Here is a 144,179-nt window from a genome sequence, read left to right on the forward strand (position 1 = left end):
CCCCCCCCAACCAAAAAGCCTCATCGGCGTCATCATCTCCCGCAGTGGCTCCATCTCCTTGTTTGGAGTCGAACGTTCTCAGCTCGAGATGATCGCGACCGCTGCTCCCTGGGTCCGTGACTCTACGCGCTTGAAGCGAGCGCTGCCCATTCTTGTCATCATCGGCCGTGACCACTCCACTGCTGGATGAAGGAGTAACCCCTCCCCCCCCCCCACTTGCAAACGCCAAGTCGTCTCCATCTCTCAGGGTCCTCTTGCGATGTAACGATCCAACCAGGACCTGCACACGAGATGATATTGTCGCTCCATCTCCGCGATGGTTGAGATTCCTAGGGTGCTTTCCCTCCGTTGCCTGCCACTCCGTCTCTAGTCTCGACCATCGATCATCACCTTCCGGCCATGCCGTGGCCTGCCCCAAGTCCCTGATGGCTTCACGGTTCATACGATGGCCATGATGTTGTGAACTTCGCTTTGTGCTTTGATGCGTTCCTCTCCCCGCCATGGCAAGTGGACAATTACTGGACATGTGTGACAAAGAGCTTCACAGCTCGTCGGATTCCTTCCGTGTTAATAAATATTCTGATTCTGAAGTAAGGGGCACTGGTAAACAAAACAGAGCTGCTGTTTGCGAGCACCTATTAAGGATGGGACGGCGCTTGAGGGGGTAGTGTGGTCAAATTCACGTTCGCTCGTCTTTGTAACCAGATACGAGACGTATCCAAAACGTGTTCCCTGTGTCAATAAACGTATAGAAGTCTGAAATCACACACACACACCTACCAGCGGGATAAGTCGCATTCCCTGGCGAAATACAGGAGGAAAAAAAGTGCGTCTTATAATTCGGAAAATACGATATGCGGAGCGCAATACGCTAACCACAGAGCCACTGTTCCGCCCAGGAATGTACCATGTATGTGTATACAAGCATACACACAGATCTCTCCACTGTGTATATGTTACAAAGTCCGTTAGCGAGGACCTTTAAAGGCCCGCACAGCGCACGAGGGGATGGGTGGCCAACACCCACCACCTTCGTCTTCCCGCTTCTGATGTTTATACCCCGCGTCGGGTACTTATTTCAGGCCAAGTCGACCGAGGGGAGGCCCAGCTCATCATCAAAAGTGGCAACCGTGATCGGGAATCGAACTCGAGCGGCTGGGTTTCGGAGCGCACTAACGCGCGAACCACTGCGCTCCTCTCCCGAAAAACCCCGCACAGGCGCGCGGTGCTGGGTCGAGTTGAAACGCGCGCGGGGGCGAGACATCGAAAGCGGCGCTCCGACTCGAGGATTCACGGGTGTGGCCGGGTGCGGTGATGGAAGTCGACGATGCACGCCCCGGGAGACGAGACACTTCGCAGACGGGGTGGACGGATCACGCGAAAAACGACGACACCCGAAGTTGTCTGTAGAAATATTCTTTGGGTCTTTCGGTAAAGTCATGTAGATAGTTCTTCTTCTTGGTTCTTTCGGTAAAGTCACGTAGAAGGGAAATAATAAAATAATACAAATAAAACATAATAAAATAATTCTCACGACGTTTCGGCTACAACGCAAGCAGCCGTCTTCAGGTGAAGAATGAAACACTGCCAAGCTTGGAGCGTATATATAAGCTGGGTTGGAGGTGGAAGAAGAGCGCCTTGACAAAATAATTTGCATATCAAGAGGAATTTGGCATTTTTATGGGAAATGCGTAGGAGGTGGGCGGGGGGGTTTCAAAGTCATATTATGCCCATGCATTATGCAGGATTAGCAGCACCAAAGGGAGGGGGTAGGGGGTAGCATTAACATAGGGAGGGAATGTTAATAGTATGTAGAAGCAACGAAACATGTCAATGGGAGAGCTTAGATATAATGCATTCCCTGTGGAGAACACAAGATACACAGTCAATGCCAGTGAGTGGACTGCGGTCTGAAAGGTTCAAATTAAAAGAACAAAAACACTACTGTAAAAGGCAGCACGGCAAGTGGGTGGCAGAGCAGCGTTTGGGAGGTTCACACGTGCGGAGCGTTTCACCAGCACGAATCGGCAGTACTGATGGACATAGGGGTGCTTTTTCCTCCGAATGTGTTGACTGGAAGTGGATTGCCTTCCTCCTGCCTCCTCTCTTGGTCTCCCACTTCGCAATTTGTCAGCTGTGATGCGGAATGAATTTGAGCTGCATAAAAGCACATCTGGACCAACTTTGGGCTTGGTTAAAGCAAAGTTCCGTCAATCTTTGTTAGACCCATTTTTAGTTGGATATATCTGGATCGACTCTGTGTCGGATCAGATTCTAGTTGGATTCAAGCGACATCTGCATTAACTTCGATCCTGATCAACTCCCCGGATAGCGGTGGGAGCGGGATCAGGTGCAGGGGGGGGGGAGGAGGGAGTCTTCCAAACCAAGCAAACATTTTTTTTTAAATACGTAAACATTTAATCAATAACTCAAGACGCACGCTATATTAATGGATAGCTTTATTATAAAGAGAAGATTTTGTTGTAAAAAAATGGCAGGAAAAAAAACCATGCTTGAGCACTGCGGCACGCTGTGCAATTTAGCCGTGATGTTAAGTTAGGCGAATGGTTAAATTTATTGGGCATTACGGATAGGGAGCAGAAAACACATTTGACCGACTTCCCTTAGCAAGCACATCGAGATAAGTTTTCTCTGAATGATACACAAAAACCATGTCGTTTAAAAGCCAAGAAGCCGCGGTGTGCGTCTTATGAAAGCCGTCACCGACACTACCCACGGATGATAAACAAGTGCTGATATGCTTAACACAAGGCACTTTTGTTCCATATTGAGCGCGCCGCTAACAATGCGAAGAAACCGCGCCAAGTCGTTTGTTCCTAGACGGGAGGCGGAGCGATATCGCTCCTAAAACAAAATCCAGCAGAGCATCGCACAGCAAAGCAAAAACAGCCTAAGCCCAAACCCATTCCAAATACCTGCAACAACATGAGGCCGTGATGGATTTTATGAAATCATGCAGACCATCAACAAAATTGAAACGATGTCTTAAGCGGTCATATTCTTACTGGATTCCACCTACAATGGCAGCTTTAAAATCGATTGACGTTATCTAAAATAATGGCATTGTTTTAAAAGTTACCCTCGACTCGGCTCTTCATTAGATTGGAAATTTCCAACTTGGGATAACTCATCATTCCATCAGTGGCATCTCAAGAGAATTCCACTCCGTCTCATCTGGCTCCCGTGCATATGGGGCGACCTCTTGCAAACTGAGACCATGGCTATTTTACACACACAGAGACACATATCTACTCATCATACAACTTGTCCACTTCCTTAACGTGCATCTCATGCTCTCGGTAGAGCCTTAACAGTGCTTGGACGGGTGACCACTCAGCAGCGATGGGTTTGTTAGAGGCTGCGGGCGACGTGGTGTGCAACAGGACAGTGCCACAAGATGCATAGTTGCACTGTACATCTATGCTCCCGACCGTCAACCCCACACTAACCATCGTGGTGAAGTATGGTCAAATAATCCACACAACTCGCATGGCATGTGGAGGGCCCATCATCCAGCAGTGAATTTCAAAAAAAAGGTTGTACGTATTTTGTACAAAGGGTGTCTGTGCATATGCATGGCGGGTCCAGCCGCAGTCAAATGTCTCCTCATATGGACCTTGGTAAACTCCAGCGGATTTGGCCTTTGTGGCAAAACCCAGGGCCCATTAACGGCCAGACGCCATGCGTCTCCCCCTTAGCTACACCTAACTACACCCAGCCACATCTCACTCGACCCAGCCACGTCCTGAACGCTTCAACCTCTGTCCACCAATCAACACACCACGTGCATCTTCTGACGCACTTGCGGAGAAGTAGACCGGTAAACGCAAGGAAGGTTTAAAGCCGCGTTGCAAATAGCGAGGAAGGGGGACAGATGTTTAGGTTTTTGTTGTTTTCGTTTAAGCGCAATCCCCTTAGCCACCTCATTCAAGAGCCAAAAGCTGCTACACCTCTTCCGGACGAGGATGAGCCCACGGGAGGGGCCTGCAAACCTCCCAGTTAAATCACCGTGCGCTGCTGGGATTGGACAGTAATGGCGACAACGGCAAAAACGAAATCTCAAGTAGCAACGAACTCGCGACGACTTAACATCTCGGCCAAGACAATCATGCTTGTTCCTTAACATCAATATAACACGTGACCGCACTCGGTACTGAAGACGGCCCCCACGTTGTGAAACCAAACCAGCCGCGGCTGCGGAAGCAGCTGACCCGAGGCCGTCGAGTCCATGACGGGGCGTCCCCAGCGCGCTACGGGCACCTCTCACCAGCAGGACCAACTGAAAGTACCGCTGGGCTGACGTCGAACTGATTCACATTAAAGAGGTTTCGTCTTTTAAAGTTGCGATTATCTTTCCTTGCGAGTACAGTTACCGTGAAACAAACAAAATGTTAGCTGTTACCAGTCTTTAAACCCCCGAAAAATATATTAATGTGAGATCGTTCATATATTTTTTTTCAAAAAGCCACATTCTGGCTTTGGCTAATGGACCACCTCCCACCATTAACGCTCTATTCTATTGAAATGCAACACCCGCACCCTCACATACACTGATATGTCACATCCCAAAGCACTGTCCGTGCGAACGAACATGCTTCCCTGATAAACCACGTCAAACAAGCCGCGCGCCGATTGCGAACTAAAGCTAAGGATTAGAAAACAATTACCTAGTGACCCACACACAAACTTTGTAATTGTCAGGATTGTATAAAAAGAAAATGAAGCGAACAATAACATCATAATCCATGTTTTTGGTAACTGTCAACTTATTTTTTTAAAGGATACAAAGTATTAAAAACAATCAAGAATAATAAACCTGTACATTATTTTTGTTTTATTGAAGATTAATATGTGCAATGAATGATTATTGTTCAAAATTTATATTTTATTACGTGCACTTAAAACTCATAGCAGGGCGGGGGGGGTGGTTGAGGACAGGGCTAGAGGCCCAGGGTCATCCCTCGGCATATCGGCCACACCGGGGGAGAATGTACCATGACCGGGGCAACGTGCGGTACGAGTGGTGGAACAAAGCTGGGGGGGCGCCTTGGTGCCGAACCGCTCCGTCAAGAATCAAGAAATGACACGAGGCATTTGAACAACAAGGAATGAAAAACCCCATAAGACTACGTGATTGTATTCAAGAAACATTATCTAGGAGGCTACCGGAATGCAGGCTGCACTAAACACAGGGGCCAACCTCGGCTAATTGGTCACGAGGACAACAGGGTGGTAACAACGTGGAAGGCAGCAATGGGGCGGCTGGGCAGGCCCTGTGGGCCAACGGACGGTTATTTGGCGGAGGCAGTGCCGAGTATCGATATATATTATATACGTGTTTTATTGTTAACAATTCTCATGGTCTTCCTGCAATTGCAAGTGGGCGAGCGGGCGGTTTGTGGTGGAACCCCGGCGGTTTCCGTCACTCCGAGCGCTACTGCGGGTCCTCCCGCAGCTCCGTGGGCAGGAACTTGTACTGCTGCTGCCGGATCTGCGCCAGCTTGCGCCGCGCCTCATCCAGCTCGCGCTCCTTCCGCAGCATCTCCTCCTGCGCCGCTATGATCTGGGCGAGTGGGCGGGCGGACGAGGAGAAACCGGCGTTAACGGCGAGGGTGCGCGCCGCGATCGCACAACGCAAATCATTGCCGTTCCACCTTTGCTCACTCTCTCCTTGCACACGAGCGGAGGCACGCACCTGCGCGATGCCGCCCACAAACTTCTCCTTGACGACGACGTTCTCCTCCTCCTGGTCGAACGCGGCGGCTTTTTGTGCCGCCTTCACGAGGTTCTCCGATGCCCTCTTCACCGCGTTTCCCGCACCCTGCCAGACACGATACACGCACGCGCGCGCGCGCACACACACACACACACTTGTAACTTGCTGTCCGAAATGTTCTGTGCTGTCAAATCAATCGTGAGGATTTCATGTGATGAGCAGCAATACGCGTACACACGTACAGCCGCTTCTGTCAATCCACACCACACTGCTGAATGAGGGCGTCCCCCATGCTGTGTGGGTCGCGAGGATTAACTGACCATACTTTCACAGTGCCGGTCAGTGCTGGTTGGAGAAGGCGTGGTGACAGAGGTCGCGGAACAGGCTCGGATATCACTCGCCACTAATGCTAGCCGTGGACGGGAATCACACTCGGGGTGCCAGGTTCATAGGGCAGTACACTAACAGGGATATTAAAGAGGTAAAGCGTTGTGTAATGTAACAAACGAAGATGACGCTTAACCGGGAGCGTGGTTCCCACAGCGCCTCTTTGTAATGCGACACCCTGGAATGTTCACCTGAATCTCGTGACATCTCTCCTCGCTTCGGAAACCTAAAAAGTGCAATTGTCTGCAGCCCGCACTGTGTAATGCGACGCCGTGGAACCTGGGCTCGATATCGGTTAAAATGTATGCGGGGAATAAAGCCGCACGCGGTCATCAGGTAACAAACTGATTAAAAGCTCTAGCAGGAAACGATAAATTCTTATGCGCTGAATGATAAATCTTTGTTCAAAACAGCCTCACAAAGTCCCAGAACCTTTTTCAGGATCCTAGTTGTGTGACTAGTTCCTTGTTGGGTATGTGTGGAGGCAGTGGCAGAGAAAATGGCAGAGCTTGAAGCGAACGCACACACACACGAGAGAAGAAGAACATCGCTACACCAGATAATATCCACATGGTCCAAATCGCAAAACAACTCGGGATTTGCGAAGCACCTGACATCTGACCATGAATCCACCGAGATGTGTCGTACACCATTTAACTATTTTTATTTTATCAGGTAAGGCCCACTGAGCTATATAGATAGCTCTTGTTCAGAAGAGACATGGCTACAAATTACAGCTCAACTCAGTGACTTATCACGTGGAAATTTAAAGCAACCAAATACTTGAAACTCACATTTCTAAATGTGAAGTGAAAAACCAGAGGACCGTGAGAAAAATCCATGCGAGCACGGGGAGAGACGTGTAAACTAAAAATATAGATTTCGATTTAAGCTTTCGTGACTGCAGGGATTCATCTTCTTGGTTCTTTCGGTAAAGTCACGTAGAAGGGAAATAATAAAATTATAAAAATAAAATATAATAAAATACAATTCTCACGACGTTTCGGCCACAACGCAAGCAGCCGTCCTCAGGTGAAGAACAGAGCTGACTTCAGACGCTGTCTTTCTGACAGCCCTGTTCTTCACCTGAGGACGGCTGCTTGCGTTATGGCCGAAACGTCGTGAGAATTGTATTTTATGATGTTTTATTTTTATTATTTCCCTTCTACGTGACTTTACCGAAAGAACCAAGAAGAGATAAAAATATGGAGCAGGCATCAGGGTTGGGATCGAAACCACGACACCTCCTGCATACCACGTGAGGGATAGTTATAACATCTCGCCATCGGGGCACCGCAGACAAACACAACCACCCCGCAGTACAAAGCGGAGAGGAGCGCGGTGTGCGCAGGCGGCGGTGGGGGAAATGCTCGGTTGGGCAGGGGGCGTCGCCGGTACCTGCAGCCGTCGCATGGCCTCCGAGTCGGGGGCGGCCTTCACTTTGCAGGCCACGAGCAGCTGGGCAGTAGAGGCTGCCACCTGCTTGGCGGACGAGATGAGCTTCTCCTCGCTGGCGTGGCCCTGCACCGCCGCGTTGGCCGCCTCGCACAGGTTGCTCGTGGCGGCTGCCACCATGCGGGCCTGGGACAGGAGGGGATGGATGGGCGGCCACGGGGGTCCCGTGCGCGGAGGTGGAGGGGGGGGGTTAGAGAGGAGGGGTGTGGAGTGGGGGAGGAGAGGAGGTTTGGTTTATGTTGGGCGAGGATGAGGCGTGTGTATAAACAAAAAATAGGTTTTAAAAAAGACTTTCGATTCCTTGCTCGCGCAATTAAAAATCTCACCGCTGATATAAGTCCCTGGGACCATTGCCCATCGTCAACCGCGTTGGCAGGACTCGCTCCGACCTGCAAACCGACACGGCACAACCAGACACCTTCATCAAGAACCATAGCAGCAGCAGCAGCGCTGGCAATGATGAAACTGTGCCCAGACTTTGGGCGGCTTCATTGCAGTCGCAAAGTGGGTGGCAGGTGATCCATCACCCGACCGTACCTTTCCCTGCGCCACCAGCTCCCGCTGCGCGGCCGACGCGGACTTGACGAGGGCGCTCGTGGCTGCTGCGATGGCCTTGGCCGCCTCCAGGATCTGCTCCTCAAAGTTGAGGCTCTCGTCAGCTTGCTATGGGGATGGGGGCGATCGGAGAGGTTGGGAGAAGCAGGGGGGGACGGGATAGGAGAGAAAGGGATGCGGATTAGGAAAGAGAAGATTGGGAGGTGATGATTTAGGGTTCATGGGATTGGATGGGCAAGTAAGAAGTAAGATGGGGGATAAGAAAGGGATGTGGGACAGCGGTGGGGAAGAGAGGGTGGAGACAGATGTCTGTGGCATTAAAAGAAACTGAAATCAATCGTCCGTTGCGGGTGCTCCACAAAAGTAATGTCAGCATCAAAGGGTAGGCGCGCTTTGGTTTACAAAATATTACGAGTTATATTCAGCGATGAGCATTGATTCATTGTCACAATTCATTTGCAAATCCCGTTGATATGCCAAATAATATTCACGAAATTGATATATCCAGGAAAGCATCAAAGAACCTGAAGAATGTATGAAAAAATAAGAAAAGGTTTTACCCTATCTGCCAATAAAACACGTGTTAAGATGTTCAAACACTGAATAGAAACATTTTGCAAGGAATCATGTCTGCATTAACCACACGTACTTGTGGTGAACATGCAAACAAAAACATGCTCTGATAATCATGGGACCTCCTTTGCCAGTACCAAAATATGAGAATAGGTTTTCCCCTTTTTTCTGGCAACAAAACAGGTGTGAAGATGGTAAAACACCAAACTGAAACCTTTTACAAGGAATCATGTCTGCATTAACCACAATGCTTGTGGTCAGAAGGCAAACAAAAAACACCGATAAAATATGCATTGTCCTTGAAACTGATTGGTCCACACCAGAGACAGCTTTCTTTTGAGCCTAGTCTCAAACGGTGTTAGACCTGACCATTCTGACCACAAGCGTTGTGGTTAATGCAGACATGATTCCTTGTAAAAGGTTTCAGTTTGGTGCTTTAACATCTTAACACCTGTTTTGTTGCCAGAAAAAAGGGGAAACCCCTATTCTCATGCTCTGATAATTATAAATGCATCGTCCTTGAAACTGATTGGTCTACACCAGAGATAGCCTTCTAGTCTCACCAGTGTCAGACCAGAGAACGCCAAGAAGGCGTTCGCTTGAACAATAGACTCCTGCAGTGTGCAGCGATTGGCCAACTCCAGTTTAAGGAGCGCTTTGTGTGCCAGAGGCAAACCCCCGAGTACCCGAGAAAACCCACCATGCACACAAAGAAGGGATCACATTCGAAGATCCACACAGACGGGCCAACACATGAACCCACTTGCTGTACTGCCATCTCACAAACCCAGCATGTACAGGAGTTTTACGAATCCGCACGATTCACCAACCACCTCCCCCCTCCCAGCCTCCACTGTAATGCAATCGCAGGGGCGTGCGCAAGCAAGACCGGGAAACTTGCGAATCACGAAAACAAAACGGATTAAAACCGTCACCGCGACAACGCCGGCTACCTTGAAGCATGAGCAAGCTACTGTGACCATATGTTTGATATACAGTTGATTGTTACTGAAACAACCTTATACCAAACATATCAGACAGTGGCTTGCAAGAGAGATATCTTCGTTTCACACAATCCTCGCCCATTGCTGTTCAGCCATCGAACGTACAAGGTGGCTGGGTATCTTAGGCAGCGGTACACAGTGTAGTCTCCAACTTTACAACTCTTACCCATTCTGGCCTCTCTATTTGTGTTATAAATAAGGGTCATTGCCCTAAATAGCAACTATTTTCTAATTTTCCTTTTAAGGCAGTATTATTATTATTGATGAATGTGTTGAGTTTTTTTATTTGTGCTTGTGCACCACTGCCAATGCAGCATCACCAAATAAGTAATTTCATACAGTGTAGGATCAGAGCCAGCACCAATGGGAGCATGGGTTTAATCACGAGTGCCGGGCACCTGTGATTAAACTGGGATAAGTGTAGCGAATTGATGGTCTTAATATGGTCACCAATGACTACAGAAAACCCATCATGTTAAACTTCGTTTGTCACTCGGATAATTTAAAATTTCAGTTTGCCCGAAAACATTGCGACAACCACTCTTTTCAGGGCAAGTAAAAGGGTTGTTCGCTGACACAATGCGAGGTCTCACTGCTCACAGCGAAAGTTCTGAATGAAAATATCTTCATCTTGGGTCACCGTGATGCAGATAGCGCACATTTTGAATATCCGTTGGGGAGAAAAAGCAACACAATTCAAACAACCAAATTAATAACGAAACAACTAAATTATTCACGCTATGCCTCTTGCAAACACAGCGAAGATGACACAAACACAATATAATTTGGATTCATAAATAGTCTAAATGTGACCGCACCTCAAGCCTATACAAATAAACAAAAACACTTAGGATAGAATTGTACAGGAGGGAATTGAGATAACATAACGGAACGAGTGAATGTATAAAGACATATTCTTGGGGCTTTTAGTAAAGCCACCTAGATAGGTTCAAAGAAAATAGCAAAAAATAACAAAAACTACGACATTTCGATCGCAACACAAGCGGTCGTCTTCGATCGCAACACAAGATCGAAACGTTGTATTTATTTGTTACTTTTTGTTATTTTCTCTTGAACCTATCTACGTGACTTTACCGAAAGCTTGAAGTCAACATTTTTTTAAAGATACTTCAGAGAGTAGTCGGTCAAAATAAACGGGAAGTCTGGAGCCCGGATGTGAACAGGGGGGACAGGACCACCGATCGTGGGCTGCAGGGGCCACCTCCAGCGAACCCATGGGACATGACGGGACACAACAGAGAGAGGGACGGGAACGCTGGGCAGAGGTCGCAAATGGGTTTTGATTCCTTACCCGTACCCGTACCCGGCCGCACCAGGGTCGCAATCGGGTACCCGTACCCTACCCGATACCCGGCTACCCGTACCCGGCCGGGTATCGGGTAGGGTACGCGTACCCGATTGCGACCTCTGGGATGAGGCCATGTTGAAGGCACGGGTGGGTTGATTCTAGGAACTTGAATTGTGAGAAAGAGACAAGACGTTGGGAAATGAGCGACAAACGGTGACTCACCAGTGACTCACGGCCTACCCGTACCCGGCCGCACCAGGGTCGCAAACGGGTACCCGTACCCGGCCGGGTATCGGGTAGCCGGGTATCGGGTAGGGTACGGGTTCGGGTACCCAATTGCGACCTCTGACGCTGGGTGGACGGGACTTGACAGATCACAACGGGGGGGGGGGGGAGGGGGGATGGGGTGGGACATTGATGGGACGCACCCTGGGCTTGGCCCTCGGCTTCAGCTGCTCCAGTTTCTTGGCCGCAGCTTCGATAGCGGCCGCAGCACCCAGGAGCTCGGCCTCCGCAATCACCGTGGGGTCCTCGGGGTCAACCCACTCTGAGCCTGCGCACCGCCGGGGGGAGAGCGGGAGACAGAGGAGGCTCGAGAGGTGGAAACCGAAAAGCAGACTGAGCGCAGTGCTTTTACGGCGGTTAATACACCCTCAGTATTAAACTATTTTTATTTTGCCAGGTAAGGCCCACTAAGCTATATAGCTCTTTTTCTGAAACGACCTGGTGAAAATGTATTGCAGCCAAATACTCGAAATGGATGTTTCTAAATGTGAAGGGAAAAACCGGGGGACCCGCAGTAGAGATCCACGCAACCACAGGGAGAACATGCAAACTCCAAATATACAGGCGTCAGGGTCAGGATCGAATCCACAACCTCCTGTATTCCAGGCGAGCTCGTTAACATCTCCCCACCCTGGTGTCCATTAATCAGGGCGGCCAATGGTCCAACACCATGTGAGACTAGGCTCTAAAGAAAGCTGTCTTGGGTGTGTACCAATCAACTTCAAGGACAGTGCATACATTATCAGAGTTATGTTTTTTGTTTGCATTTCGACTGCAGGTATTGTGGTCAATGCAAACATGACTCCTTGTAAAAAAAAAAGGTGTCAGTTTTGTTGCCAGATAAAAGGGTAAAAAAACAATTATCATATTCTGCTACTGGCAAATGAGGTTCCAATGGACTACAACTGTCAACCTGTGCAACAAGCGGTCACGCGTTTGCCACTGGGCCGCGTCACGGCCCACTGGGCCTCGGTGCGTGCGGTGCGCACGAGACACACAAGCAGAGCTCTTGTGCAATCTTCTACTTCTTCGTCGTGTCTCCTGTCCAACCTATACAGTCTTTAAACCAATATTCTGCACAGGCCACCGCTTCTGGTATTGGCATTGCCAAATCTTGAGGAGTGCATTGTGGTGCTGCAGGGCATCTTGTGCAATGCTGCTGCACTACAATTGAGGAGGCCCCATGGTGTTCACGTTTATAGATGGATCTAACCTACAACCGGAGGCAAATCCAGCAACATTCATGCTGATGAGGCTGTGAAAGTTTAAACTGATCCAGGGTTAACCATGCGTCAAAAAATACTGCCAGAAAACATTGGGGCAAAAAGGCCCAATATGTTGATGGGAATGACATTTCATTTTATTTTGGTGATGGAATAAGATTTTGTTTTGTTTATTTATTTAAATGTAATAATAATAATTGATATAAATGTGTCAATTTACTACTGAGTGAAGGCTTCCCCATACAATGTCAGTCATGAGGGGGGGGGGGGGGGTTTGATTGTAATTCACCACCGCTGGTCAGTATGGTTTAGTTAAGAGTAGCCATGGTGGGGGATCAATGTCAGGTTGATGGGTGCACAGCGCTGTGGACAATCCCACCAAAGTTGCACGCAGTGATTTTGCACTCAGGAGCAGCAGCCAAATCACGCACCTTTCATGGCCTCGGCAGACTGAATGAGCTCGGAGACGGAGCCGGCCACCCGCTTCGACAGGTTGGTCAGCTGGTGTTTGTTGTCAGCCGTTGGTTTTTGAAGAACCTGCAAGTGGGTCAGGAAAGTGGATTGGACACAATATGATTTGTATTGGATTAAAATAGTTGATAAACAACACTCATGTTGACGATGTTGACAACGCCATTGATGATGACGGTTCTGATAATTCCACTGACTGTCCATCAGGGGTCAGTGGTGAATGTGTTGGCATGTGATGTCCCCCCTGCTGATTTAGGAACCTTTTCTTAACATCATCACACCACACTTGTCTTGCCCACCCAAGTCAATGGATAAACTGTCACAATGTGATTCAAGAACCCATTATTTTCTTGGCCCTCGTGTAATTCCATAGCATTCATAATTTACGGAATTTATAACGGGGAAAAAAAACTACATGCAATATGAATCGGAAATAATGACTTATGACACAATTGGATGCTTGTATAATTTGAAGCGACGAATGGTTACATCCCAAATAATAAAGACAATAACGACGATGACGATGCCATGGCAGGCGAGGGGGGGGGGGGCGTAGCCTTGCGGCTGGCGCAGTGGGCTCACCAGCAGCACGTGCTCCAGCAGGGCCTGGTAGCCGTTGGCGCACTCCTTGCCGTAGCGCAGGGATCGCGCTCGCACGTCGCTTGCCACCTCTGGGTGGAACGCGGCTTGCTGAGGGCAGAGACGCGCCAATACCAACAAGGTGAGCGACACGCGACGACAGCGATGACGGGGATACAAGAGCCAAACGCGTTGCCCTGCGATGGTGGCAGGGGCTAGATTAGAGGCCGTCTCAGGAGGAGCTTCTTTAAAGGGTATATTGCGAACATTGGTTGTGAAGATTGTTCTCCTGACTTACCGGCGTCGAGCTGAAACAATAACAATTGGCAGGTTCTGAAATGCTTGGTACGCTTGACGATTCATATTTCAGCTGCGTCAGGCGGTGGAGGGTTTTTAACGACACAAATTGAGTCGGATCGTGACGTGGCCGAAACAAAAATCAATTCTGGATCATAATATCGGCTGTGAAAACCTGTGTGTTAAATGAAAAATACATCTACAAAAGCAAATACAACAAATGTCCAACTGCTTACACATGCAGATCCTGTATTATGGAAAAATCCTGTGTTGTTATGATAATGATTGATGTTTTATAAAAAAAATATATAAAATCAATGTTTTGACAGTTTCACAGGGGCACACGGCGCACCCGACAATAATTTAGTTGTGAGCTGGAGATCAAAATGCAAAGCGGAAACTGGAAGCAAGCACAGCTTAGAGGGAGCTCGCCGCAGCTCATCAGAGAAACCAGTGGGGTGCGAGTGGATTCAACGAGCTTTAGGCAATTACACTTTTCATGTGGCCACTGCCCACTCGCCTTGTGCATTAAACACATGACGCCCACTCATTCAAGCACGTGTCAAACGCAGACGGTGTCTGTGTTGCCCTTACGCATACACACAGCGCGTTACATTCATATCCACTTGCACGCAAAAATACAAAAGTTCGCCCTGGATATAGCCTTAAACAGCATGCTGGGGGGGATGGGGGGACAAGTGCTATTATTGAGCACTTATTTAGACTGGCACAGGGTACAAGAGGAGATGGTGACCAACACCACGCCAGGCTGCCTTTGTCACCCAGGTGCTCATGTTTACACTCTGCATCAGGAAGTCATTCAAAGTGGATTCGACCTGGTAAGAGGCCTAGAACCAGTGTCATTACACTCGCGTCACTTTTGGTCAGCCACTGCATAGAATTTAACGAAGGTGCACCGGGTTCGTAACACAGTGCCCTAACCTCTCGGACACTGCTCCCCAATCACACACAACCACACTCAGCTATACTTACACACATACCCTCTCACATACATAAACACACACACACACAAGCATTTCTGTCACATGCCAAGCCAGAGTCCTTTGCTGATGCCCCCGTTAAATGTACACGGAGATGCAGCGCACAGCTGCTGTGTTTGCCTAGAGGCGTGCGAGCAGTACCCAGTCCATCTTGCCAGCGAGAGCGAGCGGAACACACGGGAAAGGCACAAACGGGAGGAGAGAGGAAGTTAATCACAGGCTCAGCAGGGCAGCACAGGGGCGACAAGCAGTGCGCAACTCTTGGGCTACAGACAGCGCAGGGGATCATCCAACACAGGGTCCTCAAAACCTTCCCATACTCAAGTTCTCGCTTTCTTAGTTTGACTCAAAATGTTCCATCAGTGTCATGCCATCTATGTTGAACTTCTTTAGCACCATACATAGCCAACCGTGCTAATCGGAGGTGCGGGGGAAGGACAACAAACGAAACACAACAAGCAGTTCTAAAGATCAAAGTGTCCACTCGGGGCTCTCGCGAAGCAGTGCGTCACTGTGTTGGATAACGGCCCGAGGAAGGGGATTCTGATATCTCTTCAAGTGACCTTTTTGTCCGCTACAGAGAAATGTTGGTCGCGTCGTGATCGAACTGGTATTGTTAATTCTCAAAATTCGAAATTTATCTAATGAAGTGTAAAAGCCAAATGACATATCTTTTGTGCGACCATTGGTTAATGCCGAATAACATTTAATACGATGTTTTTTGAGGTCACTAGTGACCAGCCTAAGACCAATAACTCGCTACACTTGAGAACCCAGTTTATTCACGGGTGGCTCAAACCTGAATTTGCACCCAGGTTCTCCGAAGCAAGGGCTCAGCGATTTGACCTCGAGCTGCCCGGCAATCTACACGTGTCGGCAAATGACGGGGGAGAAAAACACTCACTTCAATGACGACGTGGGAGCCGACATTTAATGTAGCCGAGCCACACGCGCACACACAAAGACAAACGCGCGCGGCGCGCCGGAGAGAATGCGTGTACCTTGCACGCGGCCAGCATCTCGGACACGGCCTTGCGGCTCAGGTTGGCGGTGGCGATGACGTCCTCCTGGCGGCACGAGTTACCGGCAGCGACCGCCTTGGCTGTGGCAAGGGTGATGCCCTTGGTCATGCGGATGAAGTCCTCCGGTGACGCCGTCTTCTGGGGCGGCTCGCGCGTCTCGAACATCTGCCGGCGAGTGCCGCCACCACCACCACCGTCGTCGTCGTCGTCGTGACGATGCGTTAGCAATGCAGAAGAACGACGTTGACAACGACGACGAACTGAACCGTGCAGAGCGTGCGACTTGCAATTGTAAATTCCCGCGTTTCTACTCTCGCTCAAGTGTTAAATCAACCGACCTGATGCGTGAGAGATCTCCAGCCCATTTTCCACAACGACCTCATTCAAATTTGCATTAGTTCACGTTTTTTTTGTATTGGGTTTTCTATAAAATGCGAAATGCCTCAGAGTCTTAAGAGCCTTGTTCAGGGACGTCCTCCATTATGACGTTCGGCCAATTCCATGAACGATGGGTGTGTTTTGGGAGAGAAATCTGGAGTTCCTGAAGCAAACCCACGCGCATGCGAGGGTGTAACACTATAGGCGCAGCACAGATAAGCTGCGCTGCCATCTCCTGGCCACTTCACAAGTGCAAGCCTAAAACAACCTTGCGTGACAATACCCCCGACATTCTCAGGCAGTCTCACATCCAAGGAATAACCAGCCTCAACCTTGCTCGGTTGCCGAGATCTGACGACGTCTGATACAATCCCGGTGATTTGACACGATTGTGAGGCGACTGTGGGGTTTCAGCCGATGCTAGTGGCGGTGCCCGTACCATGACCTCCTGCTTGATGCACTCAATGGTTGCCTCCAGGGCGCGTGTGCCCTTGGTGGCCTCGTCCTCCACGGCCTTCACGGTCTTCAGCAGCGACGTCACGTTCGTCACCATGATCTGCTCGCAGATAAATAACAAACGACTGCTCCTTAAACCGTCTGCAGCAGACTGACGAACGGCAGTTTACATCAGTACGAGTATTATGATCGAATTCTACAACCAAATTACGTCACATTTTGGAGAACGGAGCGAATAAATCTCCACGATGAGACAAAGTATAAACGGTAAAAACAAGAAGGTAAAAAAAGTACACAAAAATAATCGATTCTCGAATGTAATTGCGATCCTGAAACATGACAACCGATAGGATTGCTGGTGGGGGTAAGCCACACAGCAGCACAATCGACGTGTGCGACACAGGTGGAGCGGTGCGGGCGGTGTGGTTGGGTCACCTTGGCAGCTCCTTTCAGGTTGTGCATGGCCGGGTCGTCCGGTTGTTTTCCGGCGGCAGACTTGGTCGCGCTGATGAGGTCTCCCAGGGCCTTGGCCACATCCTTGACGGCATTAATTAGAACCACCTGCCAACCGACAAACGACCACAATGATTATGTCGTCGTCACTTTGTGCCTTTTATCAGCAAACTATCAGCAGCAACATCCCCCCCCCGCGCGTCACCACCACCGCCGCGAACGCCGCCGGCTGGGACGGATGAACCGCAATTGGCACCTGGGTCTCAGGGTCCTCGGAGCCGAGGCTCGCGGCGCCCAGCTTCACGACGTCGGCGAGGCGGGTGATGGTCCCCACCGACGACTGTGCGGCCTGCGCCAGCTTCTCTTGCGTGGCGCCGGCGCCCGCCACCAACAGCTTCGTGTCCTCCACCAGCGCTTTGGCTGTCTTGAGGATTCCCTCCCTGCAGGGGATTGAGTTCGACCAGGGACCAAGGTCGGACAAGGTGTGTGAGCAACAGCAGCGGGAACTGCAGCAGCGGGCTACAAGCTGTTTCGGAAGCATTGATAAGCAAGTCGGTCAGTGGTCGGTGAATGGAGCCTCCACGGCGGAGATCGTGAATTGAATTCTGGGACTGAGCCACCAGTGATTAATCTGGGTCCTCGCGTGTAGCGGGTTCAGCACGTGGCAGAACCGTACATCGGCTGGGCGATCAACATGAAAGAAAGGAGCGAGAATGAGTGGAACAAAGATTGGAAAAGAAGAAGAGCAGAGCAGACCTTTGTAGGCAACAGTGAAGCATTGATGGCAGCAAGAGCTAGAGCAGACGTGCTCCATTGGTCACGAAAACCAAGGGATTTAAAGCAGAAGAAGAATTCACGAGACGGATCTCAACAAGTGGCCTCCAGAAAGGCAGCGGATCCAATCGCGCTGCCGTCGCTTTACCGGTGGTCGGCGAAGGACTCGTTGTTTTCAGCGTGCAGTGTGCCGGCGGTGGCGAACATGATGGTGGTGTCGAGGTCGGCCACGATTCCAGACACGGTGCTGGCGGCCGTGATACAGGCCTGCGTACCGCGATTCCCGGCCTGGAGCGACGCGAGCACCATCGACACCTGCGGGCGGCCGAGGCAGCAGTGATGGGAACATTTAGTCAGATAGAAAAAACGGAAAAATACAAACCATGGACAGGGAAATTCCTTTCGTGGTCATGTCAATGATTTCAACGATTTTGGCGGTAATGATTCTGATGATGGTGTTGACCAGAATTATGATGGGCTTGACAATGACCATAGTTATAATGGTGTTCATGACGATGCTGATGATGATAATAATGACCATAACATAAACAATCCCAATGACGACGATGACGGCGCTGTGGACGATGAAAAGTACCTTCTCGGAGACTTTGCGAGCACAGTCGATGAGGTCTCGCTTGGTGAAGCCGTCTGTGGGGCTGCACTGCAAGGCGCCTGCCTTCTGCACGAGCAGCACGCAAGAGTGGCCCAGATCCTGCACGCGGTGCTTGATCTGGTGGCCGACCTGGGAGGAGATGAACACGGAGAACGATGCAGTCTAGCGCAGAAGCACTAATAACGCAACCAGTGACAATGACCAAGCCACCATTATCACCAGCGCAACCAACACGATCACCCAAAGTAACATCCAGATCAACACAACCGCCACTATCAAACCTGCTGCTACTCACACCATCATTGCTGACAGGCCTGACTCGGATGAGAGACTCAAAAAGTCAAAACTAGTCCAAAATGTTCCTGTTTAAATTAACTGGAAAATAATTTCTCTAAAAGGCTCATAGGTCGATGAACTAAATATATATGTGGGGATGCGCACTGTGGTTTATTTGCTTATTCATTACCATCACTACCACTACAAGCAATACTTTCATCCGAAACACCATAAACGCAAACACAAACGCCATCAATGTGAAAACAATCTCAAACATTAACTTAACTACCAAGTTGATCACCATTACGAACATGACACCACAACCAACTCCACAACCACTCCTACCATCATTTCCAGCCATGTTATAGCTCGGGTAGAATGTGAGGGTCAGGGTAAGAGTCGTGTTTAGAATGGGGTTTGGGTTGGGGTCCGAGTCAGTCTCGGGGTAAGGGCTGGGGTCAGGATCGGTGTCAGGATCAGGGTAGGGGTTGAGGTCAGGATGAGTGTTGGGGTCAGGGTAAGGGTTGGGTTGGAGTCAGGATAGGTGTCAGGGTCAGGGAAAGGATTGGGGTCAGGATCGGTGATGGGGAAAGGATCAGTGTCTCGATAAGGAAAAAGGTTGGGGTCGGGGTACAAGTTGGGGTCAGGGTTACAGCACGAGCGCGAGGTGATACCTCCTCGTTGTCGGCGGAGGCTGCAGCCGGCCGTCCCTGCTGCGCCAAGTTCCCGTACTCCGTGGTGAGCTGGCTGGCCAGCGATCCCAGATCCTCTGGCCGGCTCGAGGACTTGCTCACCTGGTGGAGAGCAGCAGGAATGTGTCACAATGATGGCGAGCGCAACAACCACCCCACCACCCACAGGCCGGTGAAGTCAACCGTGTCAGTTTCTCAAATGCTGCGTCGGGTTTTGATATGTTACACGTCTGTTTTTTTTAGATACTCCACAAAGTTTAGAGATCGTCATTGTACATTTTTTTCATGTTCCAAGTACATTTTGAGATTGCGTAAAATTTTAAGAAAAGCCGTTTTAAAATGTTTAGATATACTGCGTGGTTTTACTTTTTTATATTTATAAAAGTATCGATGTTTCCGATTAAATACCATCAAATTTTTGAGATAACTCGTGTGTGAATCTGCGCGCGTTTCCCACCATCTCCTGCGCCGTGACGGCAATGGCCTTGGCCGTCTTCACCATGGTCGTTTGGTAATCCACAAACGAGTACTCGGGTGCCGGGGGCGTCCCCTCGTCCATCTACAAGCGCCGCCAGAGACAGCACCAACCCGCACATCACATCCGCATCATACAGGACCAATCAACAACACGAGATTTCCCATAAAGCCCTCGTCTACGTTGGCGGAAAGAAACCTTGCCATGCCCCGGCTTCCTCTGGCATCGAGCAAGTGGAAGGCGCGAGTGTCGGTTGGCAGAGGGCGGCGCTCACCTTGCCGATGGCCTGTGAGATGGCATCCACCATTCCGCTGACCATGCCCAGCTCGCTCGCCGTCTCGTTCAGCGTGGCCGTCAGGTCGTCCACGGCCTCGCGCATCATCTGGCTTGCCTCCTGGATCGCCTCGTGGGCATTCAACGCCTGTGCCGGCCGGGCGGATGATTAAATATGAGGACAATCGATGACGCATTGCCGTGACCCTGGGTTTACCAATCCGAGTGTAAGCCACACGCCCCTAACTGACCCGAGTCTTCAAGTGTAGCAGGTTGGTTAATAGCCCAAGTCTAGTCCAGTGACAACTGCACATTCAATCTCAGGGATGCTAAGAAATGGCGAACGTACCTTGGGGTTCCCTCCAGCCTCCTTGGCTGCATAGAGCAGCTGCAGCGCCGACTCCGCCAGGGTCTTCGTCTGGTCCAGGAGGTTCATCTGCTGCTGGTGGCTCAAGGACTTGGAGGCCATGCCCACCGCGGCGAAAACCAACGGGTCAAAGTAGCTCGCCATCTGGGACACCTGCGTGGCATCCGACGATGATGAAGGGGGAGCAGTGGGGGGGTGTTGAGGTAGTGGCAGGGGGGGGTGTTGAGGTAGTGGCAGGGGAAGGGATTGGGGGGTGGGGGTGGTAAGTCAGAAATCGTTGTTTAATCAACAGATGGATGTCCTGAAAAAAACATGATAATCCACAAAATCTCACTGTCCAGGAAGCAGGTTTCATTTGAGAATAGGCGGATTAAGAAAGTAACAGAAGCGAATTGTTGAGTTCATTGCTTGGCCACCTGTGGGGAGATGATACGAAGCTAACACTGCTGGATTGTTTTTTTCCGCCTGAGGACGACCGCTTGTGTTGCGATCGAAACGTCGTGATATATTATTTTTTTGTTATATTTTATTTTTCTACCTACGTGACTTTACCGAAAGAACCAAAGAGTATACTAACACAGGTAATTCCATTTTTCACCTACGTGACTTTACCGAAAAAACTAAGAGTATGAATCCTTGCAGTCACGAAAGCTACAAATCTAGAAATACTAACACAGGTTCTATAAAAAAAATATTTTTAGGCGCGGTGTCAAGTTTTTTCCAGGGTACGATTTCGAAGGGCACACAGCGAGCGGTACCTTGTGCCCGAGCTGCGAGGCCTCCCCTCGCGCCACCGTGGCCACGGGGTCGATGGTGTTGCTGATCTGCTGCACGGTCGAGATGAGCTGCTCCTGCAGGCCCTGCACGCGTCGAGACGGCCGCCGACCACCGTACTCGTCACACGCGTCTCCCCAACAGGATCGCAAACACGCGTTGAGCGCTCGATAAAGCCCTGTCGTGCGGCACGGGAGCCGCTGGCGGAACCGTCTCGCAATTAAGTCGAATCAGCTCGCAATGCCACCCCCTCTCCGTATGACAAAAGGCCACACGCAGAAACATCACTTGTGCCACTTACATGGTAAATTATGTCCAAGGGTTGGCAGTAGCACACAACAAAGAAATGATCTCGCCACGTTTGTCATTAACAACACTGCCAACAACGAACACGATGATGGGCTAACATTTTCCACAAAGGTGCACGGCAACGCTCCTCAATGTTTTAAGACATAATACCATAAGTGTAACCTCAAACTATGAGCTGTCAATATTTGTTGATGGGTGGGACGAGTGTACAGGATGGAGTAGCGCAGGTCACCGGAAGGGCAGTTTAGGTGGCACCCAGCGGTTGGCGACTATGGGGAAGCCAGAGGGTGGCAGTGGTGGTGGTGGTGAGATGCACCACGAAGGTCCGGTATAGACTTCAAAACAACTAAAAGCTTTAGTGGAAAGCGATGATTAGGTGTGGTGGCATCAACGGCGCGTGCCATGATGACCTCTCCACCTCGACCTATAAAGAAAGCAATGTTATGGTTTAAAAATGTTTTTTTTAACGATGACGGGTGGGGCGTTTGCGGGATGGCTGTGCAGGACCCCACCTCAACAGAGACGCCCTCGCGCGGGGCGAGGCTCTGACTGGCGGCCGCCAGGCCGGCCTGGTCCAGCTCGCGGAGGCAGTCGTCTAGCACGGCGATGGCCTTGTCGCACTCCTTCTGCCCGGGGGCGCCATCCCTGCCCGCCAAGTGACAACACAGAACGCACGGTGAGTGCCGGACACTCAGGAACGTGATGATGTGAACAGTATGGCGGTGGCGGCGATGCCATATCGAGCGCGCGGAGGGCAGCACCTGATGGAGGTGATGAGCTTCTTGATGGAGTCGGACACGGAGCGGGAATGGCCGGCCAGCTTGGACCAGGTCGGTGGGTCCTTGGGGTTCACGGCGAGCGAGCGCGCCGTGCCGATCAGTGCTGACGAGCTGTCCAGCATCGTCTTGCCGGCAGCGACAATGGGTTCTTGAGCACGGCGACCCTGAGAGGTGGGGGTGGTGGTGGTGTCAAGTGGTGAATGCGTGGGGGCGGCAATCGGACATTAGCACTCCACGGCAGAAAACCAGCTTCTCTTTGTAACGTTTTGGGATTGTTACGGAGCATCTCATTGCCAGGTCACAGAAAATATTATTTTTAATTGGTTAATTAGTTCAATGGACCGTTGGGGCAAGGACTGTTAGCAAGATGCTCTTGAGGCTGGTATGGGCCATGGGAGGTTGGGTGAGGACGGCATCACGCCCTCCCCAGCCCTGGTTATATAAAACACTCGGGACTCAATTTAAGGCTGAGTCGACCTATTGGAGGTCCAGAACACATTCTGATAGTAACTGCCACTCTGCTAGATGCAAATGCAACAGAAAAAAAATGGCTCTTTTTGTGGAGATATGCGTGGAGGCTATGTGCTAGGTTAGCTGACATGAGGTTGAAAGTTATTTATCAATTTAAAGCTTTCGTGACTGCAGGGATTCATCTTCTTGGTTCTTTCGGTAAAGTCACGTAGAAGGAAAATAATAAAATAATAAAAATAAAACATAATAAAATAATTATCACGACGTTTCGGCCACAACGCAAGCAGCCGTCTTCAGGTGGAGAACAGACTCTGTCCTCTCGACAGACCTGTTCTCCACCTGAAGACGGCTGCTTGCGTTGTGGCCGAAACGTCGTGAGAATTATTTTATTATGTTTTATTTTTATTATTTTCCTTCTACGTGACTTTACCGAAAGAACCAAGAAGATGAGTTATTCTTCACATTAGAATGCTAAAACATTTCGGCTAAATTATGCTCGGTGTCATCACACCAATTCCACATTCACAAAAGTTTGGCAAAGTATCTAAAACAGGTTTTCCAAGTTTACACAAGATGTCCGACTTGTGTAATCAACGTGAGTTTTGATGTGGTTTCCTTATTCACCAAGGTTCCTGTACCTGACACCATCGCAATCATTGAAGACTTGGTTCATCAGGGACTGAATGCTGGGGTACCCCCCCTGGTGAGACACTGCTTAACCAATACATACTTCACCTGGAATAAAACTTTCTACAAGCAAATTGAAGGCACCCCAATGGGCTCCCCCCTATCTCCGGTTGTAGCTAACATCTTCATGGAGAAATTTGAGACGGACGCCATCCAGACTGCCACTCTACGCCCGACCTTATGGAAGAGGTACGTAGACGACACTTTTGTCATCTGGCCACATGGCCGGCCTGCTCTAGACCAATTTCTTGACCACATCAATTCCATACACCCAGCCATCAGATTCACCATGGAAGTCGAAAAAGATGGCAAGCTACCCTTTTTGGATGTCCTAATCAAAAGGAGACCTGATGGTTCAATGAGCCACTCTGTCTACAGGAAATCCACCCATACGGACGCTTATCTAAAACCGGATTCCCACCACCATCCATCCCAGAAGAATTCCCTCATCAAGACTCTATATCATAGAGCCCAATGCATATCCGACCATGAACACATTTCCAGTGAACTCAAACACATACGCCAAGCTCTTAAGGCTAATGGTTACTCCGACTACACAATCCGCAAAGCCATCTCTCCAACCATCAAGAAGGATCCTGTTGAGGAGCCTTTCAAGACCATCACCTTACCTTACATTGCTGGGGTCACAAAAAAGATCTCCAAAATCCTGATTAAACACAAGATCCAGGTCCGATTCAACACAGTACATAAAATCCGTGATCTGGTACCGTCTGTTAAAGATGTGGTTCCAGACATACAGCACCCTGGTGTCTACAAACTAAGTTGCCTCTGTGGTAGCAGTTACATTGGACAAACCAAACGACATGTCTCGGACCGCATCCGTGAACATAAAGCTGACCTGAAACACGGTAGGACAAACACCTCAGCCGTGGCAGATCACTGTTACAACTCAGTGGGCTCACATGACATTGACTTCTCCAAGACAGAGGTTCTCTGCAAGCCACCTGGCTATCATGAGAGATTCGTTCATGAGGCGATCCACATATACAAACACAGAGACAATTTTAATCGAGAAGATGGATTCTGGCTCAGCAATCATTGGAAGGACGTAATAAACCATTTTGATACACATTAGGGTAGGTAGAATAATACATAGTGTTATGTTGAAATGTGGTTTATTGCAATACAGTATATAATTTAATGTTGGGTTTATCTATGGCAGTATATAGTACGGTATATGCTCGGTTGATGTAAGAGAATAAAGTTTAGATGGAAGCATATTATATAACTTTTACGACGTAGTATTGTAATGTATTACTTGCTGTTAGTAACTCAGCTTATTGTAGAGTATAGTAAGTATACTGATGGTGCTATGCAGTTTATATTTTAGTCTTTGTATGTAGTTTATACCTTAGTTTTCTACGGTGTTGTTTAGTTACTGCAGCTACATATCATTGGCATTCCTTTCCTTTGTTAATGCTAATCCCTGCACCCCCCCTTGGTGCTCTTGATCCTGCATAGTGCGTGGGCATGGTATGACTTTGAAGCCCCCCCGCCCCCCTGCGCATTTCCCATGTATATGCTAAACTCATCTTGATATGCACATTCTTTTTGTTAAGGCGCTCTTCTACCACCCCCAACCCAGCTTATATGTAAGTTCCTAGCTTGAAGTGTCTCATTCTTCACCTGAGGACGGCTGCTTGCGTTGTGGCCGAAACGTCGTGAGAATTGTTTCATTTTATTATGTTTTATTTTTATTATTTTATTACTTCCCTTCTACGTGACTTTACCGAAAAAAACCAAGAAGATGAATCCCTGCAGTCACGAAAGCTTTAAATCGAAATTTAACGTGAGTGATGTTTATTTTGTAACCATAAAAGGTCTCCGTTTTATCACCTTTGTGAAGAAAAAAACCGCCTGTAAAAAATCAACCCCCCCCCCAACTCACACCCCAGTGATTGAATGATTTGGCCTTACGATTCTATTGGTCTTGTTTTTTCTGTCTCGTGTCTATTTTTCATTTGTACAGTTTTGTTTACTCCATTCACCTATGTGTAATATTACCAAATCGTTTGGACGACTCTTAAATAATAGATTCTCGCTCGCACGACTTGACACTGGTATTATAACCATGAGAATAAATTTTAATTGCTGAACCGATACATTGTTACAAGCCCTAGTGACAACCCTTCGCTCTGTGTACCCATCAAACACGCGACATCCTTTAAAGCACTCCCATCCCACGCCTATGAATTCCAACACCTGTATATCATCGGCGCCGTCTCGTCAGCGGCAAAGTCGATGCTGCTTCCGGGAGGGCACCGAGCGCCGCTTTAAAACCGCGGTGCCGCGTTTCGCAGACGCAGAAGGCCGGGGGGGAGAAAGCGTTCACCTCTTCGCTGATGGACGCAGGGATGCTGGAGAACTCGGGGTTGGAGGCGAACGTCGTCAAGTTCTCCACGGCCTCGATGAGCGGCACCGTGGAGGCACGGCACTTCTCCCGGTTCCCGTCCGAGAAGTCTCCGTCCAGTGCCTGCGAGGTTACGAGAGGTCGATTCAGAGCCCTGGCCTCTAGAGTCATGGCGCCGAGGCGGCAGACGAGTGTGGAAGGCAGGCGGCCCGCAGCAGGTCGCACCGCACGCACGCACCTTGATGGTCTTGACGAGGTTGGCAGTGCTGTTGGCCACCTCCTTCGCCGACTGCACAAAGTGCCGCTTGGCCACGGGGTTGGAGGTCTTGGACGATGCCAGGCGGCAGGCGTTGCAGAGGGCCGACGTGTGTTTCGCCACGATGGTAGCCGCCGACAGCACCTGCACGCGTGCAGCCATAGGTCAAACGTGTGTGGCCACGATTCGCTTAGGCCCGTGTCTACCAAGCCGAGCGTGACCGTGGAACTGGCCAGAAACGTTACAACCAACAGCGTGTTTTGCTTTGTGTACAAAACGACGCAGAAATAGGTGACGGCCTAAGATTTGATTACGTAATGTACTTTATCTAAAGTAAAAGTCCTTTAAACTAGTCATCTCTTTTTCTATGGAGACGTGGGTGAAACATATCAACCAAGTAACCATGTAATATATAATTAACGGTACCATTAAATTCAAACCTTGCACACAAAAAACAGAAAACAAGTTTTACCCATCACACCACGCTTGCTTCCCAACAAATGTTGGCACACAGCTTTGACACATGTTGGTGGGTGGCACTGTGTTATTGTGTTAAATACATTACTGTACATTCTGTTTAATTTATTTTTTATTCTCACTGTGGTCGGTGATTGAGCAGCAGCTGGGTTGGAGGGTGGTCTGTGGTGGTTAAAACAAAGATCCACCTCCCCTTTTAGCCTTAAAACAATTTAGGGGGGGCAAGTGCTGTTAACGAGCACCGATGAAGGATGGCACGAAACACGAGGCTGTGGGGTGGTCAGCACCACACCTGACCACCTTTGACTTCCTCGTGGCAATTTTGACACACTACACCAGGTACTCATTTGAGGCTGAGTTAACCTAGGGGAGGGCCCAAGAACGGTTCAGATAATCGTCACTGATATTGACCACAAGCGGGAATCGAACTCGGGTCGCCAGGTTCGTAGAATAGCACGCAAACCGCTACACTACCGCTTCTCACAAAATAGAAAGATCCCCTGGACAGCCTTTACAGTCTGTAGGGGCAATTGCTGCTGGTGATCACTTATGAAGGCCAGCACGGCACATACGGGGGTGTGTCGCCAGCACCATCCCTGGCCGCCTTTGTCTCACTAGTGGCAATGTAAACACACCACTCCAGGTACTAATTTGGGGCTAAGTCTACCTAGGGGAGGCCCAGGACCAGTTCAGATACTCGTCACTTGTTTTGACCGTAAGCGGGAATCGAACCCGGGTCGCCTGCTACGAACCGCTACACTACCGCTCCTGACACACACACACACGCGCACAAACACATTGGCGGGCCACTTACCTGAGACTGGTTGCTGGCGGGGTCCACCAGGTTCTGGCAGGCCATCTGGATGGCCTGGTTGGCGCGGGCAAACTGGCCCGGGTCCACAAGGCCCGGTTGTCCCGCCTGGCTGTTGGGGTCGGACACGCCGACGAGGTACGCGGACTGCGGAGCAGAAGCGACATTCACTCAGCGATCGGGGGTAGGATGGATGGGTGGGGGGGAGATGGTTTGTGGCTTCTGGTAGATTTCACGCGTAGAAAATGGCAAATAGTTGAGAAAAAGTATTTAGACGTTTTCAAAATGAAGTTTAATGTCACAGTAAAATCTGAAGATGCCATGGCAAGTATACAAGATATTGGACAAAGTAAGCCTCACTTATCCTCAAGACTTTTAAAGTTGGTTCTGCTTGCCACCTACAAACAAATTCCTTCTTGCATGTTTCTAATCTAGAGGAAATCAACTACCTCAGAGAAAACCCATCGTACATACGAAAATATAACACAAACTCAGGTGCAGAGATGGATTGCTAGACGCAGCGATGATGATAGTTATATTGTTGATTCAATATTCGTAGTGGTGCAAGCTTCACGGAGGAGTCACCTGTGAAGCGGCCTCTGTGAGCCCACAGAGGGCCTTGGAGGCCGAGCTGATGGCCTCCCCAAATGCAGGCAGGTTGCTCGTCTTAGCGTTCTGAGAGACTCCCTGCATGGCCTCACCCAGAACCTGCCATGGGACGAGCAGCCGCAGACACCACCACCACATCAAGGAAAGAACCACTTTCAAGGCATGGCTTTACCGACAGGTTAAACGAAAATGTTTTAAACAAATGAGACAATTCCACACCTTGGAATTTTCCATCAAACTGTCGATGCACTCGAAGTAAGAGAGGTCGTTGACAGGCTCGCTTGGGTTGTCCAGCATGCCCTTGACCGTCTGAAACACATCCATTGCGCGGTCTCTCAACGACGACAACAAACACACACGTTCAAAGCTCATCGCTCGTGTCGCAAACAAAAAATACGAGTTGACTGTGTGGTGACGGGCACTGCGAGGTTGACGCACACACGCACCGTTAAGTTACAAGCCTAGGCTGCAATTCACGGTTTGCCGAGCACAGGCCCAAAGGTGCCAAATGGCAAGTGGCCAAGAAATAAAGAGCACAATTTAAGTTGTCGTAGATAAGTTAATGTACCTTGAATTGAGCAAGGTTATACGAACTCAGGAATAGAGATGATGGGAGGGTACGCCTCCCAATTCGAGGAGTGCGAGGAAAGAAGCAGATAGAGGAGTGACCAGCCGCGTGGTAGTTGAACACGGTGTGTCTAAGGACGCAACAGTCTCTTATGGGTGGAAGTATCGGGGTGGTGGGGTGGGAGTGAACTAAATAGGAATAGGAACCACAGTAGCGGCGGTGACAGAAGATTATTTAGATTATTTGGCTGCTCTAAATTTCCATTTGATGAGCCACTTTGTTGAGCTATCATTTGTGGCAAGGTCGTTTCTGAAAAAGAAGCTAATAGCTCAGTGGGCTTTACCTGGAAAGATAAAAGTAAGTTTAGTTTTATTTGTATATTTTAGTGATTTGCCGCACAGGGCGGCGGTCCCTACCTCGAGTTCGCGCAGGGCGTTGTCGCACTCGTTCTGGCCCGGTGCCTGCTGCGTGCACATGGTGATCAGCTGGTTGATGCTGTCCGTCACAGCACTGCGCAAAACACAAGGCATCGCACGGCAGCCGTTGTGAGACATATACGTATGTAGGCATGATGACCGGAGTTTTGCGTGATGATTTACAGTCCTTGACGAGATCAGCAAGGTCAGCACTTGGTGTGTAATGAGTGCGACACGGGGAAAACCCGTACTCGCTCGTACACGGTTAAATTATGTCACCGTTTGGCGCATATTCTTGTTAACGTAGCCATGCATTTACATATATAGTGTTGGATTTACTTTTAATTGGATGCTGCCTCTCTCTTTATTGCTGTGCTCATTCTAAGGAAGGCACTGATTATTTCAGTGCCTTCGTAGGCAGCTGAAGGTTTCAATAAATACACACAATCTCCAACGGTTAACTTCCATTTACGTGCCAGTTTTCCATGCCTATGTCTGGGTCAATTGGCCCTCACTTGGTTTAAATAAGTCTAGGTAAAACTACTATAATTATTATGTAACGAGTGTTTGTAATACTCTGCATCCTCATATGGATATAAGGTTGGAAAGATGAATCACCAACCTAGAGTTTAGTTTCCCATCGTTACTTTTTATTTCCTCTCACATAGCTTTAAGCAGCTCAAGCATTACGTTTTCATACGCTCAGTAAATTAGGCAATGTGTCTATTAGTAATCAACAAATATATAGTGCATGGACAGGCAGTCTTTTTCTTCACATAAAATCAAATCAAATGTTTTTTGCCCATTGGCCTTTGGGTCTTCCAGACCAATGTCTTCCTGCAGCATTTGGTTTGAACTTCAGGGTCTCATTAGCATCAAATACGTTTAAGTTAAACTGGAGTTATCTACTGTCTGTTTAATACGTACATTTATTTTCCATGCACCTCAACTGCAGCGCATTGAGAATCGTTAATTACCGCTGGGATGATTAGTCGCTGAAGTTGCTTATCGACTACTTTTTTGTGGTCGACAACTTGGGGGCCCGTTAAAAAAATGGCGGTCACCGCAACATCTTGCCTCTCGAAGGCAGGAAACCCCCTGCAAGTCACGGCGTGATGTGGCTGATGACGCCACTGACACTGCCAAGCCCCGCCAATCACCTCCCATCAAAGCGACACACGTGGAAACGGGGTGACATGTTTTTGCCCCAACTATTTTCTGCTATCCGATGAATCCAGTAATTGAACCGATGACAGGTAGAGCACTTGATTACTTAAATAATTGGATATCCCAGCTCTATTTTTAGTAACCGAGTGAAGCGTGGACAGGTCACGGTAGCTGCGCACCGTGCAGCAGCTGCCAGCTGGTTCTTGGCGTTCGGGGCGTTGGGGTCGACGCAGAGGGCCTTGGCTGCCAGCAGCAGCTTGGACGACGACATGGAGATACTCTTCAGGTTGCCCACCACCTGCACTTGGTCCTCCTTCGTCTGTGCGTCAGCATGAGAGACGAAGGCCCACACAAACCCACATCGGCACGAGTGCTTTTGCTTGCAAGCCATGTTTTACAAAGGCCGATTGTCCATTGCCACAACCACTTTTATTAACGCTATGAATGTTCCTGCCAATTTTTCCTTTTGCAAAATATATTTTGGTTAAATCACCATCACAAGCCTTGTAAGGCCTAATAAACAACAAAAGCCTTGGACTAGTCCATTCTAGTCACACAAGCCTTGGCCTCGTGTGGGCTTTTAGCATCGTCACCGAGTAAGATACAAGAACCTCACTGCATTCGCCGACAAGCAGCACGGCTATGTGGGGGCAATACGCACCTTTGCCTGCCCGGCCATGTCGATTCCGGCATCCAAGAAGCGCGAGAAGTCGTTGCCGAACTTGCGCGAGGCGGAGGAGAGCTCCTGGCTGGAGCCGCGCGAGGCCTGCACCAGCTCGCTGGCCGACAAGTTGAGCCCAGCCGCCGCGTCGTTCAGGTTGCCCTGCGCCTCCTGGAAACTGCTGCCGCTGCGCGGGATCTGGCAGCAGCAACGACGACGACGACACCGGTCAACGGTTAATAAAACAACGGTGCGGACGTAGGCACCATCAACGTCCAAAGGCTCGGAAAAGAGACTGCGGTCAAACAGTAAAGGGAACACCGTAACAGGGTCCACATGCATTACGGAGCATTAATTTTACATGCATTCGCAATAAATCTCGACTCGCTGCTACGGTAATGTGTGCCCTAATAAAAAAATAAATCAATGACCGTAAATGTGAAGCACGTTACATTTTTTTGACTGTCAAACGAACCCTAGAAGATTACAGCAAATAACGCCGCAATTTGATCCGGAAGGTTGCGCGAAGGTGATTTTTTGCTCACCGTGTCGGACAGCAGCTTCTTGCTCTGGTCGGCGAGGCTACGCAGAGCCGTGTCGACGTCCTGCTGCCCGGGCAGGCAGCCTACGCACTTGCCCAGCGCGCCAGACACCGCCTTGGCCACCTGTGCCCCCCAGGCCCCACGGGAACACACACACAAGCCCGTTCGTCCAATAAGATTCCAGAAAGAGGCTGGAAGGGTGGAAGGAAGGACAGTGGTTGAGGAGCTACGGGCGTTGGCCCACTCCTCTGAACCAATGCTCCCTCCCACTACTCTGGGAAACGTGCCGTTTTCTCAAGCTACCCTGCTGTCAAGCTCTGCACAATTTACGGTTTACAACTCCTATGTATACGGCATTGCACTCGCATACACTTGGGGCTTCCTAATGGTCTCAGGCTGACACTGGGAAATCTAAAGCATTTCCACGATGGGACAATGATTCTGTGATAGATAAGAAATCTTCCTATTTTCAATCCACTCTTTTGAATCACGCATTAACACGGCCAATCTCACGCATTAGCTCTCTCGTTTTTGGAGCGCTCGGACAATCAGTTGGTGTGGCGTCAATTCTTCCAAGAGAAATCTACCTCTTATCGTCTACCTCCCGGATTCTCCCCTCTTTCTAAATCCAGACTACATATTTAAATTTCCTTAACCGCTAAGATACATTGTTGACTTGCACACTGGTGAACAAATAAACGACACGGTTAAGGGCCGACCAACACATAGCGGCAAACAAAGTGTTGGAAAGATATCTCTCCCATGGACCGCATGCATACGGCTAAAAAACATTCTGCAGAAGCCTATCTAATTTGAACCATTACTGTATAAACATGCGTACACTAACACGTGCTATTTCGAGCACTTCAAGCGTCGGACCTGGGCCAGCCTCTGCTGGTTGATGGGGTCCCCGGGCCGCACCACGGCCTTCTTCGCCTCCTGGATGAAGAGCGACGCCTTGTCCATGAGGTCGCGCGCAGACTCCAGCACGGCCTCCTGCGTCGGCTTGTCGGCCGAGTTGGCGGCCAGGCCTCGCGCCGCCGCCGCCAGCTGCTTGAGGGCCTGCGCCGTGTCGCGCGCCGCGATGCCTGCGTCGGGGATTCACACGCATGCCGGGGGCGAGGCGCTCGCGGTTGCACACGGAGCGGCGAAAGCAACGCGACACGGCCAGGCTGCGAGCGGGTGGCGGAGCAAGAATTTTTGTTGAACCGTGTCCGACACACGCGAATCCGGGCGCGTCGCGGTCTCGTCGTGCGTCGGGAGCGTGCGGGTGAGGTGGCCGCACCTGTGTAGTTCTCGTTGCCCTGGGAAGCTGCCGTCATCACCTGTGCCATGGAGGAGCCCACCGTCTTGGAGGTGGCTCCCAGGTCCTGCGCACACTTCTCCAGCTTTGGAGAAAAACAGAACAAATTAAGGGATGGGGAAACAAGTACACTGATGCTGCTGCACTGCTGGTGCAGAGGTGCGAGGCTTCTGGGTAGCCATGTGATTAGGATGCCTTTACCGCGAGAGTTTTTATGCATCACCCAACCATTCTCTGCAAGGAATATATGCTAATAATCATGAATATGAAGTTACGTGGGCACCGCCCATGACAAAATATAACCAAGCAATAAGAGTTAATGAATGTGATATGGTTACAATTTTTGTAAGCCTATTACTAGTTCTCGCTTAATACTGGTAACTCTGAAAGGTAGAAATGTCTCAATTACTACTGAATGATGTTGTCCTGGTAGTTTTTTTATTTTAAATTAAACTCCAGCTATGATTTTAGTTTTCTTTGGGTCTTTCGGTAAAGTCACATAGATAGGCTCAAAGAAAATAACAAAAAAACTAGTAGAATATGAATAGAATATGGATTCCTGCGGTCACGGAAGCTTTAAGTCATGATTTCAGTTACTTTGCATATCAGTGAGCAACGACGAAGTGGCTCTTTCGCTGTACAAAGATAGGTCTCTCACTTCATGGTCCCACGTCGACTCTTGCTTCTTACTCATCATCAGCCATAATCTATCCACTGCTGGATGAAGAGCACTACAAGCCACTGCCAACCCTCATGCACAGATGGCTATGTACGGTGCGAAAGAAGTTCAACATACATACACATGTTCACGCAATGCAAAAATCCATACAGCTCCTGCACAAGAGATGAGCCCATTGCCCTTTCTCTTCTGTGGATGTACCCTCGAGCGTATTCCCTCCTTTGGCTGCTACGCTCGTAAATTAGCCTCGACCACCGGTCATCATCCCTTGTGGTAGCGTGGACTGCCCAAGCCCACCTACTTTTCTTAAAATCCAATACGACGCATTTCGAATTTGATCAGCACATTTGGTTTGCTTAATAACCACATTCGCACGGGCATTACACATTTACACCTCCCAAACAAGCAGGGCCATTAAACATGCTTTGAAAAACACGCATCAGACTGTGGCCGTGGATACAGGCAATTGAATATTATTTCATGAGACAGAGGCTCGTGTGGAGGAGCATGGTGTGATGGGATGTCCGTAAGAAGAGTGGGGACTGCCCTTGCGCAACAGAAAGAGGTACGGAACCAGAAGAGCACTGTGGCGTGAAGCGGTGTGGCACGCAGGATGATGATCAGGGTTATTCCTTCAGGAAGTGGGGATCACCCCTCTGTGACAGGGAGGACTGCGGAGTTCGGTGAGCTGCGGGGTGTGGACAGGGCACGGCACCCGTACCGTCTCGCCGGGTAGTGGGTGAAGTTTCCCGTCGGCGGCCGCCACCTTCGCCTCCTGCAGCTCGGCCTCGAGCGAGCGGACGAGGTCAAGGGCCGAGTCGATCTCCAGTGTTCCGCACGCATCCTGGGCCTGGCACAACACAAACTAAACTATTTAAAACTATTTTTTTTTTTACCAGAGAAGGCCCACTGAGCTATATAGCTCTATTTCAGAAGTGACCTGACTACAAATGATAGCTCAACGAAGTGACTTATTGGGGAAATTTATTGGAGCCAAATATTCCTAATGGATGTTTCTAAATGTGGAGGGAAAAATCAGAGGATCTGGAAAAAAATCCACAGGACCGCAGGGAGAATATGCAAACTCCAAATATACAGGGGTCGGGATCAAACTCACGAACTCCTGCATACCTGGTGAGGTAGTTAATATCTCGCCACAGATGCATGAAGATATGGAACAAACACGCCAACATAATACTGGCATCGATAACTCAACTTCTACTGGCACATCCAAGCATAGTCAGCGCAAGGCCGCCACGTTACAGGTGATTTTCTACAGGTCACGTTACGTGCCGAGCCGGAACCAAACCAAAAAACTGTGGCCTCGTGAGACATCTGAATCTGACGTGGGGTCATACAGGGCCAGGGGCAGGGTCAATGATAAGTTGTCTGATACGAGTTGGCAAATACCAAAAACATTATCACAGCGTAACCTAAATGTGAACAGATTTTTGCGTTGCAAGTGATGGAGTGTAGATTTTAATTTGGTATTTCAACAATTCAATCACGAAATATCCAACAATGTACTCGCTGTAGATTTAAATTATGTAATTATGCAAAGGGATAATGACAATTCGCCCTCTCGCGAAGCGGTCAGTCATCACGATTTGGAGTCAAGAATTGTTGTTGCTTTTTTACATTGTGGTAAAAGTAGTACCTCTGGTGGCTGTCGCGATTACTTGAACAAATTACATCCAACATATACACATCGAAAATATTTAGCAATGAATGGAGTCTTCCACATTTCAATATCCGTATCGTGAATATAGATTCAATTGCAATGGCATCATTACCTGCCCCATTATGGACATGGACACAAAGACAAAGATCCCCCCATATAGCCTGAACACTGTTGGGGCAAGTGCTGTTCGCACATATGAAGGCCAGGCACGGTACACGATGGGTTAGGGTGGCCAGCAGCATGCCCGGCCGTGCGCACACACACATGCACAGATGTGAACCCACAAACTCACACAAAACCTCTCTGTAATAAAAACCTAGCCGTAAGTAAGTACTGACAGCATTCTCTCTAAATCAGCATGGCCTCATGCCTATATATGTCACATACGAGACAACAATCAGACAGAGGGGGAGGCAGCCGGCTGCCGCATAAACAACACTAAGCGGATTCCACAGCGTCGACATCACACGCGGCCCTGGGGGGGGCTGAACGTCGGGCGCGATCGGTAGATTTACGATTCACGACGACGCCGCCGCCGCCGCCACGGCCACCGCAGCGGCGTCTCCCCACCTTCTGTGCAGCTGTGCGCAGCTCGGCGAGGCAAGTGGCCAGGTTCTTGGCGCACTGGCCCAGCTGCATGGACGAGGCTTGGTCCGTCACGGTCGGAACCGACGCTTTGGCGGCTGCCACCATCTTAGTACCCGGCTGCAAAGGAGAGAGAGGGGAAACGGGGTAAAAAAAAACACGTCAGTGATCGAGTTGGTGTATCCGCAGTGGCCACCACGGACTTGGCACTGTAGCGAAACCGCTCCCTTATCCGTACCCCGATAGTCCGCTCTTCCCATTTATCTGAGCTCCCCAATCCATCCAAGAAAGATTACAATTCAGTGCAACGTTTCATTACGACCCACACCTCCGATTAGCATGGTTGCGAAATCAATTCAACATACACACGTACATACGACTTATGGGGCACTGAGGTATAGGTGAATATGTGAAAAGGTCACAAAAGCAAAGTTTGTGGGGAATAATGCCTCCGAAACGTCGTGATTTTTGTTTTTATTTTATTTTATTTTCATTAATTTTGATGTTTTACCTACGTGACTTTACCGAAAAAACCTAAGAATAGAATAATACCCATTTTCTATACGTTTTAGGCATAAGCAATTAAAAAATAACACTTTGTACCCAGGAACAAAAATTGTGCTACATAGTGAAATATATATAATGTTACACCGTGCACAAATACTGCACTGAATGGGAATGGTTAACTGGTCAGAGCGGATGTGATGGTCAAATATGCGACATTGCAAATGAAGCCTTCCCATTGGCCACGCTTTAAAGTGGTCAAGGTGTCACCCAGAAGTAGTAGCAAACTCTTAATATTATTAGGATGAGTCAACTTAGAGTAGTAGCAATTCTTTTTTCTATTATCCGTGCTTATCCACGCATCGCCACATGGACAACAAGAGTGATTTTTCACAGATAATAATAGGATCTGTTCAGAAGACCCTCCGCATTATTATAGACAAAGAGGAGTTTGACGGCACAAGGCCATTTGGTGAAAGTGATCTCGGGCGGAGGAGAAACGTCGGTGGACAAATCTGCGTGTCCGGAAAGCCAGAGCATTCCTCAAGAACCGTGACCGTCACCGCCCACTGGTTCAGTGGTAATGTGCTAAACTGAGTTGTTGTTGTATTTATTGGTGGGCCCGTTTAGAACTGAACATGCACTGTACACATTGGCAGCAGTGAACGTGTGATGGGAAATTCACGATGCATTGCGAATGAGTTGAATGTGATATGTTGCCTGTATTTGTTTTATGTGATATAATTCTAACACGATTGCCCGAAGTTTGTTGGTGTAATCATAAGAGGAATATGTCTGAAAAACAAACCATTTATTATTGTTACTAATACTTTACCAAACAACCTTAAAAATAGCTCATCTTAAAAAAATAAAACCAAAAGCAAGTCAAAAAAAGTAAAAATAACAAATGTTCTCTAATAACTAACACCGGCTATAGTTATAATAATGGACGTAATTATAAATGATTATAATTGTCGAAAGTAACCAGAAGGGAAAAGTAATTGCCTCCAAGGAACAAGCGCAGACATAAACGTTGGACATTTACAGCAGCAGCAGCATACGAACACCAACCACTAACTCTAATTGAATAAACACTGGGGACGTGTAATTGCGATGAACAATGCACGTTGCATAAACAAACGACCGGCCGGCCAGGGGCTACGGGAGGAGGAGGAGAGTGGCCTCATTCTCCAGAAAAACCGCTTGCCCTATAAGGCTCTGAAATAACAGCACATTCCGGATACTGCCACCTCTCCTCCTCCTCCACCTCCTGATGCTGCGATCATTGGCTTGGGCAAAAGCCCAACACAGCGCCATCGTGCAAACACACATGCACGCGCGCGCACACACACGCACGTCAGAAATCAGAGCGCAGACAAAATGTTAATCTCCCACTCAAATTCTTCGGTGGTGTTGGTGTTATCACAGAACCTGTTGGAGGCATGACTCGTAACAGCAATAACGTTCTTGATTCATGAGTTGTAAGAATCGTTTTCATTGAGATGTTTGACCAATTCCAATAATGGGTGTTTGGCACGAAGGAGGAACCCTGAGTATACAGAGAAAACCCACCACCCATACAAAGGAATAACAATCAAAGCTTCAGACACTTAGATTTAATGCACTGCTGTGCTGCCATCTCCTGGCCGCTTTGTAGCCTAAGCCTACAGTATTTCTAAGCATTTCACCCATCCGAAAACTAACCAGCATCAAACCGAGGCCCAGTGAGATAGATTATGGGTATTTAGGGCGAGGTGGTCGTAGCGCCGGTACCTGCAGGAAGTTGTGACTGGCAGTGATGAGGGCCAGCTGTGCGCTGGGGCTGTCGGGCTGGCTCTGGCTCCCACGCCAGCCCTGTACCAGCTGCGGGACATGGTCCGCCACGTTCTGTCCGCACGCACGCACACAGCCAAAGCAGCACACACAAGCCTATATGACGATCTCTCCAAGCACACATTAGTACATGCAGTTCTTTATTGCTACGTCTCTAGAATGCTCCGCTTCCCTTGAAACTGAGAAGAGCCAACCACTTGGCTGCTTTTAATAGGAAGCCATAATTGCTCTTTTAGAAAGGTTATGCGCTGTCTATGATTGACCGTCTCTCTCTAAATAAAATAAAAAAACGCCTCCTCTCCCCATGATGATCATGTTATCTTTCTGATGCTGTTGCTGCTGATTGTAGTAGTAGTAGTACCAATTATATTGCTGTTGATAATTTAGCAGTTCCTGTTGGTGGTGCTGCTGCTGGCAATGATGGTGGTCGCAGTGGTGAAAATGATAATGAGTCTGTTGCTAATGACGATGACACTGCTGCTGTTATTGCTCCTGTTGCTGCCTTCAATTTTATAACAACGATGATAACGTTTGCAGCGCGTCAGTAAAAATACATTTTTTAAATACCACAGGGCCCTGCGGCAATGTCACGGCCTTCAAAACCTCACCTTGCTACAGCTGACGAGCTGCTGCTGATTGGCGGGGTTCTTGTTGGAGGCGGCCGCTTGCGTGGCGGCGGCGATGGCCTGGCTGGCGGCCGCCGCGGCCTGCCTTGCAGCCACCTGGCGGGGGGAAACACCCAAACGGCGACGACTAAAGAAAGACGCAACACGCAACAAAAACAACTGGGAGCACTCACGTCGTCGAAACGTATCTAGGCTGTGCGTCGGTCATCCTGCTGTACTGCTGTGGTGACCACCAGCGCTGATGCTGTATTATAATGTGGGCGTCTTCACCGTTTCCACACTTGTGAGCACGGTTTAAATACAAGCGGCTGCAACCCCGGATCTCAACACAGGATCTCAGCGGCGAAGGCCGAGTGCTCTGACCAAAAAGCCACATGGCCAACTATCTGAAGAATCAACTTCAACAAATAAATGGATGAACCGGTACTCCTAATGAATTCTGTTGAGTTGTACGGAGTAGCAGCAGGAGACTGGCGAGGGCGCCTTGTGGTGCGCACCTCCAGCCGGTGCACCAGCTTCTTGCGGATTGCGTTCTGGGCGGCGATGTTGGTGGCGACGCGCAGCCCCTCCGCAGCCTCTTGCAGCCGCTGCTGCTGCTCCTCACTTTCCGGGTTCGCAGCTGCGCCCTGCAGAGCGACCCCACCCACCCCCACGAAAAAAAAACACAGGCGCACGCTGTTTATGCAATTGGCGTTTCAAATTGTCACTGCTAACAGTGGCGAAGCATGTTTGTTGGGGCATAGGCCCTGGTGCAAGGAAATAATTGGGTCGCCCCCCCCCCCCACTTCCCAACCCCACCAGATTTATCTCCCTCTCTTCGTAGCTTGGCGCTTGGGTGTTTGCTGAACCAAAGGCCTGGGTGAAATTGCACTGCTTGCACGCTCGATAACGTTTGCCAACCGATTCCTAAACAAATCTCAGATGTTTTCAGAAATTTTAATGGTCTGTTCCGTTCAGGAAAGTCACACCGCTAATCAAATGTGTCAGCAGTGGAAATTCCACACTCCGATAGTGGAGCCAGTCAAGCCAGAGGTCAATGTCCCACAAAGTGGTGTGCCACATCACCATCATCATCCTTAGCAATATGCGCAAAGCACTCTTTGATTACTCATGCATGAACAAGTATATTGTGAAATCTCTACAGTCAATATATTATATTGGAAAAATATCCAATTTGGTAATGATTTAAAAAGTTGATTATAAAAAGGGCCAGATTCTCAATCCTTAAAAAAAAAGTTTCATCTTCAGTCAATCTGTTATATGCATTGGTTGTTGCTAAAATCGTATGATCTTATATATCTAATAATAGAATAAAAACAAGAAATAAAAAACAGTTTTCAAACATTTTCTGACCTTCGCAGCCTCGACCATCTTGGCGGTGGCATCAGCCAGGTACTTGGCGGCCGCGAGGAGTTTACGCGAGTTCTCCTGGTCTCCTTCGGCCTCCGCGTCCACCTTGATCGCGTTGATGAGGTCAGACGTGGCCTGGGCCAGCAGCCGGGCCTGCTTCACCATTTCACCTGCCACCGAAAAAAACGCGACTCCCGTTCAATAAAAAAAGACGCGGGCATCCAAGCGAACACGACGTAAACACTCCAAACGACAGCCACGAGGTCCTGTCCAGGGGCCCCTCTTATACTGTCAGCGTGGCCTGGCCCCGCCCCCGGCCACGCGCCCTTCTGGAACCTACTAGCGGGTTCTCCATGTGCCCCTTCTGTGACCCTTCCCCGAGATCCCTCTTTGGTCTATCACGTGGCCCGCTGTCAGTCAGGGCTGCTGTAAGCTGCAGATCCCCTTCCCTGCCAGCAGCTAACGCTGTGCTGCTACGTGACCGATTCTATGTCACTAAACATACATACCACAAAGATAAAACAATTATCTACATGTGACTAATCATTACATCCCTAAAAGGTAACACAAACTCACTCAAACAAAGCAGGAAAGCCAAGGTGGACGCTGCAACCTTTTTGGAACAACGCCACGCCCTGCCCCACCCCCCGATGGCGCTGGCTGCATTGGCAGGGCATTGCAGTGCAGAGGATAGGAAGGGTGGGTGTGTATGCGACTGATTGATTGGGCGAGTGGGTAGGTGGCTGGGTGCGTTGCAGGGTCACCTGCGTTGCCGGTTGAGCTGAAGATGCTCTCGGTGGCGGTGATGATGGTGTCGGTGGCGCAATCGTAGCGGCCCATGCCGTGGCCGCCCGACGCCAGCAGCTTGACGTGCTGCAGCAGCGCGTCGAGCGCTTGCGTGACGGCGCCAGCGGCGCCGCCGACCTGGCGGAGCAGCTCGTCGTCCTTGGTGGCCTCCTGCGACGAGCGCACGCAGCCCTCGACGGCACGCGCCACCAGCTTCCCCGACTCCATCAGCTGCTCTTGGCACACGGGCGAGTCCATGGTGGGGCCCACCACCTGTGCACCGCAGGACGATCGCTCTATTGGCAAAACGACCACCGTCACGTGGTGACCACGCCACGTTTCGCCTGATGGAACTTTCGCACGAATCGTCGATGCAAAAGATGACGTCGCAAGGCACCCGGAACTCAACTCGTCGATTCCCCGGTATGAGCAGCAACTCTACAGCTTTGTAGCTGGTGAAACAACGTGTCGTTTCATTATTGTTGAATTACTGTTTGTGGTTGCTTTAAACAATATTTATTTCCATGCCTTAAATTAGAGCTGGGCTATCCGATTATTTCAGCAACAGATTACTGCACCATGCCATATGCTGGCTGTGTATACTCGGCGGTCATCGATTATAATTCTCACGTTCACAATACAAGCAACGAATAGTGTGTTGCGAGATCAAAAACTTACAATTCATGAAAGATATGTGTTGACCAGCTGAACCTGGTGAAAGCGACAGGCAGCGAGGACTGACCAATGGCACCGGTGATGAGCACTGGCTAATACGGCTGACGAGGATTAGTCACCGAGACTGCTAATGGGGACAGGCCAATGGGACCGAAAGCAGGGACTGGTTGTAGTGACCCGTGGCAGGGACTGGCTGCAGGGACTGACGAGAGGAGCCTCTGCTAGTGACTGGCAGAAGGCGTTGGTGGAGGCACCTTGGTGCAGGCAACGAGCTGGGACGTGGACAGCGCGCACTGCGTCGCTGCAGCGATCACTTGGTTTTGCAGGGCTTGGTCGTCCGCCTTCTGGGCAACCGTCTTGGCCTTGAGCACCAGGCCAGCGGCTGCATTGGCGACCGCTTTGGCCAGCTGGTTCAGCACGTCCTGGAGACACGCGGAGAACGTGGGACATGTGAGGGAGACAAGGGGGCAAGGAGGATAGTGGAAGGGAGGGGAACTTGAAACCTCTGCTGCGATGGCATAACATGTAACAGGCACACTCGAGGGAGCGTGTCACCACCTGTCCGATTCACTTCCCCCTCTTCGTAGCTTGGCGCTTCGGTGTATGCGGCCCAAAGGCCTGGGTGAAATTGCACTGCCAGCACACTCAATGAAGCCAACCGATTCCTAAACAAATCTCAAACGTTTTATGAAAAGTTATCGGTCCGTTCCGTGAAGTAAAGTCACACCCCTGATCAAATGTGTCTGTAGTGGAAATTCAACACCCCTGTAGTGGAGCCAGTCAAGCCATAGGACAATGACTATTGATGTCCCACAAAGTGGTTTGCACATCACCATTATCATCCTTAGACAAGAGAAATAGGCCCACTCACAGCGAGTGAGCGTGTCACAATTTATTTACCGTTTCATTTGTTTGTTGTTAGCTCAAGGCGGAATTGCGTGGGGAATTTCCCGCTGAGGCACAGACACCTCTGATACGAGCTCTTCCCAATGGGATGGCAGGCGGGCGGGCAAGCAAAGTCAATATCAAACAGGCATGGGCAGAAAGCGTTTTATTTACATTTCAACCGCAATTTGGTGTTATGTAAGGAATATATAAAAACTGACAAAATGTTCGGCGAAAATATTCCACCGCTGTCACTGTCGTTAACACACACAGTCACATATTGCAACTGAAATATTTACTAAAATAATATATTTGTGCAATGGCCCTCATTCAGAGCACGTTGGTTTTTGTGATTTGATGATAAGCAGCATTGCACTTTCCTGACGGAGGGAAACCGCACAGTGTCACGAAACTTTTTTTCAGGAAGGTGCTAAATTGGGATGTTTGGTTATGTTAATCAATTTAGATTTTTTTTAAGTCAGGGAAGGTGTTTGGTTGGCTGGAAAAGACAGTGAAGTAAAATTAAGACACCGAACATCTAAAAATTTCGTTAGATATTACAAATAATATAATACGCTATAATTATGTATAAAAATATGTACATCTTTCAAGTGTTTAGTTCTGCAAATAAAAAAAACACTTACATTCACTGTGTACAGTACAAAAACACAGTCCTTGATGCAGTAAAAGTTAAATGTAAAAAGTCACAGGCCCACACCACAGCCTGGTGTAAATGATGATAACGATAGAGTCCTTTATGCAGCGAAGCCTTGCTGTGTTTCAACAATCCTTCCCACAGCCATACCCACAGTTATAAAATCTACATGAGGACCGAGCACAATGCTGTACTGCCAACTCTGGGCTGAACAGCCCCAAGCCTAATACACCTGGTAATAGTTTATAGTTTAGTTTATTCTAAAGCAGTCTCCCTTCCAAGTATTCACAATAACCCTATACTTGGAATATAGATTTTTTTTGTCGTTTGTTTTTGTTGCTATGCTAACACACCACGGATCTCCCGTCCAAAATAGCAGGACAACTGGTTAAATGGGACCATCTGTGAAAAAAACCAAATAAATTCAACAATCTAAAATTAGAAACTATTTTCTATTTTACCAGGTAAGGTCCACTGAGCTACATAGCTCTTTTTCAGAAGCAACCTGGCCACAAATGATAGCTCAATGAAGTGGCTTATTGTGTGGATATTTATAGCAGCCAAATACTCTTAACGTATGTTTCTAAATGTGAAGAGAAAAACCGGAGAACCCGGAGAAAATGAAACGCGACCACGGGAAGAACGTGCAAACTAAAAATATTCAGGCGTCAGTCGGGATTGAACTCACGACCTCCTGCATACCAGACGAGGTTGATAAAATCTCTGAAGACAGTGATTCTGTGATTCAGCCATCGGCGGTAAATATGTAGTTTGGTCGTGGAGTGTTGTTTGTGAATCTCACGGGCGCCTAACCTGGAACTGCTGGTCCACGCCTTGCTGGCCAATCTGCTTGAGGAGGTTATTGCTCGACCGCCCAACGGTGCTGGCCGCTGTGAGCACCGCCTGGCGAGGCTGCACACACCACATGGCATGCTGATCGCTCAACATTCACTCACGATCACTCGTCAGACGTAGATCACTCACCATGGACAGATCACTCAACATTCAAGCACCGTGTCGTGTGCCAAGACATACTTGATCCTTCACCATTCGTACAAGGTACCGCGGGCCGCATGCTTAGCAATGACCCATGGATCATTCACCTTTCACACGCAGAATTGTGCAAAACCCACCAGTCACTCACCAATGAGTCACCAACAGACAATAAAAGCATGCCCGAGCAAACAATAACTTTAAAAAGATAATCAAACTGAGCTCTCCAATGCTCTCAGGCCGATATCTGGAGGGCAGAGAGATGCGTGTGTGCAATGGAAAGGAAGCCACGGGCACCGTGGTGACGTCACCACCGTTTAGTGGTGAATGGTGGCTGTTGCTGTTGTGAAGGAGTATTGCCAGGAGAGTGGCGTGGCCTCACCTCTGTGGACGACGGCTGCACGGTCTTGAGCAGGTCGGAGATGCAGTCGATGAGGCCGCGCGCCGCTTGCAGCAGGGCCCTGCCATCGCCGCCCTCCTCCTCCGTGAGCGCCGCGAGCAGGCGAACGCCGCGAGACATCTCCGTCAGGTTCGACGAGATCGTCACCACGGCGCAGCCCACCGCTGTGTAGTCCGTGTCGGCTGCGTCGCCTGCAGCCGGGAGGCGGTGGAGGTAGAGGAGGAGTGGCAGGAGGAAGAGGATAGGAGTTACCAGAAAGATAATTAATGGATAAAATTTTATTACACAGCGGGCAGCAGCAGAGGTGGAAATGAATCACGGCAGCAGCAGCGGAGGTGGCATTTGAGCGATAAAATTGCGATGAATAGATCGATTGAGGAAATGGGTAAAAATATTTCAAATTGTAAAAGACCCAATAACAGCGGGTCTAATTTATAATTTGACCAAAAGACAGCTCTGGGCCAATTTTTTACAACAAAAAAATTCAAATCTCCACTTGTGGGAGTGTTTTATACCAAGACACAAATGGCCATTCGTGTATTTTTTTTTCAGTGAATGGAAAAGATGAATCCACAAGACCATGTAAAGCAAGAAAGCCAGAACAGGCGACCCAACTGCTAAGGGTCGTGCGTGGGGAAGAGTAAACGCTGACCGGATGTAAGGTTAATGCAGGAGGCAGTGCTGGCATTTATAGCATCCACTTGCGAATGGATCTCATGCTTTGCCTGGTCCATCTTGTACTGACGCCACGCCTTGGATGCCTGGAGGGATAAGGGCGGTGGGGGTGAAGATGGTGAACTTAAGGTCACGGGGCTACAACATCAAAAGAAAACAAATGCATTACTCTATTTGACACTGATGTAATGCTCTAATGCTATCTACACTTCTTACAAGAATAAATAACAAACATAAGCCAAAGCCTAAAAAATTAACCCGTAAAAACAAAGTTTTTCACTATAAATCCTTTATATGCGTGGCGGCTAGAGTCCTCTCGTCCTCTGGCTTGAGATGGCTGCCACCTATGGGTCAGATGATTGCCTGCCACCATTAAGCAATTGGTAATTAAATATAATTTATTTTTTCCTAAAAAGTGTAACATTTTGGAAATGTTACACTTTTTTTTTTCACGAAAATAAATTGTCACGCACGAGTCTGTGTGCAAAATGTCAGCTCGATTGGATCACGGGAAGTGGGTTAAAAAACGACCGAAAGATTTGCACGGTCGTAAGCGCGCAAGCAAGCAAGTGAACTTAATATAAAGGATTTAAAAAGACCATGCCACCTCCAGTGACATCTCTACAGCGACCCTCAAAAATCCATCCATGGTACCACGTTTTCAAGGTATCACCTGCCCCCCCCCCCTCCTCATGCCAACCAAGCAAACGGTGACCCCTGACCTTGTCTTGCCCGAGCGGGGGCAACGAGTCCATTTCATCCAGGCTGCTGCCGGCCTGCTGCACGGCCTGCATGCTTGACGTGATGGTGCCCATCAACGCTTGCTGATTTGTTGACTGTGTGGAAAGGGGAAGACACATGACACGCAGGTATAGGTATAAGCAGGCTTCAGCAGCCATATCTCAAGAGTCAGAGTACTGAGCCAGGAATTCTGTAGATTCTGGGGTCGAATTCGGGTTTCAGTCACCTGTCTTTAACCTGGGTTTCTGAAGTGTCGCGGAGATGATGGTCTCAGCCTCACTAATAATTGGAGAAAAACGTCATTCCATTGAATATGATTTGTTTGCCTTATTTGTACAAATTTAAGATTTGTGAATTAAAATATATTAGTTTGGCTGATACACACATAGAAATTATCTGTTGCAAGGCGTGTGGTTACAAATATTTTTAAGAGTCTCTTAAGTAGCTCTTCCATGGGCCATTCTCTCATATGGATTGATGTAGTCATCGTCAAGAGTTACAAATGCATCATTTAACCTGACGACACAATTGCATAGAAAATGTTTTATAATAAAGGTTAGAGAAAAAGAACACTTAAAAAATGTATATATATATGTCCTGGCAGGCAGATTCCAACACAGAAAATAAACATCTGCATAATTCGCAGGATAAAACACAAGAACAACATTTTCACCGACCCAGATCCACAGCTCACCATGGGTGGCAGATGCCCACGGTGCATCGCACCACTAGTGATGACCTTGTTAGCGCCGGGCATGACGCCACGGCCCAGGCTCTCGGGTCCGCCGATGCCCCGCATTACTGCGGGCAGGGCCACGGAGCCGTGCTCCGCCATGCCCATGGGGTTGCAGTTTGTCTGGATGACGGTGGATCTGCACGTACGCACGCACGCCCAAAAAAACCGTCACCAACACGCACACACAACAAAAACCGTGCCGGTGATGTTACATGGCGCTTGTGCCAAGACTATGTGCACGGGACAGACCCAGATGCCATGGGTTGATTGATTTAGATGACTTTCAAAGAGAAAGATTCCCCATATAGCGAAAACAGACTCTTGGGGCAAGTGCTGTTAGCGAGCACCTATGAAGGCCGGCATTGCACACGAGCGGGTGGGTGGCCAGCACTACGCCCAATTGCCTTTGTCTCCCCAGTGGCGATGTTCTGACACACCGCATCAGGTACTCATTTGAAGCCGAGTCAACCTTGGGGCGGCCCAAGACCAGGTCAGCTAATCATCACTGGTGTTGGCTGTGAGCGGGAATCGAACCCGGGTCGCCGGATTCGTAGCTCAGCGCGCTAACTGCTACACTACTGCTCCCTACTGAGATGACTGGCACACACGGAAACAAGCGTGCGTGTGCACGCGTCAACGAGCTGCCACCCAAGAGACGTCACCAGCTGCGCTCTCTCTCAACGAGCGACATGATGCGGAGGCACGGGCTGCGTCGACGTTGCCGCTTTTCGAAGCCGCCGGCTCGGAGTGGTCCCTGCAGACTGTGCCGACGGCCTGTCCTCAAATTGGTGTTTGCACTCCATTTGGACGCGCGCGGCTATGAGGGGGCCCGGGAGAGATCACATTTATTTGTCATTGTGAATGAGAACAGCGCTCGATCGGTAACCCTCAAAGGTCGCCGCTAACAGCCCAAGTTCCCCCCTAGGAGTGTAGTAAATTTAGGAAGCACTGGATTTGCAATTGAAAACGGTGGTGACGAGTCTGCAATGCGGCTACGCACTGCGACCACCGGGACCCTCTTACGCCCAACAAAGGAGAGTAGTTGTGCCTTGTATTGTACGCTGATCATTGTTGCTGCAGGGCAGGCATCATGGGGCTTGACCGTAGGTTCAAATGGAATGACTCGCAGTCCCCCGACCCCCTACGCAAAAAGGACCCTCGAGCGGAACTCCGTGGAGGATGAACCAAATGATAAACGATGGCAATAGGGGTGGAAACAGACACCTACCTAAATGCACATGCTGAAATCCCACAAGCGGCTGTTTTTAAAGAAGAAATTTAGGATAATCTCGATGCCAGGTCATCTCATCTTGAAATCAATAACTTGGCTGGAAACGTGCTCATTTTCGTTTTGCGCAGGTTTTGGTCGGCGTGGCCAGCGAAAAGCCGATGCTAAAACAAGCGCAAAGAGATCAAACTACGCACTTTTTTGGGGAGACCGAGTCCTCCAGCATTGTCGACTCTTCGTCTCCCTCTGTGCCGAAGCGATCCTTGCTTTTTTTCTGCAGACAAAAGAGGAAGTGGGGAGGCAGGATATGGGGAGGAGGGTGGGTGGAGCGATGCAGGAGAGGTTGCCGTATCGGATACAGTCTCATTGACTGTCGCGGCATGCCTAACAAAGTCCCAAAGCACGCAAACCGCAATGGATCAAGCTCCAGCGATGTGCTGTGCAGGATACCTTCTTGAGGATGATGTCGATGTAGCCAGCGATAAGCTGAGCAATCTGCTCCCCTTCTGTCGTCTGCACAGAGTAGTAGCCGTCACTGTAATCCCCAAAATCCTGCAGGGAAATGGAATCGATGTGATATATAAACGCAGCGAGCTCCACTGTGAATGACGTGGGCTCGAAAGCCATTGACAATTTCCCACAGGCAAGCACAGGAAGGTTTTGTCCCTGCATAACGAGACACTGCGAGCGCCGTCATTGTGATGGTCACAAGGCTCACAATGTGGCCGCCTACCAGTCAAGCGACGGGCCGCGGCCTGCTCAAGGATCGCGAGATGTGGGTCACAGGGTGACGTACGACTCGCAGCATACGCTCTCACCAAGGTGAAGCTCTTCGGCGAAGCGGCCCAACGTTTGACCGTGGTCAGCGGCCACTCCTGTATCACCTCCTTGGTCCTCTCATCCACGCGCATCACCGACTCCTTGGTGATGCCGAACAGCCGTGGCACCAGCTTGTTCTTGCCCTTCATCTTCTCCTGAAGGAGCAGGAGGAGATGGGACAGACAAGGGAGGTTGCTTAGCCGAGACCAGTCAAGCAGAGCAAGAGAACGTTACTTTTCAGGCCTCCGAGTTGAAAGCGAGGGGTGGCGTCGTGTTCATGCCACCACTGACCTTGACGAGGAAGAAGGACACGCCGTAGGTCTTGAGCGATCGTGCCTGCCGTACGTAGCGCACCTTGGCCTCAATCTCCGTCATCGATTCGCATTTCTTGTGCTCCTGAGCCACGTTCCCGAGAACAAAAACACATGCACGGAAAAATACTTTGAAGATTAAAAAAACGGCACAAAACACGCTGGCTCAAAAGTGGTTTAACTATAAATGCGGCACGTGCAAGTTTTTCAATCGCGATAGAAAATTCTGAAAGGAGAGTTCAACGGGCACCTGAAAGAGCCTCTTTTCCGCTCCTCGCTGCTTCACGTACTCTTTTGGCAGGAATTCCTTCAAGCTGTAAAAGGAGACGGAATTTTACGAAGATGCTTTATTGCAGCCATACCGCTATTAAATATGTATGGCGCATTTATAGGGTATGTCAGGACATAAAGATTACTGCAAATTTATTAGCTTGTTCACCCTTTGATGTTCAGACTTTTTTTTTGTTGCTACAAAACATAATAAAGTGAGATTCATTTTTAAACAACTCATATACGGTCGCTAATTAAAATCTTCTGCTGCTGCAGAAACCAGCGGGAGAGTCAGACACATCGCGACGTTTTAACTCTTGGTTAAGTGTGCGCGTGAATTCGCAAAGCAGTCGAGCGGAACTCACTCAAGGAATCCCGGTTTGTGTTTGAGCTCGTTGTGCGGCCCAAACTGAATCTGAGCCTGGTACCCGGCAAACTCGCACGCCATCTCAAACGACACGGGGTGCGAACCGTTGAGGATGTCATCCCGAGCCTGCAGAGAGAAGGGAAAACACGGCATAGAATCTCAGAGATTTCAGGAATCAATTTAGACCTCCCTTGCTCGTACAACTTAACACGGCATAGGGGCTGAAACGAACGTAGATTGTGGTCTCGTTGGTGCTGCTGGTCGTTGTGAAAACAGTTGGTGGTAAAATTTGCGCGAATAGCGATTGCTGTGCTGCTAGTAATTAGTGGTGGAACATAGCCACTGATAGATACATTGAATGTAAGAATCACTGTTACACAATTCATATCTAGGATATATTTGGTTCAGTGGTGGTGGTAGTAGCAATGGTGGCTGGTAATAGTGGTGGTGGTAGTGGTGCAGGTGTGGCACTAATGGTAGTGGTAATGATGGTGAAAGTGGTATAGTGACAATGCTGATTGTACAGGTGCTGATGTTGGTGTGAAGGCCGTCGTGCGAATGATAACAGGAATGATAACTAACGGTGATAGCAATTATGGTGGTAATATTATTTGTGCCGGTAGTGTTCTGAGACCCCGATTGGCCATAGCACTATTGCACAGAGCAGCAGTGCCGAGTACTCCAACACCAGCGGAGAGAACGGAGCGCCGCACACTGGGGCACTCGGCTCCTCTGCCGGCGCCTGCACCTGCACGTAGAGAAGGTTGAGCTGCACGGGGTCACGCGAGTCCACGTTCTGGTCCGAGTAGAAGAACTTGCGTCGCAGCAGCAGAGTCTCGACGTCCTCCACGCCCTGTTCGCGCAGCGTGCGCCCGTGGTCCAGCCAGTTCACTGCACGCAGGAAGGAGGGGGGGGGGGGCAAAGGTCAAGTGTCTCCAGCGTCATGGGGAGCAGGGGTCACAACGAGCAGAAAAATAATGTCTAATGAGAAACAACGGCGCTAGCGATGGGCTATTCCCCAAGCGTGGGCTTGAATGAAGGGCTGGATTACTCCAATGGACCGGATCCCATTAGCAATATATAGGCAGATCTCAATTATTCGCACAGATGCCAGCGGTCCCCTTGTGAATAAGAGGAATATGACCCAATTTAGCGAATATTTGGAAGGCTGATTGTGTAATGTTGCAAAACCGACTTCCACGCACGCAGGCATAGGCACACATCAATCAAGGCTGTAACTGGTGAATGCCCAAGCCAACAATGACCGTCACAATACATAACCGGCAAATACGGATTGGGGGTGGGGTAGTGGGTGCGCACAACTTCCAGGATTTGTACGTAAAATGTTATACGATTATAATTTCATGGGATATCCTTTGCCAGTACCCAAATATACTAATAGGGTTTTTCCCCTTTTTTCTGGCAACAAAACTGACACCTTTTGCAAGGAATCATGCTTACATTAACCACAATACCTGCAGTCAAATGGTGTGGACCAATCAGTTTCAAAGACAATGCATAAATTATCAGAGTATTGTTTTTGTTTGCATTTGACTGCAGGTATTGTGGTTAATGTAAGCATGATTCCTTGCAAAAGGTGTCAGTTTTGTTGCCAGAAAAAAGGGGAAAACCCCTATTAGTACGATTATAATTCTTAACAAATAAACAATTATAGAACACTTGAGTGAGAAAACATACTAGTTTAAGTTGTGATTAGTTGTTGTGAGAACGGGCGAGGAGGGGTTGCCTGTGTGTTTAGGCAATAAAATCGCGAGCGAGACGCGTCAATGGCGCAGCCTCACTGTCGTCGTCGGTGTGGAGCTTCTGCTTGAGCTTCTCCATCTTCTTCTCGTCGCGCAGGAGTGAGCGGTCCTTCTTCAGCGTCCCCGTGCCATCCATCGCCTTCTCCTCCGCCACCTCTCGCACCAGCGAATACTCCTCGTAGTTGGTGATGCCTTTCGGGTGCGGTGGAAAACAACCGCGCGCACACACACGGAACAAACGGGGCGTTAAAAAGCAAATCCACAGGAGGTAATGTGGTTCTTGAAGCAAGAAATTGAACCATTCAGCCGGTCTGATTGTATATAATGACCCCTATATTAAAAGGTGGATGAAGTGTTGGCCCGTGGTGGTTATAGTGCAATGCGCTATGAACCTGGCAATCGGATTTTAATCCCTCGCCACAGCTGACATCAGTGGCGAGTGATATCTGAATCGGAAATGGACCACCCCTTGACCAACCTGCACGGATCAGCTTAGCGAAGGATATCCAAACAACCCGTGACCAACACGATGCGGGGGAAAGCTTTCATCCACCAGTGGCTTGAAAAAGGGCCACCATTTAACAACTATTGTCATTTATCTTACATCAAAAGTTGTCGCTGTGTTAACTAAGTGACCAGTGGATGGCGGCATGCACGCAGAGAAATTGTGAGATTAACTGCTCCGTGAAAACGCACCGATCCTGGCGCAGACAGCGAGCAGCATATCCCCCACGGTCTTGGAGTCGTCCACCATTGCCGTCTTGATGGTGCCATCCAGCATGCGCACCTTGAGGGGTCGCTGCTTCTTGCGGTACTCGAGTAGATCCTGCGGAAGCGGAGGAGACGTGGCGGTGGAGGAGATGGGGAGGTGGAGCAGACGGGGCGGCATTATGCCGGCACACATGGCCTACTCTTTTTGAATGACCTTTATGGCATCTTGACTGTCTACTGCAAAGCCAAGGGTGCGTATTTTTTGGGGAGTACACCCGCAGTATTAACCTGCGCTATTGTCTTCCAATGAATATTTATCACCGTGGCAGTTTTTTTCTCCCATCTTTGTTTAATAGACCAGACGATGAACACATTCGTTTCAATCGTCAAACCTTTAAGTGGTGTGTTGGATGCCGAGAATACTCGTGTCTGAATGTTTTAAGGTCACACAGCCCGACACGTGTGACCAATAATAATTCCCTTATAAGGCCGATTTTGTCTCAGAACTGCCACAAATTACAGCATGCGTAAGTGCCGACTCTCAGGTGACACATACGAAGGGACCGCTTGAAAAACACAGCATTATGGAGAAGTACCCATCATGCTATGCAAACCTCACTAAATATATATAAATAATGTACTATTGTCAATACAATTATTCAAAGATGCAGGAGTGGGGTCACTGGAGCATAAGTAAGAAAATGAGTGGATAAATCAGCGAGGGAATGATTTAGCACGCGAGTGAACGTGTGTCTGTGTGTACAAGTTAGACCTGTGTGTTCGCAGATCCCTCGGCAATTTGTTCATGCATTTGACAGATGCTCAGATTTGCATAAAGTATAAGAGTGGGGCCCAAGTGGTTGTATGTGCCACGGATTCTGGCTCGTGCTTACGCCATCTCTCAGCATGTAGTAGTCGAGACTCCGGCCGGATTCCAGCCAAATCCCCTTCTTCGAGTCCTCGTCCGACAAGAAGAGGCCGTAGTCAGTAGCTGTGAACACACGCAGCCAGCACGACGACCTTCCTCAACACGAAGCCAAACACACACAGCTGGATGGGTGATTGACTGAGTCGGTAATGTAGCAAGTGGGTCGGTGGATGAGTGGGTGAGTCAGTGATTTAGTGGATGGGTGGGTGTGTGGGTTGGTGGGTGAATGGGTGCGTGTGTTTGAGTGGGTGGGTTTGGATGTGTAGTGTGCAAAGGGGTTGGGTGGGTGAGTGGATTGGCGATCAAGCGGGTGAGTGAGTAATTAAGCCAGTGAACGAGAATACAAGTGAGTGCATGAATATGTAATTGAGTTGGTGAGCGAGAGGCTAGATGGCTGGGTGAATGAGTGAGTGAGTGATTCAACAAGGGAGTGACGGAGTGAGTAACCGTGAGATCGAATGCAGGAGTGGGGTGGCTGGAGCATAAGTGAGAAAATTGGTGGATAGATCAGCGAGGGAATTATTTAGCAAGCAAGTAAGTGAACATGTGTGTGTACAAGTGCATGAGTGAGTAGAGTGGGCAGGTAGGTGGATGCTTGGGCGATTCAGCCGCTAAGTGAATAAGTGGGCGAACGAGTGGGTGAGTGAGTGATTAAGCCAGTGAGCAATCTGACAAGCGAGAGCCTACGCAGCAAGTTATAATGCGAAAGTGTGAACAAATCGGGGAAAATGAGATGAAGACATTGAGAGTGCCAATGAGCAAACAGGTAAGTAGAGGATGAGTGAGTTGGTGAGTAGGTAAAAGAGTAAGGGGTTCAGCTAGCCAGTGAACCATTACACAAGCAACCAAACAATTCAGCAATTGAATGAGGCCTTAAGTGAGCAAGCGATGGTTGAATGAGTCAGTCAGCGAATGAGCAAGCGAGTGGAGCTAGCGGGTTGAGCGAGCAGGTGAGTGGGAAGATCAAGCTGTGGAGACTCACGCTGGCCATCCTGTGCCTCCGGGACGCGCTCGCGAATTATGCGGCACGCGTCGTACACGACCGTGGACGGCTCAAACTGCATCGTCTTCACCACGTTGCAGTGGCGCACACAGATCTTGAGCGAGAGTGCCACCATGATGGCTGCGTGTGCTCGCTACAACGCTCAATCTAAGCTCGCACAAACACACATGCAGACACACACACAAACACCCCCCCACGTTTAGCCGTGGAAAATGTTGGGGCAATTTCTGTTCGCGATCTTCTATTTCGGCCGATATAAACTAAACTATTTTTATTTTACTAGGTAAGGCCCACTGTGCTATGTAGCTATTTTTCAGAAGCGGCCTGGCCAAAAATGATAGCTCAACTAAGTGGCTTATCACATGACAATTGATACCAGCCAAATACTCTAAACCAAATACTCTCGACTATGTTGCATGAAGAGGTGGAACCATGTGCAGCCATATTTATCTCACCAAACGTTGACGCACTGCACTAGGTACTTATTTAAGGCTGAGACGAGTTAGGGGAGCGTGCAGCACCAGTTTAATTATGACCCACCACAAACTCAGGTTGCCGGTTTGGTAGACAGTGCTTACCACCGTGCTATATCTCCCCACATACAGCAACAATAACCGTCGCTTGGCGCCAAGTGGCAGTGATGTCACCAAGGCGCTCGTGCCAAGCTAGGTGCACCTCGAGGTCACAGCCCACTTAAACCCAGGCAACATAATTTCTTTAATAAAAAACACATTTAGTGTACAGTGAGTGAATTTAGGCAGATTTCCTTATTTGAGGTGGAACAATTTCTCCAAATTCTATGTGGAAACGTGATGAAAACACCACCACCACCACCTGTGATGATCATGTAAAAATAGCGCTTCCTAATGAGTCTCAGCACCTTCTGAGACATGAGCAGTGCAATAAGAATAACGCTTAATATAATACTACTACAGCCTTGGCTGAGAAAAAAATTGGATGGTCAAAACGCAATCATCTATTGGAAGTATAAATCTTTCACTTAAATTACATTAGAGTAAATAAATCTATCAACAAGGAGATACTAGATAACGAAGGAACAATAAAAAGTGGATTTTTTTTTTCAGAGTGGAAGGGAAGAAATTGACGTTCTGGCCAATAGGCATTCTTTCATCAGAGAGGGCAAATACAGCAAAGCAGGTTCAACACTAGGCATGTGGCGATACATATAAGCGATTAAATTCCATTGTTACTTTTAGGATGCACGCATCACATGTGCGAGAATCTATGAATTACCATTCTTGAAAACTAAGAGAAAATTATATGCTAATATTCGGTATCAGAATATTTATTTGTTTAAAGTGGAATAATCCAATGAGCTTCCAGTAGGAGCGGGTCAGAAAGCTACAACAATAAACAATAGCAAAACACATAAGAGAAGTGTAGCAAAGGTAAACAAATCATTAAAAAATACAAATAAAACTAACTATTTTTATCTTATCAGACAAAGCGACCTGACCACAAATGATAGCTCAACAAAGTGGCTTATCATATGGAAATCTATAGCAGCAAAATTATCTAAATAATCTAAATGCATGTTTATAAATGTGGAGGGAAAAGCCGGAGGACCTGGAGAAAAAATCCACACGACCACGGGGAAAGCATGCAAACTCCAAATATACAGCAGGCGTCAAGGGTCCGGATAAAACCCCCTGACCTCCTGCATACCAGATGAGGAAGAAAACATGGAACCAACATGGCGTCCCTTAAAGAAATAAAGTATATAAGTCACGAATTGTCACATGTCTATTTAATTATTGTATTAAAACACTACTTACATACAGAGACAGTGTGTATTGTGAAACAGCAAGCTGTCACTCAATACTAAGAAGCTTATCTGGGTTGGTCACACATGGTGAAGAGGAAATGTGGGTTTTTCAGTTGGAGTCAAGGCGTAGAGTGGTCAAGCGTGAAAACAGTTACGGGCCCAGGAAATGTCTCCCCCCACATTTCAGCGTATGTGCATGCCAGGTCACCACACGCTCTTAGCGCACCCTCGGAGAAAGAAATAATCACGAAAATATTTTGCGATTATGACTTTATCGATATAAACGCCATGTTTGTGTGTTTTACGTTCAAATATGTAGTCAATTCGCAAAAAAATAGAATAGAGCCCACAGAAACAAAATCGGCATTCATCGGTTTTGACCGGTTGCCAAATCCTGTACGGAACATTTCTAATTTCTGCACTTATCCTTCCAAAAAAACACCCAACAGTTAAAATCACTGTAACATCAGTTGTCAAGACAACCCCGACACAACAAGGTTCAAACACGTTATCAGGCCTCGGCAGCTTCACGAAGGGCTCTAGGCCTTACGGGGGTCAACCGTGGAGCTTCCAGGTCAGCCGAGGTCTCCCATTTACCCACGGTGATTACGTTCAGGGATGGACGTTTGGGCGGCACGACGACGCGAGAAGATATGGAGGAGGTGGCTGCCTTATTTGGAAATCTTAGGCATATGCAAGAGGTCGGTGTCTAGATGGGAAGCTGAATTCACGTGTTAGCCAATGTTCCTGTTCCTCTGATATGTGAAGATGTTCCCCCGATGCCCTCGTCATCGACAACGGTGGCAAACCGACCAGTAGTGTTCATCATCATCGTTTTCATGTAGTTCAGATTGTGTTTCTTGAGCCTTTTTACAGAGCTATGCAAACTAAGTGCATGTTTATTTACAGAAATAACTGAGTTTTGAATACACAGCCCGCCAGCTTCCGCTTCAGTGTTATTCAAGGAAACCCTCCTTAAAAACACTTACAGTAAATACGACAATAATGTTACTTGGGAAAGCCTCGCCGAGTCTCAAGACTCGTACACGGGAAGGTCTCGCATTGTAATTTTTAGCCAATTAAATTCACGAGTATATTGGCATGTGGGAGGATAGCAGGATACCCAGGAGAAAGTCCAAAGCGTGCGAGAGGGTAACGCTCAAAAACCCGCACACAGTCCAAGCCCAGGGAAACCTGCTTTTCCCATGCAGTCTCCCATATAAGTGCTCGCGAACCTGGCTGCCTCCTGCTTAGCTTCTGCGATCCGATAATATTGGCCGACTTGGCGTGATTTGGTCATAGACATGATAACTATATCAAATAGAGATCTAACGATGTGCCAAGATGGCAATGTTTATGATTCCCCGTGTGAAGGTGTTTTTATTTTAGTGTTTGTTCAGATCGATTCACTTCATTGCTGCACTTTGTTTGCTTTGGCATTTAGGGTGACCTCGGGAACGCTTGCAAATGAGACTAATTATGGTCTCTTGAGTTCTCACCTGGTTAAACGAAATAAACCTCCGATTAGCACGGCTGACTAAGTAAGGTGCGAAAGGAGTTCAACGTACATACCTGTCACAAATCTATACTTTTTTTGCAATTGTGGTAAATGCTGCACCTATAGTGGCCGCAAAGTTTACTTGGACCAATCACCTACATCACAACACACAAGATGCAACCAATGACCATCTGCACAATTCAATACCTTTATTGTGGCATTAAAGAATAATGTTCTATTTAAATATTTACGAATCATCATTGCATGCTGATTTTTTTTATTTAATTGAATCGCGACCCTGAATCGTGACAATTCATCGCACTGCCAATGTGAAGAAGGTGGGCATGAGTGGGGGGGTTAATGCAGCACTGTAGTTACGAGATTGACAAAACGGGCAGTGGCACCACGTGTACACGGGAGGCAGATACACGTTGGTCTTGCCTCACATGCCACTTCACACCACTTCCTCAAATTCCGCTAGGCTGCCCAGTCCAGTCTCCGTCCACAATTGTGCCATTTATGGCACACACACACACACTGTTTTTATGTTTTGTTTAACCACTCCGGTTGCCACCCGCACCCTTCCCCTGCTTCCCAGGCCAGTCCTCCCAATGCAACATGCAAGTGCTCGTGGGATCGATCTCCCCGCCGCACACTTACAGTGAGCGGCTTGTGGAAAAAGCAAAGGGTCTCGCGCCGATGATGGTCATGTGCATCTAAACCATTGCGATGAGCGCCGGGCAATTCCCAAACAACAGGACGGGAGGTTCACAGGTTCTCACGTGACCGACGATTCAATGCCTGGCCGCACAAATCCTGAACTCCTCCACCGATCCCACAGGGCGTGAAGTGTGCCACTTCACCTCCACCCCACTTTTTTTTATTTATGGCACCAGAGCCGATTCGCTCCCTGCCAGGTTTCTGGCCGATTTCATATCGTGCAGGTTTATTGAAGCGCAGCAGGCAACAGTTCCTCGCCATTTCGGGAAATATTATGTGCAGACGAGCAAACTTCGCTATATTTGCCCAGCTTACCCCAGGCCGATTACAAGGCCCAGGCTCACGCGCGTCACGCTGAACAGACGTGCTACTGTAATGGGCGGCTGTACGCGCACTGAGGGGCCGAACGGAAAAAAACCACAAGCGCCCCGTTATTTACGCATGATATTACGGAGAACGCCTGCTGCCAAAACTTGCCGCGATTGTTTATCTAGCGTCAGCGCGTGTGCGCCGAGCCGCATGGAGCGAGGCCAGGAAGCCCGGGTTTTATACCAAATAAAGCAATGGGCGCTCAGTGGGGGCCGGCTTCGTCCCAGCCGCTCGACTCAAATTCCAAACATTTGCGCTCGCTTCTTTTTTTGGGAGGCGTTTTTTTTCTGTTCGTTCCTGTCCCTCGACGCCCATTTAACATTGTAATCGTGGGACCTCCTTTTCCAGTACCAAAGTATGATAATAGGTTTTTCCCCCCTTTTTTTGGCAACAAAACAGGTGTTAAGATGTTAAAACACCAAACTGAAACCTTTCACAAGGAATCATGTCTGCATTAACCACAATGCTTGTGGTCAGAATGCAAACAAAAAACACTGATAATACATGCATTGTCCTTGAAACTGATTGGTCCACACCAGAGACAGCTTTCTTTTGAGCCTCGTCTCAAACGATGTTAGACCAGAGGACGCCAAAAGGCGTACAGCCCAAAGACAATGCACTATCAGAGTAATGAGAGCTCGGGGTGAGCATCTACATTATGGGACCTCCTTTTCCAGAACCAAAGTATGATAATAGGTTTTTTCCCCTTTTTTGTAACAAAACAGGTGTTAGGATGTTAAACACCAAACTGAAACCTTCCACAAGGAATCATGTCTGCATTAACCACAATGCTTGTGGTCAGAATGCAAACAAAAAACACTGATAATATATGCATTGTCCTTGAAACTGATTGGTCCACACCAGAGACAGCTTTCTTTTGAGCCTCATCTCAAACGATGTTAGACCAGAGGACGCCAAAAGGCGTACAGCCCAAAGACAATGCACTATCAGAGTAATGAGAGCTCGGGGTTAGCATCTACATTATGGGACCTCCTTTTCCAGAACCAAAGTATGATAATAGGTTTTTTCCCCTTTTTTGTAACAAAACAGGTGTTAAGATGTTAAAACACCAAACTGAAACCTTCCACAAGGAATCATGTCTGCATTAACCACAATGCTTGTGGTCAGAATGCAAACAAAAAACACTGATAATATATGCATTCTCCTTGAAACTGATTGGTCCACACCAGAGACAGCTTTCTTTAGAGCCTCGTCTCAAACGATGTTAGACCAGAGGACGCCAAAAGGCGTACAGCCCAAAGACAATGCACTATCAGAGTAATGAGAGCTCGGGGTGAGCATCTACATTATGGGACCTCCTTTTCCAGAACCAAAGTATGATAATAGTTTTTGTTCCCCTTTTTTGTAACAAAACAGGTGTTAAGATGTTAAAACACCAAACTGAAACCTTCCACAAGGAATCATGTCTGCATTAACCACAATGCTTGTGGTCAGAATGCAAACAAAAAACACTGATAATATATGCATTGTCCTTGAAACTGATTGGTCCACACCAGAGTCAGCTTTATTTTGAGCCTCGTCTCAAACGGTGCTAGACCAGAGGACGCCATTTTTAATGCGGACGACCCGCGGCCACGGTTTCAGACCACGGTGCGTCGCATACGAAATGGAAACGTTTTGCAATGAACGCGCTCCGATAGGAGGAGCAAAGACAAACGCACAAAACTACACACCAAAAAAGGAATTTCGGTTGTTTGAATCGGTTAAAAACATTTCAAAACAAAAGGCTTTTGGACACTGTTTTAGGAAACTGTGTTGACTTTCTGTTCGCATCGTATAGTATTGTGATTCAGATGCTCACCACGGAGACACCGAGAAAGCATTTGACGGGCCAATTCATGTTGCTGTGCCTTACGGCCCAAGAGGTGTTAACATCAGACCACACCACCGGTGTAAACCCTCAGCACATCACAAGCATAAACTATCACCACTGTAAACTATGAGAGCCCATGTCCATTGTAAACTATCACAGCACACCATGAGTGTAATTTATCATAGCGATACTTCCACTGTAACCTGTAATAATATACCACCGGTGTCAACTATAAGAGCACACCACTGCCGTGAAGCCGGAAGGAAAAGATTATGAGTTTCAGAACTTTGAACGTCACCTCCCCCGTATGTGTGCGTTTTCTCCGGTTCCTCTGGTTTCCTCCCACAAGCCAATCACTCATTTACGAAAAGGAAAAAACATGCCAATGCGGGACCATCCTGAAAAAGCTATTCTGCGAGGTTGGCTTTAATACGATTATAAAACTTGTAAGACTCGATCACCATGCATCAACGTCTTGGTCTGACGTTTGCCAGCTGCTTAAATACTGACGACGACCTTCCTCGAGCGCTTGACCATCACGACACGCTTAAAGTGGGCTCGACTTCAGCCAAACTTGCTACGAGGAATTAATCTGCACGGATGATAAATTAGTTACGTAATGCAAAAATAAAAGTCAATTACGCGGCAAAACCTTCCCACAGCGCGTATCACAGCCTCGGGCGCACATATTTGTGCGGGTTACCATGATCTCGGAGCATCCTCGGACTCTTCTGCGTCGCTCCACGAAAAAGGAATCAAATCCGGACGGCACAATCAACGCATGGAAAGAAACGGTGTACATTCCATGATTTCTCATTCTCATACCTGAACTACAGCATATGGATTGTATGCAGAACTCGTGGGTTGTATTATGGTTACCTACCAACTTTATACATGCCTTATCAGACGACCGCAAACATTTTTAAGTAGCGGGGTAGAATTTTTTCTTGCATGGGAGACCAGTGGGTGGCAAAATTCACAAAGTGAGAGAAAAAAAATTAAGGGATTGCTATTCAGACAATTTCCGCGGTTGTGCTGTATACCTCTTTGATGTGTTTACGGGTTGTACGGTGTGTTGTTTGCAACAATATTCCACGTATCACTCCACATGCTGGGACCTAGTTCACAATTTTTACTCTCAAGCACAGGGAGCTTCCTCGGGAAACAACTTCCGAGCATGTGGAGAGAAACGAAGGACGTCGTGCTGAACGACGCGCGGCACGACTCCGGAGAGCGAACGGACTGCGTTGGCAGTGCGGCACCAGCAAACAGACTTCGCCGAGCGGGCGATGATTTGTCATGAGAGGGCGAGTGATGGTGGTTTGCATTGACCGCACTCGCTTTGGTATTTATTCTAAAGAAACCCCAAAGTGGCTTTCCGCACACGGGCCGTGAGAATGACTATACAGCGCAAGCCATGCACTGTAGCACAAGAACAAGTGTCACAAGATTTCGTGAGCTTTATTACTTACATCCTTTTACTCACAAATAGCCTCAGGTTCCCAGCACGTGCTGGAGAGGGCACAGAGCTGCCATTGGTCCGTACCAGGAATCCTGTATGCCTTTGGCCATCGCTGCCCTGCCTCGAGGCTTGTGCTTTAAGCACTGACTTCGAGAAATAATGCTTCATTTGCCTGACTTCTGAGAATCCAAGGAATGAACCAGGGAGAGCCCAGCCCAGAAAGGCAGCATCATTGGTCTTCATATTCAGCACTCCCCCCCCGACTCCCGCCCCACACCCCTTTACCTCCCTCTAGTGAATAGGGGACAGTCTTCCATCCAGGTACTGTACCAACCAGACTCAACTCTGCTTGGCTTCCGAGCTCCGTGTGCAATCGTGAAATTCTACTCATGATGCACTGGTGTATACTCTGCCACAGCAGAATCCGCTCCAGTCACTCGTAAACTGTAATTGATTTCATACATAATTGGGCAATTTTAAAGCAATGCGTGAATAATTCCCATCATGTATTCACGAACTCATTTGTTTATGAACTGACAGCCTAAGTGGAGGGCGACTCCATAAAACCCACTCGGTGGCAAGGAGGAATTGTTACGCCGCGGATGCCTAAACGAGAACCTGTGAATCAAGATGAGACGGCGGCGGAGCGGACGGGTACAAAAACACGCAGTAAATATCGATTCAAAGCTTTCGTGACTGCAGGGATTCATCTTCTTGGTTCTTTCGGTAAAGTCACGTAGAAAGGAAATAATAAAATAATAAAAATAAAACATAATAAAATAATTCTCACGACGTTTCGGCCACAACGCAAGCAGCCATCCTCAGGTGAAGAACAGGTCTGTCGGAAAGACAGCTGCTTGCGTTGTGACCGAAACGTCGTGATAATTATTTTACTGGTTTATTCTTATTATTTTATTATTTCCCTTCTACGTGACTTTACCGAAAAGAACCAAGAAGGCGCAGTAAATAATAATGCTTGCTCATGACTCGCGTAAGCAAGCAAGTGTTGTTGCACATCTTTTGCACCTCCGATTAGCACGGGCGGCTACGTACGGTGCGAAAGAAGTTCTACATATATACATAAAGCCAGAGCAAGCAGCACGCCCCGTTAAATTTCGATTTAAAGCTTTCGTGACTGCAGGGATTCATCTTCTTGGTTCTTTCGGTAAAGTCACGTAGAATGGAAATAATAAAATATAATACAAAAAACTAATTCTCGGAGATTTATTTTATTATGTTTTATTTTTAGAGAATAATTTTATTGTTTTATTTTTAGAGAATTATTTTATTATGTTTCTTTTTAGAGAACAATTTTATGTTATATTTTAATTTGTATTATTTTATTATTTCCATTCTACGTGACTTTACCGAAAGAACCAAGAAGAAGCACGCCCCGTTGTCTCCCAGGATAGCGCGATTGTCCTTTTATTCAGTAAAAATAACTATTATTGTGATGTATTTAATTCAGAATCAGATTCTTTATTTATCCTGGAGAAATTTTGAAGCTCTTTTTCACAGATGTCCAGTAGGGGCAGGTCAGAATGTTACAAAGACAAACAACACAAAAAACAATAGGAGTGCAAAGTATGGGAAAGGTAAACAAACCACGAACATTACTTTCTCTAAACTATCACTGACCACTTGGTGAAGTATGGTCAAACAAGCCCCATGGCCGGACACAATGGTGTGGTGAATGAAGGCCGTTATCTATCAGTGAATTTATAACAGTCTGCAATTCGTTTCATACGTCTGAATCTCTCTCTCATTCTATTGGGAGGGGAAGCGGTGATGCAGTGATGAACGCAATCGGCGCTGAAGCCAGTTACCCGAGCTAAATTCCAAGCCAGGGCTGACATCAGTGGCGAGTGAAATCTGAACCAGTCCTGAAAACACCCATTCACCAACCTGCACTCACCAGGGTGGTGAATTATGGTTAAACAAACCCCGTGGCCAACACACCAAGGAGTGGCCTTAATCCAGCAGTCGAGTGACAAGGGGGCAAAACATTTTAATTATATTTGACAAAAGTTTGATTCACAAAGGGAATAATCCAGATTTAGATTTTTTAAATTTAGCCATACTCTAGTTAACAGGCCAAGACGCTTCAACAATACCCTGTTGTATATCAGCTGACAGTCTTTTTACATGCATCAAATGACGAGGTCTGTAACATCAGTGTCACAGCCTGGGCTGACAACATTCTACACAAAGTTACAGGACACAAGCAGGTTTCAGTGCTACCTCCCACTGCAGCGTAGTAAATGTTGAACGCAGTTCTGAGATACTCGCTTCTGCTGGACGTCAATTCACAACAAGGCCTGCACTACTCTGATGTCACACTTGGGATAACATTTTTGGAGATTATAACATTTTGCCAAAGTGGCGAGATGTTAACTCTCTTGCTGAGTATGCAGGAGGTCGTGGGTTCGATCAAGACCCTAATGCCTGTATATTTGGAGTTTGCATCATCTTCCCATGATCACGTATATTTTTCTCACGGGTCCTCCAGTTTTTCCCTCCACAATTAGAAACGTGCGTTTAGGGTATTTGGCTGCTATAAATGTCTACATAAGCCACTTGCTTGAGCTATCATTGTGACCAGGTCGCTTCTAAAAAGATCTGTACAGCTCAGTCGGCCTGACCTGGTAAAATAAAAATAGTTTATAGTTCAAAAAAAGTTTCATAGACAAGGAATCTATATCAAATTGATGAGTCGACGCATCGTTACATACACGCCCACTCTCCAGGAACTCAGACCGCACGACCCCTGGTTGAAGCAACACAGGAGTGGCGAAGTCCCCTGCCACTGGCGATAGGCCTTATCTAGAGGGTAAGTGGTTAAATGTGACAGGGTGTGGAGGAGTGGGTGCCGAGAGGCCGGCATTGTCAACGTGTGGCAGGGATCGTACCAGCCTAGAGAAAACACTTATCGGTGGCATGCAGTGGTGGCAGTCGTGGTGGCTGATGGTGGTGCAACCACACTCCGTGGCGGTGTGATTGACCACACCCCACCCCTCACACAGCAGCAAGAGCACGTGTGACTTGACAAAGATTAGGATAACTTAATATCATTCAGAATTGATAGCAATACTGTATAATGTGTGTATAATTTGTCATTTATTGAGCATAATTGACCATACATCGCCCTGATGCCATGGCTTTCCCCTGCTGCCCGTGAGCCATAGTGACCCTTTGCTGCCCCTGGTGAACCACAGCTACCGCTGTAAAAAGCTACCATTGCCCTTTGCAGCCCCGTGTGATAAACAGTTGCCCTATGCTGCCCCTATGAACCATGGCTGCTACAACTATGGTTTAATTCCCTGGGAGCCAGAGGACCGCCAAACCCCAAACACTGTTTCCTGTTTGCTTTGACAGCAGCCGCAGCAGCAGCGTCCATTCAAGGGCTGTGCAAACTGCAGTCCGATTGTAGGCTGTGACAGAGTGACGGGGTTCACCAACGCCTGCTGTGAGTGAAGACAGACTACTTGTTTAATGCCAGGCCAAGAATCGTACTGAGAGAAGTTGCGTAGTAGTGTTGTTGGAATCCATTCTGGTTGTGCAATTAATTAACTGGAGCCCCCCCCCCCCCCTCATTAGTTTGTCACCCCTCTTTGTATCCTGGCACTTGGGTCCCTCTGGCCAGTGGGCTACGGTGAAGTTGCACCGCCCGCACCTCAATCGCTGTGCCACTGTTCGAGACGCGTCGACCTTGCAGTGAACGCGCAATGTTTCTCCCAACTCCTCTTCCCCAAAGAGGCATGAACCTCACTGTAAGCACCCCCCCCCATCACTCCCCTCTGCATGGGGCATGAACCTTACTGTACGTTTTTTATGGTCGGTCGGATTTAATATTAGAACAAAAAATTGGATTTGTGTCTCTATTAAACATTTATTGTGTGTAATGCGGGTTTAGTGAATAATTACCACGATGTCTGCTGCAAGTATAATCTATCTGCAAAGGCGCAGGGAAATATTCAAGAATGTTATCGGTGCATTAGCTTTTATCTCAATGCTAGATCACTGCGAGGCATGCGTGGACACTCACAAGAAGTAAATGGACGCACGCAGAGAGGTACGCACACACAACCCACATGTGCTTATGGGTCAGAGCTCCCAGTGACTCACACAGAACATTGCCATTTATAATTAAACGGCCTGGGAGATGTTTACCAAATATCACGCGTAAACATACATCAAAAATACACTTCGTGGGAATTGGACTAACATGCCAAAAAAAACATATTTAATGAAGACTCGGAGAGACTTTCCAGGCTGCATTTTTCAAATAGTTTAAATTTGATCGTGCGTTTCAGGACCGTGACTCCAAGCTCATGTTCTAACCCATTTTCCATTTCACAAGTAGGAGTCGAACATCGGCTTGCGGCTTTGACATCAGGGTGACGATGGCACTGACATTTCGTGGGACGAGATAGGTCATCATCAAGCGCCACAAAAGCAAGGGTAATGCTGTTTGCGTATTAACGCGATGTTCCAGCGCTCGGATGCTCTCTCCAGACCGTCTCTTCTGATCGTCACGGAAGCCAACCTGCCCCATGCCACTCCTTTGTTCCACTAGTGAGCAGGACCAAACAATGTACGTGCGATGAGAATATGAAACTGAGCAACTACATTATGTAAAAAAAAATATTTGCTCATCTGTGAGTCAGTCTGTCGGTCACAGCACATATATGAGGAAGGTGCACTGTATAGTCAAATAAGGGCTCATTGGACCATGTCAGAATCGGAATATTTATGAATACTGGTGAAATCCGATGAGCTATGAAGCTCTTTTTCACAGATGTCCTGTAGTAAACCACTGTAGAGAAAAATAGCAAAACTTCAACTCTCTCCTGAAGCCGTCTCGCGTCTATCAGACCTTGATATTGGAATTTAGCTCCTGAAAATATTGCCAATTGCAAGAACAGCATATAATTGGGCTCATTCAGATTGGAAGGAAGTGGAGACCAAAGGAAATGATGAACTATGTACAACCTCTGACCCTTTGACCCTAGGTCTAAAAAATACCATGACCAAATGTTTTCACAATGACAATACTTATAAACTCTTTCCCTTCCTCCAATTTGTTTTTCAGCAACACCGTAGAGGACAAACGGAGTCGTTGGGAATGCTGCTTGGCAATGTACGGTTCCTGAAGAAGCTCTCGGTACGTGGGGCGAAACGTCGTGCCGAAGAACACTGCGGTATGACCCGAAAACCACGTTGAGAGAAGAGCTCCACAGGACAACCACGGACACCTACAAGGTTGTACTGAACGCGGAATTTTCACGAGCATTTTTCGGTGTAACAATATTTTTCTCAACTGTATTTTGTGAAATAAATTGGTGTTGGTTTTTTGTTGTTGCAAATGTTTGCCAAAATGTTTTCAGGCATCCCAAGGATGCAGTCTTATGACAAAGAAGCACCAGGAAAACGCATTGGGTTGCCCTTCTCTGTAACAAATATTGCGACAGCTTGCGATGGATTATTAAAGAAGCCCTATTACATTATGCAGCAAATCGACAGCCGCAAAGACACTAGAGAGAGAGAGTCAAGGTACAGCAGCAAATCGCTGGCGTGTAAATAGGAATAAACGAACTTCAGCGTTATAAACAAAAAGTGCATGCTTAATCATGCATCTATTAATCATTTACTTTGATTCTTAAGCACAAGATACATACACCAAATAATGCGCATAATGATCACAGCTTTGAGATTCGTTCATGTCATGAATCAGCAACTAAAATGAAAAGAGGAATTTTTTTTCGAATTCGGTAAAAAAAAACTCTATTTCAAGAGTCACAATGCACGTGAATACAAAACAGTCCTTCATAAATAATGTCACTGAGCAGTCCTTGAAAAGCCGCATGCGACTATTCAACAAAGCCACTGGAGGTGCTACCATTCACATACATGTAAATAAATATATATAGCGTGGTTCTCGAATCTCGATTCTCAACCCTGAATATTACATCACCGAAACGCAGAAATTGCAGGTACATTTTTTCACCCCCTACCAAAAAAACGAGTCTAAAACGAACAGGGCATAGGATGGGCTAACAATATACGCGACTCTGGGCACTGAAGCATTTCAAATGGAATCTTTCTGATGCAAGCATTATAGTCCCAATCCATCGCGCGGCAGTTGCGCAGTGGCACCTGCAGTTTCTCCGCCGTATTCTCCGACCCTAAATCGGCAATACCCCCACGCCTCCTTGGCCACAATAAACCCATCACTTCGTTTTCTTGGCCGGAGAGGCCCGTTTTGTTGCGTCCCATGAGTGAGTGAGCGGGCGGGCGGACAAGCGGGTTAGTGCGTCTTCAGTCCAGGCTCCCCAGGGCATGTGAAACAGGACATACTTGTTTTCCACCGTTAGGAATTCATTCCAGCGCGGAGGCTGCGGGACGCACATGTCCCGGGTGTGCTTGGAGCAAAGCCTCGTACCCATTTATGGCATCGGGAGGTCGAAAAAAAATGAAGCTTTTAATTTTCACTGTGCGCGCCACACCGCGTGCTCCGCTGTGTGCCGGGCCAAATGAAGATAACGTCTAAAAAATGAACGTGGTGTTTTAAAAATAAAAATACATTTTCGGAGTTTTTCAAGGCTATGTGCGTATTTTACTCGTATTTATCTTCAGCTTAACTTTGCAGCCTTCTTCATTACATTCTTCAGTATTTTCCTATAACTCATATCATTTGGTGGTTATCATGAGTATGTCCTCAGAACATCCGAGACGGTTGATACGTTCTCCACTTATATGTATGCGTTTATTTCGCCAACGCAGTTTATGGAAAATATGTTATGTCGCTTTGAATAACTTTGGAAAAGGGCGTCTGCCCGTACGACTACCCTAACTGGCCCTCCAACCAATCAGTGTATACTACCTACAATGAGCTATGAGATAAGAAACATGGACACTTGACAATGGGCAAAAAAGCATGGAGAGGTCCATGGTTCTACCTACAGTGACAGACCAAACAACCCTATAGCATACACTCAGGTGCAGTAACGACACATTGCTATATCACAACACTACGAGGGATATTGACAACTTGGGGAGGCCTTCATCCAGCAGTCGATAGATCAATGCTGATGATAATAATTGTGATTACTTATTTATCCAGCAAAGCCACACAGTCGTACAACTCTTTTTGTGGAGGGTCCTGTATTGGGTTTTTATTTTAAGATGTTTTCTGTCAGTGGTTATACAAGTTGGAGGAAACCAGCGCAATCGTAGAAAGCTCACACATGCAAGGGGGTAACACCCGCACAGATTCATCTTCTTGGTGTTTTCGGTAAAGTCACGTAGAAGGGAAGTAATAAAATAATAAAAATAACACATAATAAAATAATTCTCACGACGTTTCGGCTACAACGCAAGCAGCCGTCTTCAGGTGAAGAATGAGACACTGCCAAGCTAGGAGCTTATATATAAGCTGAGTTGGAGGTGGAAGAAGAGCGCCTTAACAAGATGTAAACAAATGCCGATTAGTACACTTGCTGTACTGCCTTCTCCTGGCGCGCCAGGGTATGGCACCTCATCAACACCCATGGGTAAGGAGCTTCACAACATTGTGGTGATCCACCAACTCTCAGCTCCACGGTGCTGGATTACAGGCCACGTGCATAGCCACCACCGCTCTGCTAATGATTATTTCGTACATGTTCCATTTGAAACTTGATACAGTGTATGTATAAATATAACACAAGTTTAAGAATCTATTTATAAAACAATTGTTTAAAGTAAAAACTGTAAGTATAAACATGTACACTTGTCAAACCCAGTTTGCTGACCCCCTCAGGAAACTTGTACGTGTCTTTTTTTAAGTTGGAAGTAAATAATCTGCTTCGGAACCACTACTTACATTTCCGTGAACCATAGTCATAACAGCTGCAGACATTCCACAAAGCCGAGCAACACTCTTATACGAGCTCTGCTACAATACTAGCAAAGAATAGCCGGCCTGGCCCTGCAATAAATGTACACAGCCTTGGCAAACTGCTTCACTTTGCCGATTCTTGAGGAATCTTTCAATATGGCACCCTAATAATAAGGCCACGAACACACTGTTACCACATTTGTCCAGGTGGATATGTCCAGCAATGGATAGAAGGGGGTGGGGAGGCATTTACAACCCAGCTGTTTTGTTTAAGGAGAGCATTTCTAAAAAAAAACACTGTCCACAAACGAAATTTGGCAAGAGTGGGCGAAAAAAAGGCGACGTTCGACAAGCAAGCGGAGGAGTAATCTCCGAATGTAATTCTTGAGTACAAATGTTTGTGCAAACGTCACAGGCAGTGGCTCATGTTTTTCAAGCAGGAGTGCAGACGCAACGATTTTCATCGGGAACTCCCGCCGCCCCCTCTCGCTTTCCCTCCTCCTTCTCGACTGATTTCGGTAGCAGAGCTGCAATAGTGCCGCTACGGATATTCATATAATTTCATTAACTGTGACTGTGGCAGTCTTCAATGAGTATATCCATCGCTGAATAATTTAACAATGGCTCCCCTCTTCTCCTTTGAAACAGGGGCTTTCCAGAGGGTCCCCGGTGTACTGCTTTGTTAGATTAGGTACTTAAAAATATGCATGATCTATTTTGAAAATTATTATTGTTATTCTGCTTGTTTACCCGGGAAAGCCTAAATTAGTCTCTAGAATCTTTTTCAGGATGTTCCTGCATTGTTTTCGCAGCAGGGGCCGATGTTGTAATCGCAATTGTGTATATTTGCAGGAAAAGCTTAAGCCATCCATTGGATGTTTGACCAAGACCAAATACATTGTATGTTTATTTAATATTGGAGTAAAGTGGAGAACATAGGAGAAAACCCAGAAACAAATGCAAAAAAGGGGCAGAACATACAAACTCCCAATGGTAAGGTGGTAACCGAATAGGGAGTTAAACCCAGGCCCTTCTTTGCTGAGGCTTAGTGCTACTACTGGTACCACCCTGCAATGAGACAGGACGGCATGTCCAGTTACCCAGTAGTATGCATAATGTAAACATGTAAAGCGATTAAATTCTCACAAGTCAGGGCAATTTAAGAAAATATTCTCTTCTGTCTCATTTGTACTGTCTCGTGTGTACTATCAGTCTGGTATGTTCCGTCTCATTCGTGTCATTAGCCTAAAGATACATTTTCATGTCATTTGCAATTCTTCCGGCGATCCGCCATCATGGCACCACAAGACCGTCACGGCACCGAAGTCTTGGCACATTGGGCCTATCGGAAACCTCGCCCCATATGAGTGAGAAAAAGGATGCCCACGGAAAAGTGAAAAAGGTCAACGCCCAGCGCATGCCTAGCAACGTGACCCATCGTCGGAAGGGCACGTCTACGCGAGGAAACAGCGCTGCGGCCAACGATTGCGTTTCTGAAAAAATAAACTAACAAGTTTTCCACCCAACACCATGCACCCCCCGCTGCATTTATTTAAAACATTAGTTGATTATTTTGTACCATTCCATGGCGGTGATACATAACGCAGCAACGTCGAGAAAATGTAATTACGTCAACCTGAGCTGATTACCGCTGATACATGCGGAACGGATTTGGCAGGGCTACCGAAATCTCATTGGGTCCTCATGTTTTTCCGAAGCTGAAAAATGTCCTGTTCAGCCAATGATCTAAACAACAACAATGACAAAAAGGCAATGAACGCAAAATTATTTGGCACAGAAAATGTATCCCCAGGCTAAAAACTCCAAAATGAAACTTGCAGGACTTTCTAAATTGAGAGGATAATATAAGTTGAGGATCTTGTTTCATCCCGCCATAATGAAAATGAATGTATTTAAAACAGATTGCACCGACTCAATTGAAGCTCCACAGTTTACAAATCCAGCAGCAGCAGCTTTTAAATTTCCCACATTCGATATGGCCAAGCTAGCTTAATATGATCGCATTAATAAATGATTACTTGCTTAATTAACTCGAATTAACTCGATATGCATATGCCAAGCAAGGAACACCTGCAAAACCACAATTTATTCATATTGCTCCCCCACTATGAAAGCTAACATGACCCCTGCAGTTTAAAAGGCTAAACATTACTGTGGCTTCCACTGACCTCCACTTATCCCCACATCGAACAACCACCAGGCACTACCTTTAACGGACATGAAACTGCGTTGGCGTAAAGGCGATCCAATTTCACGCCGAGCAAAGTGTGTGGGAATGGCTTCGACCCCACAATCATCAAACATTTTCTCAGTTGGGCAGCACTGCGGCAGGTCACTGACCTTCACATCAGAATTTTGGGAGTTTCAGTCCTAGTCAGGGAATTGACTTCGCCCATCATGCCTCGGGGGCAGATAAATGAGAATTAGTACCGCGAGCTATGGGAAAGTCCGCAGTTGTCTCTTTGGCGAGACTGGCGTCTGACACAGGAATGTGGCAAACGCACCTATCTCACCAGTGAGCACAAATTAGTCGTAAAATTCTTGATCGTTGAAAAGATTTTTGTTTAATCTAAACAACCATCATATAACAAGCACTGTCTGCTCCTGCCACCGCACCCAAACTTAGAAAAATGTCTACTCCACTGTAGCCGTAATGTAAACTCATGCCAACTTAACCATTAACGTATAGTAAATTAGACACTATTGCAATGTAGAAATGCTACAGGAACTAAAATAAAAACTTTCAACTCGAACTTCTAGAACACAACGTACCGTCTCCTCCTGTTTTTGAAAGGGGCACAGGGCGAGACAACCTTGGGAGCACGGTGCAGTTTAGTGACAATCTTGCACAGAACACAACTGTAAGAAAAAAAAATCGGCGACATTTACGGACGGCTGCTTACAATTCGCGTTTGTACGCCCACATGGTCGGGGGCGTTAAGTGGTAACATGCTTAGCAGAACAGCGGCTGATGGGCTCAGCAGACCCAACCACAGCTCAGCAGCCCCGCTGAAAAAATAATATATATAAAATACTATTACCTCCGCAAATACACTGTATACGAGGCATTTTTGCTTTTGAAGGTTGGTGGGTGTATGTATGGTGCAGATGGGAGACGTTATCGGCAACCATCAGACGATACTTCCAAATCGCCCTGAATGTGTCAGATCTTGAAAGATAAGCAGGGATGAGCCTGATTCGGACTTGGGATGGGAGACTGCTTGGAAATGCCAGATGTTGTATGTTTGGGCGATAATGTGACGAGGATTCAGCAGTACAGTAATCAATTGAATCTATCTGTGCAGAGTTTAGAGTGCCATCCCCTACATATGTATGGGTTTTCTCTGGGCACTCCGGTTTTCTCCCACATGCCAAGGACATGTATTAATTTAATCGTCCCAAATATCCCAAACTAAGTATCCACGTGAAAAGGATTCTTAAGACTGGGTGAGGCTTTCGTGGATAAAAAAAGACAATATATTATTATTACTGATACTAGCGTTGCGTTGCGAGCATATTGTAAACCACTGGTATCTGCGCTCCTTCAGAGGAATGGAAAAAGCAAATGAACTCTCTCCCGAAGCCCTCTCGTCGCGGCTAACACCCCTCGACATTGGTATTTAGCTCCTGAACATATTTCCACATGCAAGAATACAATTGATACTATAACCCCTGCTAACAACACAAGCGCCGTGCCAGACTCGTCAACTGATGAACACTTCGCTGGAAATGTTCTCAAAGAAGTGGGAAGATTCCGAAAGTACGTTCTGGATAAGGACGAGGGCCGGGCACCACCCACCCACTGCCACATCTCTCACCACACCGAGGGTAATTGCTATTTTCTATGTCAACAATTAATAAAGGGAACCCAGAAGTGGCAGCAAACAGAGTTTGCACACAACCCAATTTTTTGGTCTGGGGGTGTGGGTGGGGGAGGGGAGGGTCAAACGCACCTCCCACCCACGACCCCACCCGTAAATGCCAACGCCAGAGTGGACAAACGACAATGATAAAAGTGGAAAAAAGTGGATTTTTTTGGGGAAAATAAAGTTAAACACGAGTTGCACAAAGAGGGGGTGCTATAGTTAGTAGGCCTAGGGTCCATGGTAGGACTAGTGTTAAGGACCTGCTTGCCAGTTTGTTATGGTTAGGTATAGGGTTAAAGTCTGGCGAGCATTGTTTGATTGGGTTATAGGTTGTGCTCATGTCTAGTTGACGAGTTTGTCACCGTTATGGTTTGGCTAGTGTCTGGTTCACTGCTTTGTCACTGTTATGGGTATTGATATTGTCTGGCTGGTTAGCCGATTTAGGTTGTAGACATGGCTAGTGTCTGGTTGGCTATAGATGGAACAAGACAGAACAGGGAACGATACAAGCAGACTGTTAAAACGAGACAATCCAAATTACCGATAGTTCATTTGAATCGTGACTGATTCGTAGCACACTATCGAATCGCTGAGAATCTTTACATGCCTACCGAGAACCATTCCACAGGCCGACATCCAGAAGCCTCATCCCACAAACAAACTCATCGGACACAGTCTCATACCTGCAGCATTGCCGCCTATGGCAGGAGGAAAACAAAAGAAACAATTTTCCCCTTGCTTTCTTTTATCAGGACTGGCTGCACAGGTTTAAACACAAAGAGAATACAATCATTATTTATTAATGTTCTTTTTACGTTTAATCTACTCACTCCAGTAATTCCCAGAATTGTAATTCAGCACTATTTAAAAGGCAGCCTATTATCCCAAGCAGTAGGCATGCTGTGCATTCAAGAGGGTGCCTTAATTAAGTTTCCTAACACAGCTACGTGGCCACCTGATCTAGCGTTAAGGGCAACCGAGCCGGCAAGCGAACGGGGGGCAGTCCTGCCAAGGTCCATCACGCAAAACAGCGTGGCTATGTCCGCTGAGAAATTGGATGCCCCGGGGCAACTCTATAACAAGGGAACCCTCGGAGTAATTTAGCGCTCGATATCCACAACCGAAAATCGGGTCACGCAAAGGCCTTCTCTAAAAGGGCACAGTGCTGAGTCAACAGGATCGCAAATCTTCCGGGCAACCCAGTACTGAAGCAGCATGCAGATCGCTACTCGCAGTACACACCGAGTAAGGAGACCTCTGTCCTGTACGTGGGCAAGTCATTTGAATCCACCATCTGTGTTGGCAAAATATAACAAATGCATTTATTAATATTGTCTTACAGTTGGAGTTTGCACCACGAGAAGCAATGTCGCTGCAGGTGCATGTGCAGTTTCGCCTCTGATCAGATCACCCTGCAAGGTGCCCAATCTCGAAAGATCTCGGAAGTTCAGCCGAGCTGAGCCTGGTTCGTACTTGGTTGGGAGACTGCCTGGGGACACCAGATATTGTAGACTTGGGTTGCAAGGTGGTAGTACAGCAAAGGTGCCCTGAGTGCTATCTCCTCGCACGTGTGGGTTTTCGCCAGGTACGGTCCCTCAAGTTTCTTCCCACATGAAGCCACACTCGTTAATGGGATCGGCCAGACATCCCAATTCAGAAACCTTCTGATAAGAGTCTCTATAAAGCATTCCTGGAGAAAGGGAATTATTATGAGTGTATTACTGTATGGTCCCGCCAGCAGTATACATGGGTAACACCACAATTAATTAATCGGCTGGTCACGAGGGGTGGCATAAACTATGGGGAACTCCCACCTCTTTTACCCACCTCTTCTAAGACATCTGGCCAGCGTGGAAGGGGAGCCTAAATACCATCTTGGAGGCCCTTCCACCAGCAGTGGGATGAGCAGGCACTTGCAATGCTGCACCTACCTTACTGCATTACAGGCAGTGCTGTAACTTTTAGAAATCTTAGTATTATTAACAGCCAAGCCTCAAGAATAACAGAGAACAGCATTGAACCCTGTGTGTAAAAACAATCAGCAACTAGAGACGAGTACAGTATATTCAATACGAACATATGTAATGCATTTATAAATGCAGTGGACGGGGAGAATACCTGGCGAACGGGGAGAAAGTATGGGCTTGACGTTCACATATAACAGGGACAGGCGGAGAACAGACACTGCGGACTTGCGTACCACCGCACCCACAGAAACCCAGCCACTCCGTCTTCCAAGGGAGGGCTTGTCACCCGACAGAGCAAGAACTGACAAGTATTGCTTCAGGCAATTTAACAAAAAATAATTACCACAAAAACACCGTGCCTCATACTGCATGGCATGTGAAAGCAAGTAATCGCTGTTCTTTTGCCATGTTCATAAAAATGCCACTCGCTTGCAGCTGACAGGTATGAATCTTGCATGGCATCATCACGAGTCCGGGGAACTGTTAAATAGCGGGATTTTCTTTTTTTAGCTTCACAAGGTAAACTTAACGGCTCTGCACGCAAGTTCAAAAGGGGGCCCATTTGCTCCGTTTTTGGACGAAAATGTCACTCTGTTATAGCAAATGGAGTACTGTTGCCATACAAAATGAAGGGCGTGTGGTCTTTTGCCCCAAGTGGGGCGAAAAAGGACTTTTGTTGGCAAAGGAATTGGACCAGATGGGGTTTGAAAGAAACTTCTTTGCAAGGAAAACATTCTTACAAGCAAACCATTGAAACTTAAAATAACAGAATTATAACACCTTCAGACAAGTGGCAAGGTTACTCCTACATTTCATAAAGGTGCGTAGTAGGAAGAGGAGTGGCCTCCATTAGGCTTTTTTTAAATGTCAGTCTTTATCGCTCAACACGGGACAATCTCACTCAATTTACCAATGTTCCCCATTCAAACATGAATCACTTAACAGTGTAGTCGTACATCTCTTGATAAATAAATGCAGAGCAGTGCTCTGTGGGGTTGTAGGAAAGTACGAAGACTGCACTTTCATAATTGCATGGCTTGCACATATTTTCTACTTCCTAACAGACCTCAAAAGCATGCACAAGTGGCTGGCATATGTTCCACAACAGTATGCCCGCCGCATGCAAACATAACTCACCTCTACCCTGCTAAAAATCAATGAAAATAAACATGTGCTCAATAAAAAAGAGACGTTAAAATACTTACAGCGGGATTGTAAAAATTAGATCGGAATCACAATCTCCAAACAGCCTTCCTTGCTTAATGCGGTGCTTAATAATAATTGACGGAAGTTTGTCAATCCATCGCTGGATGGAGGGCCGCGCATGGTCGTGTCGGCTACTTTATCATGCCGGCCAGTGTGGAGTTGGTGACAAGAGAGGGCCAGCGCTCATTCAAATATCACTCGCTACTCAGGCGGCCCGCTTCGTACAGCGCATTGCACCACTGTGGCTGCCCATCGCTCTTCCATACAGTACCTGTGGAACATTAACGGTGTTGGCTTTCCGCAAAGTTACGAATCACGCGATTCTCACGTCCATTCAATTTTTGGCGAGGGCAGTCACTCCAACCCGCCTCTCCTCTGTGACACCACCAATCGTATGTTGTGTCAGGGGGAGGAAAGGGACACTCAACAGTGGAGTTGTGAGCAGCAGCGGGGCCCCCCAAACTCCACCCCCCCCACACACCCCCAAGGCATCAGCTGTGAAAGCAAGGCCATTAGGCCATCGGGCGCCGGCGCATTAGATGGCGTTCGAGCTGATAATCACATCAAACGTATCAATATGCATTACCGCAAATGGGCACGGATAGGCTTAGGGATTCCCTTTAAATATGACTTTGTGGTTACATCAGTTTTACTTACAGTCTAGTCTGTCATAATGTATTGTCAACGTGTGCACACAAGTGTATATACATTGACCGATTTTGCACGTTTTACACGGCATATACGGTCATATCACCGTATGTATCCGTTACCCGATTACGCCTTTGCACAGATTGACAGTTTGCCGAGATATATTATCCATATATAGTTAAAAAACCATTTGTGCTGAAAGAATGGCTATGTTTATACAGTATATATAACGATGGCTATGGTCCCCCATGTAACCTTATACACTGTAGGAGTAAATGCCATAAGTGGGCACCTATTAAGGACATGACAGCAAACGAAGGGGGTTGTGCAGCCAGCACTATGCCCAACCACCTCTGCTCTCCCCAATGTTGATTATGAACACATCTCCTGAGGTACAGGACACATTTAAGAATTATTCGACCCAAAGAGGACCAGGAAAAGGTACAGGTTGATATAAATTGTCACTGATGATGTCCATCACGGACAGGAGATGTCCCCAGCAAACTGGTAACAGAGTTCCGTGTAAAGCAATGCACCACCGCTCACCACAGAATGGTGTAAATACGTATTGCAATGCATAAAGTATGAATTATAAACCAGTGTATGGTGCTGCATCTAATTTTCACTGTGATTTTTTTCTATGCCTTAGAAAGTCCTCAACAGAGTGCCTGTCACTGTCTGCTTTCGGGAGGGTCCTGGCTTTGGGAAATGTTGTCACTCTCCCCTTCAGGAGTGTTTTCCACGCGATAGATGTACCCAGAGGAATCCCACCAGGCACACGCCGGGATAACGCTCAAAGGTCCGCACCGATAGGTTCTTGAACCCACTTGTTGTACTACCATTACCTGGCCATTTCATTCGCAGCCCAAGGCAGTATTGTGAATTTAACAATCTGCGTGATCCAGCAATCCTTACCTCCACAAAGGTACAGAGATTCCAGGAGTAATGGAATGCACAATTATCATGCCGGACTTTAAGGGCCATCTGTGACCAGTTGTACTGTATACGACTCCTTCAGCGAAAAATCATCCCTCAGTTTGCATTCGTTCAGATACAAAACTAATGGAAACATTTCAATTGAGTTGCATTTAATGCAACCGTCCCTGATGTTAGTTCGCAAGGGCTTGTCCACTCCATTTCAAAGTGCTTGCATATCTAGTGGCATGATCATGCACACACAGCAGCAGCAGTAGCATCACATCATTATATAATGAATTTAACACAAAACAAGGCACTCTTGGACAAAGTTGCCATACTATAAAATATGCAGTATACACAAGGCACAAAATATATAACACCGTAAGCATTTTCTCGTGTGAATGTGTGTGCATGAGTTTATATCCACGTGAGCATACAATTAGGTATGACCGTTAGTTAAAAAGGTAAGACTGTGAGTAAATGTATATTTGTTCATGGATATATGTATGTATGCAATATACCGTATAGGAGTACAATACATGTGTTTTATATATACGAGTAGAGCATGTGTATATCTACAAGTATAAAGTATAAGTGTTGTACGAGTGCCTGCAAGTATATTCAGATGCTAAGAGTTACGTGCGTAGAGATGAGCCTGTGTAGCAAGTATGTGTTTTTCTAAACAGGTCCTAGGCCTCCCCTTGGTTGACTCAGCCTCAACTGAGTATCTGGTGCGGTGGCGCAGTAGACATCGCCACTGGGGAGACAAAGGCGGTCGGACAAGGTGCTAGCCACCAAATCCCTCGTGTGCCACTGTGCCGGCCTTCATAGGTGCTCGCTAACAGCACTTGCCCCAACAGTGTTAAGGCTATACGGGGGGAATCTTTGTCTTTGTAGAACTATAATGGTTACTGTGCATGTGAGTGTGTACGTTAATATTGGTATGTAAGTATGTTTGTTATTTCCACTGAGCCTGCAGGGTTCGATTGTACACTAGTCCTTGGGGAGACTTAAACGGTTGAAATAAACATCTTGTAAAATAAAATAAAAATTCACTTGGAGAATTATTGAAATTACTGTCGAGAAGAACGGCAATTTCCAGACTAACCTAAACAAGTTGCGTCGGTTCACGATTAAATTATATTGTCTTTGACATTCATTTGTGGTATTCACTATTGGTTGACCAACATTGCTGTTGCATTACAAGCATTTCACTGGTGCTGCTGATGTAATTTATTCTTGAGCAGGAAGCATTTTAAAATATACTAACTGGAACCAATCATTGCCATTGCAACATCCCGTTGTCAATCCACTGCTGAATGAAAGCCTCCCCCATGCTCATGTTGGTCACGGGGAGTTTGTGTGACCATACTTCACCACATTCTTATTCTTAGGTTTTTTCGGTAAAGTCACGTAGGTAAAAACATTCCACCTGAAGACGGAAGCTTGTGTTGCCTCCGAAACGTCGTGATTTTTATTTTATCTTACTTTTATTAATTTTAATGTTTTTACCTACGTGACTTTACCGAAAAAACCTAAGAATATGAATCCTTGCAGTCACGAAAGCTTCAAATCTAGAATACTTCACCACGCCGGTCAATGCGGATTAATGCAGTAATACCAGTGATTAATTACAGTAAAAATGTTGTCATGCCTATGAGGATAATTAAGTCAGTGGCCGCCTTATGCCCGTCCATGACTACACAGCTACTTAGACCTTAGCCTAATGCGTTGTGCATTAACTAGCACCGGTTAGTGAATGATTGGGCCATCATCATACCCAGCAAGAATTACACAAATTATCCAGCGTAATAATCTTAAAAATATCACCATACTTGTCAGGGAGGGACACTGTTGGATGCAAAGACACACATTCCTGTTGAATGTAATGTTTGTAAACAGGAAATAATTTCCTCTAAGATTCCTGAGCCAGCCACAGAAATGTGAACACAACTTTGCTAACCTCTCTTGCGGCGGAGCAGCAACGCTGCAGTTTACATCAACATATCCGGCACACTGCTTCCCACACAGGCACACGTCAATCCACTACCGAATGACGACCGTGGGGGATATTTGACCATACTTCCCCACGCTGGTCCGTGTGGGTTGACGAAGCTGATCGAAGTGTGCAGGATGACAATCGATTCTGCTGCACTGCCCTCTACCGGCCACAAGGCCTACTGCAGCCGTCTCTGTGCCACGGTGGTCACCCATGCAAGGCACTATCCAGGCTCGGCCCTGCTTAGCTTGAGAGATGGGAGGGAGGGGGGCTCCACAAGCACGCAGCACGTCTCCACGATGTGGTCACGTTAACTAGAAGCACGCCATGTCAGCCTGACACAACACATGCGCGGTGCATTGCGTGTGTGTGTGTGGGGGTGTAAAAGAGTAATGATTATCGCTCTGGTAATGTGTGGCTGGGGAGGAGCGGTGGGGCAGCGGTTAGCGCAACGTGCACTCTTCAAACTGCGCCTGGTCACGGCTAACATCAGTGGCGAGCGCCATCTGAATCTGGTCCTATAGCAACCCTACCCCTCGCCGCCACGACCAGCGTGGGTGAAGTATGGTCAAAACCCTCACTGCGTGTGACACGGCGTTCAATAGCCCCTTCATTCAGCAGTGGATTGACAAAACGTCTTCTCGGTAGACTCTTAAAGACGATTAAAAACTTGGCTCAGCTTTGATACATCAATACCTTACATCAAGTGCGCACTGCAGCAGGGCAAGGCATCGTGTGCTTTAGTGCAGGCACCTCCACGTGTTTGTGGTGGTGGTGGTGGTGGCGTTGATGATGATAGTGCAAAAACACAACTCTTCGACAAGCGCGTTACATTATCGCACTCTGGGAGTGTATAAAGTTGTCGTTTTTGTGTAAACCGACCGCAGGAGGCCCCACCCAAAGTCATCGCTGGATGCAACAACATCACCACCACCAACACCACCACCTCCATCACCTCCACCACCAGCACCTCCACCTCCACCATCACCTCCACCACCTCCAGCATCATCATCACCACCATCACCTCCACCAGCACCTCCACCACCAACAACACCACCACCACCATCACCACCACCAGCACCTCCACCACCACCACCTCCACCACCATCACCACCACCATCACCTCCACCACCTCCAGCATCATCATCACCACCATCACCACCACCAGCACCTCCACCACCAACAACACCACCACCACCTCCACCACCACCACCAGCACCACCACCAACACCACCACCTCCTCCACCACCAGCACCACCACCACCTCCACCAGCACCACCTCCACCAGCACCACCTCCACCACCACCACCACAAGTACCACCACCATCAACTCCACCACCAGCACCTCCACCACCTCCACCACCATCACCATCACCACCACCAGCACCTCCACCACCACCATCATCACCACCACCATCACCTCCACCACCAGCACCTCCACCACCATCACCACCACCATCAACTCCACCACCAGCACCTCCACCACCTCCACCACCATCACCAGCACCACCATCACCAGCACCACCATCACCAGCACCACCAGCACCACCATCACCAGCACCACCATCACCAGCATCACCAGCACCACCATCACCAGCACCACCATCACCAGCACCACCACCACCAACACCACCTCCACCACCTCCACCACCAGCACCACCACCAGCACCACCTCCACCACGAGCAGCGAACATTACGTGCAGATGTAACGGGCAATGAGGAGGACACATTTACCCCCCCCCCCACTGCACTCACCGAGAAAGTTTTGAACACGAAATCCGGGGGGCGATTAGGAGGCTGGTCGAGGGCGAGTTGTTGTTGTTGTTCGTGTCCACCTCCACCAGCTCCCTCCTCCTCGTCGTCGTCCTCGTGGGTCGAGTCAAACTCTGATCTCGGCCGTGTCTTGCCTCCCCCACCCCACCGGGATCGTCTTCCCCTCGGGGTTGACGGCCGGCGATGGTTTGCAAAGCCGCGCCCTTTCCTCTCCTTCAGTCGGGCTTGGGTCCCAACACCACCAACCACCACCACCACCCACCACAACTACTACCTCCCCACCACTATCACCAACACCTCCACCCACCGTGACCTCCTCCTCCCACAGCACTACGACCACCACGACAGATAACCACCTCCACCACACCTACTCACCAACTACCTCCCGCAACACGAATACCTCCACCACCAGCACCACCAAACAACCACTGTCTACCAGCAGCAACAACAACTACCAAACCCCGAGCTTGGCACAGGCGTGGTGGACAACAGTGGTGGTGGTGGTGGTGCGACAATTCGTCTGCTCCGTCTCGACTGCCACCAACCCTGTGTGCCCTGGGACTCAGCGGATCTCTCCTCCTCCGCCTCCCTTCGCTCTGCCCGCGCCTCTGCGGAGGAGGAGGAGGCGGGCGGGCGGAAGCGGATGATGACGCGAAGGGGTTACGTGTGGCCGGGGGGAAGGGGGGATGGTGGTGATGGTGGTGATGATGGAGGGGAGAGAGAGGGGAGAGTGCGGGTGGGGGGGTCCCGGGGGCTCCCAACTCAGGATTTGGCTGGGGGACGTTCTTTAGTGAGCGCCACCCGTCCCCGTGTTCACGATGCAATTGCGGCTCTTGAAATGTTGTGGGCGGTGGAGGGTTTTTTTTTACCGGATTCGAAAATATGGCTCTTGTTATTTTGGAAGTGCAGTTTGCCATGAAAGTCCAGTTTACCATGGAAGTCCAGTTTACCATGGAAGTGCAGTTTACCATGGAAGACCGGTTTACCATGGAAGTGCAGTTTACCATGGAAGTGCAGTTTACCATGGAAGTGCAGTTTACCATGGAAGTGCAGTTTACCATGGAAGTCCAGTTTACCATGGAAGTTCAGTTTACCATGGAAGTCTAGTTTACCATGGAAGTGCAGTTTACCATGGAAGTGCAGTTTACCATGGAAGTTCAGTTTACCATGGAAGCCCAGTTTACCATGAAAGTCCAGTTTACCATGGAAGTTCAGTTTACCATGGAAGTCCGGTTTACCATGTAAATCCAGTTTACCATGGAAGTCCAGTTTACCATGGAAGTTCAGTTTACCATGGAAGTCCAAGTCACCATGGAAGTCCAAGTCCAGTTTACCATGGAAGTCCAGTTTACCATGGAAGTCCGGTTTACCATGGAAGTCCAAGTCCAGTTTACCATGGAAGTCCAGTTTACCATGGAAGTTCAGTTTACCATGGAAGTCCGGTTTACCATGGAAGTCCAAGTCCAGTTTACCATGGAAGTTCAGTTTACCATGGAAGTCTGGTTTACCATGGAAGTGCAGTTTACCATGGAAGTCCAGTTTACCATGGAAGTTCAGTTTACCATGGAAGTCCGGTTTACCATGGAAGTCCAAGTCCAGTTTACCATGGAAGTCCAGTTTACCATGGAAGTCCGGTTTACCATGGAAGTCCAAGTCCAGTTTATCATGGAAGTTCAGTTTACCATGGAAGTCCGGTTTACCATGGAAGTCCAAGTCCAGTTTACCATGGAAGTCCAGTTTACTATGGAAGTCCGGTTTACCATGGAAGTCCAAGTCCAGTTTACCATGGAAGTCCAGTTACCATGGAAGTTCAGTTTACCATGGAAGTCCAGTTTACCATGGAAGCACAGTTTACCATGGAAGTCCAGTTTACCTTGTAAATCCAGTTTACCATGGAAGTCCAGTTTACCATGGAAGTGCAGTTTACCTTGGAAGTCTAGTTTACCGTGGAAGTCCAGTTTACCATGGAAGCCCAGTTTACCATGGAAGTCCGGTTTACCTTGTAAATCCAGTTTACCATGGAAGCCCAGTTTACCATGGAAGTCCAAGTCCAGTTTTCCATGGAAGTCCAGTTTACCATGGAAGTCCGGTTGACCATGGAAGTCCAAGTCCAGTTTACCATGGAAGCCCAGTTTACCATGGAAGTCCGGTTTACCGTGTAAATCCAGTTTACCATGGAAGTCCAGTTCACCATGGAAGTCCAAGTCCAGTTTACCATGGAAGTCCAGTTTACCATGGAAGTCCGGTTTACCATGGAAGTCCAAGTCCAGTTTACCATGGAAGTCCAGTTTACCATGGAAGTTCAGTTTACCATGGAAGTCCGGTTTACCATGGAAGTCCAAGTCCAGTTTACCATGGAAGTCCGGTTTACCATGGAAGTCCAAGTCCAGTTTATCATGGAAGTTCAGTTTACCATGGAAGTCCGGTTTACCATGGAAGTCCAAGTCCAGTTTACAATGGAAGTCCAGTTTACTATGGAAGTCCGGTTTACCATGGAAGTCCAAGTCCAGTTTACCATGGAAGTCCAGTTACCATGGAAGTTCAGTTTACCATGGAAGTCCAGTTTACCATGGAAGCACAGTTTACCATGGAAGTCCAGTTTACCATGGAAGCCCAGTTTACCATGGAAGTCCGGTTTACCTTGTAAATTCAGTTTACCATGGAAGCCCAGTTTACCATGGAAGCCCAGTTTACCATGGAAATTCAGTTTACCATGGAAGTCCAGTTTACCATGGCAGTCCGGTTTACCATGGAAGTCCAGTTTACCATGGAAGTCCGGTTTACCAAGTCCAGTTTACCATGGAAGTCCAGTTTACCATGGGCAGGGGTCGGCAACCCGTGGCTCTGGAGCCGCATGCAGGTCTTTAAGGACTGCTTCGTGACGTTTTATTTGTTAAGGATTGTCTCGTATTCACATGGATTGCGGCTCATCAAGTATTGAGGTTTTTTAAAAATCCTTTATATTAAGTTCACTTGTTTGCTTGCTTGCGCGCTTACGACCGTGCAAATCTTTCTGTCGTTTTTTTAACCCACTTCCCGTGATCCAATCGAGCTGACATTTTGCACACAGACTCGTTGTGCGTGACAATTTATTTTCGTGAAAATTTTTTTTGCATAACTTTACACTGCTTAATGGTGGCAGGCAATCATCTGACCCATATGTGGCAGCCATCTCAAGCCACAGGACGAGAGGACTCTAGCCGCCACGCATATAAAGGATTTATAGTGAAAAACTTTGTTTTTACGGGTTAATTTTTTTTGGTTGCCGACCCCTGGGCGAGAGGGAGGAGGTGGCCTGGTGGTTGGGGTTGCATAGTCGGGTAGTGGTAGTGGATTGTGGTGGCACAGCTGCACATGATGTTTAATTTTGGCCAGAGATTGATTTATAATGATATTTTCCGGAGCTCAGCCCCGGACGGCTCCTGATTAAATGAAGCTCAGATTTTTGGCTTTTATATATGTATTTTCTCAGGGCATTGCAGCAAAATAACTTGTTATACTATCCTAGGCTCCAGAGTTTACGCTCACCGCCTTCAACATGCACTGACTAGTGCAGTGAAGTACTGTAGGGTCAAATAACCCTCACGACGCACTTCGTGGGATAGTCTTCATCCAGTTGTATATTGACAAAGGACCGTACATGTATTTTGACCCTGAGGGGAAACTTGCCCTGACCATAGGGATGTGGAATTTACCCCCCACCCCCACCCGCCGCCGGACTCAGAGATAAGCAAGGACAAAACTGATTAGAGTGGAGATGAAGTGTTGCTACATTGGCTGGGAAGGATGATAGATAGATAGATCGTTTATTGTCATTGTCACCAGTACAACGAAATTTAAAATGCTCACCAGTCAGGGCATCATTCATACATTTAAATTAAATAAAACAAGAAAATAAAAATAAAATTAAATGAAAGATAATCAATTTATACTATATATAAAAACAGCCCAAGTATACCCACATACCCACATAAGGTTACATTTTGTCATTGCACATCTCTATTTCACAGTCAATTGAAAATACTATTACTTAATAATTAATTAGCATTATTGAGTGTGGTGATCGCTGTAGGATAAAAGCTCTGTTTGAATCTGTTTGTCCTTGTTTTGACTGATCTGAATCGTCTGCCTGATGGCAACAGCTCAAACAGTGAGTGTCCAGGGTGAGAAGAGTCCTTTATAATGTTCTGTGCTTTTTTGATGCAACGTGAACTGTGTAGTTCTTCCAGTGTGGGGAGATGGCAGCCGGCGATCTTTTGGGCTGTGTTGATGACCCTCTGGAGCGCTTTCCTCTGAGCCACTGTGCAGCTGGTGTACCATACACAGATGCAGTATGTGAGAATGCTCTCGATGGAGGCTCGGTAGAAGGACACCAGCAGTTTCTGTGTGATGTTATTATTCCTGAGGATTCTCAGGAAGTAAAGTCTCTGCTGGGCCTTTTTCAGAAGCTCAGTGCTGTTGGCGCTCCAGGTCAGGCCCTCCCCAATGTGGACTCCCAGGAAGCAGAAGTCTGCCACCCTCTCCACACAGTCCCCGCTGATGATTAGTGGTGGAGTGTCCGTTTTCTTTCTCCTGTAGTCTATTATGAGCTCCTTGGTCTTTGCGGTGTTAAGGAGCAGGTTGTTGCCCCTGCAGTATGCTGTCAGCCGCTCCACCTCGTCCCTGTAGGCAGACTCATCCCCCCCAGAGATGAGCCCCACCACTGTGGTGTCATCAGCAAACTTCACAATGGTGTTGCTATGGTGGACGGCGGCACAGTCATGTGTGTAGAGGGAGTAGAGCAGGGGGCTCAGTACACAGCCCTGGGGGGAGCCGGTAGTGAGGCTCAGGGCTGTGGATGTATGACGGCCCACTCTGACCCTCTGTCTGCGGCCCGAGAGGAAACTATGTATCCACATGCAGGTGGAATGTGGAATCCCCAGGTCGCCCAGTTTTTGAGACACGCTAAGGGGTGACCTGGGTTCGGGTCCCAACTCAGGGATATCTCACAGGCTATACAGGAAGGTTTATAGGCCAGAATAGAACTGGTACCACCATATGTGATAGAAACATCTTATTGCTACTGATTTCTTTGTATGGCCAGTAAGAGTGATTGTGGAATAATTGTTTTAATGATTATCACATCTAAATATAATAAAAAATAATAATACAAAGTCTGGGCACTTCAGGTGGATATGAAATGTAAAATATCTGATCTTGGTCCAAGGACATAATATTGGGATTAGGATTAAATCCCGCGGGGAAGGACGGTTGTGGATTTATCACTTTGTATCGATTTTAAGCTGACCATAGATGCGTCGGTATATTTCAATCTGTATGTGTTGGATGTAAGGGGTTAAATTGACCCCTACAGGCACTATTGGCTGCTGCAATCACCATAATGTTTAAATAGTAAGAAGTGATTAATGAATCGAATTGTGACCCTGAAAAGCAATACTGTAATTCATCAAATCGTTGCTGGGGGTGAAGAGAAGGTAAATTGTTACCCCTCTCTCATCATTTGAGGAGGGAAACCTTTTGACTTTGAAACATAAAACAGAGACATATACTGCCTTCTTCATTCACAAGTGTTTTAACACAACATATTTAAAAGTAGCACTCGGAGGTGACCGGCTGGCTTTAAGGTCTGTGCTGGCACCGCAGGGATACTGGGTTCAAATCCAGGCAGCTGCCTGTGATTATACCAGGAGCTCAACGCTTAGTTTGGTTTTACACTCAATTTGGCAGAATTACAGCTTTCAGAATTAAAATGATCAGCTAAACTGTCATTCGACAAAAAAATATATCATTGTAGCCAGGCAGGTGGAAAGTGCTGCCCCCTAGTGTGGACACAAGGTCACTGAAATATATTTCAAACGCAGTTCTATGATGTCTTCTTCCGCGGACCGTTCTCAAACACGGGGTGATGCACTGCGAGATTTACAAATGGAGTCTTCATCTTACGACGTGATGCCAGTAGCACAATTATAATATGACTGGCGAAAGCAAATAAATGCATTCATAACTCTGACCCTGCTCAAGTTTATTGTGGATAAAAAAATCAAAACAGCACCCAATTCAGAAGAGCATCAGGACAGTGTTCATATCCATTGGCAGCTCTGAGCGAGTGAAATTCCATAAAGCGATGACAGGGTATTACTTTAAAACCTGCATGCATTGTGAATTGTGCTTTGTGACTTTACAATTATTAAGACAATTTAAACTGACATTTCAGGAAGTTGACCTTTCCCCAGAGCAGAGATGCAAGGCTGGCATACAACCACACCGATAGTTGTTATTTTTATACTGTATTATACAAATTGTGTTGTATTCTCCCATTATTTTTTAATAGCCTTGGTCTTTGCCCTCCCTTAAAGAATTACCACATTGAGTGCTCACCTGGTTAAATAAATGATTGCATTTTTAACCAAGAGTCAAGGGCGTTATCGTGATGCATCGTAACGTTAAATAAATTATAACAACCATTTTACGCTGTAGAGGAGAAAGACATTTTCCCCAGAATTTCGAAATCAATTTCCAGTCTCGCTTCCTCTTTTATACCACCCTACAAATAAAGAAACTGACTGGCTAGTACAAGAAAAAAAAACGACTTGAAATTTAACTTTTGACCGGTAATATTATGAAATCCGAACCCTTGGCACAAAGCCAATGACATATTCCGGAAGTAGTGATGCAACTTTATTACCGCTCTATGCACCTAAGTCAGATTTTGGCAGGAGTAAAGGAACGATGCTAGGGCTGAGTCATTCACATTCATGTGGTGCACCTTAGTTTCAAGCATTGGAATGTACCCACGCTGATGGGCATGGGTGCTCTCTTCTTAAGTACAGGTAGTCCCCGACTTACGATGGTCCGACTTACGATATTTCGATCTTACGATGGCGATATCGATATGACAAAATTGTTAAATATTTTTCATTTCGCGCGGCAGGCAAACGCAGCAGCGTACGAGGTACGATGCTGTACGTTGGGACGCTGCCGGGATGTACTGAACGCATCTCCCGCCTTGTGTGGTGATGCCTCTCACTCTCACCAGCGGTCGACGGAGTTAAGTGGTCACGGTGTTAGCGCGTGTATTTTTTTCTGTGTTTTTATGTTTCAGAATGTTGGTGAGTACAGTACAATATGATACGTTACGATACGTTCAATGCATGTATGATACGTAGCTTTAGCGATTTCATTTTAGGGTTACCACGATACGATACATACGTTCAATGCATGTTAAAAGTTTTTATAGCAGATAGGATTGTTTCTTGAAAAAAACTTTCTATTAAATTGCAGTTCATATAGGTAGGCTAAGAATTTACCTTCTTTTTTTACTTTAAATTTTACTGTGCAATACAGTATTGTAATTAATAAATACATACAGTATATAGTTTATACAGTACGGTACTGTAAATTGCTCTGTTTTGCTAAATGATCACCATTCTTTAAGCCTCCTGGGTAGGCTAGGTCATTTCCGAATTGCGATATTTTCGACTTACGATGGGGTCGTCGTAACGCATCTCCATCGTAAGTCGGGGACTACCTGTATTTTGGAAATTGCAACATGAAACATTTCCTGCTGTGTATGTTTTCGTCGTCGTGCTGTATGTTTCTCCGATGTGTTTTCAGGTTGTACCGTGTGTTCTATAGCATGATCTTAAATTTGGAGCTTTCGTGACTGCAGGAATTACTCTTTGGTTCTTTCAGTAAAGTCACGTATAAAGATAAAATAATAAATTAAATAATAGCATACGACGTTTCGATTGCAACACAAGCAATCATCATCAGGTTTTTTGTTTTCTCTCTCTGCCTGTGTATTTAGTGTACTTTTTCTGTCTCCACTCGTTTTTTGTCGTTCTTATGTTCTGCTCTGTCTGTGTGTCTCCGTTCCTCTTGTTTTATGTTTTGTCTCTCTTTGGAATTTTCACACATAAATTCTAACTTAGCAATCTTTGAAATACGTAATCGACCAGGCTATGCGTTAATTGTGTGTTGACCGACTCTCTGTGTTGTATTACATAACATTTCGATATTTTGCTAGGTTATTTAATTTAGTGTGTTCTTTCTCCCTCTTTCCTAATGTTCAAGCTTGCGTACTTGACCACGCGTCGCCATACTTATTGACATGTAAATTTTTTCTCTAACCCCTCCCTCTCTCCGCCCCCGCCCCCTCTGTCTATTTAAGGTCTCGCCACAGTGACGATCTCCCTCTTTGTGCCTATGTGTTACTCTCTCTCTATGTATACTGGTGATATCTGTCTGCTTATACTGGTAGGAACGAAGTGGACCAGACCACCAATAGATTAATGTGTCCGTCCGTCCGTCCGTGTATCAACAATGCCCCCTACTGCAAACAATTGGCATGACCCTGTCCGACAAGATGGCCGCCCGCTTCCCCTGCGATCTGTGAACTAAACAAGATGGCCGTCGCTTCCGGCGCCTCACGGCGAAACTTTAAACTTCGCTTCAAATTTACTTTACTGAAACGCAGCACGTTTTAAAAAAAAATTACTTTACTGAAACGCAGCACGTTTTTTTAACACAGAGACAAGAAACATTTATTAACACAGAGACGAGATACATTTAATCGCCTTATTTGTGCACGAAAAGCACGGCGCGAGGCCTAGTGCGGCAGGCTTCGCGAGGCCTAGTGCGGCAGGCTTATTAACACAGAGACGAGATACATTTAATCGCCTTATTTGTGCACGAGTGCGGCAGGCTTTGCGAGGCCTACTGCAGAAAAGGCATCGCGAGGCCTACTGCAGAGAAGGCTTTGCGAGGCCTACTGCAGAGAAGGCTTCGCGAGGCCTACTGCAGGGAAGGCTTCGCGAGGCCTACTGCAGAGAAGGCTTCGCGAGGCCTAGTGCAGAAGGCTTCGCTAGGTCTACTGCAGAGAAGGCTTCGCGAGGCCTAGTGCGGCAGGCTTCGCGAGGCCTACTGCAGAGAAGGCATCGCGATGCCTACTGCAAAGAAGGCTTCGCGAGGCCTACTGCAGAGGCTTCGCGAGGCCTAGTGCAGAAGGCTTCGCGAGGCCTACTGCAGGAGGCTTCGCGAGGCCTAGTGCAGGAGGCTTCGCGAGGCCTACTGCGACAGGCTTCGCGAGGCCGTCCGTCTGTCCGACAAGATGGCCGCCCGCTCCCCCTGCGATCCGTGAACTAAATGACCTAAACAAGATGGCCGTCGCATCCGGCACAGCCAATGACATCGCCTGTTGCAATCCTTGCTCTGAGGGCGCGCGAGTCAGTGGGGAGGGGGGTGTGGACGTCATCGCTCACCCCCCATGCACAAATCATTTTCTTTCTAACTCCTCTATACCCGGTCGATATCCCTGTACCGGTATTAGTATTATTCCTACCAGCCCACCCCGCAGGGTCCTGTTACTGGTAGGAACGAAGTGAACCAGCCTACAATAGATTATATCGTCCGTCCGTCCGTCCGATGTCCGCAAAGGTGTAGCAACATCGCCCCCTACTGCAAACACTTGGCAGGACCCTACAAAAACCTTTAGACTCAGTGAGGCTTTCCTGGCTAAACAAGTGTAACATTCTCTTATAATTCCCTGAGATAGTTTTTTAATTCCCTGAGATAGTTTTTAATTAAAACATTTAAATTAAAAATGTACTCATTCCCTGAGATAGTTTTTAATTAAAACATTTAAATTACAAATTAACTCATAGCGGCCTAAAGCCTACAGCTAGGCCTAAAGCTTAGAACTAGGCCTCAAACTCTCCCTTCGTATCGTACCCCCGCGTGTGTGAAAGGGAGTTAATGTTTAACAATGTTACATTCCCTGATGTTTTTAAATAGAAACATTTACATTTAAAGCTTTTACATTAATAATTAAAACATTTAAATTAAAAATTAACTCACAGCGGCCTAAAGCCTACAGCTAGTAAAGCCTAGAACTAGGCCTCAAACGCTCCCTTCGTATCGTCCGATTAGGTGTAGCAACATCGCCCCCTACTGCAAACACTTGGCAGGACCCTACAAAAACCTTTAGACTCAGTGAGGCTGGCTAAACAAGTGTCATAATACATTATTTTTATATTCTTTGGTTATTCGTTCCTACCAGCCCACCCCGCAGGGACCTGTTATGTCTGTCTATAGTTTTCTGGTTAGATTTTTGTTGCTATTTCATTTATATCTGATGACGATTGCTTGTGTTGCAATCGAAACGTCGTATGCTATTATTTAATTTATTATTTTATCTTTATACGTGACTTTACCGAAAGAACCAAAGAGTACTATAGCATGATGTCTGACGTTTTGCTCCACTTGCAGGGACCTTCATGGTGCGAAACTTCAGACATAATACCAAACGTTTTTCTCCACGAATCTCCGAGCACGTGGAGTGAAACGTAAGACATCGCGCCGAACAACATGCATTACTACCTGATAACACGTGAGAGAAATATCAACTCTTTGAACCCTAGTAACCCTAGTAACCACACAGAGGTCGAGTTTACAAGGGGTGATCGATAAGTCTGTTGTCTGACTAACCGAGATGAAACTGGATTGCAGTATACATTTCGATTTAAAGCTTTCGTGACTGCAGGGATTCATCTTCTTGGTTATTTCGGTAAAGTCACGTAGAATGGAAACAATACAAATAATAAAATAAAACATAATAAAATAATTCTCACGACGTTTTGGCCACAACGCAAGCAGCCGTCATCAGGTGAAGACCAGGTCTGTCAGACGCTGTCTCCCCGACAGACCTGGTCTTCACCTGATGACGACTGCTTGCGTTGTGGCCGAAACGTCGTGAGAATTATTTTATTATGTTTTATTTTATTATTTTTATTGTTTCCATTCTACGTGACTTTACCGAAAGAACCAAGAAGATGGATTGCAGTATGTTTCTATACAGTCCTATTGAAGTACAATGCACTTGGCTCACTGATGTTCCAAAATAGAACTCTTTGGCTCACTTCTGAACCCGCTCATTCATAGCACGCGACACTTCATTATCACGATAAAACCACTTTCCCCACAAGTGGTTCTTGCATATGGATGGCACTAAGAGCCAGGAACTGGTGATTATGGATTTTTCTCTCTCCAAATTCCCCTACTACTTTTTCAGATATTTTCACCAGTTAACGAGAAGGCCAGATTTGGTGTAATGGTTCACACGCTGGACTTACAACGCAGAGGTCGCTGGTTCAATCTCCCGGCCCAGCTCTTGAATGAACGGTGTCAAGTTTTTGAAATCTCTCTGCCTGTGTCCATCCAGCAGTATAAACGGGTACAGCTCAGGTGAGGGGCAGGTCGCAAGTGATTGGATGAAGCGTGGGTACCCCAACCTTTTTTCAAGACGCCTGTCCAGCGTTGGAAGAATAGGCCAAATACCCTCTAGAAGGCCTCTCTAGAGCTTCCTCTAGTGGAGGCCCTTCCACAGCAGTGGTGAGAATAAGCGGTTGCAGGGCTGAACTTGACCTTTTTTACATTTCTCCTATATGTACCGCAGCTGTGCTTAGTAAGCATATTAGATTTTTGCGTGTGACACCGTGCACGCCCCCCCTCCCCCTGGGGAGGATTTGGTCGACAGGGAGAGGAGCACGGCGAGCTTGGCAGGACAAGGCCATTCTCAGCTGCAAAGGAAACCGTTCGTTGTGCGCACCTTCAGAATCGGAAGGATCTCAACATACCCACAACAAAAGCGTGTGCCTGGGCTCCTTGACCCACGGGTTAAGAGAGGAAATCCTGGTCTCCAGACACACATGCGTCATCCACATCAGCACTTTTTATTGTTACGCGTTGCAATATAATCATTGTTGTATGAATATTAGTATTGGCCTAAGAATATTAATAACATTATTGGGTCTATACAGTACTAACAATGATGTGATTAAGCTGAACCAGAATTATATTTAATATGAGATCTCTGATGCACTGAAGCCTGTACGGTGCTTGGTGGGTGACCACCATGCAACATGTGCTGCTGTGGGACTACTTTGTAAGCAGCAAAGGGCTGTCCAGCAAAATTAGCTGTTGTACTACAATTATGTGATCCCCACCTTTAGCATTCCACACTAACCAGCATGGTGAAGTTTGGTAAAATAATCCACACAATCCACATGGTGCGAGGAGGCCTTCATCCAGCAGTGGAGTGGCAAAGGCCTGTAAATTGAGTATACGCAATTTAAAATCAGATGGAGCCATGGTAAGCTAGTACTTGGGACCGTCCTCAGGATACTCAGGATGTAATGTGCTGGGTGTGGTGGTGGCGGCGGTTATGATGTGTGGACATTATCGAGCAATACATACGTTGGAGTGACACGCAAAGGTCAGTGACAAAGGGGACAACCTAAAGCCAGATCGTGGGAAACTAACAGCAGAACTTGAAGGTTGGGTGTCAAAATCACAACGCCGATGGGATCTAGCATCAGGAAGGAAGTGATGGCGAACTGTGGCGGTATTGAGAATGGCAGTGCCTTTGATGACCTCTTGGCCATGCATGATTCAAGAGTTCTTTCCTCGCTGAAGGGTTTCTCCTGACTCCAGTTTCCTGTCACACAACAACAACAACAACAACCGCCATTCGCCACTAAGTGGCGGTGACGTCAACCACACCCATCTACGCACAAACACTAACAAACAATTTTCCTACAAGTCTCAATACAGGAACATCGCGAGAATGAGTCTTGAGACCCAGTGACGCTTTCCTAAATAAGTCAATTCATTTCAAACGCAAGATGCAGCACCTCCAGCGGATGGAAGGTGGCAGCAGCACAACATGCAGTGGTCGTTCCTCGAAATCAATTCACGATTCGCTGGCTCTAAAACGTTGCCGATTCCAAGACACGGGCGAACAGGGGATACAAATGGGAACACAACTTAACAATTGGGTGGTGCGAAGGAACATCCATATTCCACAATGTTATTGTAAATGATACGTGCCACGGTGGTGAAATATTTACTCCCTCGTCTGGTATGCAGGAGGTCGTGGTTTGACCCCGATGCCGATCCTGACGCCTGTACATTTTGAGTTTGCATATTTCTCTCAGCATTGTAAACCAAGTTACAGGACATAAGTAGGTTTCATTGCTACTCCCCACTCTAGCGTAGTAATGTTGAACGCAGTTCTGTAACATACCCTATTTCGGGACGTTAATTAACAACAAGGGCTGTAATACTCTGATATCACACTTGAGATAACATTTGTGGAGAATATAACATCCCGCCACGGTGGCGAGATGTTAGTTCTCTCGTCCGGTATGCAGGAGGTCGTGCATTCGATCCCGACCCTGACGCCTGCTGTATATGTGGAGTGTGCATGCTCTCCGCGTGGTCGCGTGGATTTTCTCCGAATCCTCCGGGTTTTTCCTCCACATTTAGAAACGTGAGTTGAGAGTATTTTGCTGCTATGAATTTCTGCACGAGCCAGTTATTTGAGCTACCGTTTGTGGTCTGGTCGCTTCTGAACAAGAACTACGTAGCTCAGTGGGCCCTTACCTGGTAAAATAAAAATAGCGAATAGTTAACACGAGGCAGAACTTGTAAGTCAGATGTTTAGTGTGCAACTGCTGCTTTGCAACAGGGGCTGGCAATAAGAAACTAAGTAAAGGCGAGGTGTGGTGGCATTAACGGCATTTGTCGTCGTAACCTATTTCATTATCACAATAGCTGTGCCTATTGAAACAGTGGGCAATGCATTGTACAGCACTATCATACATTGATACTGGTAGGAACCTCCTGGTTACACCAGCCCACAGGGGATTATTGTGTCCGTCCGTCAGAGGTCGCAAACGGGTTTTTATTCGATAATTGTTTTTTTACCCTTCTATCTGGCAACAAAACTGACACCTTTTTTTTTATAAGGAGTCATGTTTACATAGACCACAATACCTGCAGTCATAATGCAAACAAAAAACATAACTCTGATAATGTGCACTGTCCTTGAAGTTGATTGGTCCACACCCGAGACAGCTTTTTTGTTGTTGCCAGATAGAAGGGTAAAAAACCAATTATCATATTTTTTACTGGCAAATGAGGTTCCAATGGGGTTTTGATTCCTTACCCGTACCCGGCCGCACCAGGATCGCAAACGGGTACCCGTACCTGGCCGGGTATGGATAGCCGGGTATCGGGTAGGGTACGGGTATCGGGTACCCGATTGCGACCTCTGATGTCCGTCCGTCGTGCATCCAAAAATGGGAGGAGTGGGGCTTGGGTGGAGAGGGGCTGGGTGGGGAGGGTGGGGAGGGACTGGGTGGGGAGGGTGGGGCTGGGTGGGGGGTGGGGTGAGGCTGGGTGGGGAGGGGCTGGTCACCCCGTGGTGCCCTTATAAAACTCAACGTTGAACCTACTCACGCCGACTTGTGCCCGCCCTCACAGTCGGCCATATTTGCGGAATACACCACGCCGCCGTTGACCCTGGCCATTGCCCGAGCAACCCAACGTTCCTATCAGCTCCCTCCGCAGGAATGTGTTGTAACCTTAACAGTGACATCATTGTCCTGTGGATGTACTGGCACCACAAAAGGAATGTGTAATTTTAACGAATGACATCGGGCCGCCAATTGATGTGATTGCCACAGAGATCTCGTTAGAATCAGGCAAGACCCTCACTTTTAATATTAATAATATGATCGTCAACACACACATGCAAATCTCATTCACACTACTGTGAAGAGTAGGAATTTAAAGAAAATTCAAATACAGCTCAAGCCTCCCGGAAATAACTTGACTCCTGTGTGCTCACTCCAACTGAAACCACGCCCCCTCTGAAAACGGACGCTCCCTTGGTGCCGGCCCACGGCGCAGGGACCACCCAACTTTGCCAATGGTTCCTCAGTGATTGCGAGATGCTATTTGCATGAATGACGCCACGTGAAATTAATGATTAGATTTTTTTTCTGTATTCGTGACTGTGAACATCGGTACGAGTGACACAAAGGCTGTCGGGCGTGGTGTTGGCCCAACCACCCGCAAATGGGCCATGCTGGTTTTTCATTGGCGCTCGCTAACAACTCTTGCCCCAACAGTTTGTTAAAGGTTATACGGGGGATCTTTGTACACAGTCATTTAATGTGTGTATATATATTGATATGTACATGTATGCATGCGTCTTCCGAGACACCCTGAGAAGCATATGTGGGCGATATGATGAGACAGAAGGATACATGGTGAGCCATAGCGTCACTGTAATAAGCCGATTATATATTGTAATTGACTATTCATAACCACATGCTTGTTCTGTATGATAATAAGGCGAGCAAGTTTGACTATTTGAGAACAAATACATTCATTTCCCTGCTTATAATATCTCCTCTGCCCTCCATTAAAGCCAATAAATGAGTGTACCATCGACGATGTTTAATTAACTAAGGGTACTGCCGAAACGCACGCGGGCCGTTATTACGGTAATTGTCTCCGGCTGTGTACGCCTACGCTGTGATATACGCGATGGGTTAAAGTGACACAGTGGGTTTGCGTGTTCTGCTTTACAATGGCACACCTGACTTCTCAACCATCACAATTAGCGCACCGCACAGACAACTTTGGCGAGAGCTCTTGGTTCACTGTCGGGCGGTCGTGACTCAGCCCATCGTTCCTCCGGGGTCGGTAAAGTGTGCAGCAATTAGTGGGGGAAGTACTCTAGTGGGAAGTTTGGCTGGAGATGCAGCCCCCCCCCGCCCCCCCTCGCCCCCCCCCCCCGCGCCCCCCCTCTCGCCCCCCTCGTCAGAGCATTGTAGAATTCCCATCACGAGGGGCTCCGGGGATCATCGTCGAAGATGAACGTCATCCCACGTTCGTTTCTGAGGTGGCCAGGAGATGGCAGTACGTTAGTATATTCTTGAAGTTTTCCCTTTTGTATGTGTCGTGGGATTTATTCTGGATATTCCGATGTCCTACCACATGATGACATTGGCCAAGCATTGTTGTTGTTGTAACTTTCTGACCCGCCTCGACTGGACACCTACGAAAAAGAGCTTCATAGCTCATCGGATTCCTCCAGTATATTGTAAAGATTATGATCCCTATATAGGACTCTCCTGAAGACGAGTCTTGATGTCCAGTGGTTGTAGCGGCAGCAGTTACGGTGACAATGTTTTTATTGGTGGTGATAAATATAATCACAGCAGTCGCAGCGATAATGGTTGTGAGGACGTACCGCAGGTGATAATGATCATGGGCACGATGATGATACAGCGTAACACCTTTTGACTCACGGTGAATGTGATGTGGATAAAATTTTTCAGGCATATCATCAGCATCGCTTTTTGTTTCGTGTTTTGAAAATACCATGGACACCTGCGAAATATTACGAGATCCTTGTCCCTTTTCCACCTATCCCTCTTCTCAGTAGTAACTCTTTGTATCATCGAAGCAAGCCCAGTGCGTGCGTGCATGTGCGTGTGTTGCAAGTGCGCGTTTGTGTGTTCATCCCTTATACATTCAAGATATCCTGCAGTGGGCAGAGTCAAAATACTTGTTTCCACGGCTTCCTGCCCGTTATTTTTTTTTGTTTGTGCCACAAGGTGCAAGTTGGCGGAAACTTACCCGCAGCAAATCAGCCAAGAAGGACTTTATATTGCTAATTCGTGTGTAATGTCTCCCCCCCCCCTATTTATTTAGTCCTCGTAGTACAGCAGTGCCGAGTTATTGTATGCGAGGTTGGAGGTTAGGGAGTTTAATTAGGTGGACGATTGCGTGGAAGCCTTCACCCCCTCCCACGAGAGATGTTGTCTGATATATTCATTAAAGGACTTTCACAGTCGTTAAGCCCTGCCGCTGATCGTATTACAGTCAGTATGCGCACATTCGCAATGTTTCTCACCTTCGGCATGAAACATTCATATACACGGTAGCTTTCTATGCACAGTGTATCTATATACATAAATAAAGACATTCAGCTGTATGTATGTCTCAAAAACCTCAAGGGTGCTTCCCGACAAGGTAGAATGCTAAAATTTGGTATATAGTGTTTAGGACACAAACAACAGGAAAAATCAGAAAATCCGAGATTTTTCATTTTAAGGCCCCAAAATCTCGATTTTAAGTGCCCAATAAACATGTTTGTGTGTGTCATTTAGAAACCGTTCAAAATATACGAATGTTGTTTTTTTCGTTTGATAGAGCGTTAAACAGCAAGTAAATTTTAATCCTAAACTATTGTTTTATCTTTTATTGTTTTTGAGATATTTCGAATTGAAGCGGTTTTGAATGCAAAATATACCAATATTATGATGTTCAAATCTGAATAATTCGAAAACGGTAAAAGATAGGATTTTCCCTCATAGAGTGTTAAGTTAATAACTTTTTGTTCTTTCGAAAAAATAAGAACGGAACCTTTAAATTGAGTGGTTTCCGATGGGTATTAAATTAAATATAAGAAGTTGAATCAAGTCCTCAAAAACATTTTCTGCGGAAAATACACTTTTTTGAAGTAGTTGTTGTCTGATCGTAGATACAAATTGTAAAAAAATCATATCAGGTTAACTATTATACATTTTGCAAACGTTTGCCTGGTGAAGACATGCTTTAAGAACAAGTAGACATTTCAAGCCATAACATATCTGTCAAATGTCAAGGTTTAAGTCCGCTCTTGCATGTTCCCTGCATTTTCCTTGATTCGATCATTTTTTCCCACACTCAGCTCAAAAGTAAGTGAATAGGAAACGAATATTAATGTACCTAAGACCCCCAAATGATGGGCAGCATGAAAATGTTCAGTCACGATGTTTTACTACCTAAGTCAGAGGTCAACGATAGTCCATAGATCATCATCAATACACTCGACTCTACACTATAATTTACTTAATCGCTACAGAAGGCTGGCTCAAAGATGGACAAATTAAATCTAACATGAGTGGGGCGGTAGTTGCACACACCTTTCATCCAGCTTCGTGTTGGCAAGGGTTGGTAGATCACATGCATGCTGTGCAGAGGTCGCAAACAGGGTTTGATTCCTTACCCGTACCCGGCCGCACCAGGGTCGCAAATGGCTACCCGTACCCGGCCGGGTACGGGTAGCCGGGTATCGGGTAGGGTACGGGTATCGGGTACCCGGTTGCGACCTCTGATGCTGTGATACTCCCCGTGGGTATTGAGGCGCTATACCCTGGCTTGCCAGGAGAAGGCGGTAAAACAAATCTGGACCCCACATGTTCCATCTGTATGGCATAGGGTGTTGCCCCCTCGCACGCGCATGGGATTTCTCTGGTTCCTCCGGTGTCCTCCCACACGTAAACACGCATTAATTGACGACAACACCTCTATATATAATTAGGACTGCAGAGTTTCGGGTGTAGGGGGATTTGGCGGCGGCTCATTGCGTGGCTGTCTTCCCCACTTCTCTGTGGTTCCTCCTCATGCCTCTGCCTTGTTTTCTCTCTCTCTCTTCAAGAGTGAGTGAATACTCTGAGATGCGTTACAAGTTGAGATAATTATTTTTGTTATGATGTACAACACTGTGAAAGCTGTAGCGTCCATCAGAAGGAGCCGATGGCAAGCACATTGGATGTGACCTTGACCTCAATATAAATCAATGCGAGTGCAAATCACCAGCATCACTTCAGTGACGCGTGGTGCCTAACGCGTGTGTTGAGTTGCAAACTGAGTTTATGTCACGCCGAGAATGAATGTAACATGAAGTCAAAATGACCAGATTTAGCATTCTTAATTTCGCCGCACAATATTTATTAATGAGTTAATAAGCCCGCACATGCCCCAAGTGACATTGCAGGCTGAGCTATAGCCTTGTTTCATTCGGTCTGCCCATGAGCCTTAGCAGAGACAGAGGCAAAACAATCACTCATTTCCCCGTCCGACAATTACTCATCCTCCCAGAGCTCCTTTGATAATGCATTATGGAATTTGACACTGTTTCGATGGTGTATGTGCATACACTGACAAGTCGGGCTCACGCGTGACTCGTTTCTCAGCTATAAATTAACAGGAATTGAAAACTGCCGATAGCAAGCACGTAGACACGCTGGTTTTTTTTTAACAGCTGGGAATCTAATCAATCTCTTCCCACCTGAGCCTTGCGAGTGTTAATCCGCATGCATATCTGCAGGCCGGCGTCTGCACTGTGCTGGTCCTTAGATTGTATTGAAATTTGTTGCTGTATAAGTAAGCATTCGTTCTGTTCTCTTCTTCGCCTTCGTGTGTTCTGTGCCTCCTTAAGCCGCCTGCAAATGTCGGGAAATTACAGCCTGATGATGATGACTGCGGACCTCTTATTGCTGCAGCCCAAGTGTCACTTGAGAAAAGAAAGGTCGGTGAGGAGGTGGCTGCATGACTCGAGGGGGGGGGGGGGTCACTGAGCCGGCACTGCCGAGACCCTGAATCTGGGTTGCAGGCGCCCGTGATTAAGCCTCGGTTCTCAAGGACAGTGGGTTGATGGTCTCAACCTGGCCAACATTAACCGCTGTCCGGTTGCCGAACAAATACATTTTGAGGTCGCACTCATTACACACACAAAGTGCTTGCCACAAATGAACCACAGCACCTTGTTGATCTCGGCGAGGAGCATAAACCATCACGTGACTGCATCGCGCGCTTTCAGGTGCGCTTCTGCGGCCGTCTGGAACGCTCTTCCTTCCGATATTAGGAAGCCACTGAAGCTGTGCACTTTTAAATCTAGATTAAAATTGTCATTTAATTCGGCTAAATTCTGGTACTGCTAAATAAAATATCGTTTTAACTGCCATGCAACAAACACCAATCGCACAGCAGAAGTAGGTTCGTCGACGACCATGTAAAGATAACAAGGCCACTGGAATGGGTTTTCAGGGGAAGTTTAATTAAATGTGTTGCGCAGCTGTGACGCGATGCCCATAGCACACCAGGAATACAATTTGTAAAAAGACAGGAAGATGCTTGTGCGTGCCATCTTGCTGTCACGAGAATTCGTGACGGCAAGATGGTTCGCAAACACAAACAACAACAAACTAAACACATTCGTCAATAATAACACTGTATGGCCATTAAAAGGAAACATTTAGAACAGGTAACGTTTCGGACAGTGGCCCTTCACAGCACACATATTCAAACAAATGACAGGCTCTGATACACTCCATGAAAATGTGAAATCAACCGTATATGCATGCGAGTTTTTTTTACAGTATTTTCTTTTACCCCCATTCTGCTTAACGCAATTAACATAGAAAGTGAATTGGGACAGAGAACGTGTACGGGCGGGCTGATATTGTTGACGTTGAATGGCATAACTCATCAGGCGCGCCTCGCACGCATCTGCTGGTCGGTAAACACGGAAAGATGAAACTCGAGGGGCTGAACAGAACACCACGAAAAACTCACCGGTAAGGCGCAACCCGTTTAGGCGGTCTCCATTTTGCCGGTGGAATCGACCACAAATATGCAGAGACGCGCGTGCGCTGAAAAACACGCAAATATCCGTGTGAACGTATATGCATAGGTTCGGTAGGCACTGCAAAAAATGTACTATTTCATTGCTTATCTTGCCTACAACACCACACCGATTCTTGTATTTGCTTTTGGGGAGCCGTGTGGTGTATTTCCTGGCAGTTGGGTTTAGAGATTTTTTTGTAAAAGGTCAAGGGTGAAGCCGTGCAATTGCCTTCCACTAGAAGCCGCCACTGTATAGTAGAGGCCAAATTTGGCCGACTCTTGCATGCTGACCAGACGTCTTGAAAGAGGTGGAAGTACCCACACTTTGACCCACCACGCGCCCACTTGCCAATCAATCAATGCATCGACGGTGCCGTACGCGTGCTGCGGGGTGAACAGGAGTGGGACGGATTTAAGAAACGTGTCCATCATTTCAACTGTTACGCCGGGAGGTGGAATCGAACCAGTCGACCTCTGGATTGCAAGTCGAGTGTAGGAACCACGCCACCGCGGTAGTATTCCCTCTACAGCTGTGGTTCTTCAGGGGGGGGGGACTTTCACCGAATAAACATAATCAGTGCGAGTACTGCCATCCATTTAAAACCATTGGGGGTTTGACAGCACGAAGGGGTGTTTTTCACATGTGTGTATTGTCGGGGGCTGCACGTCAGGGGGTCGTGGTGCTAAAGGCCACCAGGGGCCGCAAGTGCCCCGCGGGGCCTTGCAACGAAGACCACCGCCCTGCAGCGTGCGTGGTTAGTGTTGTGTGATAACATGTGAAGTGTCCTCGCACGGAACGTGTCCCGGGCATAGCAAACAAGCAGCCTCTGGCTCCCTTGAAAAAACAACAACAACAACAACAACCTCCACACACGCTGATGTAAATCAAGCATGCCTTCTCGCCTTGCCCGTGTTTCCCCGAGCCCCTATCACGAAAGCCAACGACATCACTGCCGAGTGTATCAATTTTTCTTCTCGGCCCGGCCCTCATTGGAATGCGTGGGGAGTTGTTATGTAGAATGTTCTTGGGGGTCAGGAGTCGCGATAAGTCTTGCGGTGTCGTGTTAACAGTTCCCGCCCCCCCTCACCTGCCCTGCTCCGTGATGAACACAGCTCTTATGACGATGCTGCTGGTGGTGGTGGTGATGATGATAATGATCTTCCCCTCTCTCTTGGGAGACACCACAACTACATTCAGGGACCTCCCTTCCTTTTACTTCCCCCCCCCTCCCTCTGCCCTCGCACTCGCTTCCACTCCGGCGGGAGGAGGTGGCTGAAACCACTCCGAATAGGTCACCGCTGTTAAACAAAGGAGTGACATTTTAATTATGTCGCGACTGCAAAGCACAACTCACGGTAATCGTCATTAGCATTGCATAAGCATACAAACCCGCTCATTAGCGAATCCCGTTGTGGCCACACGCCGAAATATTGTTGAGTTGACACGCGCTTATAACTTGCGAGCCAGCCCTGCGGATGCGGCGTTTTGTGGATTGTGCAAAGATTATCACTTAGTAGTAATTGTTACAAAAATGGCTAATAATTACCCAAAGACAGTGTTTCCAGGAGAGTCCCTGCAATTGGGATGTTTGGCCGATTCCACGAATGAGTGTTTGACGTGTTGGAGAAACCCGGAGTTGGTATCCACGCATGCCCCAGATAGAAATACGCAATCGAGTGAGCGAAACAAATCTATTTGCGGACCAAATCCATTGTTACACAGCCACCTCGCAGTCCTTGATGCAGGTATAACACGGGATACCCACATCGATTTAAAGCTTTCGTGACTGCAGGGATTCATCTTCTTGGTTCTTTCGGTAAAGTCACGTAGAATGGAAATAATAAAATAATACAAATCTAAGATGTTATTTTTTATTATTTTATTATTTCCATTCTACGTGACTTTACCGAAAGAACCAAGAAGATGGATACCCACCTGTTGAAGGTAGTACAGTAAGTAGGGTGCTGACCTATGTACAATGAACACCTGTGACCAAATCACCCCTAAACGCGACCGATGCTTGAATGATCTCAGAAAATGAGCAGGGTTATAGAGCCCGGTGCTTGCTTGCTGGGAAGACACCGTGGGGTGCTGAGTGTTGCAGGCGCGAGGCTGTGAGATGACCAGGAGATGGCAATGCCTTCCTCGTTTGCATGGCGGGTTGTTCACGGGCACTGTACTATGCTTCACTCCCACACGAAGCCAAACGCTCATTAATGCTCCTGGGCAAACACCCCACGTGTTGGCAGGAGCCTGCTGTAAAAGTCTCGAGACTCGGCGATGCATGCCTCGATGTACCGTATATTTACGCACACTACCGCGCCCGCGTTGATGTTCCTTGCAGAGAACACGGCGAGGATGCGTTTTTTTTTGTTATTGTCGAGCACTCGTGTCTGTACGTCGGCTCATCAGTAGGCGGAGGGGGGGGGGCGTGTGTCGTAACATCATCACCACTCGGCCAGCATCGCAGATTATCGTTGTTAGGGCGCGCGCCTGTTTGTTTGTGGCCGTATTCTCTTTTTCGCGAAGCGCCCTGCCCACGTATTCCGTCTCCATCCGAGAACCTCCTCCCCTATCCCTACCTCCTCTCTAGGCGGGGGGGGGGCACCTCGGGCTTGCTGGAGGCAAAGTGAAAATTCTCTCTCTTCCTCGCTCGCTCACTCTCAGCGAATCCGTGTATGCATGGATAATCCTGAGCACACACACACACTCAATAAAGATTTTTACACGGGTTTTACTGTCACATTTCATGACTCCTGGCTCTGACATTTAGACATCTGCGGCGTCATCGCAGATGATCGCGCACCACCGGTAGAGCCTCTTTATTCTTTGCAAAATTATGTTCTCTTTCTATTTTTATTCGTCCTTTAAACAAATATATATTATTTTTATTCGCGTTTTAAATTCTCTAAATTGTTTGCGTCTCTCAATATTTTTATGTTTTGCTTGTCTGGAAATCGCTCCCAACGGCTCTCTGCCCCTTTTCAAGTCCAGGCGAAAGATCTTCATCTTCTGCTTTCATCATCAGCCACGATCTATCCACTGTTGAACGATGATGGCCTCCCCAAGTAATTTCAATGTCTCATCATGCAACAATCCATCTAGCTCCGGCACACAAGCTGTTAACGTCGACCCATCTCCTGAGTAGATGTACTTTCAGGTGCATCCCCTCCTTTGGCTGATGATTTCATGAATAAAATATTACATGGCGTATGTCAGTTATCAAATAACCGTGCCGTCTTGGGACGACGTACAGATTTCTCAGAACAGCTTCTTCCCAAAAATGTTTTAAGACGATTCTGGGAAAACCGGAAGGATTGGCAACCCTAGCGGAGAGCAGCATCCGCTTGTTTGATAACTCGCGACGTGGCGCCGGTATATATAGGGATATTTAACATAAAATAAAAACCGTGTAAAAAGTGTCCGTGATTTACCTTCGCTCAGGGGTCCCCTCGCACAGCGCAGGCAGCGAGTTGCACTGCGTGGCTGTGAATCAGGGCACAGCCGCACAATAAATGTCACGCGGGGGGGGGGGGAGACGGGGGAATGACAGCGGTCTTTAGTCTTTACAAAACACAACCTGGACTCAAAATAACGGCTCCACTGAGTAAATCACGCAATGTTTCACCGGGGACGTCCGGGGGACGTTTTAGCGACGTCGCTCGCATCGCTCTGCGAAATACCCACGAGAAGTTGCTTTGCAAAATGTTTTGTCAGTGGCCCCTACGTCGTGTGCAGCTAACGTTGCCACCCTGTGAGCTACAAACACCCCCCCCTACCCCCGAAGAAGAATATCTCACAATACCTGGAGCGGAATGTGAACACCAGCATTGTGGGGAGACAAAGACGGCCTGGCGTGTTTCTTGGCCACACCATCTCACCGTGCATGTCCCATACTGGTCTCAATCCAGGTTTGCTAAGCCTATTTCATTAAATCCAACACATACGTCGAAACTTTACAGCCCTCTGTCAATCCATTCCTTGGTGGAAGCCTCTCCATGCCGTGTCGGCCACGAGGGTTGTTTGACCGGACTTTGCCAGGCTGGTCAGTGCAGGTTGGTGAAGGTCGGTTGGAGGGGGAGCCAGGAATGATTCAGATATCACTCGTCACTGATGTCGGCTGTGCCTGGTAATCCAATTCCAGCTCTATGGTTCACCGTTTCACCCATCTTGAAATCTCGAAGCTATGAACATGAAATCGCAGGTGTATATTTAATATATGTGTGCGTGGTACAAGTGCCGGATTAAGCTAGTGCGCGGCCTGTCACGTAAGTTAAAGGGGTCCTGAAAAAATAAAAACCATAAATATGAAAACACATACATCTTTAACTTGCATAGTAAAGTAATTGTATTTTTTAATTTGCTATGCAGCCAGCTAATGCGACATCGCTAACCTTAAACACCCAGTCGTTCATAACGGTTTAAGGCAGTATGGTACTATAGTAATAGAGCAAGTGCAGAATCACTGAACCGGAATTGATAGCTTGAAAGCATTTAGCGCGGGGCCCTTGAAAGTGCATATGCTCCTGTTGATACTAGGATAATCCGGCACTGCGTGGTGGTACGTGTCTGTGTGTTCAGTTGTCTGTGAGAAACACAACTCACTGAAAGTGGTGACTACATTTCGCCCGCCGCGTTGCGTCAACGGACGGAAATTAGCGTCGCCCACCAGCCCTGAAATGAAATGCATCTCCGATTATGTCTGAAACAGTCACGCATTATGACTGCCCTAAATTTGAGCCGGTCTTGTGGAAAATTGGAGAGTTTGTATGTGTGTGTGTAATGGTGAAGGGCTATATGTATCCATCGTGTGTGTATGTTTGGGGTGGGGGGGTAGATGGGTGGTTTGGAACGGGCGCCAAAATGAGAAAGTCAATTTGATGTCCGCACGGTAATAAGATATGCAATCGGCGAAATGTTTCAGGGACCAAAGCTCAATTAAAATATCACGTCGGATCGAGCGGGACAGTAATGGAATCGATACCGGAGGGAACTGATCGACATTGCACGCTCTCAGGGGCTGTTCATTCCACAGACCACTAATTCATTCACTAGCTCCGTGCGCCTCTCGTCCCTGCTACACAAGCATTCAAACGACGATGAACCATGATACAAACTTGGAGATGGCTGGGTGTATCACAGGTCAAAGCACTAAGCCAGCAACACTGAGAACTTGGGTTCGAATACCTTTGGATGTCAGAACAGTTTAAATGAGGATCGTATTTGCTGAGGGTAGGCCAGCCAAGTGGCTTCGTGGGCTTATATCGTGTTAGAGTACTGGGCTGATACTGTTGTGGGCTTGGATTCTAATCCAGGTTTCAGCCACAGCCGATTAAATCGTATTGTTTTGTGTGGAGAGTTGATGGCTTCAGCCCGGTCACCAATGGCTTTATTAAATGTGGGTTGACGCTTCATGTAGCCTCGTCCAGCATTGGGAATTAAACATGTTGGTTTTATTGACACGTGACAAACATTACATATGTAGAGCCGTTGTAGACGGCCGGATTTAGACTTGCCGCGGATGGCAAACAAACACAATGGGCGTGGCTACATCGGTACGCGAAGAAGGTGTTTACTGCGATGTTCGCGTGGTTATCCTGGGGGGCTATTGCGGAGCTGGGATTCCCCACAGCCCCACCCCTCAAGGGGGGATGGCTGTTTAAGGCGGCGAGCCGGACGGCTCGGGGTCGAGTGTTAAGCTGTAACCAGTGAAGAAAGAAGACTCGCTAGACAGGCCCTGGAACTCCCTGGGATCGCTGCCCTTTTAAGGGCCGACCAGGTAAGCCAGCGGCGTGGCCCCAAGAGCCCAGAACCGACGCTCTTCTAAGAGCCGGACTGGGTATTCGGGGTGCCGTAACCTAGCTGTAAGCTAGCTGTGAGTCAGGCTGTTGTGTTCCGTAGCGTAGACGGGTGAAGGGGCCGATACCCCTTCGAGTACTGTAAGTTTTCCTGTTACTTGCTGGTGTTAATAAAGAAGCGTGTGCCTCCAACTACGTTGTCAAGTCTCCGGGAATATACAAAAGTGTGCTCCTGGTGTGGATAAAGAGGCCTTAACAACGCACGAAAAATCACGTTACGTGTTCAAAAGCTCTGACCTAACACCCAGTGATGATTATCTAAACCTGTCCTGGGCCTCACCTATGTCGACTCAGCCAATAAATGAGGACCTGGTGCGATGTGTAAACATCGCCACTGGGGAGACAAAGGCGGCCGGGCGTGTTGCTGGCCACTCACCCCCTCGTGTGCTGTGCCGGCCTTCATAGGTGCTCGCTAACAGCACTTGCCCCAAAAGTATGTTAAGGCTATATGGGGGATTTTTGTTTTGCAGTGATAAGTATTCTATTGCCACCTTGTTCTTTATTTCACTAATGCGTCATTATTATCATAATCATTACGGTAATTGTATTATGAGGTGAAAACGCATTGAGACAAAATTATATTTTGTAAAGTGCAAACAAAAAATTAACCACATGTCAAGAGTTCTCTATACCTCATAACAAAACAGGAGTTGGCAGGACAGCAATTGATGATTAAATATACCTGTGTGGACCTTTTGAGTGTTATCCCATCATACGCATCGTGGATTTATCCAAGTACTCAGATTTTCCTCCCACATGCCAAACCATTATTACTGGATTTGAAGCTTTCGTGACTGCAAGGATTCATATTCTTGGGTTTTTCCGGTAAAGTCACGTAGGTAAAAATTTAAAATGTAAATTAATAAAAGTAAAATAAAAATATAAAAAGTAAAATATTTGATTTGTATTAATTTTTTATTTTAATTTTTTACCTACGTGACTTTACCGAAAAAACCCAAGAACATTATCACTGGAATTGGCCAAAGATCCATATGATTGGCAGGGCCCACCAGAGGAGACTCGGTGGGGCTTTCCTGGGTAAAGGGCATTATCATTATAAAATTCACCCCATATGCTGTGGTACATCAATTACAAAGGAGAGTCAACGATGCCCGAATGTGTGTTAATCTCTCCTGCAGATGTGAGAGGTGCTGATCTGAGAGCAGAAAATAACGATGAATATTAGAAATGTCTACCCGTTTAGCATAAGGGTCAGTGTCGAGGATTGGTGGATTGTGCAAATTTACGATACTCCCAAAACTCGCTGGGCTGATAGGTGATAGGTGGCTATGCGATGCCAGTGACATCGAGTGGACTCATGAATCCATCTGTGTGAATCTCCCGGTGCCTGGGTTTTCTCCGGGTACTCCGATTTCCTCCTCCATGTGTAAATCCTTCATTGCAGCAACGGAATTGATCAAACATCCCAATGCAGGACCCTGGTGGGGTCGACTTTGTGGAAAACCATCATTGATTGTGCTCTGAATTGACTCTTCCCTGTCATAGGAGTATTCAATGTCCGCCACTGTATCAAGCAGAAAAAAAATAACTTTGCCATTTTAAATATATATTTATCAAAAAATATGAAACCCCCACAATTTAAGCACGAATCCCAATATTACGTTAACGGCTGAACAAATTAGACGTAAAATTATTCCAAATTGCAAAATAAATCACGGCCTTGCGAATGACGCCTTATTATATAGTGCGTCGCACACCTCTAACGCGCCACGTTGCGTAAATCTTGAAATAATTGCGCGGATATTCCTCTCTGCTCGTTGTAGCGCGTAAAACACTTAGATATACCGCTTACGTATTTTACATCTCTGTGAATTGTGATCCGCTTTTACATATTTCTCAGCTCGTACCGGGCTGGGGGATGGGTAGTTGGGGGGAGAGGCGACGGTGGGGGGGGTGCACGGGGGGGGTGCTGTGGCGAACGAGGCACGGTCCGCTCCCTCCCGTCAGCGTGCGATTTACATAATCATTATCGCCGCCCGCTCGAATGCGGTGACCCCTTTCTCGGTGCCAGTGGCTCCAAGGAGGCAAGGAGCCGCGCCATGAATTATGTATCGCGCTGCGCCACGCGTCCTGTAAATGAGCGCCAAGCGTGTGCAGGTGAAGTCGCGTCCATTTGCCTGACAAGGAGAATGAGAGAGAGGAGAAGGAAAGAGTGGGAGAGAAAGAGGGGAAGAGGAGCGTGTGTGGGTCCCAATACATCCTTTGCTTTACTCCTGCCTGTCCGTGTGAGCGAATGTGACTGGTCATGATCTCGTGGCTAATGAGGTGGGTGTCTTCACGAGCGGATGGGTGGGGGAGAAGGTCAGGAGAGATATTGCGAGGTAGACGTCGAGAGAGAGTTAAAGATGCACACCTCGCGAGGTGCAGAGGGACAGGGAGAAAGCGAGACACGGCAGCAGAGAAGGAATCCCAGAGATACACACAGACATGGAGTGACGCCTACAGACACAGAGACGCAGGCAGAGAAACAAAGACAGAGAGGCACCAGAAAAGCAGACATCCAGAAAGACGGGGAGAAACAAACACAAAGAGACGGGCACACACACAGACACAGAGCATGAGACGTCGATCATTTCAGGGCCCCAAAGAGCGTCACTCCTTGCACACATCCAAGCGCTGCACGGCGAAAAGACAACACTGGCTGCCTGGCTGTCATAGCTTGTCCTCGTTTTATCCAGACTGCCACAATTTCCACCCAATAATCCTTCACCCTGCGCACTCGCACGTGTCAAACCCGGGAGAGCACCGCGGCGCCACATTGGCTCTGATTTCTCTGGATCTACAGACTTTCGTTTATTCCCTGCGTGAGTAATCATCCACAGAGGGCATTTGAAAAAGGACGGATGGCCTCTGCCTGGCCGGGTTTGCGGTGGCGAGGCCCTGCACGCGCGCTCGTCAGCATCTAAACAAGTTCGGTATCACCGCCGCACGTCTCAATGCGGCCATATATATGCGCGAGCATCTAAGGGCTCATGCAATATTTACAGGCACGAGCACAAAAGGGAATTAATCACTGCGACAAGAGGCCGGGGAGATGCACGCATGACAATGATTGACGCTGAGCGCGATGGTCCGTTTTGCGGTAATTGAATGCGAATTCAATTGCTGGTGCGGCATAGAAATTACAATTACCCCAAAACCAGAAACTGATCCTGGGAAAAGTGGCACCATCGTCGAGACGACTCCAGACCATTATGGGTCCACCGAGCGGCGGTTAACGCAGCCGAGAACGCGCATTCCCCGAGAGATGATCGTGGCAATCGCCGGCATCAATACAAACACAGCTCACTATTCTCTCTCGTGTGACTTCCCGCTCCTCTACGCTCCTCAGAGATCTCCAGCAGAGGAGTTGAGGGCTGGGCTGAGGGGTTTAGAGCTAGGCTGAGAGCTTGACGACTGGGCTGAGGCGTTGAGGGTTGGGCTGAGGGCTGGGCTGAAGGGTTTGAGGGCTACTATGCTACTCTAAGGGGTTGAGGGCTCCTCTAAGGGATTGAGGGCTAAGCTGAGGCATTGAGGGCTGGGCTGAGGGGTTGACTGCTGGGCTGAGGGGTTGACTGCTGGGCTGAGGGATTGACGACTAGGCTGAGGAATTGAGGGATATTCTAAGGGGTTGAGGGCTATTCTAAGGGGTTGTGAGCTGGGCTGAGCGGAGAGCGATATTTTGGCCGTTAAGGTTAAAGTTCTGTATCTGGTGGCTCCCGCCTGTAGCCCAGGGATTTGGAGGTGAGGATTGATGGACCGCGCAGATTCGGGAAACTCACACACTTGGATATGATGCGAGGTGTCCAGGAGATAGCAGTGAGTTCATGAACTAGTCTCTACAGATTCTCAGTGTCCACCATTTAACGCACAAAAACACCCCATCATATTAAATTTGGTTTTCACTTACATCTGCTTAATTCAGCTCTGCGTGATTTAACATTTTGGATTGATTGGCATGACGCAGGGCATGTGGATAGGGCTGTACTACCTAGTCTGAACAAGAGGCCATTACATGAAATTCAGAAATTATTTTGGAATCTTATCTTCTAGAACCATGTACGACACAAGGTGCACAGCTAGCTGTTAGAGTTCATATAGAATTGTGCTAGTCTCATAACAACACTGATAACAATCTCACAATTTGCCTACCTTTGGCTGAGCATTTTCTGCGAAAGGTAAACGAAAGGAGAAAAACGACAACAAATCTGCCGTGAAGATAACCTCAACGTGCCCACGAATGCCACTCAACGCCGCTCACTGTCAGCTCCATTACCGCGCCGCCACGCCAAACCTCCTGCCCCCCCCCCCCCGTGTCTCCGCATCAAGACACGGGTTTTACTCTCTCGCACGCTCTCGGGATCGGGGGCCATTTTTTCGTGAAATCCCTACAGTGGCGAGCGTCTGATCGGGAAGTCCCGCGGCGCGTGACCGCTCCTCCACGTGCGACGGGTGACTGGCGCACGCCGATACTCCTACTCAATCTCCGCTCGCTGCCAGAGATCGCTCTGCTTCGCTGCTCCTAAAGAGACGGTCGCCCCCCCCCCCCCCGTTTTCAATCACGTTTTATGATTTTTTTTTGCAACCGGTCGCTAGAACGAAAAATCTTCATGCATAGAGAGAGAGAGATAGGAGGGAAGGGGTCAAATGGGAGCCGTGAGGCTGGGCTGAAATCCTCCCCCCATGAAATGTGCAGACATACCCACGCATACGCACGTCACATACAAAGGTGTCCGCTGCAGCCGGTCAAACTGTTGGGGAAAGTTCTGTTAGCGAGTACCGATGAAGGCCGGCACGGCACATTGGGTGGGGTGGTGTGGCCAGAACCACGCCTGGCCGCCTTTGTCTCTCCAGTGGCGACGTTTACACACCACACCAGGTACTCATTTGAGGCTGGGTGGACCTAGGGGAGGCCCAGGACCGGTTCAGATAATCGTCACTGATGTTGGCCGTGAGCGGGAACCAAACCCGGGTCGCCGGGTTCAAAGCGCAGCGCGTTAACCGCTAATACTACCACTCCCCACCATTCACAAACATACGACTACGCACCGATTACATAAAACGAATACGATACTAAAAGAATCAAAGAAAATCCCACCCACCCCCTGCATTGACATCGTCATTGGATTTCAGTTTGACCGAAACGAATGAACTGCCGGGGACGTTGGTGTCTTATTTCTCTGCTGTATACAAAAGCGACGGGCCCTAGCGCGCGCGCTTCGCATTAACGATGGGCGTGATCTTCTTGGTTCTTTCGGTAAAGTCATGTGACTTTACCGAAAGAACCAAGAAGATGAATCCCTGCAGTCACGAAAGCTTTAAATCGAGATGGGCGTGATGTTCGCAGGGGGGGTGGGGGTGGGGTTCGACGCAGGGGCGTCCTGGCACATTACCTAAGACGCGAGAGTCACTTAATTGGAGAGGGCTCGCTCGGAAGAGCCGCGCTGCTCGGGAGAGATGCGCTGCACGTGCCCTCTCGTCGGTTCGCACTGGCGGACGCGCGCACGTGCGCCGCATCGCTCGACGCAAGAGCGCATCGATGTTTTCGGGAGACGCAGCCGGACTGTTGTTTTTGTTCAGCGCGATGTCCGAAGTTTCACTTCCGCGTGCTGAGAACTTCGTCAGATGTTTAAACTTTCCTGAAGATGCTCGAAGCTTCCCAAACCGGTCATTGGTGACCGCACTGAGACCTTGATGACGGAGACTTGTGTTGCCTCCGAAACGTCGTGATTTATTATTTTATTTTATTTCCATCATTACTTTTATTAACTTTTAATTGTATTTATTTTTTACCTACGTGACTTTACCGAAAAAAACCTAAGAGTATGCACTGAGACCATCAACTACATCGACTAGATACGAGAGCTCAGCTTATTTACTGGCGGCTGAGGCCCGGATTCGAACCCAGATTTTCAACGGCTTGCTGGTTTCGTGTCTCTGACATTGCATCGGCTCCCTGAACTCGCCTCCGATTTTTTTCTCAGCCGTTACCGTGGCCTTCGCGTCACTAGGTACTCCCACGACTCTACTAACGCGATGTCATACGGCTCTTCCAAGACTCGTTCAGACTTCTCCATGGAGCCGTTTATTACGATCATCAACATCCGATCGAGCCGAGCCCCTTCCCGTCCCAATCTCTGGCTGCGCAGTGCCGCTCCAAAGCACGTTCATGACTCTCACGTCCAGCGAGTGAGGCATGACACTCGCTACGTGGCTCTAACACAAGTTCAAGTTCAAATTCATGTATTAGGTATAGCCCTGTGAGCCATTCGGCTCTTGAATCGGGTGCAAACGCAACAAACAAAAAACAAAAACATGAACAAAAAACATCTTAAAGTGAATATGTGACTGAGTGCAAACAGAAAATCCCCCCACACATAGCCCCGTTTCGCAAAAGAATACAAATTCCTGATTTATATGTAGCTAATCGTAACTATAATAATTTCATGTCGTGCATTTACCCTAGAAAGCCTCACTGAGTTTCAGAACTGTTTTTCATCCGGAAAATAATCCATGCATATGCGGGGATACTACTCAAAAGTCCACACAGCTAAATTCAGGAACCCACTTGTTGTACTCCAGTGACGATTCTAATTTGGATTCACGTTACAGAGAGTCTGGATATGCGCCTGCATTGCAGGATTCTGAACAAAAAGCGGTTTTGTGACAACAACAAAAACGGTCTGTGTGAGACATACATCGACTTCCTGTCCTGCCTTGAACAGGACACCTCATAGCTCTGCAGACAGCCTTTAATCGAGTCAGAGCCCATCCACAAAACTCTGTTGGACTCGACGAGAGCTGGATCAGGATCGTCCACGTTGCACCACCACTCTCCAACGCCGTCCCTCCCCTCTTCCCCTGCCCCCGTCACTTCTCTCTCCCTCCCACTCGCGCCCTCAAATAGCTAGATGTCCAGGCATTAATTCTGATCGTGATCTCGCCTCTAAATTAACGCAGCCTCAACCCCGTACATGGCTTATCTGTCATGTCAATTAATCAACGGAATGGTCTGCGCAATGTTACGGGCGCTGTGGGGTTTCAAGATGTCACTGACCGCCTGGTAAAGCACTATTTTTCTATCTTCATCCGGGAAGGTTTCATTGACCCTCGGATAGTTTTTTTTTTGCTTGCATGGAGACAGACATTGTGGAATGTGCGTTTGTCGGTGAACAAGGGGAAGACCTAAAGCCAGATGGTGGAATACTGTGAGGGCAGACTTGGGCATGAGGGTGTCATCTATGCAATAGCCGAGTGACCTAGCAGAAGGATCGAATGTCGAGGTGTAGTGGCGTCAACGGGATTGGCAATGATGACCTCTTGACCTTGATCGTTTATCAGTGCATTGTGAGTGCGACTCAAGTGCCTGTCTTGAAGTCTACATTCCTACAAATGCCTCCCACCCTGCAACACCACTACCAGCCGAGCACATTTCCAGAAGACGTGTTTCCAAGAATGCACAACTGGTCTGGTATTTTTGGAAATATTGAGCTGAAGGACCACAATGGGCTCAATATTGATTATTCCCAACCCCCGGAGTTACACACTCTTTACTGCCATGGGATCCCTACCAGCATCTGCCGCATGCACCTGTATTCAAAGGCCAGATGATGGGTAATTCAGAGTGAATTAAGCGGAGGCGTGAGACGGCTCGTGGATAGGACCAGGTCAGTGTGAAAGACGAAAGGTGCACTCCTAATTGGGTCTCGGCAATATCCGCCGTGCGCAGCCACAATTCGGCGTCCTCGCAATTATATCGAACGTGACAGCTCCTCATTGCCTCCTCGTACACAGGCGCAGCTCATCAGCGATTGACTATTAGGCTTTGTGGATGATACTTCAAGAAACTGGTTGGATGGAATTGGCCGTGCGGCTCGGGGGGTGAGAGTGCAGGGCTGGTAACCGATGAGATTTTAGTCGCTTGCAATAAATCAAGGTTCTCAATCGTAGCGTGGTGAATAATGTGTGTGCGAAATGTAAAACATCACGTTGCATTAGATTTTTTTTTATTAATTTGGCTAAATTGCAGCTCTGAGGATTATCACGAATATTATTCTGCCGCAAGGCATGTCGCAGTGTGCACTCATTATTAGGGGTGTGGATGAAAAAGAGTGTAGTTCCGGCATATCCATTTCCACGGGCTTTTTAGCACGAGGTGAGACTGCTGTGCGCGAGCTCCGCATGGATACTTCGTTTCGTGGCGCCGACCGAAAGCAGTCGGAATAACAGTGGGAAAGAGACGGTGCCGCGCTTCGAGCTTTGCGAGTTCAAATCATGTTCGAGGCTCGATAGATGATAAAGTTTGACTTTTGAAGAAGCTAACATTTCTTATCCTACCCGTCATGTGAATGTGGAATTTCTGCAACTGTCACACGGCCGTGAACAATGAGATGATTAATGTACTTAATTGCTTCTACTGGAAGAACACGGCTTGGAGTTGCCACGTGTCAAATGCATGTTTTAGTATACCAAGAATGAACAAGTGTATTACATCTCCACACACACACATCATCATGGTGCACAGTTAGTGGGAGTGATGGTGCGGCGGTAAGCGGGCTGCACTCTGAACCAGAACAACCTGAGCTTGATTCCTGGGCCATGGTTAACATCCGCAGCAAGTGATACCTAAGCCGGCCTTGGGCATCCTCCCTCCTTGCGAGCAACACGCAACGGGGAGGTCTTCATCCAGCAGCGGATTGACACGGAGATGTACATTTACGTTTCTAGTATTATTATTGGCACGTTATCCCGCAAGCGACTGTTTTTATTTGTAACGACCGTGGTTATTATTTTATGCTAATGCCCAAGCCGTGAGATGTTATCTGTCTTTAGAGGTCTTTTAATTTGCACCTTGTCGGATCTTCGCCGGGGCTCCGCGACTGAGCTGATAACTCTGAAATTATGAGACTGTCATTGCGCATTAGGGCACCCTAATGATTGCGACAACCTTGGCAGAGGCGAGAATAATCTTTGTTCAACGTGTATGCTCTATACGCCCATACCACGATCCCGCTTTTGCACGGGACAGCCCCTCCAAAGAGTCTCTAGCGGAGATGGGTACCAGGACCGGGTTGTTATTTGCAGGAGGTTTTAGAACGGGGTCAGAGAGCTGCGTTCTATACTGAGAGCACCCCAAATATATGCAGGGGTTTGGTCAAGGCCGGATTAAGTTTGGTGGGGGCCCAGGGCTGTTATAGTTTTTTGGGGGGTCGGGTGGAGGGGCTATTTGTTTATTCAATTCCTTCCATTGACTTTTTTACAGCACCCATGCCCGAAATTTCCATTGTCATTCACATTGGCTGTACAGTAACAGTTGTAGTTTTTAAATGTTATAGACGAATTGTAAGACTTAATTAAAGGTAACGTGAACAAGACTGCTTTAATTGGCAGTAATATGCAGTGACGCTGTGGCTTTAATTACCAAATTATCCAAATGATTTATCATCGTGCAACAGTATTGCGTGTCTACAATTATAAAGCGATACCTATTTCTCGAGGTCCCTATATATCCGAGGCCCTTGTTTGCAACCGCTAAATCCCCAGCCTCAATCGGGCCCTGGCTTTGGCCATGTCACTCGGAAACCAGAGGGGACTTCCCAACACCATGCAGCAGGGCCCAGGGGAAAGAAACGAAGAACGAGGAATATTTGGTCGGCTAAGAACCCGCTGGATGACAAACGCCGTAACGGCCAACGTTGTGCAGACCACAATAGACTCTGCGACAGGTGAAAGAGAGCCCATGGCGAATAAATCAGCGGGTGCTTCCACGACCTCCACAGTTTAGGGACTGATGATGGTGATGATGATGACTCAGAAAAGAAGCATCTGGCCTTTTGCATGCAGGTACAAGTGGAGAACGCGAGGAATTTAATGGCAAGACAGGGTGAGTGATTTGGAATTGCAGCATAGAACGTCGCAGAAAAGCGTCGTAGATGTATTCAGGAGGGATGTGATGCCGTGGGGCACGTGCGCAGGATGTATGAGGGCAGGTTACCGAGACAGGCATCGGAGCGGCAACCCAGAATGCAGCGAGCCACAAAAATACCTAAAGCCACATGGTGGGATAGTGTCAGAGAGGATGTGAGTTGAGAATCTTAAATATTGAATGGAAATAAAATGTATAAAATATTACACGAGCAACAATACAATATTTAGCAAAACGGACGATACAGTTATTGTGGGTTTTATATTGTGCAAATTATCGTAGTGTTCACCATATCGTGGCAACGCAATGATGTGCAACGTCATTACATTGAAAACTCACGTCTTTCGAACTACTTTTTGTGTTTAGTGTATTGTCCTTCCCTCGTACCTCCGATTAGCACGGTTGGCTATGTACGCCACGGTGTGAAAAAAATTCAACATGAACACGGGTACATCCATGCCCACAGCCACCGGTGAGAAGCGATATTGGTCATAATTCTCTCAATACACGTGGCAACGTACGGGTAATATGTTTGTAACCGTGGCGATCTTGTCGGGTGGTGGATGGGTTAACGACAATAATTTTGACGTAAAACCCGCCGGCACGCGAACTCGCGCCGAGTTTAATTGCGGTACCTGGCCAATGCCTATATTCACACTTAACCCAATAGCAGGCTTTTACACGTACAGTATATAGCGTACTTTTCTCGTTTGCCTAGGACAAGAGAAACTCATTATTACGCAAAAAATATTAATAAAAATGTATAATGCGCATTCTATCCTAGGATCCCAATGCACAATGCATGAAAATCAGGACACACGAACAGAAGCAGGATAACAAACCAAACTAAAGAGGGAAGGCCACTTCCAAGAGATGGGGTTTCTCAAAGCAGATTTCAATCTATCTACCGCCTACGATTGCCTGATTTCAAGTGGCAAGGCGTTCCATGGCTTGGGTGCCACGCTAAGAAAAGCCCCATCACCAAAATAGCACAACCTCGACCTGGTAGCGCTGAGCAGTTGGAGATGCGAAGATGTTAATGACCTTGATGGAATATACACATGTATTAGTTCCTGCAAGCGGAAAAACACTGATCGCCCCCAGTATAAACCTTGTTGCTGTACTGCATTGTTTAAAGTGCCCCCCCCCCCCCCGACGCGGCGTGTACTCGCTTCATCCGACAGGTGTGATTGGTTCTGGCAGGTCGAGACGTACCTTGGGGATGCCGCGAGGGGGCGCTAAGTGGCCGCAGCTCAGAGGTCGCAAAGGGGGTTTGATTCCTTACCCGTACCCGGCCGCACCAGGGTCGCAAACGGGTACCCGTACCCGGCCATACCCGTACCCTACCCGTACCCTACCCGTACCCGGCCGGGTACGGGTAGGGTACGGGTATCGGGTACCTGATTGCGACCTGTGGGATGAAGCCATGTTGCAGGCGCTGGTGGGTTGATTCTATGAACTTGAATTGTGAGTAGAGACAAGACGTTGGGAAATGAGTGACAAACAGTTACTTACCAGTGACTCACGGTCTACCCGTACCCGTATCCGACCGCACCAGGGTCGCAAACGGGTACCCGTAGCCGGGTATCGGGTAGGGTACGGGTATCGGGTACCCGGTTGCGACCTCTGCCGCAGATCTGCGAACTGCGATTTCACAGCGGTTCGGGAGACATCCGATCCAAAAACTCAACACGTTCGTCAAAATAATAATAGGGGTTTTCCTCTTTTTTCTGGCAAACAAAACTGCAACCTTTTACGAGGAATCATGTCTGCATTAACCACAATACTTGTGGTCAGAATGCAAACAAAAACATACTATGATAATATATGCATTGTCCTTGAAACTGATTGGTCCACACCAGAGACAGCTTTCTTTTGAGCCTCGTCTCAAACGGTGTTAGACCAGAGGACGCCAAAAGGCGCACAGCTGTAATAGTAACACTATGGCCTTAAGATGAAGGAACAAAACACCCCGCATATATTATGGGCCACGTCTCGGGCCGTAGACCTTCTTCACTGCACAGACATCGCTACAAAAAATATGTGCTATAAAGAAGGGTCATTGCCCGAAACGTCGAAAGCCACACACGCACACGGTGTTTACTGACGAGTGCGTTGTGTCAAAACAAAGTGGGTATTTGTGCGTGTGCACCACCGTCAACGCAGCAACAGCAGCAGCAAATACCTTTTCTTCTTGGTTCTTTCGGTAAAGACACGTAGAAGGGAAATAATAAAAGAATAAAAATGAAACATAATAAAATGATTTTATTACGTTTTATTTTTATTATTTTAAAACATAATAAAATTATTTTATAATGTTTGATTTTTATTATTTCCCTTCTACGTGACTTTACCGAAAGAACCAATAAGATGAATCCCTGCAGTCACGAAAGCTTTCAATCGAAATTTAAATAATATTTTATTATGTTTTATTTTTATTATTTTATTATTTCCCTTCTACGTGACTTTACCGAAAGAACCAAGAAGATGAATCCCTGCAGTCACGAAAGCTTTAAATCGAAATAAAAGCAAACACTTTGTTAAAGGTGATCCAGCGCTGGTGACGTCATGGTTTTGGGGCTGCAGGGGGTTGATCAGCAAGGTCCTCGATACCGCCGCAGCGCAAATCAAATCCCCTCGCCACCTCTCCTGACGAGTCATTGACGAGTGTGCAACGCAGCAGGGTCCGTCTTGGTGCCATGACCTTCATGACAATCACACACACGCACGCACACACGCACGTGCAAGCACACACACACACGCGACCTATTGTACGCTCAAGGAACTCTCACACAGCCATTCATCATAATCGGCAATGATGGTGCGTGTGTGTGTGTAATGGGATGGGTGTATGTGTATATATGAAATAAAAAAACACATATTTTACACACACACACTGAGCATATTCATACTTAATTCATACACACGACATCATCACAATCTCATACATCCATTACACATATACACACACCCATCGCATCCCGCACATTTTCATACATCACGCTCTCACGTACACACTTCTATTGCGCTACAAAATCCATTATCTTACAAAAATACACAATCATCACACATTACACACTCTTCACACGCACAACTATCACACTCAGACGCCCAGCGCATAAAACAATTTGTCACACGCACAATCTCATTAGTCACAGGCACACAAACACCATACACCCATCACACACACACAATTCACACACGCGCGCGCACACCTATTTGCTCTGAACAAGCAACTCTTATTTTTCGCGAGACGGCTTATAAACAAAAAAAACAACCATCAACAGCTGGTGGCAGGTACACAACTCGAAAAGGCAAGGGCATGCGTTTACAAAGCAGCCTCCTCTATTGATTCCTTCAGCCGCCAGCCCAGTGCTGATGAAGCATCTCACGCGCTGTGCAGAGCGGTCTCCCCACGGGACATTGCCGACGATGTTCCGTGGGGAGTGGTCGAGTGATGGTGTAGCTGTGGGCCCGACACGGACGTTACGCAGGGGGTAGCTGTTGAGCGTTCAGCCCCAGCAAGCAATGGGGTGATAAATTGAACGTTTGAAATCGTTCATAATTGGAGTGCACACGACTTGGAGTTGCACCCAGGGCTTGGCATCCGACGGGATGACTTAAAGCCAGATTGTAGTGATGATGATGAGAGTGTTGGAGAGGTACTTGAATATTTTGTTGACTTTCGATGTAAAGCTTTCGTGACTGCAGGGATTCATCTTCTTGGTTCTTTCGGTAAAGTCAGACCTGTTCTTCACCTGAGGACGGCTGCTTACGTTGTGGCCGAAACGTCGTGAGAATTATTTTATTATGTTTTCTTTTTATTATTTTATTATTTCCATTCTACGTGACTTTACCGAAAGAACCAAGAAGATATTTTGTTGACTTTAACAAGCGGGTGACCTGAAGCGAGATGATGATGAGAGTGTTCGGGTGGTCCTTGAAGGATGTGTTTGGTTGTGTAACATAGATACATCCAAAGGTCAAGATGCTGATGATGGTGATGATGTTGAAACTGTAAGAACATACTTGGCTGGGCAGGTAGAGGGAAGTTTGCAACTGCTTTGGTGGTCGAGTAGAAGGAAAGAAGCGATGGTGGGGCATGACGTTCTCAACAGGATTGGCAATGGTGACTTCGTGATCTTGACGATACTCATTAGTAGATCGTCGAATTGTAGGCATGTTAATAAACAAAGAAGCCTGTGGCATGATTGAAAAGAGCTTACCACTGTGTGCCGATCTTGTTGCCCAAAATTGTAATTAGCTTTAAACTATCATGGATCTTTAAGCAGACGTACAATTGTTTAATGGAATTTTCTTTCCTCTTGGTGAAGGTCTCCTGCAAATAATGCGTTTCAAATAATTATATACAGTATGTTTAAATTCTGAAATCACAACACCCCCAGTGTGCATACAATGCTTCATTGAGCATGGTGTGAAAACAGGCGTCAATGTGTCATATCTGCATATTAACATGTGCTCGTAAGGCGCCTGTAACGAAATTAAAAAAGTAATAAAAATATAACAATAAATAATATTATTAATGAATGAATCAATGGATTGATTGTATGCAAAACGCGCTGTGCAGGCAAGATCATGCGTGGTTATTTTAAATGCACGCTCTTTGTAAAGCTACAATCAAAAATAATTACCCAAGAAAGTCTCAGATGGCTCTCAAACATATTCTTCCAAGAGCTTATTCTTGAGACACTGACACACGAATTCTTGAGTTGGATTTGTATCTGACATTGGAGAGGAAACCAGAGGACCTGGATAAAAGGCATCCATATGAGGGCACACCAATTACGTGTCTGCATTTGTCAAACTTTGTCCACTAAAACGCAAATCGAGTGATGATTTTATTGTGCGTGGCTGATGGTTCGTACCGCGGTGTAGAAATTTGGACTGCGATAGGGCAACATGTTAGGAATGTTGGTACCGCTGTGCATTAATTATACAGCGCATCCAAATGATTTGGTAATGCATAGGCAGTGGTTCACTGCGTGGGCAGCAGTGCACGAGCACAAATAACATTAAATTAATCACATTCGTGAATACCCCTGTGGACTTAAAAGGAAAACAACATGTAATAGGCAATGTTCGAGCAATGGTCCTTCTTCATATGAGGCACTTATCCAGGGATCCCTCACTACAGTGGTAGATCCGAAAACGGGAGGAGGGTTATGCCTCCCTCCCCCCAAACCATTAAATTAGGTATTTTATGGATATACATACGAGAGAAAGTAGATAGGATAGTTTGTATTCTTAATGGAAACTTCCGTCTGCATCACCGAGTCCCAATACTATTATTTCAAAAGGGTGCTTGCTGCATGTTGGATATCTGACCAGTTCGTGTTGAGTATGTTGTGTTTTTAAGGAAACTAGAGCGCGCTGTTACAATGGACTACCACTGTGTCGCACACAGATACATTAAATTGTCCTTCCATCTCCTGGCCACCACACATCACATCCCAGCAGGCTTTTTTTTCGTGGGGTTTCACAAATCTCCGCATGATTCCACCAAAGCCTAAAGCACTTCGTACTCCCATGCACCCCACCCCCACCCCTATTGAAGTCATAACCAGGCTTAAACCTGCTTAGCGTTTGAGATCCTGCAAAATCAGCACATTCAGGGCGATTTGCTCTTCGGCAAAAAAATTGCAAATTCACAGCACGTGGAACGACAGCGGAGGTGGAGATGGTGGCGATGATGATCCCAATGCATTTTCATTTCATTTCCCCCTCTAATTGGCTCTGCATGGGGTGGGGAGTGGTGGGGGGTTGGGGGGGAGCGGTGGGCGGGGAGACACGACGTGAGAACTGAGAAAACCTGAGAAAATGACTCTCATCCCTGCCGCGCCTCACGCCACGACGCTCCCCCGCCGCTTCCCGTCTGCCCCGCATCCTCCAAACTCGCACACCCCGTGGTATTGTGAGTGTCCCGATTCTTGCGCACGAGTGATTCTGGTAATTGGCCTCGAGTAGTGGGTGCTACCCAGAGCTAATTTCACCCGCCAACTAATCATCCAGATACGCTACCGGAGCAACGCATCCAGGAATTTGTGGCGTTTGCGGGAGGCGGGGGGGAGGAAGAAAGCTCCACGTATCCTGCTCATCGACATCTCTATGATCTTCTCATAGTGAAAGTATCCACGCTTGGCCAATGTAAGATTATCAAGAACCTTACATTGTAGAGATTTAAAAAACTATATATGTAGTAATTTTGTCAGTCTGTGAGTCAGTCTGTCAGTCGCAGCGCTTGATTGAGTACTGGGGGTGCCGCGGTGGCGACATGTTCACGCCATCGCCTGGTATGCAGGAGTCCGTGAGTTCAAATCCCAACCCTGACGATGCCAGTATATTCGTTGTCCGCGTGTTTTCCCCCGTGGTCGAGTGGATTTCCCGTACTGAGATATTTAACAATTCTCTCGGTGTTTGGCATTCGGGAGGAAATCGGAATCCGGAATGTCCAGAATGACCAGAGAAAGCCCAAGCAGGAGACGGCTTTATGACCATCTTCTGGCCGCCTCACATCCCTGTGGGTTTCGTGGTGGTGGGGAGCGGGTGAGGTCCCACAAATCCTCTACGCGATCCGCCAGTCCTTGCTTCAAGGACGCTGTATCACAGGCGCGCAGCACCTAGTTTGCGCGCCTCGGCGCGCCGTTTCGGCCCTCGGGGTGGCGTTTGTGAGCGCGATGAGCTGGGATTTGGTAAATTAAACAAACCCCCCAAAAACTCATCATCCGCTATCAAAGAGAATCAACCGTCTCTTAAGTAAATTGTTCGTTTACTCGGCCCGGCAGAGACGCAGTGCAAGCCGGGCAGCTTCTAAGCGCCCCCTAATTGTGATACAGTGGCTGTTTGTGGGCCTAATGCCCATTCATTAGTCAGGAGCTCTCGGATTACGTTTATAATTTGAAAAAAATAATCCGTGGCTGGCAGCATCTCCGAAAAATGGCCTGCAGAGAAAGAGAGAACCCTTCCTGCAAATTAATGCCAACGTGCGTCCAGAGTCCATCACGGTGCGTAATTAAATGGCGAGTTAATTACGACAAAGGGTGCCTTTACGCATTACGGGGAAAATATTACACAATCCTTCCTCTGCCAACCCTGCCCAGCGCCTCCTCCACACGTGGGCCCCTCACCTGTTCCCGCCTGCCTGTCGTGCCGCCTGCGACGGCGAAAGCAGCATAAGAAGACTTGGTGCGCGCTGCGCTACGAACCTGGCGACCCGGGTTCGATACCGACGATTATCTGAACCGGTCCTGGGCGTTCCCTAGGTCCACTCAGCCTCAAATGAGTACCTGGTGCGATGTTGAGTAAACATCGCCGGTGGGGGAGACAAAGGCGGCCGGGCGTGGCGTTGGCCACCCACTCCCTCGTACGGTTAAAATAATCGTACCGGTATTGATAAGCAAGAATCGAACTTGTAGAAAGTGCAGTAACGGCTATACATTTCGATTTAAAGCTTTCGTGACTGCAGGGATTCATATTCTTGGATCTTTCGGTAAAGTCACGTAGAAGGGAAATAATAAAATAATAAAAAATAATACAATACAATTCTCGTCGTGAGAATTTTATTGCTTTATTATTATTATTTTATTATTTCCCTTCTACGTGACTTTACCGAAATATCCAATAATATAACGACTATACAGTATATACACGTACTACCGATCCTTGTACATTACACGTACACATATTACACACACACACGTGATTGCTTTCATTCGCAGGGTTGTAATGATGGCACATAATGGCCTTGGCAACATTTGTCAAAGTCTCAGCGAAATTTGCAGTGTGTGGCTTTTCATGTCGCGGCGCGTGCTTCCGCTGCGCTTGCGTTTACAATGTCAAATAATGACTCTGTGTGCGTAACGTACGGCCACGACAACAGACTGCAGGCCCCCCACTACGCCCCGACCAAACATCGAGAACAATTCCAAAATAGGGAACAATGATTGCTCCGAGTCGTAATATCTGACTCAATTAGCACGTGCGCTTTAATTAAATCCCACTGCGGCGCAATCGTGAATTCATGAAGGATCCACTCACACATACATCCACCCACTCGCTCACACACACACGCTTACCCACCCACCCCATTCAACCAGTCACCCATCCTCCCCCACCCACTCAACCACACACTCATCCACGCATACATCTATTCAATCACACACTCATCAACTACGCACCCACCCACCCACCGAGCCACAAACTAAACACTAACTCAATCACTAACTCACCCTTTAAACTTCTGACCGACTCACCCGTCCACCCACGTCGTCGCCCTCTCCCCCTCACAGTCACTCACACTCACCCACAGATTCGCTCACCCATTCACCCATCCATTCACCCACCTACTTATTCACCCACCCACTCACTCACTCACAGGCTCGCCCGTTCATCCATTCACCCTCGCACTCACTCACAGACGCATTCAGATAGTCACCCACTCACATACTAATTTGCCCACTCACCCATCCACCAACTAATTCAACCAGTCGTTCACCCACTCACCCTCCCTCTCACCCATCCACTCACCCGACGAGCCACTCATTCACCCACTCACCCTCTTATTCACCCACAGACTCACCCCCCACTCACCCCCTCACCCCCACCGAGAAGACAATGGGGCTGAGGGGCACGTCGTGCTGAGATGGAGCCCGCGCTCGGCTCAGCGGGCGCCGTAATGATCACACACCCGGCGGCTGGAGGGACCCATTAATTATCCCTAAAACGGGTGTGACTAATTGATGTAAATGAGGACTGAACGCAGAACCAATTCTGTCATTGGTTTAAATATATACGGAATGGAGTTTGTGTGTGTGTGTGTGACACTTCAAATGCAACTGTGTTATTCGTGCACCAATATCACGAGGGATATATCGATGGTGTGTGTTGTTGTTTCTACTTGCTTTATCTGTTTTATTTATTATTATTATTTTGATCCCAACATTTCGGTGCGCTGTCCATTCCAGCGCTTGTCACTTCATTGTGCACCGTGTCAAGATTCCGTTCCCCCGTTTTGTTTCTCGAGATATTTTAATCTCTTTCACCGAAAATCAATTTAAATTCTCCAGCATGCAGAACTCGGTTTTGATTTTTCTTCTTCATACGTTCACCGTGACATTTTAAAGATTACAATTGTTTCTCTCGTCCAAACCAGAACGTCCCATTGAGGACGAAAGTATAACATTTCAAGAGCGACCCGGTAGACGTGAATATAACAATGATGAGTAAACGGGATGAGCATGCGACACTTAGGCCGACCAGCAGCGTGGGTCACACAGACTTGGGTCCCGAGACCCTCAAAATCCTCTCCTCCACGTCTCGCCGTAATGAGTGATTCATGGGGCCGTGAATGTGGCTGAAATGTGCAAGAGTGGGCTCCCCCCAACCCCCCTACTCCACCGCCACCTCTTTCTCTAAAGGTCTCTTTCTCCTGTCTCTGCTATTATCTGCCTGGCGCTATCGACTGTGAGCCCGAGTCTTATTTTCTCGCATCAATAATGAAAGACGCGCACAAGCTGAGTGTGAGCTTTTTTTTAATTCTGCCATAAAGGCGAGCCGAGCAATAAGGAGCCGTGCGCGCATGAAGCCACGCCAGAGCACCGCATCATCCTCCGCTTTGGCCCCAGGTGTTGTCGTCGTCGTCTTTGTGTGCAATAAGACTTGACCGGCGCTAAACGCTCACGCAACTATAGGATTTGCTGCGGAAAATGAATGAAAGCAAATCCTTGGCGTTGGGTGTAGAGGGAGAGGGCGGGGAAGGAAGGAGGGAGGCAGGGAAGCAGCGAGCAGCGAAGGAGACGCGGACAGAGGCGGTGCACGAAAGCACGGATTAGGTTTTAGCTCCAATCTCGCGAGAATATTATAACTGAGAGATGGTGCCCTGGAGTCTGCGAGTGCGGTGGTGGTTTGTAACGTTTGCCCGAAATCGACTCATCAGGGCCCGTGCACAGTGGTAATGGGGCAGGACAGAGCGGCGTCTTTGTTTTCTTCATCCACTGCGGGCATCTCTGGCTGCAGGTAGGGGGAGTGGTGGGGGGGGGGGGTAATGGGGGGCAGCCAGGAGGGAGGTTGGATCCACTCGCACATGGGGTGGGCACTGGCTGTTTTTTTTTCCACTGGCACATCTGAGCCGAGTCAGAATGGGGCCGTTATGGTACGGGTGGTTTTCCACTTTATTTGCCATTGAAACCAAACGGTCATACTGTATCGTGATATTCTCGCCTCGCAAGACATCTGAATCTTGCTTTGGGGCCAAGCAGGCTCAGGGGGGCAGGGCTAACGACGTGTTTATTGTGTCTGACGTCAGTCATTATACTGTGAGGACACAGAATCACATGACATGGTTCGGGTTCTACATTGGGGGGGAAAAAAAACTGGCATTTCTTGACCTGTGTTGTGTTGACTCGGCATCGCCCTGGCAAAGCACGGTTGCATCGTGAACGACGAGAGCCAGAGACGCCGAGTTGGTCGTTGGGTGGCGATCATCTCTCCGTTTGTGGTTCTGGGCCGTGAGCAGAAAGCTTCACAACTCGACATCAGGGACCTTTTATCACACGAGGAAAGCCACTGCCAACCTCTTAGGTTTTTTCGGTAAAGTCACGTAGAAAGTAAAATAAAATAAAAACAAAAATCACGACGTTTCGGAGGCAACACAAGTCTCCGTCATCAGGTGGGACTGTCACAGCCAGATTAGCTGTATCAAGCTAATCTGGCTGTGATTAGAGACTTGTGTTGCCTCCGAAACGGAGACTTGTGTTGCCTCCGAAACGTCGTGATTTTTGTTTTTTTTTATTTTATTTTACTTTCTACGTGACTTTACCGAAAAAACCTAAGAGGATGATTCCTTGCAGTCACGAAAGCTTCAAATCTAGAACCACTGCCAACCCTCCACATATCGGTAGTTGTCTTGATGGAACGTGAGGGATCGATGGTCCATAGTCATTTTCTGACCAGGATTTCACTCCGTAACCTTGAGCTCGTGAGTTGGGAATTGTGACACTTTGCCACGTGGGCAGATAGGTACATTAATTAATGTGTTTGTAAATGAGTGGTTTGCATGCAGGAGGAACCCAGAAACAAACCAACGGGGGAAAAAAACACGGACGAGGAGATAACACTCGAGGCTCTGCACAGATGGCTTCAATAATCCATTGCTGTACTGTCATCTCCTGACCACCTCCTAACCCACGCCGACAACATCCGGATGACTAGCTGGGGTCCGGTGAGAGGGTTATTCCTCGTGGCTGGTTAGCTAGCTGGTTAAGTCTTCTTGGTTCTTTCAGTAAGATCACGTAGGAGGGAAATAATACAATAATAAAAATTAAACATAATAAAATACAATGTGAGAATTGTATTTTATTATGTTCAATTTTTATAATACAATGTGAGAATTGTATTTTATTATGATTTATTTTTATTATTTCCCTTCTACGTGACTTTACCGAAAGAACCAAGAAGATGAATCCCTGCAGTCACGAAAGCTTTAAATCGAAATTTAGCTGGTTAAGGTTACGGTCAGTGGGAGGGCTAGCCAGAGTGTGATTGTCTAGTTGGTGAGGGTTAGGATTAGAGCTCGGATTTGATTGACTCGTATGGTCCACCCCCAATGCGTTTCACCTCCTCATCCACCCACGGTTGAGCACGACATTTCAGTTTCTCTGGCCGCTTCTTCGCTTCTGGCCGCTTTCCATCATTGCAAGCACACCCAGCCACCGCCGTGACTCTTTAATGAATTAAACATATGCGAACCCTGTGGAAATTGATTTGCATGTTAAGTGGTCGGAGAATCATTGAAGCTTGAGCAGGAATTTTCGCTCTTCGCGTATGGAACGTCACGTAATCCACGCGTGCTAATTAAACTTCGAGCTACACCTAACGAGGGCCGAATGCGCTAACGCGCAAATTGATCGCCATACAACCGAGCATGAAATATATTGATTTTTTTTTTAACAAAGCTATTTCACAATTAGAATAGAACCAACGCACTCCTTTGTTTCGCCAGCTCGGTGTTCACGCAAGCACAATTTTCGCGAGAAAAAAGGGGGAGGGGGGGATTCAGAAGGAGTCTTCACAGAATAAAAAAAAATGCTCATTAAGGTTCATCCTTTACAAATATTGCGTCACACCACCCTCGCCGCTGACAAACAGACCGGCATTGAGAATGAATCGTTCTCAATCCGCCGTAAAAGCACGGCCTTTCACACCGCCGCTCTCTTATCGTCGCATTATTTGAGGGCTTTGCTCAAGAATAAACCCATAACCTTTGCCCCGTGTTTGCATTAAGCTCCATTTTATCTGCCGACCGAAGGATACGAGCACAATGGATATTTCTGGTCGAGAGGGCGAGACACACACACACAGAGGGGGGGGGGGGGAGAGAGCCCCCAGAATAGATTGTTCACCACATTGCGCGGCGTGTCTGCAGCCAGTGCAGCGGCTGGGGTAGTAAGCACAAAACAACGCGTGTCATGCCTTGCGATGCGCCGTAGGGCTTTTCTGGTTTATGTTTAATAATAATCCAATTTATCACATTTTGCCGAGGAAACTTTAAACGAGCTCGCGTCGCGCCCGTAGCAAGTCAGCGGAAAGCTTCTAATGAAGCTGCGTGGTAGTCGTGCTTAATTGGGCTGAATCCTGAGACCTGAAGCATGATAGAGGTCCTCCAACGCTCTCTTCTACATCTTTCTCTCAATCTTTCTCTCCTTTGTATTGTTACTCCGACTGCTGCTGCTGGAGCGCTTTGCTTTCATATAAAAAAAAAGAAAGAACATCCACTCATGCCCACGAGGAAGAACGTTTTGAAAAGTGTCGCGCCAAGAATCACACTTGCGCAGACTCGTTTAATGTAGCCTCTACACGTGTCATTTGTACTTGAAGAGACATCACAAGGAGGGCACTTAAAGGATACAGCTTCTAATGACGTTAGGTTGGATGATCTTTTACGCATTTTTCTTGCCAGCATATACAGCATACGGCTGCATAGGCCATGCATAAGGGAGGCCACATCTCAGCTCTGAATAATGTTGTATAATGTTCTGAACAGCCCTTTGTCAATCCACTGGTGGATGAAGGCTTGCTCACGCACTGTCATGATGGGTTGTTTGACCATACTTCGCCATGCTGGTTTGTGCGGGTTGGCTAAGGTTGTTGAAAGGTGTGGGGGGGGCAGGACCTATTCAGATATCCCTCGTTAAAGATGTTTGCCGTGCGAAGCTCAGGTCACCAGGGTTCACAGCACAGCGCGTTAACCAGTGCGCCACCACTCTGCTCTGTAAGCTCTTAAGAGGATGTTAAATACTCAACACAGCTGACTTGCTCAATTGTATAAAGAGTAAAGACACTGCCTGTGGAGGATAAGAGGCCTAATTCAGAGGTGGCTAGCGGGCTTCCGAGTCTAATACCGCGTCTGTGCCTCGAGCCAACACTGCGGAGATGTTGGGTTGAATTGGGTTTGAGCCACTCATGGTTTAGACTGGGTTCTCAAGTATGTCGGGTTCATGGTCTCAGCCTGATCACCGATGATTACAAGCAGGCCCCGTCATATTAAATGTAGGCTTGTCGCTTAATGCAGCTTATCCCAGCTCTGAGATAACTAAAAAAAAGCGCATTTGATTGACCGGTGACGGTCACAGTTTGCAAGACATGTAAAACATGTGCCCTTAGTGTGGATAAAGTGAGGAAATGTAGACGTCGTTCTGTGAAGTCAAGTCCTGGGGATTGGTTTCTTTCAAGGAGCCATGTACTTGCTAGTCGTGAGCGCCCTGGTTCCAATACCACTCACCACTTGACGTTAGCCATGGGCCGGGAATCGAACTCAGGTCACTGGGTTTATAATGCAGTGCGCAATTCACGCCGCTCACCCCCTTCCCCCTCCCCCCGGTAATAATCAGTGAAATAATCTGTAACGATTACACGTAATTATGCTTCCACAGATGCAATGTCTTACACGCGCAAGCTTCAGCAAAAGAACGAGCAACGACACATTGACATGTCTTATGTACGTAAGGGGTTAATTTTTTTTTATTTTTACGTAATTTCTTTTTTTATATCAAGTCTCGCGAAGACGACGTACAGTATTAAACACGAAGCTTGGTGTATAGCTGGCATTCACCCTTCTGCATCACACGTCCGTAAGGTTTCTGAATCCACCTTCAGCCCAACGCGCCTGCACGCACAGCGAGCCGTGATAGCGAACGGGGAAGGTCCCCACGTGGATTCTTGGAAGTGGGCAACGTCGAGCCGTCCTTTGGAAGGAGCCTCCTCTCTCCGGGCCGGATCAACGCAACAACAACGAGCCGGCTTAATTATTCGAGGGAATACAAACCACCTCCGGCCTCAACTTGAATCGCCGACGCAGATCATAATTGTGAATTAAGTAGATTCTGGGAAGTATTTTTTATTTATTTTTACAAAATATCCAAATTAAAATCCAGTGTAACTGTTTAAGCATTATAGGCGTACACATATAAAAAAAAACTTTGGATCCAATTACAAAAATTACGGGGGCAAAGTTTCAATGGAATTTGGTAAATGATAGTTGGGAACTTTGCAGGAGGGGGGGTTTTCTGGTGCTTCTCTCCATACTGTCCGACGGAATACCAACATTGCATTGCTGTTACAAGGCAGCGGATACCTGATCATTGGCTGTATAAAGGCTTCACCACCGTCCTGATTAACGCCGCCTAATTCTACAGCTGAAAACAAATATGAGCGAACATTCATGGTAATGACCTTTCATCAGAGCAGAGTGGGAAGAAGAGACAATATTTTACTCTGCAAGTCTGACGCCTCCAAAATTCCAAATTCCAAGTCACGCGATCTTCCACCGATACCAATTCCCCGTGACGTTGGCCGATTTTAACTTGTACATTTAAGTAACGAAGCAATATTTGTCAATGAGGACATTTGGTACAAGTTCCTTTTTCAGCGGGGGTTTCTCTGACACTGCAAGTGCAGTCCCTTATGTTCCACTTCTAGCCGAATAGCTCTGAACAAAATGACTCAATCGCCTAATACTTGAACGGGACGCACAGATTGGCCGAGCCAGTCTCGTGAATAAACGTCTCCAAATCGAACGGATTCCCGCCGGTCAGAATTAAGCCGTCAATTAGTTTTTTTTTCTTGTCCCCGGGGTGATTCGGATTTCTTTTCGTTGTTATTGTCCCGCGTTTGGGGGCAACCCAGCGCCGATGAACGCGCGACGCATGCGGCTGCGTGACGCGGCTCGTGTGGCAGAAAGGCAAGGGGGGGGGGGGTAACACCAGAATGCACTTTGTATAAAACGTACCACGTAACGTTTGTAATGTCTGTATACACAATACACACATAGCAGCCACCTACAGCACTTATTTTCGTTTTACTCCCCCGCCCCGTACCGCCCCACCCACCCTTCAAATTTACATCCTTTAAATATCGTTATCGATTTACAGGAAAATAAAATAAAAACGCACATCAATCTACATGCACCGCCACCTGCATCTCCAGCAGAGCGCATGCGCCGAATACACGCGCCGACATTTAGTGCTGTCAAAGCGGCTCCGTTCCATCACAGGAGGATCATCCCCCCTTCCTTCATGGCCGTTATTCTTGCAGACGGTTTGCGATAATCATCAATCGATTACGTCAAGTATAACGTTGCCACTCCAGCAAATATACCGTGTAAAGGAATTCTGAAACAATACATGTACTTTTTTTTCTACCCCTGTCGCCGTCTGTTAAATGTTCAGCCGAAATGTCTTTCCCAAGAGCGGCGTTCACACAAAGCGGGCATCTCGAGTGCTCAATTTGGAAACGATAAGCTTGTGTCAATTTTCACTTAATTTGGCAACAATGTCAATACGACTGACACGTAACTGACGTCTCCACAGCAGCATGGGTCGGAGAGTGCAGCAGCATCCCCTGGTGTCGACAAAGAGCTCCCTTGGAACCTCACAAGTAGTTCTGGATAATCACCTCCTATGGGTAATTCTCAAACACCGGTCGATGCATGGAGTGGTGCAAGAGTTCCTGGCGGACCATTTTTTTCTGCACGAGTGGAATACAATTGAGAGAAAACAGATCTTGCCGCGCCGGCCAACCCGGTCTTCTTTTGGGAAACATTTAACATAATTTGCCTTTAACGTTTTATTTCATTCACATGTTACTATTTGTACACGCTTACGATGGGAGCAGAAACCCCTCGTGCCTTCTCTTTCATACGAGGGCTTATCGGCCGAATGTTGCATCTTACGAGAGTGCAAGATCGCATTGCAGCGTTCCACGGAAGGGGAATAACAGGCGGATTAAAAAAAAACAAAAATAACAACTTGGGTTTCGGACCGCACTGTTTCCGGGCGGCGGCGGCGGGCGGATGGGGGGGTGGTGGCACTCCTGCCCCATGTTAGCGGAGCCACGTTGGCATGCGGCACGGCCCCACGTGACCGGCCTTCGTGCGGTGGCACGAGAAGAGACGCCACGTCCTCGAGATACAAGAAAGCCGGGAGCCACGCGTCTCCACGCAGTGCACCCTCCTCCTGTTCCTCCATCCAACCTCCACCCTCCCTCCAGCCTCCCTCCCTCCTCCGCTTTGTTCTTAATTTATCCTCGTAGCAGAACTTAGCAAGTAACAGAATAGCAACAATTAAATATGAAATAAAATGAAGGTAAAGATGGCTTCGGTCTAAAGAAAAAAAAAATCATTAATTGCCATGATGATAATAACAATACAACTGTTAGATATGAGGATAATGCAAAAAGGGAAATGTAATCAAACGATAGTAATACAAGAGACGGTGGGAATTCTGCTTGAGATGAGCCAAGGGGAGTTTGACGGGGTCCACGCCGGAGGCACGCACACTCCCCGCCGTCGAACACGCGCACGGGGCGGGGGCGGGCGGGACGGACACTCGAGATATTATGCTGCTGATGTTACGAAGAAAAAGGTTATAAACTTGTTACAATTCATTTACAAACCGCTGATGACATCACAGGGGTTTAAATGCCCGCGCGAGCAGCCGGATATTTCCCTCTTAAAACCCGGGACAGGTTCCTGGTGCGGCGCGAGAGGCGTTGTGTGGCCGCGACACGAAGACAGCACGGGGTCATCGCCACCACCGCCGCCGCCGCCGCCGCCGCCGCAGAAACAGCAAATGGAAATTCAGCCAGGAGAGCCAGCCGCAAAACGATCGCCCTGGCACCGTTTTCTCGCCAACTACGCCCGAACGCACGCACGTGTGTCGAGTCGGACCAAGGATCATTATCATTATTATCATCATGATCGTTATCAGCTTCGTCTACCGTCAGACATGATCATTGGCAAGGATGCTCCGTTATAATTACCATTGTATCTGCATAATCGCTGCGGTTAATATCAGAGCTTGTCCCAGCTGCATTCGACGCAAACTCCGGCGAGTGCACAACGTGGACCACTGGGGGGTCGTGAGGTCCTACGTGATGTTTTTGGGCTGTATCTGCATGGCAGGATGACAACTCGTGACCTCGTGGTCCAATCGATTAATGTTGCCAACTCCTTAAAGCGGAAAGTTGCCGAAACGAACTTCTAAGAATCGCTAGATGTGCACCAGATAGACCTTCTAAAGTCGTCAAACATGTCGCCAGATAGTTGACCAAGTATTAAAACCGATGATCCTTAATACACACCTGGAATCACGTCAACAGGCAATTTACCAAGTATTCAACATAGTAAACTAATACCAGATCATATTCTTAGGTTTTTTCGGTAAAGCCACGTAGGTAAAAATTAAATTAAAAGACGGAAGCTTGTGTTGCCTCCGAAACGTCGTGATTTTTATTTTATTTTTTATTTTACTTTTATTAATTTTATTTTTGTACCTAGGTGACTTTACCGAAAAAACCTAAGAATATGAATCCTTCCAGTCACGAAAGCTTCAAATCTAGAATTAATACCAGATCCTTAATACAAGCATGGAATCGCTGTTGAAATCTGCGTTTACGTCCCAGAAAGTCAACAGATTTGCCGTTTTGACGGAATTTTGTCGCTCGGGAAACTCCAAAGTTCACTGGATCTGGCGCCAAAATCGCCGAGTTTGGCAACAGCGCGACTGACCGACCTGGCAGCTGCCGCGTTGGAAATAAAAAAAACTGCGCACGCGTAACACAATTCCTCACTGCCGGCAGAAATATCCGAACACGCACAATGTTCAACCAGCCCTACAGCGTCCACTTGAAGACTTCTACATGAGCTTCAACATCTTCATACTACCATGCATTTAACATTCTCACAGTATCTTAATTACTTGTCGTTACGCGCTACTGTAAATATAAATATATTACAGATTGGACATCACTGAGTCACGTAACAGTGGTAACAGAGATGCATAACATGAAACACAAAAAAACCGAACTGTTCATTTGTAAAAGGCTCTTTAAAAAAAACTATTTAAAAAATGTATATGACAACACAATTTGTTGAAAATCCCTGCTACCTTTTTATACAACGAGTAACACAAAGAAAAAAACTTCATTTGTTTTTTGCCCTGAATGAGTAGATCGTGTGTACAACTGGCAAACTTTTTTGTGTATAAATATCAGCTTTTTAGTGTCAAAAAAAGCCCTTGCATACCTTAACACATTTCATCATGGCAAAAATGAATTATACAATTACCTGAGGTAACAGCTGTTTGTCTGAGGCCGACGCATAACCCACCAGTGATTTCTCTGGACTCTCCTTAAAAATTTCAAGGGAAAAGTCGAATATCTGCAATTAGCCCACGAGACCCACCCTACACCTCTGCAATAAGCACGGCACAAGGCCGATCTGTCGAGGGAAAAACCGGAATTCAAGTCGCGGGTTTTATAATTCCGTTAACTGATGTTTGAAAGCTAACGCGCCGCGCTCCTTGTCGCGAATTCTATATCGGCCCCGTCGGATTTGGCTATTGGCGTGCTTTCGTAACGCCGGTAAAAGTAAAATGACCACGGTGCACAATTGAAAAAAGAGTCACGATCAGATGAATTAACCAAGTGTAAGGCATCTCAAATTTTTTGTCAGTAATTTATGTGTTCATCAAAAAAAATACTCAAGTACATATGGCATCAATAATTCTTCAAGGGTAGCGATTAATAACTCAATTGGTGCCGCGGGGTCGATCCGCTGACAGTAGCTCTCAATTTAAGCGGCAAATCTGCGAGGGAAGGGCTCGCTCAGCCCCCACCTTCGGCTCTCTGAAGAGCGACATCGTCGTCAGCCTGGCATAGCGGATCACGAAGCTGCAGGACACAACCCCAGCAGCGGTCTTTGCAGCGGAGAGTCAAGAGGAACCACTGGGAGAAGGTCGAGGGCCCACTCGGGTCTCCTTTCCAAGTCCCAAATTGTCCTGGAAGTCCGTGCGAGTTTTTGCTCAAGCCCCCTTTAAGAGTTTAACGAGAGCATTATTCCGAATAAGCCATTCCCCAGCTAATGCAGTTAAAGCATTAAGTGCTCTACGGTTTATTTGGCCTATGTATAAAAAAAGAACTAGGCTGCATTGGCATTTTTTTATTTTATATATTTTTTAGGCGCATAGGCAAATTGCCGTTTGGTTGGAGGTCAGTCCGCTGTACAATCATCGGGCTGTGGTGACTACTGCAGTCGGCTGCCACCTGGGCACCGGGCGTGGTGGCGCCCCGTTCGACCAAGAGCTGTCGCCAACGATGTCCCCGCAGCTGCCTGAGCTTGGGCTCCTGCCCCCGGAGCGGGGAGAGCGGCGGTGAATGGGCACTCCAAAGGCATGACGTGACGGACGGGCATTAAAAACGTGGCATGGACTTCCAAGAAACGCGAAGCGGCGCTTTGCGGGCGCGCGCTGGCCGGCACGGAAACCGGAGCCATCGTCGCCGCAGCCACCGTGTAGTCTGTGACGGGAGTCCGTACGAGGTTCGGATGTAGAAATACAAAAAAAACCATCACGAGATATATATATATAAAAAAACACATTCTGTCCAGAAATGTTCATCGTACAAAAAAAGGCTCCAAACTCTCCAGCAAACGCTGCACATGTGTTTGTTTTTTTTCGTTCGTAACCAGAGGAATATTATTTACCCCTCATCCCCTCCCGCACCCATCCCGCAGCTCTCATTTAAATACTATACAGTGCAGCTCCAATGAAAAATGACCGATAAAAACACTTCGTCAAGCAATCTAAAATAGTAAAAACTGCATTGTTGTACAAAACATGGCAGGAAAATGTCACAGTTACAAATGTTGCGTGTTGTAATTACCCAAACCTGCCGGCCGGGCGCTGCGTGTATGTTTTCGTTTCTAAACTTGCCGTTCGCTTTTACGCTGCACATTTTCTTCTTTTCAGACTGTTGCCTCAACTTCCCGCTCCACAAAAATAAGTGCTATGAAGTTTCCCCTCCCAACACCCCTCCCCTGTCTCCCCCAGGGGGTCCCAATATATTCCCTGGGAAACCCACCCACCCACCCACCCCTGCCCCCCCGTAAACCCCACGTCGCCTCTCATTCTGTGTGGACCCTGAGACTCGGTCCAGTGGGTGAAGAAGCCCCCTCGTGCCTCTGGCACTCGAGAGGTCGCCAGCCCAGCAGCCTCGGCCCGGCCAAGGCGACCACCGAGTCCGCAGGTACGACCCTCGCTCGATTTGCAAGTTCTGCCCACGGGTATGGTTGCCACCCGTCCGGGTTTTCCCAGGGATTCCTCTTTTCGAGGCAGCTGTCCCGGGAGACTTGCAAGTCTTTCAAGAAGCATGATCGACCACCAAAATCACGAAACATTTTTTACCGGTAGTCCATCCCCTCTTCCGGCATTATGAGACATGTTTCTTCCTGCCATGGTTACATCTTGGTGTCTGTGTACCCCCGTGGGTGGCAACCGTACGCCGATGATGGAAATCTCGTGATTACGCCACAGCACCTTGTGGGAATTTACAGGACATGAGGGTCATTTAATTACAGCTGTCTGCAAAAAAAATGCAAATGAAAACATAGTATCTGCACAACAATGTATCTGTTTTTTTTTTCATAGAAATGTACTGCTTTTTTAAATTCCTGACTAAGCGGACACCGCTGTAGATTTTTCCGAATCTGTGCCACATGCATTATTAGCACCTCATGTGTGGCAGGGGGGAATATAGAAAAAAAATCTGGTTTAACAAGTTTTCGTTTCTCGTTCAGGCGAGTCAAGACGTTCCAATTAAGGGACTTAGTCCATTCTGCTTAAGAGGCCCATTGAGGGAAGGATTTAGTGATGGAGATCCGCTTCTATATCTCACCTTAAGAGTGTTTTTTGTACCGTTACACCAAAGCATTGGGCAGCCCCTTCTGAAACGATCATCAAGAACCATATAAATTGGCGGTTTGTAAAATAATTATCGACTTCTGCATCAAAGCAAAGATCAGGTGTCGCTGAGCAGCCGACATTATTTGGAAAATTTACAGCTCATTAAAAACACGGGGCAAGACTGCAGATACTTGAACACCGGCACGTGTGCTGTGACATTTTACGGGGGAAAGCATGCGTGGAATAAACCAGGAATGAAAAGACCTGCAGAAGATGGTGTCACGAGGACCCGTCAAGGAGGCAAAACACCAATTTAGCACGTTTGGACCCAACTTTCAAAGCTGTCGTTCTTTTTTTTCCAGCAGCAACTAAACTCTGTCGAAACATTTCCATTTTGTTCTGCATCATTCCGTTCGTTTAAATTTTTCGAAGGCACTTTGAGGCAAACGTTGAAATTAAGAGCGACAAAATACGAAAAAATGCAGTCACCAAAAAAGTGATTAGCCCGCCACCGAGCCGTGGCACCGGCAGTCAGGAAGCCGATCGTGGTTACCCAGAATGCCGGGCGGTTTCCACCAACCGTTTTACAAACACGGAGCTGATTGGCGCATTTGGTTGACTCGAGGACACGAGAGGGCTCGTTCGGTGAAACATCAGAATGTTGTTGTTATTTTTAAGTCAACGAAAAGACAGAACTGTGTGTGGTAATGAGGTAGTCGTGTTGTCTTCTCAGTAATCTAGAAACGAAACATTAAAAAAAAGCACCTATATTCTGCCGTTTCGTGACCTAAGATTGGAGCACCATTCCAGTCTTTCTTTTTTATGCAGCGGAATACAAAATAATGAATAAAAAAACGTTAGAAATTACACCGTTTCATCCTCAGTTGATTTGTTTGTCATTAAACCGACAGCAACAAAACAAAAATGGAAACCGGGAGACCTTGCACTAGAATGCAGTGTGAGAGGCTTCAAACTGACGACACTTGAGTCCGTGTAGGTTTCAGTCGAGAAACCGCAGCATAGATTGCGTTTTCCTTTTCACAGTTCGGTACTCTTCATACAAAAGTTCCCAGACTGCTCGCACTCGCAGAGTGTACGTGTTACTCAAGAATCACAAACCTGAGATCCTTTTCTTTCGTGTTTAAAAAATGCGGATGTTTGTTTTACTTTTTTTTACTTTTCAGCTTTTTCTCTCGCTCTCCTTTTGGCGGAAACGTCCAAACATCCCTTTGCAAGAGCCTGTTTCCAGGACGCTCTCGTTTGTGTTTTTTTTTGCAACAACGTCAGCGTTCACGGCCGCGGCGTGGGTCACGGCTGCCCGGCCGGCGAGGTAGAAGAGGCGTGATGGGGCGACTGACAAGGGGCAGCGGGGTCTTCCACGTCTTTGTTCACGTCGTCCGGATCCTCGGCCCCGTCGCACGGCGCCCCCCTGAGATGGGGCTGCTGCTGCTGCTGCTGCGACGGCGCCGGCTGCTCGGGCGAGTCAGCGAGGCCCTTGTCCGACGACGCGGGCGACTTGCCGGCCGGCTCGGCGTCCGTCGCCGGGCCGCCCTCGTCCGCCGCCGCGAAGGAGCCCGAGTCCGACTGATTGGTCTGACCCTGCGGCGACAACGTACGCGCGTCAACAAAATCCACCGTCTTCCTCGAATGCAAAAACCGGCGGTCGAATGCAAAGCCCCGTTAGCCGGGCAGGGGACGGTCGCTGGGAGCACCCACCCCGTTGGAGAGGACCTCCCCGTCCGTCGAGGAGTCCAGGCTGAGGTCGGTGAGCGCCGTGCTGTTGGGACTCAAGAAGACGTCGCACGTCGCCGTTTCGTCTGCGAAGCTCGTGACGCAGGTGGCCGCATGGTTGGTGCTGCCGTTCCCCACCTGCGCGCCGCCAGGCCAGGGGCACGGGGGGAGCCGTTCAGCATCGCGCCGCGGCGCACCGCCGCGTCGTCGCTCTGGGAGCTTGCCGTGCGCGAGCTCACCACGAGAGAGAACACCGGTCGCGACGGGGTGGTGGCTGCCTGACAACGCTGCTCTGCGCGCGTTACTGCCGGCCTTGGGGCAAATGGCGGGGCTGAAGGCAGCACAGTCTTCCGGGAAGCGGAAGGAATTACTTTTTGAACGTATGTCGAACTTCTTTCGCACAGTACGTAGCCGATCGCTCTAATCGTAGGTAGTTTTTGAACACTTATGTTAAAACGACAAAAAAATGCGAGTTTAATTCAACCGAGTAATCATTTCTTTTTCACTCTCATAACAAATAAAAATAAAACTGCACATTGGCCAATAGCGTCCATTCAAATAAGGATCGTGGAGCAGTTTTGTCCGTCCGAGTCTCATGATAAGAACCAAATAGTTGAAACACTGGAGCAAAATAATTACATCAGCTTGGCTACTAGGATATAAAATATTACACTCTTTATGCGAGGTGATGAAAAGAAGTCTGGAAAATATTTTTTTACTGCCAGTGATTTTTCCAAGATGAATAAAACACAAACTGGCACAGCACTGTGCAATGTGTGAAATGTTACACAACAGCGTAAACATTTCCGTTCAACCCATGACAGGGTTCGGGAAGGGGGGGTTGGAGGAACGAAAATCGAGTCGGCGATCATTCCTGTGTTGCACGAAGGAATGATTAAATGAACAGGGGCCTGCCTTCGACGTACGCGCTCGTTATTAGTCTCACAAAAACACGAGCTGATGCTGCATTATCTTGTTATTTAATTCATTACGTCGCGGTCCAGATTGATGGGCCAAAGCGATGACGGAACTCCCATCCTTCTTGATTTCACCAGGCAAGGCAAATTAAAAGCTGCCGTGCACTAACAGCTCATCTAATTACCCCTAGCGGAGCTCGGCAGACACAAGCCGGCGGTGGTGGCCAGCTGGCGAGACCACGGGTCAGCAGTTTCTCGGAGCGAGCACTTCCAATTTCCACGCCTCTCGTGTGATCCATCCATCAAACGCAACTTCGCACTTCGTCGCGTCGTGCCGGCCATCGTCGCGTCGCCGCTAAGCGAAGCTCGCCGGGGGAGAGCGAGCGAGCACGCGAGGCGGGCCGTCGCGCCCGTCCGTACCTTGTTGCGCGCGGACACGGCCGTGCCGTTGGGCACCAGCTGCTGGCGCTCGGGATCCCGGGCCGAGGGCGACGGCGAGTACGACGACGCCGTCGTGGCGGCGGCGTCGGCGACGTCGCGGCCCGGGCGCGCCGTGCCGTCCGGCCCCGCCGCCTCCTGGCAGCACATGAGCGTCTCCAGCTCGTGCGAGTCCAGGGGGCGGCCGTTCCTCATCTGGGGCCCGTTTCCCGACGCCGAGGCCGTCGGGTCGCCCGGCGCGCCGGGGAGGCAGCAGTCGCCGGGACGGGAGGCGCGCCTGCTCGGCGGTTGCGGTGGGGGACAGGGAGGGAGCGGACAGGCGAGGGCGTCACGAGGGGGCGACGGACGACGGCGGGCGGGGGGCGCGCCGAGCGTCGGAAGCGCGCCGGGTGGCGGGCGGTTGAGTGCGAACGAGGTGCGGCGAGTACCCGTGTTTGGATCGGCACAGGAGGACGGCGACGCACAGGGAGACGCAGGCAAAGGCGATGCACACGCCGACCAGCATGCCCGTCAGGGAGTGCACGTTAAGGAGCAACGGCAGGCCTGCTGGGGGTGGGGAGGGGTGGGCGCAAGGCGGGGATCAGAGGAGGGGGGGGGCACAGTAAGAACGGGAGTGCAGATATAGGGGTGGGGGTTCAGGAGAGTTGGATGAGTTCCAGAGTACGCTGCTGTTGCTGCTGCCGGATTTGTCTGTGTCCGGTGGCTCCGTCACGAATATCGAAGCTTATTGCCGTGTCCGCCGCGAAGGCGATAACGGTTATCGCAACTATAACGGTAATAATAACACACGATGCGCGTACTTGTCTGTGGCTCGACGAGGGTGTGAACGGACAGCGCGGTGGAGAAGGGGCCCGGGCCCACCGGCGTCTTGGCTCCCACGCTGAAGAAGTAGAGGGTCCCGCTCTCCAGACCCACGATGTCGGCGCTCAGCGCGTCGCCTGGGGCGAGGAGTTAGCGCGATCGATGCGGGGGAGTCAGAGAGACGTCGAAACGTTCCGCTCACGAAGCAAAGCGTGCCGTGAAACAACTTTAGCCTTTGTTGTAATTGTCTATCGGAGGCGTAAAACGACGCATTGATTTATCGAGAGTCTTACTCTCAGGGTGCATGCATGGAATTGTGTGTGTGTGCGTGCATATGAATTGAGTATTAACAGTTTACGAGACAAAAAACCCCAACATATATGAGACGGCAATAACAATCTGAGAAATAATCTATCCTTGAATCGGACATCAACTCTGAACCGTGACACCTCATTGCAATTATTGGGGGGTAAAAGAGAGATTGAATCTGTGTGTGCTTTGAGCGTTGTTACCCCCTAAAATACACGGTGGGTTTTCTCTGGGTTCTCTGCTTTTCTCGCACATCAAGCCAAACAGTCGTGTACAGAATTGGCCAAATACCCATTGCAGCACGTAAAAAAAAAGTAAAAGATTTGAGAGCAAATTGTTTATTATAATTCCAATTCGGAGAGCTGTGACACAACTGAAACGACAGTGTCCAGCTCAGCCCGTGGTCGACCATTGTCATCGTGAGGGGTGGCGGTGGCGGCAGTTCTCACCGGCACGGCGGATGGCGGTCCACATCTCGCGCGGGAGCGATGCGTTGGAGCTGTAGATGAGGACGTACTCGGACACGGGGCCGTTGGGCTCCAGCGGGGGCTCCCAGGCCACGCGCACCGACCGCATGTCCACGGCGCTCAGTGTCACGTCCATGGGCGGCGTGCCGGGCCCTGCGTGGCACGGAA

At 47.7% G+C, this 144,179-nt stretch overlaps 2 protein-coding genes across 3 annotated transcripts in view; both read right to left on the bottom strand.

Annotated features, from left to right (window-relative positions):
• Positions 1 to 2,442: 2,442 nt before the first annotated feature.
• Positions 2,443 to 82,649, bottom strand: TLN2 (talin 2). Its single transcript, XM_078599869.1, has 57 exons — positions 81,989 to 82,649; positions 54,040 to 54,207; positions 53,023 to 53,120; positions 52,115 to 52,244; positions 51,458 to 51,610; positions 50,404 to 50,546; positions 49,654 to 49,781; positions 49,269 to 49,332; positions 48,999 to 49,103; positions 48,707 to 48,862; positions 48,339 to 48,440; positions 48,086 to 48,162; positions 46,619 to 46,796; positions 45,906 to 46,019; positions 45,161 to 45,269; positions 44,491 to 44,699; positions 43,929 to 44,027; positions 41,830 to 41,997; positions 40,879 to 41,173; positions 40,118 to 40,284; positions 39,262 to 39,390; positions 38,747 to 38,860; positions 38,079 to 38,192; positions 35,787 to 35,921; positions 34,257 to 34,385; positions 32,839 to 32,941; positions 32,433 to 32,641; positions 31,557 to 31,676; positions 31,012 to 31,209; positions 30,530 to 30,669; positions 29,184 to 29,277; positions 28,419 to 28,508; positions 28,176 to 28,298; positions 27,594 to 27,737; positions 26,285 to 26,446; positions 26,029 to 26,169; positions 22,500 to 22,681; positions 22,251 to 22,383; positions 21,414 to 21,515; positions 20,638 to 20,808; positions 20,290 to 20,436; positions 19,998 to 20,099; positions 19,523 to 19,642; positions 18,555 to 18,701; positions 18,108 to 18,274; positions 17,442 to 17,625; positions 17,168 to 17,293; positions 16,716 to 16,832; positions 15,878 to 16,063; positions 13,582 to 13,689; positions 12,960 to 13,065; positions 11,449 to 11,573; positions 8,117 to 8,242; positions 7,906 to 7,968; positions 7,523 to 7,705; positions 5,717 to 5,842; positions 2,443 to 5,584 (listed from the first exon to the last, which is right to left on the bottom strand). Exons 2-57 carry the CDS (start codon positions 54,173 to 54,175, stop codon positions 5,456 to 5,458), a joined length of 7,626 nt encoding a protein of 2,541 aa, XP_078455995.1. The 5' UTR covers positions 54,176 to 54,207; positions 81,989 to 82,649; the 3' UTR covers positions 2,443 to 5,455.
• Positions 82,650 to 138,983: 56,334 nt separating this feature from the next.
• The window catches only part of IGDCC4 (immunoglobulin superfamily DCC subclass member 4), a 135,153-nt gene continuing 129,957 nt past the window's right edge, over positions 138,984 to 144,179 (bottom strand). The window contains exons 15-20 of one of the 2 annotated variants that reach the window (XM_078599874.1): positions 143,994 to 144,164; positions 143,235 to 143,372; positions 142,863 to 142,977; positions 142,417 to 142,711; positions 141,065 to 141,217; positions 138,984 to 140,947 (exon numbers count right to left, since the gene is read on the bottom strand). In XM_078599874.1, the coding sequence (XP_078456000.1) occupies positions 140,657 to 140,947; positions 141,065 to 141,217; positions 142,417 to 142,711; positions 142,863 to 142,977; positions 143,235 to 143,372; positions 143,994 to 144,164 (1,163 nt within the window). In that variant the 3' untranslated portion in view covers positions 138,984 to 140,656. Of the gene's footprint in view, positions 140,948 to 141,064; positions 141,218 to 142,416; positions 142,712 to 142,862; positions 142,981 to 143,234; positions 143,373 to 143,993; positions 144,165 to 144,179 lie in introns of both variants that reach the window. The other variant, XM_078599873.1, reaches the window with a different exon arrangement.

Source organism: Lampetra planeri, chromosome 13 (genome assembly GCF_965212315.1).
Source record: "Lampetra planeri chromosome 13, kcLamPlan1.2.h2, whole genome shotgun sequence".
Classification (NCBI taxonomy): Eukaryota; Metazoa; Chordata; class Hyperoartia; order Petromyzontiformes; family Petromyzontidae; genus Lampetra; species Lampetra planeri.

Coding starts and splice junctions, on each gene's coding strand:
- TLN2 (XM_078599869.1), bottom strand. CDS start 54,175: ATGGTGGCACTCTCGCTCAAGATCTGTGTGCGCCACTGCAACGTGGTG. Junction 20,437..20,637: donor AGGCTGGAGGGAACCCCAAG/GTACGTTCGCCA, acceptor CGGCCGGCACAG/GCGTTGAATGCCCACGAGGC. Junction 17,626..18,107: donor GAGTCCTTCGCCGACCACCG/GTAAAGCGACGG, acceptor AATCCCCTGCAG/GGAGGGAATCCTCAAGACAG.